At 35.2% G+C, this 144,179-nt stretch overlaps 1 pseudogene; it reads right to left on the minus strand.

Moving 5' to 3' along the window:
- Window positions 1-35,091: 35,091 nt before the first annotated feature.
- On the minus strand, window positions 35,092-35,441 carry LOC123943641 (annotated as a pseudogene).
- Window positions 35,442-144,179: the final 108,738 nt, after the last annotated feature.

Genomic DNA, 144,179 nt, shown 5'->3' on the forward strand with positions numbered 1-144,179 from the left:
TGCAGTGTTTGTGGTAGAGATAGGGAAAGTGATTTGTGCATGGATTGAATATGTTTATTCACTCTATTGAACCCAAAATTTAGTTGTCTTCTCAGATTCCTTTCCAGCCCTGGCTCCCTCCAGGACCAGACTACTGACACCAAAATGAACTTGCTCTGAGATATCCTGGTCCCCCGAATGGCTGATGACTGAAGCCAGGCCAACTACCAGCCAAATACCTGGAGTTTCTCCAATATCCCAGAACTTCTTGGCATGATATTAAAGAGTGATTAGAAAATTCAAGAAGGTTGGAATGTTAGAATTGATTTGTTATTTATGGGTTGAGAACCCACCAGCTTTTCTTAGTGGATACTCCCTTACTAAGGCGGTATAGGATGCACTCGTTCAGAGGGTACTAGAATTTTTAAACTTTGGAAGTGGCTGTCTTCTCCAATCAAGTATTGATAGTGGAGATGTTGCCATTGATCTGGGATAATATTAATCTGGATAATATTATGAACAAATAATATTCATAAATGATCTTAGAATGATAAATCCTGGTAGGATTGCTATTGGCAGTGGCAAGGTGAACTGTGATTACTTGAGATTGTCTTCAGCGCCAGAGTAGCAATCAGATGATTAGATCAGTAGATATTTGTGAAATGACCAATATAACGTGGTGTTCTTTTGGCAAGATCAGAGCTAACTACATGAAGTTCATTGTCCTAATAGTGGTGGAAGTATTGTGAATGGGAGTAATTAAAAAGCAGTCAGGATGGCTAGAGCCAAGAGAGGAGATTTTATTGTAATCAGAAAAACTCAAACACTGGAGTGGCACTTGTATGGCTCAGTCAGTTAAGCATCTGCCTTCATCCTGGGTCATGATCAAGGAGTCCTGGGATCCAGTCCTGTATTGGGCTCTTTGCTCACTCTCACCCTCTAACTCTCCCTCTGTGATCTCTGTCTCTCTCTCTCTCTATCTCAAATAAATAAATAAATAAAATCTTTAAAAATGAACAAAAAACCGGAGAACAGAAGACTATCAGTTGCTATCATGGAGACTGTCATCTCCATAATGGCTTTCAGTATCTATGCTCGTTTACAAACCCATTATTTATTGATTTAAGGGGAGAGTAGAGGGACCTTATAGCTCCATCAACCTATGTGCAATAAATACTACCCTGAACTTTCTCCTAAAGTGTCTGAAAGCATTCACCAGGGTAAAACCATAGTAGAAAAAAGGGGGAAAACTTTGTTGTTGTATATAATATGTCTATTAGATAGGGAGTCTGACACTAAATCCAGATTACCAAAAATGCCATATGGAGACCAAGTGATCAATGGAATTTTGGCACAAGTTTATTTTATAGTGGGTGGGCTCAATAGGACTTCAGACTGAATTTGTCATTATTTTATTTGCCTATTTCTCTCTCTTTTTTTTGAATAAGATAGCCCTACCTCACCTCTGAAAGAAGCCTCACAGTGATGCCTTGATCATTGAAATAAGTCATATTATGGCAAGAACAGCCATGTGGAGGACCTCAAAACCACAGTCCTTCCCCCTGCCAACAGAATAGTAAATCAGAAGCAGTACTACATTTCTGGAAGAATTGCAGATATTACCATCAAAAACTTAAAGGGTCTAGGTACCGCTTTCTGATGGCACAGGGGAGAAGAATGAGGCACAAACAAGTCAGCTGCAAGAGAAAGGGAGTGGGGAACAACAGTAGAAAAGACTATTGCCCGGAACAACTCCTCAGTCCCCTATTTATTAGATATAGACAGTAATCAACAAAGGAGCTGAAGAAGGCTACACATTAATCATATGCCTTGTAGATAAACAACAAGGAAGGCAAAATATTTTCTGGTCAAGCAGTATAAAGTTTATAGTTGAGCAAGCACATTCAAAGGGATCATCTAATTAGCCACAGGTGCTCTCTGGGAAAGGGGTGATAACGGAAAAATGAAGCAGGCGGCATTCTGCCCTGAGCGAGTCGGGCATCCCCGACTCGCTGCTTGAAGCTGCTCGGCTTCAAGAACGCATATCATCCTCTCCCCCAGAGGCCTGTTGCCAGTGCATGTTTTTTCTGAAGGCTATATCTAAACATGCTTGGTAACTCGTATAATTTCTCATGGGTTATATTTCAAATCATACATTGTTCTGAGGGACAGTTAAATCTAGGGATGGTGGAACCTGTCGTATTCTTATCGTTAGACATAGAGTAGGAAAAACAAGTGTAGACAATGAATCTGATTTTGGGAGATAGACTTAAAATTACCAAAAATGTTTATCAAATAACTACCACATACAGCCCATATGTTACAATAAGAAATTTAAAACAAACCAAACATACCAAAATATGAGTAAATTTCATCTTAGTGAGAGACTAGACTATTATTGAATGATATTAAGTCTTATAAAATAATTCCTAAAAAACAGATGAACAATAATGCATTTGTTACAAAATATTATTTGTGTGCTAATATTTTCTGCAATTTGATGAAATGCTATCCATGACTGCTTTGGTTATTAAAGGAACAAAAACTGTAGAATTTTTTTTTCTAAAATGCTTAATTACATTTATATCTCTTCCATAAATATCATTGAACCCATGTTGGTTAATAATGTTGCTCACATTTTCTATATCCATACTTATTTTGTTTCCTAAATATTCTATTAATCATCAAGATAGATAGGGTAAAATCTGTAAACATCACTTTAGATTTATTTCTCCCTTCATTTATTCTTAAGTGTTACTTCATCTATTCCCAAATTCATTTATTAGGCACATACATATTTATGATTGTTGTGTCTTCCTGATGTATTGACACTTTTTTCCCATTTGGAAGTATCTTACTTTACTTTAGTAATAATCCTTATTTTAAAAAATCTATTTTAGCTGATATCAATGTAGGCTCTCCAGCTTTCTCTGCTTTCTCTTGTGTCTATTTTTTAATTTTTTTTTTTTTTACTTTCAAAAGATAGGTATCTTTATATTTAAAGCCTGTCGCTTATGGACAATATGTAGTTAAAATCTTGCTGTCTGAAAATCAAGGCCTTTAGATTGGAAAGTTGAGCACAGTAATACTTTAATAGTTTCTTTGTTATGTTGGCATTTAGTTTGCCAGTCTACTAATTACTTTCTATTTGTCATATCATTTTTGAGTTTTTATTTTTTATTCCTGTATATTTTTCATTTCTTGTTTTTTTGGACTGATTGATTTTCAGTGTTCAATTTCAGTTTCTCTGTTGGCTTTATTATTATTACTATTTTAAAGATATGTTTATTTATTTATTAGAGAGAGAGCATGCATGAGCAGGAGCATAGCAAGAATCTCAGGCAAATTCCGTACTGAGTGCAGAGTCCCATGATGGGGTGACGCTCCATCTCAGGACCCTGAGATCATGACCCTGAGATCACGACCTGAGCCAAAACCAAGAGGTGGATGCTTAACCAACTGCATCACCCAGCTGCCCCTCTGCTGGCTTTAAAGCTACATTTCTTTGCATTTGTATTTGAGCAATTGCTCTGGGCAAGATTATAATATGCATCCTTAATTTTTTACAGTCTTTTTAAAGACCTTAAACATACTTTTAATTTCACGTTTGAAGCCTATTTCTGATAATTCCAACATCATGCTCATCCTTAGATTTGTTCCTATTGAAACTGTTTTTCTTATAATGCAGAGTTTCCTGTTTTGCACCCTCAGGAGAATGTTCATTAACTGCAACAACAAAATGAATAAGAAACTGAGAGTAAACTGGGAAAATCATATACATTTTCTAGAAGTTAGCCCAAAATAGCCAGCCCAGATAGCTTTAAAGGCAATTTTCATTAATATTTAAAGTACAAGTAATTCCTAAAATAATCCAACTCTTCCAAAATATAGGGAATTGTGGAAACTTTATATTTCTAGCACAATCCATTTATGGTTGATATAACTAAGCAAACAAAACTTTAATGCCCTTGGATTAGAAAAATTAGTCATATTTCCATATCACAACAAATCACCTCTAGCAGCCATCATCACAATTAATGATAAAACTTGATGGTCAGATTGTTCTGGAATAATTCAGTAGTGCTTGCTGTCATTATTCACTATTATTCATAGTATACTGTCTAATACAAAAATAAGAGAAATATTTTAAGAAAAAAGTATCCTAAGTGACAATAAAATCCTCCTATTTTTATAATCCTTTAAGCATAACTATCTTCTGGATAAATCCAACAAATGAACTGAAACATTGTTATCCCAAATTAAAGTTCAGTAAGATCATAACTTAGACATACTTTGATGACAGAGGGAATTAAGCAAAGGTTTTTTAGCTCACATCCATCATTAAAATATGACATATATTAAAAAAATTAGGTTTGTAGAAGACTGTATCTGCCAATATTTATCAAACCTTGTATCTGAAATGCCTTTTTCTTATATAAAACTCAAGGGAGAAACTGTAGAGGAAAATGATTATGTAGTAGATAACAAAACAATGAAATATTTACAAAACAAAACAAAGCCCCTCATTGCTAAGAAAGGTTTGGAGCCATTTGAATGAAGGTGTAGGGAATCTGTGCCCATATGTGAAGCTGTGAAGAAAAGGGGAACATTTTCTGAATGGGCCTGTGAATTTATATGCAGGGAAAACGAATAAAGGAGAGCAGCTGGCTATGGAGACAAAGAAGATGCAATCCAAGAGATGAGGGGAGAAAACATCACAGAACTCAAGGGATTAGAGTATCAGTGGGAAAATGTGTTCAGCTGGTTTGAAGGTTGAAGGAAACTTTAAGAAAAAAAAATTTTAGAATTTGTTGTTGAGAGGTCATTGATAATGTGTCATTAAATGATTTATTTGGATATATTTAAACTAAGTAAAATAGATTACTTATATCAATCAATGAAACTAAACATTGTAAAATTTTATAGCATTTTAAATTCAAAGAAAATTATTTAAATTACTGTATTGTAACTTTTTTATTTTTTATTTTTTTAAAGTTTTAATTTTATTATTAAATTTTTTTATTATGTTCAATTATCCAATATATTGTAACTTTTAAAAAAAATTTAAAAATTTTTTTAAAGATTTTATTTTTATTTATTTGACAGAGAGAGACATGCAAGAGAAGGAACACAAGCAGGGTGGGTGGGAGAGGGAAAAGCAGGCTTCCCACCAAGCAGAGAGCCTGATGTGGGGCTCTATCCCAGGACCCCAGGATCATGACCTGAGCTGAAGGCAGACACTTAATGACTGAGCCACCCAGGCACCCCATATTGTAACTTTTAAATGAGAGAATGTATTCATGTTACTAGTGACTAACACAAAGTTTAGCAAAGATATCCAATAAATTAGAGCTGCTGGTATTACTTTTATTATTACATGTTATTGATCATAAATTGGAAATTGGTAAGAGTTATATTTAGTTTAATAAAAATGGCTATTTCCAAAACTTTACAAACACCTCTGCTAAGGTGTTTGCTACTTTTGCTGCTTGATACTTTTGCTGCTTGGATTTTGGCTTCTTTATTTGTTGAAAATGAAGTATTTTTGCAAATTGTACCAGCTTTTGCAAATTCCACATAAAGTCTTGGTTTAGGAACGTGACTCTATATATCACTTATCTATCTCCTTTTCAAATCACACCCATAAATATAGAATACCATTATTATACTCATGTAGAAAAAAGTCCTGAATATTATTATTTTGAGAAATAATTATGTTTAAAGTTCTGACCTTTTCCTTTTTACTAAGTTTGTTGTATTGCAGACCCAAATATAAATCATGCTGTTTTTAGAAGATAATTTAAATAGTCAACAATATATTTTAGGTATCTTAATTGAAGTGAGATTTTTATCATATATTTAATAAAGTAGGTCTCAGATTTATTTTATTTTAAGCAATAAATATTCCCAAATCCCTTTTTTAATGATAAATCAATGAAAAAAGAGTTGATTTTGACCAAAGTAACTTGATGGTCTGTTCAATATTTATTTACTCAAGTAATTATTTCTGTCACATGACTTAAGCACAATCATCATTTTATGCATTAATTTTCATTTTCTCTAATACAGGAATGTATGCATTTTCATATTTCATGTTTCATATTTCGATATTACATTTTCCATATTTCATATTAATTTCCATGCTGTTTTTTCTAGAGCAGGATATTTCAAACTACTTATCTTGGTGTTATAGTCATTCTAGTGTCTTAATATCGATTGCTTATACACAAGATGAAAGAGGTTATTTTCAGTGTGTCATTGTTTTAGTGGCCTTGTTTAAACTGCTCAGCAAAAAAGACCAATCTGAGTGTCTGTTTACTGCATTATAAATTGCCTGTGTCTTATATATTGGCACTTGGACAGACTGAAAAATGGATACTCTAAGGTGGAACTTCTTAAAACTGTAAATTTCTGAGGTCCTTAAATATCACATACCCTAGAGAGATATGTTTTGCCTTGGAATGTAATTTAAGGACTCTGTTCATAATATTGTAGGAGTTTCTTCTGCCAAACAGTTGTGTGAGAAAGGAGAAAATCCTTTTATATTCTTTATGAAATTCAGATGGGAAGATTGAAGCTAAATTTGAGAAACAAATAATATAGTTAACCTTTAAACAACAACAAAGAAACATAATGTAAAATACATTTTTTACAAAAATTGATTGGCAGCAAAATATCAAAACTTATTTTACTCCTGATTATAAAATTTGACAAAAACTGCATTGCATAGAGGGATAAGATTATTTTTTATAATCTTGGTACGCTGATACATATCTTTGGCATGTTTTATTTTTTATATCCTTGGCAGTTGATTATTTTCCTTTCAGAAGGATAAGGAAAGGGGCACCTGGATGACTTAGTTGGTTGAACATGTGATCCTTGGTTTCTGCTCAGGACATAATCTCATGGGTCAGGAGATCAAGCCCCCATGTCAAGCTCTGTGCTCAGCAGGGAGTGGGCTTGAAGATTTACTCCTTCTGCCCCTACCCCCACTCACATGCATGCACGCTCTGTCTCTCTAAAATAAATAAGTCTTAAAAAAAAAAAAAAAAAAAGAACAAGGAAAAAATACTTTGTTGAAGTTTATTTACTAAATGTTGACTTTTCTGGGGAAGAGGTGGCGTTTAGTGATTCCATTGAATAGGTTGACGTTAGTCGTGAGAGAGTTGTGAAAAAAATATTGATTTGAAAATTATGGAAAACTCATTTTATAATTGTAATTTACATAAGCCATGTGCAGAGCATTATTTTCTGCTGAAAATTTTCATATATCTAGTGTTAATTTAATGCATCCTTTTAATATTTATGGTAAGGAATATAGTTGTACTCTAAAACATTTTATTCTGTTATTTTATTTGCTTTTCTCTGATTCCTACAAGATAGTCTGGAGAAACTATATTATTGTTCCAATTTTACATATTGGGAAATTAAGCCAAGGACTGTCAAGTTACACACCCAAGCTCATTAAACTCTATTACTATAATTTTCTATAAGTTATGTAACTGAGACTGGAAGCTCTCTCTTATTTACCCACAGGGTAAATAAGTAATATGTGTTTATTTTTAAATGATGGTGAGCTGCTCCCACAGCTAAATCCACATCCTGTGTATGTTTGCTAATTGTACCATTTTTTTGGACCCTAATGTCTCTGAGTCCTCTTAGCATACACTGAAATGATTAAAAAAATAAAATGTTTTAACGGTGAAACAGTCCTTATTTCTATTTGGTCACTGGTATGGAACTGTAACTTCTGACCTAGAGGTAATGACAACAACATTATGTTAAGGATTATTAAGTATGGAAATTTTTCAAAGGAAGAAAGAGATTAAGAAATCTCTGTTGTCCAAATCTCTTCTCATATAAAACACATCTGTTGTTTTGCTGCCCAGCATCTGCTTAGCTTTCTGAAAACAGCACTCTGACTTTCTGTGTGGGAAATTATCCTTCAATTTGATCTAGTGAGTTTGTCTAGTGAGAGAGAGTTTGTCCAAACCTTTCGTTCTCAGCTAAGGGAATGAAACTCAAACTGGGCCAAGCTGACTTTCTTCCCTGGGAATTTGAACTTTGAGCAAACTGAATGTAAAAAGACTGAGCAAGATTGGAACTTACTCATCTATATACTAATTTTTGGTACCTTGGAGAGACACACATTGGTTCTCATTACCTACTGAATTACCCTTGGTTTCTTTCTGACCTAAAGCATTCCCTTTAGATTTTTGAGCTATCCACTACTTTTCCCATAAATCCTGTCTCTAATTAACTTAGCCTATATCAGTTTAAGTTGCTTGGGTGAAAGGAATAAAGTCTGGCAATGTTAAGCTGCTAAACTTTTTTTCCTTTCCTCCCCATAAATCATGCTTCTTGGTGTTATTCTAGCATCATAACACTGGAGGAGGGGTAAGAAAGTAGAAGATAAGATGTTAAGGAAGTCTGGGGGAAGAAAAGATTAAGTAGAAAATCTACTCTTTTGGTTCCTGATAAATTTTAAGAAAAACAGCATGGAGGGAAAGTTTCAGGTGTTGAGATAAATAGTCCTGTCTCTCCTTTATCAGGACTGAAGTTACTGAAGGAGAGAGTATTTAAAAGAGTTAGAGGGAAAAGTCAAGTAAAATAGGGGGCTTTTTATTCCCCAGCAGTCTGTTTTGGACTTTGAAATCTGACTGAGCTAGGAGGAGATGGGGTAAGTACACCTATTACCTGTGCTGTGGAGTGTTTAGCCACCATGAATGCCTTCTTTTTAGCTCTTTGGGTTAGCTCAACTTTGTTGTTCTAGCCAGACATAAAAAATATGATGTAGTTCCCTCATGTGCAGTGTAGCAAAGATGTGATTCTGTAATCAACAGCACAGGGGAATCAGTTGGTAGAGTTTGAATAAAATCACAGACAAATTTCAGAGGCTGTGCTGCACCAGCATTGAAGTGGGGCAAAGTCAACAGGTAGGGGACCTGTGGAGCTAATTGGTGGAGAGCAAACTATTCTCAAACAGCAAAAAAGTGAATAGTGAGTAGGTGGAGAATAAATGCTCATGCTGCCAGGGTAAGAAGATACTCAACAGAAACTGATCTTTGCCAACCATTTACCAGCAGGGACCTAAGAAAACCAGAAGACCGTGGAGATCTGAGACTGTCCTTTTCAGAGACCTCAAGAGCATAGTAATATTTCCTTTGGCCTTCTAAATATCATCTTAGGTTGGGTAAAAGAGAGGAAGAACATGGAAAGATGAATGCTTTAACAATTTGAAATGAGGCTGTAAACCATAAATTTGCTATTTTAACACTGTTTCTTCTTCTTTAAGTCTGTCAGTTAATACTAGTTGCAAAACAACAGAAACTGACCAAAGTGACTTGGACAATAGGGACTTATTTTTAATCTTACATAACAATTCCAGAGGTAGATAGTCTCAGATAGCACAGAGATCAAGATTGTAAATTTGTAAATTCCTTTAATTGTTCTGATATGCTATTCTTAGTATGCCAGCAAAGCCTTCCATAAAACAGGAAGAGGATGTTGATGAGCAGGTGACAAAGACAAGCTTTCTTATAGGCCTTTCCCTTCTTATTCAGAGAAATTTATTTCTGAAAAACCTCAAGCAGACTTCCAGTTTCTGGATATTTGGAAATCACCAGCCCGTTCTAACATCCTGTCACACCCAAGGAGGGAGATAACCAGAAAGCACACGTGAAGTTTATAGTCCAGAGGCATAGGCTCATATCATGATAGAGTACTGTAATCATAGGAATATGGATCATTTCCTTTCCCCACACCTTACCACTACATTACTAAACATCTATTTACAGTAGTACCCAGTACCTTTTACCCAGCACATCATATCTAGCTATCAAGAGGAAAAAAGCACAAGATATACTAAAAGCGAGGGGGAAAATAGAGTTTGAAGGAACAGAGCAGTCGTTAGAATCTGACATGACAGGGATATTGGCATTATCAGACCAAGGATTTGAAACAACTATGATTAAGATGCTAAGGGCTCTAATGATAAAGGAGACAACAAACAAGAATAGGTGGCCAGGGGCGCCTGGGTGGCTCAGTGGGTTAAAGCCTCTGCTTTCGGCTCAGGTCATGATCCCAGGGTCCTGGGATCGTGTCCCGCATCGGGCTCTCTGCTCCACAGGGAGCCTGCTTCCTCCTCTCTCTCTGCCTGCCTCTCTGCCTAGTTGTGATTTCTCTCTGTCAAATAAATAAAATATTAAAAAAAAAAAAAAAAGAATAGGTGGCCAGTGTAAGCAGGAAACTAGAAATTCTAAGAACCAAAACATTGAATTTTTTTTCACAGAAATGAGGAATACCTTTGATTATTTATCATCAGATGCCTTTGACATGATTGAGGAAAGAGTCTCTGAGTTTGACATTATCTCAATAGAAGTCTGCAAAGCTGAAAAGCAAACAGGAAAAAGACTTCAAAAAATAGAACATAATATCCAAGAATGGTGGGAGAACTGCAAAAGACATATACATAATGGAATTGGTGTAATTTCTTCCTTACATGCATAATTTATACATAATTCTATGTAAAAAAATTTAAAAGAATCACCAAAAATCTCCTGGAACTAAGAAGTGATTATAGCAAAATTGCAGCTCATAAAGTTAATATACAAAAGTCATTTTCTTTTATACTGACAGTGAAAAAGTGTAACTTGAAATTAAAAACATAGTACCACTTAACTTAGCAACCTCTAAAATTGAACATTTAGGTGTAAATCTAACAAAAGATATGCAAGATCTGTGTGAGGAAGACTACAAAACTCTGGTGAGTGAAATCAAAGAAGAACTAAATGAATGGAGAGATATTCAATGTTCTTGAATAAGAAGACTCAATACTGTCAAGATGCCCGTTTCCCACCACCTGCCCTATATTTCAATGCAATCCCAGTGGCAATTCCAGCAAGTTAATTTGCAGATACTGGAAAACTGATTCTGAAGATTAAATGAAGAGGCAAAAGACCCAGAATGGCAAACACAATATTGAAGAAGAAGAAAGTCTGTACTTATAAAGTACTTATAAAGCACAGTAATCAAGACAGTGTGATATTGATAAAAGAAGATACAAAAAAAAAAAAAAAGAATATACAAATAGCTCAAATAGATCAGTGTGACAGATAAGGAGCCCAGAAATAGACCCACATAAATATAGTCTGTTGATCTTTGGCAGAGGAGCAAAGGCAGTACAACGGGGCAGAGATAGTCTTTCAACAAATGGTGTTAGAACAACTGGACATCATGTGCAAAAGAAAAAAAAATCTAGATATAGACCTTACACCCTTCTTAAAAATTAACTTGAGATGGATCATAGACTTAACTGTAAAATGCAAAAATATAAAACTCCCATGAGAAAACATAGAAGAAAACCTAGATGAAAAAAAGAAAAGAAAACCTAGATGAGTTTGGGGATGGTGATGACATCAAAGTCATGATCCGTGAAAAAAATAATTGGTGAGCTGGACTTTACTTAAATGAAAAACTTCTGCTCTGTGAAAGACTAAGCCAAAAAATGAGGAGAAAAGCCACAGATGGGGAGAAAAATATTTGCAAAAAACATAAAATACAGATAAAAGAGTTATCTAGAATATACAAGAATCTTTAAAACTCAATAATAAGAAAATAAACAACCTGATTAAACAATGAGTCAAGGACCCTAATAGACATTTCATCAAAGAAGACATAAAGATACCAAATAAGCATGTGAAAAGATGTTCCACATCATATGTCATAAAGGAAATACAAATTAAAGCAATGAGATACTTACTGGAATGGCCAAAATCTGGAACACTGACAACACCAAATGCCAGCAAGGATGTGGAGCAAAAGAAACTCTTACTCATTGCTGATGGGAATAGAAAATGGTACAGCCATTTAGGAAGATAGTTCTGCAGTTTCTTATAAAATTAAACATACTTTTACCATATAATCCATCAATAATGGTCCTTGGTATTTACCCAAAGAATTTGAAAATTTACATCCTTGAAGAAACCTGCACAGGGATGTTTATAGTAGCTTTATCAACATTTGCTGAATTATGGAAGCAACCAAGTGAGATGTCCTTCAATGGGTGAGTAGATAAATAAACTGGTACACCTAGACAATGGAATATTATTCAGCATTAAAAAGAAATGCCAAGGGGTGCCTAGGTGGCTCAGTGGATTAAAGCCTCTGCCTTCGGCTCAGGTCGTGATCCCAGGGTCCTGGGATTGAGCCCCACATTGGGCTCTCTGCTCAGTGGGGAGCCTGCTTCCCCACCTCTCTCTCTGCCTGCCTCTCTGCCTGCTTGTGATCTCTGTCTATCAGATAAATAAAAAAAAAAAAAAAAAGAAAAAGAAAAAGAAAAAAGAAATGCCAAACCTTGGGAAGGAATGCAAGAACCTTAAATGTTTATTACTATGTGAAGAAGCCGGTCTGAAAAAGCTATATACGTATGATTCCAACTATATGACATTTTGGAAAAGGAAAAATTACAGAGATAGTAAAATGATGTGGTTGCCAGGAGTTTGGGGGTTGGAAAGAGGGATGAATAGAATTTTTAGGGCAAAAATCTTGTATGATACTACAGTGGTGCATACTTGCCATTATACATTTGTCTGAAACATGGAATGTACAACACCAGACTGAACCTAATGCAAACCGTGGACTATGCATGACTAACACGTCCCACTCTGGTGAGAGTTGATAATGAGGAAGCTGTGAGGAGCTAGGAGGAACAAAGGCTGTATGTGAGAATTCTCTCTACCTTTCATTCAGTTTCTCTGTAATCATAAAATTGTATCTGAAAACAGAGTCTATTTTTAGAAACTGTCCTCAAATAGACTTTCTCTTATGCCATATTTTCTGCTCTGAGTTGTAAATGTGGTGAGAAAGGAACATCTAGAATTTTCTTTTTTTTTAAAGTTTTTATTTGAATTCTAGTTAGTTAACATACAGTGTAATGTTAGTTGCAGGTGTACAATATAGTACTTCAACACTTTCATACATCACCTGGTACTCATCACATCAAGTGTACTCCTTAATCCCCCTCACCTATTTAACTCATACCCCCCCCCACCACCACCGCCTCCCCTCTGGTAATCATCAATTTGCTCTCTATAATTTAAGAGTCTCTTTCATCGTTTGCTTCTCTTTCTCTCTCCCTCTCACTCTCTTCCTTTTGCTCATTTGCTTTGTTTCTTAAATTCTACATGAGTGAAATCATAAGGTATTTGTTTTTTCTGACTGACTTATTTGGGTTAACGTAACACTGGTTCTATCCACGTCACTGAAAATGTCAAAATTTCATTCTCTTTTATGCTGAGTAATAGTACATTGTATATATATCCTCTCTTTTTAAAATGCCATCTCTTCTTCATCCATTCATTAGTTATTCAGAACTTGGGCTTTTTGCATAGTTTGTATATTGTAGATAATGCTGCTGTAAACATCAGGATGCATGGATCCCTTCAAGTCTGTATTTTTGTATCCTTTGGGTAAATACCTAGTATGCAATTGTTGGATCATAGTGTAGCTCCATTTTTAACTTTTTGTGGAACTTCCATACTGTTTTCCAGAGGGACTGTTCCAGTTTGCTTTCCCAAAAACAGTGCAAGAGGGTTCCCCTTTCTCCGGAACCTCACCAGCACCTGTTTTTTGTTTGTTTGTTTGTTTTGTGTGTTATTGATTTTAGCCATTCTGGCACGTGAGAGGTGAGATCTCATTGTAGTTTTGATTTGCATTTCCCTGATGATGTGTAATGTTGGGCATCTTTTCATGTGTCTGTTGGCCATCTGTATGTCTTCTTTAGAAAAATCTCTATTCATGTCCTCTGCCCATTTTTAAATCGGATTATTTGCTTTTTGGGTTAAGTTTTATAATTTATATATATATTTTGGATACTGACCCTTTATGAGATATATCATTTGCAAATATCTTCTTGCATTCTTTAGGTTGCCTTTTAGGGTTGTTGTTGTTTTTTTTTTTTCGTTTAAGATTTTATTTATTTGAGAGAGAGCGAGAGAGAGCGGGAGTACATGCATGAGCAGAGGGGGAGGGGCAGTGGGAGAGGCAGAGGGAAAAGCAAGCTTCCTCTCTGAGCAGGGTTTATGGGACCCTGGGATCATAACCTGACCAGAAGGCAGATGCCTAACTGACTGAGCCACCCAGACACCACAATTTTATTGAATGTTTCCTTTGCTGTGCATAAGATTTTTATTTTGATGAAGTCCCAATAATTTATTTTTGCCTTTGCTTCCCTTTCTCCCCAGGAGAAAGGGGTTGGTACGGCCAAAGTCGAAGAAGTTACTGCCTCTGTTCTGTCTAGGATTTTTATGGTTTCAAGTCTCACATTTATGTCCTTAGCCCATTCTGAATTTATTTTTGTGTATGGTTAAGAAAATGGTCCATTTTCATTCTTTTTTTTTTTTTTTTAAAGATTTTATTTATTTATTTGACAGATAGAGATCACAAGTAGGGAGAGAGGCAGGCAGAGAGAGAGAGAGAGAGAGAGAGGAGGAGGAAGCAGGCTCCCCGCCAAGCAGAGAGCCCGACGCGGGACTCGATCCCAGGACCCCGAGATCATGACCTGAGCCGAAGGCAGCAGCCTAAACCACTGAGCCACCCAGGCGCCCCCCATTTTCATTCTTTTGCAGCATGTTGCTATCCAGTTTTCCCAACGCAGTTTGTTTTCCCATTGGATGTTTTTTTTTTTCCCGATTGGTCAAAGATTAATTGGTCATATAATTTTGGGCTCATTTCTGGGTTTTCTTTTATGTTCCATTGATCTGTGTGTCTATTTTTGTACCAATACCATACTATTTTGATTACTACACCTCTGGAATATAACTTGAAGTCCAGAATTATGCTTCCAGGTCTGTTTTTCTTTTTTAAGGTTGCTTTGTCTATTCAAGGTCTTTTGTGGTTCCACAAATTTTAGGATTATTTGAAGAACATCTAGAATTTTCAGCTTCTGTAATGGGGAGAGGCTGTGCTACTACAGAAGTTTATCTGTTCTAGTTGTGTTGTCATAAAATCCATCCAGGTGGGCGCCTGGGTGGCTCAGTCAGTTAAACAGCTGCCTTTGGGTCAGGTCATGATCCCAGGGTCCTGGGATCAAGCCCTGCATTGGGCTCCCTGCTCAGTGGAGACCCTGCTTCTTCCTCTTTCTCTGATCCTCCCCCTGCTCATGCATATGCTCTCTCTTTCTTTCTCTCTCTTAAATAAGTAAATACAATCTAAAAATAAAGAATAAAGAAAACATTACATATTTAGTAATCTATGATGTAATAAAGCAATATTTAAAACTAAAATTTTATCTTCACATACATTAAAAAGAAAAATTGTAATTTAATAATCTAAATATCCCTATATGTGATCAATTGAAAGAAAAGAAACAATGTGGAAGGAAAGGATAACAAATATAAGAATATACTTAATGATATAGAAAATAAATATGTTACTAGGATTTTTGAAGCTGTTCCTATGAAGAGTTTAGTTGAATAGTAAAAAAATTTTTTTTTGAGTCACACCAACAAAAAATAATTGAAATAAAAGGTATCTATAAAAGGGATTGAAAATATTATTAAAATTTTCATTGGAAGATACTTGGAAAAAGTAGATTAAATAGGTAACTTCAGAGGGAAAAATATAATGATTTTTTAAAGGAGAAATAAAATTATAGCCATTAAAGTACTGGAAATGTGTACTAAAATTACATAAGCTACAGATGTTTTTTTCTCTTATTCTATAAAAGCAATCTAATACATAGTACTCAAAAAAAGAAAAGGCAAATTATCTCATATTATGTTCATATAATCATAATAAATTAAGGAAGGCAAAGTGGAGGAAAAATGATAAAAGTCTGCCTTTTAAATACAAATTCAAAAATCTTAAAAGATATGCTATAAAACTGAATTCAGTAATATATAACATATGTACCATTGTTATCCTACTTTAGTATATCCCAGGAATGCAAATATATTTTAATACAAGAAAATGTCATTAACAAAATTAACAAAGCAGATACTTCCTTTGATCTTTCCAGTATGTGCAGAAGAGCTATGAGTCATGACAAAAACTACCTAGCTGTGACAAAGTAAATGATGGAGAGAAGTGAATGTCTTTAATTGATGGATAGCTACAAAAGACCTACAGTTTCACCATTATTTGTGAAGTGCCAGAAAGTAAATAAGTAGCTGAGATGCAGTGATAAAGAGAAAACTTGAAAACTAGCCAGAACAAAAAGAATATATACTTGGGAACAAAGATAAGACTGACAGCGGACTTTTCATCAAAATCTATGCAAGACATAATATAACTTCAAAGTGTGCAAAGGATTAATATACAGAACACAAGGGAGCTCTCACAAATAAGTAAAAAAGAACCAATAAACAAAGAGCAAGTAACATAAAAGCTATGAACAGAGAAATAAATTCAAAAGGCTAATACTTAGGAGACTACTCCACTTTAGTGCTGATAACCAGAATGCAAATTCAACAATGATATATTGGTCTCAGTCATACCTGCTAAAGCAGCAACATCTCTAACTGCTGGTGACAATATGAGGAAACACGGAATCTTGTGAACCGTGGGAGGGTAAATTGACACAACAAATCTGAGGAGAAAATTTGGCAAAATATCTAATGGCATTGTAGATGTATACACACTAAGCCCAGAAAATGTCATCTTAGATGCACCTTTTAGTGCAAAAAGGCATGTTTCTCTTAGAGAAACTTCCAAACCTATAGGTATGTACAAAATGTACATTGAAGCACTGTTTCTCAAGGCAATACAAAGAAAATAAATTTTATATTTAAATTTAAATAAGGAAAAACTCCCCTATATTTCAACATGATGAAAGTATTTAAAAACAAAACAAACCCCTCTGTTTTCTTCATGTGTTGGGATAATATATATAATGAAGTAATTAACATGAATTGGATGTCCTGTTAATACGAGCAGGTGAGAGTTCCAGAATTTAATAAAACTATTTAAAAGAGGAATGATTTACTTATTCCCAAGCTAGTTATTTGGGACCTACCAGTAATACTGGAATTGTCTCCATTTGTCTATGTACTTCTTTACTTAAAGTCATGAATTTAAATATTTATTAACTTCCTTAGTCAAAAGTGGGAAAAATTGAGTTTAGGAGATTTTTTGTAAATCACATTAGCAGGCTACTTGAAAATATATATCCCATTTAGCCTTTGAGGGCTAAAATTTTATCCTGGTCTTTGGCTTTATTTTGGAGTAGTTTATTTGGCAACATAATTTATAAGCTATGTAAACTGTGGGTTTTTATTTTGTTCTTTGAGCTTTAGTTACCACCTTGAAACTGCTGTGAGATTGTGAAACGTTATGTTTATGAGACTGCTTAAAATCAAACTTGTATTTTGAATTATTTTAAGCAGAGGGTATTTTCCATAATGCCTTATATAAGAAAGCTGATAGTTATGGGATTGAAATGAAAACAGAAAAGTTCAAAACTACAGTATTATTTTTTTTTGTCATATGAACTTGTTACTATGTTATTTCTCATTTGTGTTTTACTTAAATGACAGTCTTGTGGGTTAGGGGTGTTGAGGAGAGGAGAGGGTATCATCTATAATATTGATAGTTTTTCTTACCTTTTCTTACCTTTTCTTCATTATTTTTCATTTCATTCTTATTTTTCCACTATTACCAGAATTTTCTAATTGTAAAAATTTTAGGAGTAAATATCAAATATAAGTGAAAAATGGAAACTGTAATAAGAAAAAGAAAAGCTAGATGCACTTTCAAGCAGTTATCCCCCCACCTCATATTACTTACAGTGCAGACCACTAAATTTTAAATGTAACTCTCCAATTCCACAGCACAGAAAATGAGACTATATATATCATTACAGTCCCCAGTAGAGATAATGAGAGCATATGCACAGCTACAACTATCCATTGAGATAATGAGATTATAAATACTGTACTCCTACTGCTTCCAGGTGTAATGATAAGCTGCCATTTTATGGTTGTATTTCTGCAATCATCCTTGAGACCAAGAGATAGTAAATTCAAAGATAACCTAATGAGGAATAGAAACAGATAACCATTTATCATAGCCTTTCTAAAATCAGCTCATGAAGAAAGGTACAAATGGCAGCAAAGTTACTGAATATATTCATTTGTTAACTAATATCTGCTATTCTTAGAGAACCATGTTCAATGAAGGTGTTACTAAGAATAATCCTTTAGAGAGTTAAGGTCATACTGGTAGCTCTCATAAAAGTAGGGTATATTTGAGAGACTTTTTGAAATACTCATTTTATGAATTCCCGTTCTCTTAAAGGAAAATCAGTGTCTAACACATCAATAAATTACATTGTTGGCAGTAGTATCCATTTTCTACAGCAAGAGGCTATTTATATTCTTTACGTACTTCCACCTTCCTAAATGTATTTGTGTTTAAAAAAAGTTATGTGGAAATAAATAGCTCTAGGCTCAGTTTGGGGAGAGAATGAGGGATTAATTGCTAAGTATCCAAATTGAAAAAAATATATATATATATACTTCTGCTCAGTTTTGATACCTGAAATTTAATTCCCCAAAGTCAAATATTCCTGCATGTAAGGAAAGGTGATTCTAGCTTCAGGAGAATGGGAGTAATATTTTCACCCTTTGCTGCATGTAGTAAGTTGCTAATATTTCTTATATGATTATTTTGAGCCTCTTTTCTAGAAATTTTCAAGTCCAGTCCAGATTTTGGATGTTCACAAAATTATTTCTGCCTACTTCTGAGTTTCATAATCCACCATTCACACTACCCCTTGAGATCCAGGCACAGTAGTTTCTTTTTTTTAATGCTTCTTATTTAAATTATAGTTAATATACAGTGTTATATTAGTTGCAGGTGTACAATATAGTGATCCAACACTTCTATACACACCAATGCTCATCATAAGTGTCCTCCTTAATTCCTATTACCTGTTTCACTGATCCCCCACCTACCTCCTTCTTTGGTAACCATCAGTTTATTGTCTAGTTAAGAGTTTGTTTCTTGGTTGGCCTCTCTCTTTTTTCCCTTTGCTTGTCTGCTTTGCTTCTTAAATTCCACATACAAGTGAAATCAAATGGTATTTGTCTTCTCTGACTTCTTTTGCTCAGCATAATACACTCTAGGTTCATCCATGTTGTTGCAAATGGCAAGATTTCATTCTTTTTTATGTCGGAGTAGTATTCCATTATATGTGTGTGTGTGTGTGTGTGTGTGTATATATATATATATATATAATGGAGATATATATATCACCTCTTCTTTATTCATGTGTTGATGGACACTTGGTTTGTTTTCATGATTTGGCTATTGTAGATAATGCTGCTCTAAACATCAGGGTACATGTGTACTTTGAATTAGTATTTTTGGTTTTAAAATTAAAAAAAAATTAAAAAAAAATTAAAACTAATTTTAAAATTAGTTTTCTTTGGGCAAATACCTACTAGTGCAATTGCAGGATCATAGGGTAGTTCTATTTTAAACTTTTTTGAGGCACCTCCATACTCTTTTCCACAGTAGCTGCACCAGTTTGCATTCCCACCAACAGTGTAAAAGGGTTCCCCTTTCTCCACATCCTCCCCAATACGTGCTGTTTCTTGTGTTGTTGATTTTAGCCATTCTGATAGGTGTTCTCTCATTGTAGTTTTGATAAGTAATCAAATAATTACTGATTGGTAAGTAATATTAAGCATCTTTTCATGTATGTTAGCCATCTGTATGTCTCCTTTAGAAAAATGACTATTCATGTCCTCTCCTCATTTTTTAATTGGATTATTCATTTTTTGGGTGTTGAGTTTTATAAGTTCTTTATTTTATACACACACACACACACACACATCTATGAGCATGGAATGTCTTTCCATTTCTTTGTGTCATCTTCAATTTCTTTCATCAGTGTTCTTGTGATTTTCTTTTTTTTTTTTTAATATTTTATTTATTTATTTGACAGAGAGATCACAAGTAGGCAGAGAGACAGGCAGAGAGAGAGAGGAGGAAGCAGGCTCCCCGCCGAGCAGAGAGCCCGATGTGGGGCTCGATCCCAGGACCCTGGGATCATGACCTGAGCTGAAGGCAGAGGCTTAACCCACTGAGCCACCCAGGCGCCCCTGTGATTTTCAAAGTACAGGTCTTTCACTTCTTTGGTTAGTTTTATTCCTAAGCATCTTATTTTTGGTGTAATTTTTGATGCAATTGGTGCAATAAATGGGATTGATTCCTTAATTTCTCTTTCTGCTTCATTATTGGTGTATAGAAATCCAACAGATTTCTGCATGTTGAGTTTGTATCCTGTGACTTCACTAAATTTGTGTATCAGTTCTAGCCGTTTTTTTGGTGGAGTTGTCAGGTTTTCCATATATAGTATCATGTCATCTGCAAATAGTGAAAGTTTGACTTTCCTTGCAGAATTGGATGTTTTTTTTTTTTTTTCTTTTTGTTGTCTGATTGTGGTTACTAAGTCTTCTAGTACTATTCTGAGTAAAAGTGGCAAGAGTGGCCATCCCTGTTTTGTTCCTGATCATAGAGGAAAACCCCACAGTTTTTCTCCATTGAAGATTTTATTAGCTGTGGTTTTTTTTATATATGTCCTTTATTATGTTGAGGTATGTTCCCTGTAAACCTTCTTGATTCAAGGTTTTTATCATCAGTGGATATTGTACTTAGTCAAATGCTTTTTCTGCATCTACTGAGAGGATCATATGGTTCTTTTCTTTTGTTAATGTGGTATCCCATTGATTGAATTTGTGAATAATGAACCATTCTTGCAACACAGGAATAAATCCCACTTGATCATGTTGAATGATTTTTTTTAATGCTAGTTGGATTCAGCATTTTGGATTCAGTTTGCTAGTATTTTCTTGAGAATTTTTGTATCCATGTTCTTCAGGGATATTGGCCTGTAGTACTCTTTTTTTAGTGGCATCTTTATCTGGTTTTCATATTACAATAGTGCTGGCCTCGTAGAATAGATTTGGAAGTTTTCCTTCCTTATTTTTTGGAATAGTTTGAAAAGAATTAGGTATTAACTCTTCTTTAAATGTTTGGTGGAGGGGCGCCTGGGTGGCTCAGTGGGTTAAAGCCTCTGCCTTCGGCTCAGGTCATGATCTCAGGGTCCTGGGAGCAAGCCCCGCATCAGGCTCTCTGCTCAGCGGGGAGCCTGCTTCCTCCTCTCTCTCTGCCTGCCTCTCTGACTACTTGTAATCTCTGTCTATCAAATAAATAAATAATCTTTAAAAAAAAAATAAATAAGTGTTTGGTGGAATTTACCTGTGAATCCATCTGTCCTGGACTTTTGTTTGTTGGGAGTTTTTTGAGTACTGATTCAGTTTCTTTGATGGTATTCAGTCTGTTCAAATTTTCTATTCCTTCCTATTTCAGTTTATTTGTTTTTAAAAATTCATCCACTTCTTCCAGATTGTGTAGTTTGTGGCACCTAATTTTTCAGAATATTCTCTTATATTTGTTTCTATTTCTGTGGTGTTGGTTGTTATTTCTCCTTTCTCTAGGTACAGTGGTTTCTTTATCTGTCCCATATTCCAAAATCTTTTCAAGGCCTTCTTTCACAAAGGGCTTAAATCCATTTCCCCAGCTAGAGAATATCTCACTTACACTCCTCCTCTAGGTATCCAAGAAGGAGAGGTTTGCCATTCCTAATCATTTTATTTAAATAAGAGACCAGTGTTTCTCCCTATCAGCCCAATCAGGTTACTCTCTCATAATACATTTCCATTTTGTTCTCAGTAATTATCATGAACTGAAAATATATTTTATTTCTGTTACTTAATGTCTGTCTCCCCCATGTGAATATGAGACAGGAGGAAAGAAAACTTTATTGTGTATGATGACAAAACAGGAATATAACACATACCTATTTAGATAGGTAGGTAGATAGAATGAATAACTATGTATAGGAGACCATAAAAATTTAATTTTTTAAAACTTTTAAAAAAGATTTTATTTATTTATTTTACAGACAGAGATCACAAGTAGTCAGAGAGAGGGGGAAGGGAAGCAGGCTCCCTGCCGAGCAGAGAGCCCGATGTGGGGCTTGATCCCAGGACCCTGAGATCATAACCTGAGCTGAAGGCAGAGGCTTTACCCCACTGAGCCACCCAGGCGTGACGATAATGATTTTAAAAGACAAAGAATTGAAGCTATATTTACCTAATGCTGGATATGCATTTCTAGATACTTAAAATGTTTACATAAATATATATATGGTTTATATATGTAAATGGTAATTTTATGTATTAATGATTATATATGTGTATGTATATTTGTATATACAAGTGGTTGTCTGTGTATATATGCATATTAAATCAAGGTATCAAGGTCTGGGCACTTTGTTATTGCTATAAGATAGCTTCTAGGTCCTTTCATCAGACAGAACAAGGAAATAATGTATGTATTTTAGTTCCTGAACACACAGATACCTATATTTCTCTATCTGAATGCATGTAGCTTTAAAAAAAAACACAGAAATTCATATTGATACATCTAATTTCATTCTAACTCCGCTAAGTTTATTTCAGCCTTCCACCTATCCTATTTGTAACTTTTTTCTCTGACAGAAACTTGGCTTTCTTTTTCTCTAACATATTTACTTGTTTAGCTATTCCTAGCATACATCCAAAGTAACTTCAAAGTTACTAATCCGTTACCCTTGAAACTTTAGAGAATTCATAATTCCAAAACAAAGATAATGAAATAATAGGTTTGACTCCCTTTAAATTGAGAGATTAGTTTTTGAAAAGACCTAAAGAAAGCCCACCATTTACCACACTGTTCTCAGCAAATCCCTTTTGCTTGCTGCTGACTTATCTTTGGCTTTCTTGATTCTTGATAAACATTTCCAATCTAAATCTCTGCTTCATCTCTCTATCATCTCTTATCTTCATCTATCTCGCTATAGAATTAACAACTGTTTTTGTACTTGCATTGCAATCTGACATTTTTATAGTGCCCAATTTCTTATCTTTCTTTCTTTTTTTTTCCCTCCAATTTCTTATCTTTTGTGTTTGGTTCATTTCAGAGCAATTGCTAGTAAGAATTATTATCCCTCCTACTTACTTAATGTTTAGGAAGTCTATCCCAAACCAAACTGAGAGGGGAGAAGAAGAATTTTTAATCCTTAATCCTTTTACCTCCTTACTTCACCATTTTTAGCCTCATTCAAGACAACTCTTCTTTTAGAAGTCCCTCTTTCCTCTGATGACATAGCTACCCCATTCCATCATCCGTACTACTCAGGTTAAAAGTTTAAAGATGTTGTTGATTCTGCCTTTTACTTTGTTTTTAAATCTAATTAAGTGCTTTCCAGCTTAAATTTTGTTCTCTCTCTCAACTATGACCTCTTAATGTTTTTATGCCTAGGAGAGTCTTTTGTAATAATACAAACCAGCTGTACATCCTGCATGAGAAATTGTAATTTGTTGCCCCTGTGCCCCAGTCTATTTTGAATACTGCTAATAGCAACCTTATTAAAATAGCTGATGATATATTTTCTAGGGCCAATTAGATAACATTAGAATTAAGTATAATTTATTAAATATTAGAGTCTTACACTGTGATTTCAACCAGGTCTTCTGGAAATGATTCTTACTCTTGCCCTTGATATGCACAACCCTCAAGTAAAAACAGAAAACTCCATATTCCCTGAACCTTTCTTAATTTTAATTTTGCCTATATTATTTCTTTCATATTTCAGAGGAAAAGTTATAGGCCTAAAGGCATATATTCAAAATCATAAAATTCTGAGTTTAGTGACATAAACATCTCTCTTAAAAAGCTAGAAAAATAGCAGTAAATTAATCCTAAAGAAAATAGAAGAAAGTAAATTACAAAGCTAGGGACAAAAGTCAATGAAAAAGAAGCATAACATGCAGAAATAAAATCAACAAAGGTGAAAGTTGGTTTATTGAAATGTTTGATAAATTGACAACATTTTGATAAGACTGGTAAGACTAATACAAGTATGTGTATAATTTATATATTTCATATTTATTATTATAATAGCTAAAAAAGCAATGACTTAACAGACCCTACAGATATTAAAATGGTAGTAAGGATAATAATCTATATAAAAGGAAATATTATATTATGCATATATATGACCACATATATATTTATATCTCCCCCCAAAGAGATACTAGTTGAAATTCAAAATTTTATATCTACTAAAGAAATTGAAACTCCAAAAAATCCTTTCCTCAAAAAAGTAGAATTCATATAATTTTTATTAGTGAATTTTTCTAAGTAGTTAAGGTCAAAAACAAAACACCATTTTTAGAAGCATTTTTCTTGAGACTAAAAAAAGGGAACACTAATACTTGTTAGAAGTCAGCATAATTTTTATATCAAATTGTAACAAGAATATTACAGAAAGGAAAATTACAAGTTACTCTTTTTCTGTATCTGAACATGCATGCCTATGTGCATATAGCCTAAATGAAAAATTTCAAATAAGTTCCAGTAATATATCAAGAGGATAATATTTTATGACCAAATGGGACCTATTGCAGTAATGTAAGTTTGGTTTAGTATTTAAAACAGCCATTGCATCTTGCCTCATTAAAAGAATAAAGGAAAGAACTCAAATGGTCATCTCAACAGATGCAGGAGAAGCATCTGATAGATTCAGCCCATGTTTAAAACTGTTTAAAAATATAGAAAATTTTGAATGGAATGGAACTCTTAATTTGATATATTTTATTTAAAAACACTTAGAGAAGCCATTTTTCTTAAAGGTTATATATTGAAAAATTTTATTCTAAGACTGGGAAAATTTAAAGGATGTCTGCTAAGACTAAGTATATTCAGTACTATATTTGAGTTATAAGCCATTGCAATAAGCTAGGAGAGAAAAGAAACAGACATTAGAAAGGAATAAATGAAACTAATGAATATGACATTATAATTTTTACAGAAAATCCAAAAGAATCTACAGATTCTATTAAAATATCAATAATTAATTTAATTAAAGTCTTAAAATGAAAGTATTCAGAATTCAGTGAGTATTTCTGTATGCTCTCAACAAGTAATTGGAAAATAAAACAAATATTTAACTCCATAGCATCTAAAGGAAATGAAATAACTAGATATAAGTAATATAAGCTGTGCAGGTCCTCTAAACTGTAAAACAAGCGAACAAACAACTGTATTGAGAAAAACTAAAGAAAAATGAAAGTCTCCTCTGTTTTATTTACAAAATTAGTACCTTTCCATTCAGATTTTCAGCAGGTTTTTAAAATTGGAAATTGACAAGATGATTTTAGAATATATGTAGAAATGAAAATGGTTAAGAAGGTAAAATTATTTGTATCAGCTTTTTATTTTTATAAGTTACCACAAATTTGGCAGCTTAAAATCTGTTTGTTAGCTCACAGTTTTGGTAGATCAGAAAAACAAACACTGCTCTGGGTTCTCTGCTTAGGGTCTCACCAGGCTGCAGTCAAGGTGTCAGCCAGGCAGCCTGCTCATCTGAGAACTGACCAGGGAAGAATCCCATTTCCAAGCTCAATTCAGGTTGTTGTCAGAATTCATTTCCCAGCAGCTGTGAAGCTGAGACCCCAGTTCTCTTGCTGGCTGTTAGTCAAGGGTGATTTTTAGCTTCCTAAAGTTATCCTCATGTCCTAGGCATGTGGTTCTCAAGTAACATAGCAGTTTATGTCTTCAAAGGCGGTAGGAGAATCTTTCTCCTATTTGCTACGTGGTAGTCTCACATAATGCAGTGTAATCACAGGATGATAATTGTTGTCCATACAATGTAAGGAAATCAAGGGAGCCATTATTCTATTGTGTTCAGAGGTCCTGCCCATGTCAAAGGGAGGGTACTCTGCAGGGTGTGTTCACCAAGGGCTGGGAAACTCCAGGGCTATCTTAGAATAATGTCATTCTTATCTCATAAGAATAGGAACTGGAGGACCTATACCACCAGTCTTAAAGGCTAATTATAAAAGTTGATTAATAATGTCTATTATTGGTTCCAGGACAGACCAATATAAGATAGAAGAAAATTTAACAATAGGAAAGACACCCTCACACATAGAACCGCTATTTGGTTTAAAGTATGCTTTGAAGAAGTGATGTTGTGTAGTGTTGTGTCAATTGGGTAGTTACTCTGGAAAAAAAAAAAAAAAAAAAAGCATGTTTTTACCCCTTCCTTACACCATACAGAAAAGTTAATTCCAAGTGGATTGAGTGTTTAAATATGAAAATTAAAACAATAAAATTTATGGGAGATAACATACAGTAATTTCTACAGGACCCTGAGTTAAGCAAATATATTTTGAGAAGGAAACAAAAAAGCATTAATCATAAAACTTTGGTAAATTTGGCTATTTTAATTTAAAGATTTTATTTATTTATTTGATAGAGCACAAGCAGGAGGTAGTGGTGAAAGGAGAAGGAGAAGCAGCAGGCTCCTTGCTCAGCAGAGAGCAGGAGGTAGGACCCCAGTATCATTACCTGAGCTGAAGGCAGATGCTTGACAGACTGAGCCACCAAGGCACCCCAAATTTGGCTACTTTAAATTAATAATTTATATTTGTCAAAAGTACCATTAGAAGTGAAAGTACAATGTACAAAGTAGAAGAAGATATTTTCATATTTTAGGAAATCTTATCACAGTGTTTCAAAAATTTCTGCAAAGTAAGAGCGAACTTAGATATCTCCATTCAAAAGACTAGGTAGTAGGGGTGCCTGGGTGGCTCAGTGGGTTAAAGCCTCTGCCTTCGGCTCAGGTCATGATCCCAGAGTCCTGGGATTGAGCCCCACATCGGGCTTTCTGCTCTGCAGGGAGCCTGCTTCCTCCTCTCTCTCTGCCTGCCTCTCTGCTTAGTTGTGATTTCTCTCTGTCAAATAAATAAAATATTAAAAAAAAAAGACTAGGTAGTAGATTTCAGGAGTAAAACAAAAGAGTATCTAAGTAGCCAATAAACATGAAAATCTGTTTAATTAATTATTAGTAATGTGCACATTAAACTCACAATATTATACTACTACATATCCTTTGGAATGGCTAAATTTTTTCCCCATTTTATTTTATTTCTTTTCAGTGTTCCAGAATTCATTTTTTATGCACCACACCCAGTGATCCATGCAATACATGCCCTCCATAATACCCACCACCAGGGTCACCCAACCTCCCACCCCTCTCCCCTCCATAACCTTCAGTTTGTTTCTCAGAGTACATGGTCTCTCATGGTTTGTCTCCCCCTCCAATTTCCCCCAATTCACTTCTCCTTTCCATCTCCCAATGTCCTCCATATTATTCCTTATGGTCCACAGGTAAGTGAAACCATATGATAATTGACTCTCTCTGCGTATTTCACTCAGCATAATCTCTTCCAGTCCCATCCATGTTGATACAAAAGTTAGGTATTCATCCTTTCTGATGGAGGCATAATACTCCATTGCATATGTGGACCATATATCTTCTTTATCCATTCGTCTATTAAAGAGCATCTTGGTTCTTTCCATAGTTCAGCAGCTATGGCCATTGCTTCTGTGAACATTGGGGCACAGATGGTCTTTCTTTTCACAACATCAGTATCTTTTTGGTAAATACCCATTAGTGCAATTGCAGGGTCATAGGAAAGCTCTATTTTTAATTTCTTAAGGAATCTCCACACTGTTTTCCCAAGTGGCTGCACCAACTTTCATTCCCATCAACATTGTAAGAGGGTTCCCCTTTCTCCACATCCACTGCAGCACATGTTGTTTACTGTCTTGTTGATTTTGGCCATTCTAACTGGTGTAAGGTGGTATCTCAGTGTGGTTTTGATTTGAATCTCCCTGATGGCTAATAATGAACATTTTTTCATGTGTCTGTTAGTCATTTGTATGTCTTCTTTGGGGAAGTGTCTGTTCATATCTTTTGCCCATTTTTTGATGTGATTTTCTGTTTTGTGTGTGTTGAGTTTGAGGAGTTCTTTATAGATCTTGGATATGAGCCCTTTGTCTGTAATGTCATTTGCGAATATCTTCTCCCATTCCATGGGTTGCCCCTTTGTTTTGTTGACTGTTTCCTTTGCTGTGCAGAAGCTTTGATCTTGATGAAGTCCCAAAAGTTCATTTTTACTTTTGTTTCCTTTGCTTTTGGAGGCATGTCTTGAAAGAAGTTGCTGTGGCTGATGTGGAAGAAGTTACTGCCTATGTTCTCCTCTAGGATTCTGATAGATTCCTGCTTCATGTTGAGGTCTTTTCTTCACTTCAAGTTTATCTTTCTGTATGGTGTAAGAGAATGGTCGAATTTCATTCTTCTACACGTAGCTGTCCTATTTTCCCAGCACCATTTATTGAAGAGACTGTCTTTTTTCCACTGTATGTTTTTTCCTGCTTTGTTGAAGATCATTTGACCATAGAGTTGAGGGTCCATATCTGGGCTCTCTACTCTGTTTCACTGGTCTGTGTGTCTGTTTTTGAGCCAGTGCCATGCTGTCTTGATGATCACAGCTTTGTAGTAAAGCTTGAAATCAGGCAACATGATGTCCCCAGTTTTGTTTTTCTTTTTCAATATTTCCTTGGTGATTTGGGGTCTTTTCTGGTTCCATACAAGTTGTAGGATTGTTTGTTCCAGCTCTTTGAAAAATACCAGTGGAATTTTGATTGGGATGGCATTGAAAGTGTAGATTGCTCTAGGCTGTATAGACATTTTAACAATGCTTATTCTTCAGAGCCATGAGCATGGAATGCTCTTCCAACTTTCTGTGTCTTCTTCAAATTCTTTCATGAGTGTTCTGTAGTTCCTCGAGTACAGATCCTTTACCTCTTTGGTTAGGTTTATTCACAGATATCTTATAGTTCTTGGTGCTATAGTAAATGGAAGCAATTCTCTCATTTCCCTTTCTATATTTTCATTGTGAGTGTATAAGAAAGCAGCTGATTTCTGTACATTGATTTTGTATCCTGCACACTACTGAATTGCTGCATGAGTTCTAGTAGTTTGGGGGTGGAGTCTTTTGTGTTTTCCATATAAAGTATCATGTCATCTGTGAAGAGAGAGTTTGACTTCTTCTTTGCCACTTTGAATACCTTTTATTTCTTTTTGCTGTCTGATTGCTATTGCTAGAACTTCTAGTACTGTGTTGAACAACAGTGGTGAGAGTGGGCATCTTTGTTGTGTTCCTGATCTCAAAGGGAAGGCTGTCATTGAGGATGGTATCTGCTGTGGGTTTTTCTTAGGTAGATTTTATAAGGTTGAGGAATGTTCCCTCTATCCCTGTACTTTGAATCCTTTTAATCAGGAATGGATGCTTTATCTTGTCAAATGCTTTTTCTGCACCAATTGAGAGGACCAAGTGGTTTTCTCTTCTTTTATTGATTTGTTCTGTCACATTGATCGATTTGTAAATGTTGAACCACCCTTGCATCCCATGGATAAATCCCACCTGGTCATGATGCATAATCTTTTTAATGTACTGCTGGATTCTATTACCTAGGATCTTGTTGAGAATCTTGGCATCCATATTCATCAAGGATATTTGTCTGAAATTCTCCTTTTTCGTGGGGTCTTTGCCTAGCTTGGGGATCAGGATAATGCTGGCTTCACAGAAAGAGTCTGGAAGTTTTCCTTCTGTTTCTATTTTTTGAAGCAGCTTCAGGAGAATGGATATTATTTCTTCTTTGAATGGTAGAATTCTCCAGGGAATCCATCAGGTCCTGGACTCTTATTTTTGGACTCCTCAATCTTTTATTAGATATTATTCTATTCAGGTTGTCAATTTCTTCCTGATTCAGTTTTGGAAGTTTATAGGTTTCCAGGAATACATTCATTTTGTCTAGGTTGCTTAACTTTGTTGGCATATATCTGTTGATAATAATTTCTGATGATCATTTCTATTTCCTTGGTGTTAGTTGTGATCTCTCCTTTTTCATTCATAATTTTATTAACCTCGGTCCTCTCTCTTTTCTTTTGGATTAGTTTGGCCAGTGGTTTATTGGTCTTATTGATTCTTTCAAAAAACCAGCTTATAGTTTCATTGATGTGTTCTACTGCTAGTTTCTATCTCATTGATCTCTGCTCTGATCTTGATTATTTCCCTTCTTGTGTGTGGGGTTGGCTTAATTTGTTGTTGATTTTCCAGTTCGTTAAGGTGTAAAGAGAACTGGTGTATTCTGGATTTTTCAATTTTTCAATTTATTTATTTATTTTTTTTGAGGAAAGCTTTGATGGCTATGTATTTCCCACTTAGGACTGCCTTTGTTGTATCCCCTAGGTTTTGGACCAATTTGTCTTCATTCTCACTGGTTTCCATGAACTGTTTAAGTTCTTCTTTAATTTCCTGGTTGATCCAAATATTCTTAAGCAGGGTGGTCTTTAGCTTCCAAGCGTTTGAATTCCTTCCATACTTTTTTTTGTGGTTGAGTTCCAGTTTCAAAACATGTGGTCTAAGAATATGCAGGGAATAATCTCAATCTTTTGGTATTGGTTGAACCATGATTTTGACCCAGTATGTGTTCTGTTCTGGAGAAAGTTCCACATGTGTTTGAGAAGAATGAGTATTCTGTTGTTTTAGAGCGGAATGTTCTGGATATGTCTATGAGGTCCATCTGGTCCAATGTGTCATTCAATGCTCTTATTTATTTATTGATTTTCTGCTTGGATGATCTATTACTGAGAGTGGTGTGTTAAGATCTCCTACTATTAATGTATTCATATCAATATGACTCTTTATCTTGATTAACAGTTTACTTATGTAGTTGGTTGCTCCCATACTGGGGGCATAAATATTTACAATTGTTAGATCTCCTTGATGGATAGACCCTTTAAGAATTATGAAATGTCCTTCTTTATCTCTGACTATAGTCTTTAGTTTAAATCTAATTTATCTGATATGAGAATTGCTATCCCAGCTTTCTTTTGAGGCCCATTGGCATGAAAAATGCTTCTCCATCCCTTCACTTTCAGTCTGGATGTATCCTTAGGTTCAAAATGGGTCTCTTATAGACAATATATGGATGGGTCCTGTCGTTTTATCCAATCTGCAACCTTGTGTTGTTTTATGGGAGTGTTTAGGCCATTCGTGTTGAGAGTGGTTGTTGAAAGGTATGTTTTTATTGACATCATGTTACCTGTGAAGTCCTCGTTTCTATAGATTGTCTCTGTAAATTTCTGTTCTATGACACTCTTGGGTTCTTTCTTGTTTTATAGAACCCCCCTTAATATTTCTGGCAGTGAAAACTTGGGGGTCACATATTCTTTTAAACCTTACTGGTCTTGGAATCTTTTTATCTCTCCATCCATTTTTTTTTTTTAAGATTTTATTTATTTACTTGACAGACAGAGATTACAAGCAGGCAGAGAGGCAGGCAGAGAGAGGGAGGGAAGCAGGCTCCCTGCTGAGCAGAGAGCCTGACTTGGGGCTCAGTCCCTGGACCCTGGGATCATGACCCCAGCCGAAGGCAGAGGCTTTAACCCACTGAGCCACCCAGGCACCCCTTTCCATCCATTTTGAATGTCAGCCTTGCTGGATAAATTATTTTTGGCTGCATGTTCTTCTCATTTAGTGCGGAAGGGGTAAAATTCAACAACAACAACAACAAAATTGTCACTCCCAGTCTTGGATATTATGTAGAATAAACAGAAATCTCTTACATTATTGTCAGAATGTAATCTGATAGAACCACTTTGGAGAAAAGCATGGTTGTGTCTACAAAGTTGTCATGTTGCAAACCTTATTATTCAGACATACCACTTCTAGGAAGTTATTCTTCTATATGCATCAAAAGGTAGAATATTTACAGCAGCACTATTTGCATTTACCCCAATTTGGAAACAATCCAAATGCTTATCAGTGGTAGAATGGAGAAGTAAATTATGGTATATTCATATAATGTAATGTAAATGAGGGATAGCAATTCATGAATTATTACTACATTCAAGAAGATGAATCTCATAGATATTAAACTAGAGAATTCATGTGCAAGAACACGAATTTCTCTATGATTCAATTACATGAATTATAAGAATAGGAACATCATGGTTGATTGTGATAGAAGTCAGGATAGAGATTACTCTTTGTGATGGAAGGAAAGAAACTCGGCGGGCCATATGAGAGCCTCTGTGCTGAGAAGTCTGGTCACAGTTATACAAGCATGGGCATGTTGTGAAAATGTGTTAACTATACTTTTGTGGCCTGTGCATTTCTCAGTATATATGATATATTTAAAAAAACATTGTCTTAAAAAGTAATCTTCAACTCTGTAGGGTAGGTTGTAGGTAGTATTATTTAACTTTAAATTTTCATTAAATTTATACATACTTTAAAAGTTTACAATTAACTGTAATAATTAAAATAAGTTATTTGTTAATGCATTTATTTTTTCCTTAAATATGAAAATCAAGCCTTGTGCTTCTAGAAGTAGACTAGAGAATACATGATATAATTACAAATTATTCGTTTTACATCATGACAGTGCGAGGTTTCTTGTCAGCTTGAGTCTTCATGCTGACAGTAATTTTAAGCAATTTATTCCCACGTTTGCCAAAGTGTACCGTGTTTTTGGTCATATGGGCAATATATTAGTCTTATTCTTTCCCCTTCCCAATATAAAAGCAATATATGCTTGAGAAATTTCCTGTGTCAGTATATGTAATGCCTTTACATTGACTGCATGAAAACTTAAATTTCAGTGTTGACTTTAAGATTTTTGTAGTTCTGAATTAGTTTGTCCATCAAAAAAGCAAATCTCTAATTAAGAAAGATAACACTTGGTGATTTTACATCAAGTAGCTATAAAACATTTTTAACTGGGGTTGTAGCTTTTTAGAAGTATTGCTTTATATTCTATGCTAGTCTGACATTTAAAAGATTAGGAAAAATGGTTTATTTAATTTCCAGAACACCTCCTTAGTCCATTTATGTTTATTTCTGATACATGGTGACAAGTAAACTTTGTACTCCAGTGGACTCATTTTTTTTTTTTTTAAAGACTTTATCTACTTATTTGACAGACAGAGATCACAAGTAGGCAGAGAGGCAGGCGGGGGTGGGGGGAGCAGGCTTCCCACCAAGCAGAGAGCCCGATGTGGGGCTCGATCCCGGGACTCCGGGATCATGACCTGAGCTGAAGGCAGAGTCTTTAACCCACTGAGCCACCCAGGTGCCTCAGTGGACTCATTTTAAGAAAATTTTCTCCCATCTTATAAAGGTAAAAATTTCTCCAAGGGTTATAGAATTTAGAGTTTACAAAGCATTCATCCGTAATAATTTGTAGAAATACGGTAAACTGTAACTGTGACATCCTCCAGATACTATAAAATCTATGGTATTTAATTCTAACTATACTTACTTGCCCTTATACATAGCATTAATGCTTTATTTATTTTAGGCTTAATGCCTTAGGAATAAAATATTGAAATTTTATAAAAATCTAATGTTCTTACAAAATTATGTCAGATTTTTAAAAAATTCATTTTGTTGCTTTAAAACATATCAGAGTCTAATGTATTTTTATCTATGTATTTTTTAAGTAAAGATTTTAAGAAATTAGGATGCAAAATATATTTTTCTTCCTAGCCCAATGAAAGAAAAAATCAGCATGGACAGAAACATATTCCAGATAACTGAAGCCTAACTAACTAGACCTCAAAATGTTAAATTTTATTATTTTTAATGGAAATAAGGATGAACTATTTCAAAAACCTTTCTGCCTTCTTTGAAACTAGTGAGGATACTTTGGCCATTTCTAGATGTCTTAGATATCTCAGGCTGCTATAACAAAAATGCCATGGAATGAGTGCCTTAATAAACCACAGAAATTATTTCTTACAGTTAGAGATATTGGAGGTCCAAGATCAGTGTATCAACGCTGTCATGTTCCAGTGAGAACTCTCTTTTGGGTTGCACTGCTAGCTTCTCATTTTATCCTCACATGACAGAGTAGAGAGGGGAAGCAAGCTCTCTTACAAGGGTACTAATCCCATTCTCATGACCTTATCTGGTCCTAATTATCTCTCAAAGACCCTGCCTCTTTATACCCTGGTATTAAATTGAGAGGTAGGGTTTCAGCATATGAGCTGGGGGGACAAAAACAGTCAGTCCATAATACTTGGTGACTGAAATGGCTCAGCATTCTTCTGTATGTTGTCTAATCTGAGTCTCTTTTATAACTGTAACATATCTTTCACCAGTCTACAGTTTTATTGAACTAAATGTTACAGTAGTATAACTTTTTCTACTTTAGGCATTTGAAATAAGTTTTAGGGAGTATTTAAGTATTATCAAATTTAGTGAAGAAACATTTATTGAATAGTTTTTATATGCTGAACCCTATGCTAAGTGTTCTAAGTGTGCTAATTATGCTAAGGGATATAAAGATGATTTGGGGGTACCTTAGTGGTTCAGTTGGTTAAGCATCTGACTTCAGCTCAGGTCATATCTAAAGGTTCTGGGACCGAGCCCCGAATGGGACCCCCTACTCAGCAGGGAGTCTGCTTGTCCCTCTCCTCGTGCTTATTCTCTCTCAAATAAATAAGTAGAATCTTTTTTTTTTTTTTTTAAAAATGAATTGCGGGATGCCTGGGTGGCGCAGTGGGTTAAGCCTTTGCTTTCTGCTCAGGTCATGATCTCAGGGTCCTGGGATCTAGCCCCGCATCCAGCTCTCTGCTCAGTAAGGAGCCTGTTTCCCCCTCTCTCTCTGCCTGCCTCTCTGCCTCTTTCTGTCAAATAAAAAATAAAATCTTAAAAAAAATAAAAAATATGAATTGAAAAGGGCTCTAATCTAAAAAGCACATGATGGCAATGTTTAAATAAATGTTAAAAAAGCATACGTTGCATAACATAGGTATGTAGTAAGTACAGTGATGGTAGAAAACAGAGTGATCTACCTAAGGGGAAAGAGGAGACAATTCTGCTGGGGTTTTCTTCTTCCTAAGTTTAGAACCATGACACTTTCAGGACTCATAAAATCAGTCCAGTAGGTTATGATCAGTATTAAAAATAATAGATGGATAGAAATATGAGATCTATCACATGTAGTAAGATTAAGGATTTTTATATGAAACTTTGTCATCCCCCCCCCCCCGCCCTCTCCCCCCCATTGTCTTTTATTGGATGTTAATTCTGAATTAGGATATGAAAGGATTCAAGGGTTGCAGGGCAAAACTCATAGTCAGGAATGCAGAATGTTCACGCTGGGTCCTCTCCAGTGATTCTTGCACAGCTGATCACCTTTGAGTTCCTTGTAAGGAGACTGTGGTTGAAAAGCATGTAGGTTGACAGCACCATAGAAATCCCAGTGATACTCCCTTTCTTCGTATTGACATACTTGTAATTCTGGTAGTAACCTCTTTGAAATGCTCCAACAGTGCTTTCAGGGGTGAAATCCCGCATCAGCATCCAGCTTGGCAGCTTTCCTAGTTTGACATCTGTGATCTTCTTCTCCTTCACTGGTATAGATTAGAGTATCTTGGAGTCCTGGGTGTTCGCTCTGACCAGCTGCTGAAACTTTCTTATACACATGTGTTCAGGCATACACACATATATTGTATTCTTGTATCTTTAAAGTATATATCTCTTGGGGAGCCAAGATCTAAAAAGTTTCGAAGGTATTTCTTTGTGGTGCCTGGGTGGCTCAGTGGGTTAAGCCTCTGCCTTCAGCTCAGGTCACAATCTCAGAATGAGACAGGAGCAGGAGGGGTCAGGGACACAATCCTTAAGCTCCCAAGCAATTAGTGGGATGAAAGACATTTGGTGGAAGAAGAGCAAGAATGCTTTGAAATGCTTCTGGAGCACTTGGAACTGCTCTTGAGAATGGATAACTTGGAATGTCCTGTGTGATGCCTCTTCCCCATTTCCTTTTGATGCTGTCTGCCCAAGAATTTAAATAAAAATATTATAGTATGAAGACTATATAAAGTCAAAAATAATCCAGGAGTTATATAGGAGGTTGTAAGAAACTAATAGGGCCCTGTTTTTGTCCTATTAATTAATTTTCAGCTTGATAGGAAGAATATTACAATTTTTTTAAGACTTTTTAAAAAAATTTTATTTATTTATTTGACAGAGAGAGTGAGATCACAAGTAGGCAGAGAGGCAGGCAGAGAGAGGGGAGAAGCAAGCTCCCTGCTAAGCAGAGAGCCCGAAGTGGGGCTCGATCCTAGGACCCTGAGATCATGACCTGAGCCGAAGGCAGAGGCTTAACCCACTGAGCCACCCAGGTGCCCCAAGAATATTACAATTTTTGAATCAGAAGACCAAATCTTGACAAACATATTGATGTCTACGCTAAGATGTAAAGTCAAGAGTAACTGGAAAAATTATCTTATGAGGCAGCAACAGAAGCAACATCTAAGGTCAGGAAAAGGCATGAAGTGACTATGGATGTCCCTGGCCACAGGCAAAGAAATGGGAAAGAAAAAGGGATCAGAGATGCTTATGGTAAAGGGGACCAATATTCGTTCATGTATTTATCAGTCATTTGCAGCACACAGGATAATTATGTGATACAGTTATCTCAATAATATTAATTAGTTAAACCTTAATCTAAATGAATCTTCAAAGTTGTTTTGTTTTTCAGTTACTTGTGCTCAGTACCTGTCTGAATGTAATTAATAAAACACATTATCATAAGTAATCAAATCTTATATACTGTCGTACATAATCCATTCACTCATGGAAAGTTTCTGACTTGAAACTGTTCTAGTCATTCATTTCGAAATATTGCTGTGTTTCATTAAGCTAAACTTTTCTATTCTTCTATATTTTGATGACCCATTACCAGCTCAGCCTTGAACAAATCAGCTGTCATATTCCATGGACATCAGGAGATAACCAGCGCTTCAATTTGGTTATGTTTCTGTTTGATACGGGCTGAAAATACTGCAAAAAGTTTTATACATATAGAAAATTTACTTTTACTCTCTGTGTGTCTTAGTTTTCCTCCTAGATTAATTATTTTTCTATTGGATGGCATTTGAATCATATGTATGTCTGAAAATAACTATGTATGTACATACATATAGGTATACATAAGCCTGTGTGTGTATATAAATATATAAAGCTTATACATTCTTGTCAATGTCAATATTCACAATTATTTAATAGATTGATAGAGCCAGAAAACGAAACTCAGGAGCTTTATTAGATGATAGGTATATCTACATATCCTTTCTATCAAAACAGGTGTTTTCCTTGGCTCATATTGCATATATGTAATTCATTTAAGTATTCGTATCATGCTGGATCTTAGGCACACAGTTTTAAATTAGTCTATCTCCTCAACCTCCTCCTTAGTTGAGACCCCATTTTTTTCTTTAATCTTCCTTTTCAGTACCTTTTCTTCTCATCATAAAAACATTATCACAAATTAAATGCTTAACCTGCAAATCCTCCATCTCTGCCTTTATTTACAGATATACATATGTGAGACTACTTAATGTTGTATCATATGTACTTTTAAAAATTATATAAATTGGGTGAGCCTGGGTGGCTCAGTCAGTTAAGCTGCTGCCTTTGGCTCAGGTCATGGTCGAGGTCCTGGAATTGAGTCCCACATCGCTCCTTGCTCAGCAGGGAGCCTGCTTCTCTCTCTGCCTCTGCCTGCTGCTCTGCCTACTTGTGCTCTCTCTCTCTCTCTCTGATAAATAATATCTTAAAAAAAATATATATATATATATAAATTTAGTGTACACGTTCTATTGCAACTTGACTTTTCTATCAGCATTTCCTGTTTGAGATAATCCAAGCTGATAAAAACACATTTTGTTATATATTTCATTAATTACATCATGTTATTTCAATTTTATCAATCCATTGACCTCACTGAAGCATATTAAGTTGAAATATCACTTAGCATATTTTTGTATTCATGCTTTTTAAAATATTACTTCCCTTCCTTTGTCCCTTCCACTTCTTACCCTTTTCTCCTTTCTTACCCAACGTAGATCCAGTATTTTTAACCTCTCGGATTTTAGTTCTGGACTTTTATGGAAAAAAACTATTATTACTGGGTAGGCATTAAGCACATTTTAATAATTTACATTTGTTCCTTATATATCTTGATCTTCTAGATTCATTTTTTTTCCTTCTTAGGTAGCATCATTCAATAATCATTTTGGAGATTGTGTCTTGGTGATAAACTCTTTGAATCCTATGTATATCTGAGAGTAACAACTCATATTTAAATATTACTCCAGCTGGAAATAGTTTTATTTTCAAAGGGTTTTGTTTTTTCAACTTTTAAGACTTTTTGATTGCTGAAAATGTTGTTGAAGAGAAATCAGATGTCAATCTTATGCGAACTAACTGTAGTTTTTAGCAATCTCTTTGATATCTTTTTTTTTTTGAGTTATCCAAAGATTTATTGAAGCAGAAACAAATCAGTCAGATACTTGTTGGAAAAAAGCAGTTTTAATGGTATTCAAAAATACTTTTTCAGAAATATTCTAGCACAAGTTTTCTTCATAACTAGACTATGTTGTAAACTTTTTCCCAAGTCTTTTAAGAGTGTTATTTCTTAAGAACTAGAGGTTATTCCTATTATAAATTGATCTTGCACTCCTAAAAAACTGCAGAAAGTCATTTGAAAGCTGTTTCTTTAAGATATGGATTTATTTTTTTATTCTTGCTGGTAATACTTGCTGCACCCAATATGTGTAATCTTCAGTCAAGGTCATCGTGATGCTGAAAGTTTCATTGATAACCTGTCCATCTCTAGTTTCAAGTGTCTTAACCAAAAGTGTCCTTCTTGAGTGAGTGTCAAGCAGTTAGGGGCGTTGGTGAATCCAACTTCAGGGAAGGAAAGTTTGCAAGAGGCAGAGCAATCCTGCTCTCTTCACCTTCCAGCACCTTCCTGTAGGAGGCAGAGTCAGTGTTGAGAACCGTCTTAACATTCAGCTGTCCTGGTATGCCTGAAGGTGAGGAAGAGTGTGCCCAGCGTGCATCTGCTGCAGGACTCAGTATCCTTTTCACTGGCTGATGCCATGGGCACTGAGTTCAGGAGCACTTGTGCCAACAAGAAGATAGAGCTGCAGGAGCTGAATGACGGCTTTGTCAACTACATCAGTGTGGGCTTCCTGGAGCAGCAGAACAAGATCCACCTGGCTGAACTGGAGCAGCACAAGGATCTGGGTTAAGTTGCACCAGGGGGACTCTGTGAGGAGGAGATTCCGGAGCTGTGCCTGCAGGTGGACCAGCTCACCAACGACAAGGCCCGTGTCAAGTTGGAGCAGGACACCCTGGCTGAGGACATCATGTGGCTGCAGGAGAAGTTGCAGGGGAAGATGCTTAAGAGAGAGGAAGCCAAGAGCTCCCTGCAGTCTTTGAGACAGGGTGTTGCCAGTGCTTCTTTGGCATATCTTGACCTTGAGCATAAAGTGGAATACTTGCAAGAAGAGATTTGGGGCCCCTTGGTGGCTCAGTGGGTTGAAGCCTCTGCTTTCGGCTTGGGTCATGATCCTGGGGTCCTGGGACTGGGCCCAGCGTTGGGCTCTCTGCTCAGTGGGGAGCCTGCTTCCCTTCCTCTCTTTCTGCTTGCCTCTCTGCCTACTTGTGATCTCTGTCTGTCAAATAAATAAATAAATAAATAATAAAATCTTTAAAAAAAAAAAAAGAGAGAAATTGCTTTTTTTTGAAGAACCTACACAATGAGGAAATCCAGGAACTTCAGGCCCAGATTCAGGACCAGCATGTCCAACTCAATACATATGTTTCCAAGCCCGACCTCACGGCTGTCCTGCATGAGGTACTCCAGCGGTATGAAAGCATGGCTATTAAGAACCTTCAGGAGGCCAAGGAATGGTACAAGTGCAAGATTGCTGAACTCTTAGAGGCTGCTAATCTTCGATATCTTTTATAAGCTTTATTTATTTTTGATTTCATGGAATTTCACTTCCATGTATCTAGAAAGGGTTACTTTTAGTTTATTTTTCTTATACAAGCTTGTCCCATTTAAGCAAGCTTTTTGAAAACAGCATACTTTAGTTCTGAGAATCCTTTACTATAAATTCTTCAAATATTTCCTTACTATCTTTTTCTTTTTCTGTACCTTTTATTAATAAAATATTAGACTTTAACATTCATTCTTTATTTCTCCAGTTTTATTTTATATTTTTCTATTCCACTATTTCTGCTTCAAACTGGGCAAATGATTCTAACTTGCTAATTGAATCTTTGTCTCTGCCTATATCCTGAGTATCTACTTTTTTTAAAAAATAAATTTGCTTTTTATTTCCAATATCTTTATTTCTTCTGAACAGATCTTGGAACCCTGTACCATCACAGTTTCTGGATTGCTTCACATCCTGTACTTATCTCCACTCTGCTTCAGTCTTAGTCACATTATGGATTATCTAAAATTTTAAAGAATAGAAACATGAAATTTTATTATTCTGTTGTAACAACAACTTCCAGCTGTTCAACTTTCACTCTCTACACCTGTTCCTTGATCTCAGAGGTATCTCTTGGGTATCTGTCTCTCTATCTATCCATTTCTCTGTCTTTTCATCTTGGTGTCTCTTTCATGCTAGGCATTAACTTGTGGTTGAACTTCACAACCGACACATGTTCTCACACATCTCTTTTAGAAACTAACAGGTAAACATAATAACCCCCAAGTTACCAGTACAATATATGGTTGAAGATGGAGCACATATAAAATTTCCTATTTATAAGAGCAGAAAGGTTCATAATGATGACTGTTTCATATCATTTGCTGCATATGATCAAAAACACAATCATTCTTCTGTCAGTGGAATGATTTACTGATCAAAATCTAGGTGGCTCTACTCCTGTCCACTAGAAGACTCTTCATTTCTGGGTATATATGACGTTTTCAACAAATTTCCTATCAGTGCAGTTATGGACACCTAAGAATTATCATTGGAATTATGCAGTAGTAGGTTAGCAATACAGTTATATATTACAGTCTCTGAGAGGACTGTGATCTATTTTGTTTTTACCTTCTATTCTTAGGAAACTCTGTGGACTGGTAACTCAGTTGGAAACCTTGCCGCTTGGGAGTTATCAGTGCTAGAGTTAGTATATGGAAAGATGCTTGTCTTTAAATGTCTCATTTTTTTCTATACTTACCTTTCCGTCTCTTTTTTAACATTTTTTGGAAAAAGTATGAGTGTGTGTATGTATATAATTATAATTTTTATGTCTTTAAATTAGTTTTCAAGGTAACGTATCACATTCTTTTTTTACATTTTAAATTGTTTATATTTATATTTAAAATATTTAATCCTAAAGATGTATATTTTCCTTTACCTTTGCTTTTTGGGTTAGGCTTGTTGAAAAGGATGTGCATATATATATTACATAGAATCGTGAATTCTTAAATTCAATAATGCTACCTTTACTTTTTTATTAAAAAATTAATCTGTGTATATCATTTAACATTGGTCAATTCTGCTTTAATTATATTTGTTTAATTATAAGTATTAAGTTCAAGTTTAGCTATGGTTATTATTTTTATTAAGTACTAAAAATGATTAAATTCTGCCTTTTTCTCTGAATATACTTTGGGAAAGTCTATAAGCTTTGGCAGGTTTTGTTCTTATTAGCCTCAAAAACTGCAATTTACATTAGGATTTATACTTTTTTTTTAAAAATATTTTTTATTTATTTGACAGAGAGAAATCACAACTAGGCAGAGAGGCAGGCAGAGAGAGAGGAGGAAGCAGGCTCCCTGCAGAGCAGAGAGCCCGATGTGGGGCTCGATCCCAGGACTCTGGGATCATGACCTGAGCTGAAGGCAGAGGCTTTAACCCACTGAGCCACCCAGGCGCCCCTAGGATTTATACTTTTAATTTGAATCTTAGTTAATATATTATTATAGTTTCTTTTTTAATAACAAAAACAATTAAACATGTTTTTTTCTCTAAGAATATAGTTTCGAAAAACTATACATTTTGATGTTTTGTTCTGATTTTTGTTTATCTTTACAAATTCTGCAGTTAAGGGGCTGGGTGGCTCATTCTTTTAAGTGTCTGCCTTCAGCTCAGGTCATGATCCCCAGGGTCCAGGGATCAAGCCCCATGATGGGCTCCCTGCTCAGCGGGGAACCTGCTTCTCCCTCTGACTGCATCCTGCTCTCTCTCTCAAATAAATAAATAAAATCTTTTTTTTTTTTAATATTTTATTTATTTGACAGAGAGAAATCACAACTAGGCAGAGAGGCAGGCAGAGAGAGGAGGAAGCAGGCTCCCCATGGAGGAGAGAGCCCGATGTGGGGCTTGATCCCAGGACCCTGGGATCACGACCTGAGCCGAAGGCAGAGGCTTTAACCCACTGAGCCACCCAGGTGCCCCAGGACTTTAATCAGTTTTGGGTCTCTTCACACCTCCACTAGTTCTGCTTGTTATCAGTTCTGGGGTGTCAGCTAATGTTGCTCCCAGTCATATCTCCTAGTTGCGGTACCTGAACTACTTGCATTGTTGCTTGACACAGGCTCCTGTTTGACATGAGAGACTCCATTTTGCTCTCTGCACTGACTTTTCAAGGTTTTGGGAACTTTGAGGAGAAGAAACATTGTACTTGTATTACATAATATTGAACACAATCGCTGTTTAGCAGGACTGCCTGAATTCTCAATCTACATGAATTTATTTAAGAAATTGAAGACAACAGAGGCCTATCTTTCAATGTCACAATGAGTAGGACCTAAAGCAGGCCGAGGAAGATGGGCATGCATAATGTTAGGGCACCTTTTCAAGATAGATTCTGTAAGTGTAGATACAAATCTGATTATGCAAAAAAAAAAAAAAAAATATGGAAATTCCCCTGTGTAAAAAGAGAGAGACTTCTTAACCCTCTTTCCATTGAGCATTTACTTTAGAATACTTGTGAATTCTTTCTCTGCCCTGCTGAGATGTTATATAAATCTTTTGAAAAACTAAATAAAAGCTTTTGGTCAGCTTAACATTGGGGAACATCTGTTTTAAAGATCTGCGATCCATCACTTAGAAATTAATTAGCAAAGAAGATAGTCCCCCCAACCCCCATCCAGGTCCTCATCCCATGAGAGTTTAATGTAGGTCATCTGGCTTCAATTCATGGGGATGTAAGAAGTTATTATTCCTTTGGATAAAGGCAATTTGCAAAAAAAAATGGCCAACCCAATTGCCGGGTTAATTTAAGATGAACTGTGTGTGAAAAATGATGCTGTCAAGTTCTCTTATTTGAGGGCTAGTTATTGTTTATTTTGTGAACATGTATGCAGTGGTTTGTTTCCATCTGGTTAAAAGTATGAGCTTTCTTTTTGTGTTTGTAAACTCTGCAGTGGTTGCTGTGATGTGCATCACATTCTGATTTAATGCTTAACCAATGATAAAACTCTTCTCTTTCTCTTCTATTGTGGAGAGGTTTTCTGGCTTGGCAGATAATTTTGTTTTTAATTATATTTCCCCAACAATTTCCAGCCAGTCTTTAGCAGGTAGTGATAGGAAGGTTAACGAATTCCAATCAGTTGCCTCCAAAGCCAGTTTAGTGCCTGGAAAATGGGCTGTAGCACCTATTTGATTTCTGATTCACTAAGAGCCTCTGATTGACCAATTAAAATTATTTGGCTATTTGCCAGTAATGTTCCATAAATACCTGTGTGTAGAAAATATGAGATTTTAAGAGGATGAGATAGTCCAGTACTTGGCTGAAGGTGGGGGGTGGAGAGATGGGCGGTGGCTATGGGCTCTCGACAACTTTTTCCTCCCCAAATTAAAGATGTGTCTTAGTGCTAGAGGAGGTTAAATAGTAAGAGTCTGTGCTTGCTCTTTAATAAGTCACCCATTTTCCATTTTAACTGTTAATGAGAAAGGATTGTGTGGCAGTCAGCCAAACTCTGAGTTTCAGTACCTACAAAATCTTCAAGATATATATATATATATATATACACACACACATATATATTTTACCTTCTTAGCAAAGGAAATAAAAACAAGAGATCTTGGGGCGTGAATGTAAGGGATACTTAGGATGAAGGTGTTACAGGAATTTTTTCCTTTGGTGTCCACGGTTCTTGGTCAAGCCACTTCAGAGAATGAAGAAATAGACCAGGTGCAGTGGTGGGCAGCAAAGCAGAATTTCTTGAGTGATAGTACAAAGCTGCCAAAGAGGGACGGGACCCAAGAAGGTTGACACTGGACCTTCTAAGTCTAGGGCTTTTGTGGGCTTGCTAGTGGGCTATTTTAATCTGATGAATCCTTCCTGTGTCTGTCCTCCAGTGAGGTTCTTACTTCTGTGATGTATCTAACACATGGGAAAGGGTGGACAGGTCCTTCCCAGGGTGGTGTAAAATCCTGAAAAGGGCAGTTTGGTCTTGGGCTGCGGGGCAGGATGTGCGTTGTCCCTCGCTGCCTACCTTCCAATGATACTTCGTCAAAAGTACACATATAAATAATATATTTTTAGGATCCTCCAGTCTTCCCCTCTGTTTAGCCAGATATTGAGAGAGAGGTCTTTTTAGAAGAACAGTTCAGAAGAAAAACACGTCTTACATTTTGGAGATATGTGCATAGTGAACAACTTCCAGAACTTGGAGCAAAGCATATAACTAGGGGAGAAGTAGACTGTAAGAGCCTATTTAGCTAGAGCGGCCCCACCTTGGTTGAATAGCCATTTTGTTGTTTATGCAGTAAAACTTAAATTGACCCTGTTCCCCCCCCCCCAGGGGAACTTAAAAGCAAGTCTGGGAAACCAGGCCCAGGTAACAAAGCCCAAATACAAGGGTGGGTCAGGTCAGGTAGAGATAATAGCCTGAATGGAGGGATAAGTCAGGTCAGGTGGAGAAATCCAATCAGTAAAGTGTGCATACTGTCTCCCTAGTTACCAAGGAGTATGGGCCCCGTCTTTTGGGCACCAATTCTGACCAAGGTGATAGGCTAGTTCAAAGAGCTACTATGAGGTGAATTGTAATTCAATTAGCCACCCGTGTGTGTGTGTGTGTGTGTGTGTGTGTGTGTGTGTGTGACTTAGCATGACTGTGCAGCTTTCTCTGTGTGTTACAATCTCATTGGCCATTTGTGTGTGGCCAGGCCCAACCACATGGCCTTTGCTCTATAAAAGTTAGTCTGTAAGGCAGGGAGGGGTCGCCTTCTCTGTAAGGCGCCGCCCTGACCGGTGGGTTTGACAGTAGGTTTGATTCTTGATGCTTGGCCCAAAATAAAGCTTTGCTTGACCTTCGCTTTGTATCAGTCTCGCTCCTTTGACCATGGACCCAACATACAGAAAAGGAGTGACAGTTCCATCTACAGCCTCATTTTAGGTGGGGAATACAAGAATGAGCGTAGGGTAATACTAGACCTTTCCACTCTAATTCTGCTTACTATGAATTTACCTCTTTTCTCAGAAGGCTGAATTTTCCAACACCTGAAAACAAACCCTTCTTCATAAAATTTGGAGAGTAGAACTTATGCTGGCAGGCTGGGTCCTAAGAGCCAGAGCAGGGACCCAGAGGACTAGCCAAGAGGGTCCTTGGCTTCACATGGGATGGAAATCAAACATGAGTCAGCAGGAGGTGAAAGCAGGGCTTATTGAAGATATATATCTATGTTTATCTACCTATATATATATATATATATATATAGAATATATATATATACGATATATATATATATGAATATATATATATAGAATATATATATATGATATATATATAGAATATATATATAGAATATATATATATAGAATATATATATATAGAATATATATATATAGAATATATATATATATATATATATATATACAATATATATATATATATATTGAAGAGAGAGAGAGAGAGAGAGAGAGGAGTGAGGGAATGGGAGGGTGGAAGGGAGGAGTGCAATAGGGAGGAAGAGGGAGAGAGGGAAAGAGAATGGACCAGAGTCTGGGAGACTCAGGAAAGGAAAAGAGCATGAGTCTTGTCTTTGCTTGGGGTCTGGAGGTTTTATTTAGTGATCATGGTCCTGGTACATGGGTCTTCTTAAGCATCCAAGAATTGATCAGAACAGGGATAGGGTTCAGGTGTCCTTCCTAAGTAACTCATTCCCTTAACTCAGGGGTCTTGGTGTTTGGAACCAGTGTTCTCAGAGAACTTTTGAGAACCCTACCCAGTCACACCTTAGATGTTATCTCTTGTGGTGGAAGACTCCAGTATATCATTATCTCTTTGTCACTTACAAGGAAGACATAGGTTATTTGCATTACAAGGCAAGTGTAGAGTGGAGTGGAGGAGTGGGTCCTCCTAAGAACAGAAGACAGAAAAGAAGCAAAGGAAAAAAAAAGAAAAAAGAAAAGAAAAACAGCTCTTTTCTTTATTTCCCCCCCATTGGTCCCTTCAGTTTTCTTGTCTCAGAACTATATAACTTTACAGCATAAAACCCTGGGCGCATACCCTTTTTAGTTCTGAGAAATATAGGAAGAGCCCACTATATAATGTGCCTTCAGTGGTGGTATCATTGAAGTTAAACATCAATGGATTTCAAATGACTTTTCATTTTTTATCCTGACACCAGCATAAATTTCTGTTTAGAGATTTCCAGCTCCATTGTGTGTGTCTCAAATTGCTGTCAGTTGTCTCCTTCTGAGCATTTCACAATCTTTCCATAAATATCTTAACCTGGCTTCACCAGACAAAGCATCAACAATACTCTGATACAAAATACCCCAAGGGCTAAACATGAATCTAAGAGGATGTGGAACTTCCTTATCTCTGTCTTGTCAGTTTTATCAGGCTTGCAGGCAATGTTCATTGTAAGCCCATTATCTCTCATCTACATCTGAATAAGTGTGTACCAGAGCATTTTGAATAGAAATTAAGGTCATTCTCTCAGTGACCCAATTGAATTGCAGTGCACTGTCACTTTCCTCTTAGTATTGCACACTTTTTTTTAAATACTTCACAATGTGTTTAGCCTCTTTAGTTACAAGCAACAGGAAATTAGAATTGAACATAAGTATATTTTTCAGATAGAGTGAAAGTGTGGATTGCTTTCTCCAGGGTCAGTGTGGAAACCTTGTTTCTAATCAGTGTAAATGGTCTGGATCATGAACCAGCCATAAATCTATTAAATTAACTGAGGCGAAAAAACTGGGAAAGCAGTATGGGCCCAGCATGAAGCAGAGACAACTGTAAACATTATAGATCTACTATATAATTTCACTGTAATCTGACCACAATTTATTATTGACATATGTATTATAATGGGGCAAAGTTGTGCAAGTAGGTAACGATGTGGCAGTGTTGGGGTTTGGGAGGGAACAGGTGAGAATGAGTTCTTGAGACATCTTTGGAGCAAAAGGGTGGTTTTATTAAAGCATTGGGACCAGACCCACGGGCAAAAACGGGATTGTGGCGGGTGACTGATATTAGACCTTCAAATTGGGAAAGGGTTAGGAACAGCACAAGCCTCCAGGGTATTTTGGAAACAAGGTTTCCAGGATCCTGAGGGGGCTAGCTATTGTTAGGACAAGGTCATTTATTACAGTCTGATAAAACCTTAGTCATGAGACCCTTCAAATGAGTATCAGTGAGCCATCTGCTTGAAGGATGTTTGCTAATATATATCTTGGGTGGTAAAGATAAAGAAGTTTCCAAAGGAATTTTTACATATTAAAGGAGACTTACAGAGAGATCATGCTAATATTAACCAAAATTGCCTTTTGCTCTTAATAAAGTGTCAGCAAGTCTCAAGGACTTGTCAGTGGGGCAGTAAGTTGTAAGGAAATTTAGTTTTTACTTTGCCTTTATTCCTCACATCAGGTAACATGGAGATAGGTATGAAGAAAAGCAGACAAGTCTGGATTACTTGAGTACAGGTAGTGACAAAATAAGGTCTGTGGGCCAAAAAGGGCTTGCCTGTCTATTCAGCTCAGATCATGATCTCAGGATCTTGGGATTGAGTCCCGCATCTGGCTCTCTGCTGGGCAGGGAGCCTGCCCCCCCGCCCCCCCCCCCCCCGCCTGCCTCTCTGACTACTTGTGATCTCTCTCTGTCAAATAAATAAATAAATAAAATCTTTAAAAAATATATATACTTATTTCTAAATTTACTTACTATCAATATAAACACTTTTTATTCTCCCCCATAAGGGTTTTGTAATAGACTGACTATTCCTTTTGGATCCTACTCCACTGTCTCTTTTACTATGTGTTGGCTATATTTGTTTTACATATTTATAGTTATTTATAATATTTTTAAGATTTATTGAGGTATAATTGACATACAGCATTGTTACTGGGGTGGGGGTCTGCATTGTGTGAATGGAGTCTCAGTTCTTGGATTTCCCGTGGAAAGATTTACGTTAGGATTGGTGCTGGAATACACAGCCAGAAAGGAAGTAGCCTGCACAAAGCAGTTTATTAAAGCAAAATTATATGCTCAAGGTGGGCAAGTGGTCAGGTTCTGCCAGGTAGACTCAGCCCCTAGGTTGTTTTGGGATTGTATAATTTGTTGCGTCTTTCTGGACTGGTAGAAGCTGTGACTGTTAGCGGATGGTCTCTAATGAAGGCTGTTTCCAGTCATTTGGGGGACTCCTCCCACAGGTTGGGAGGGGAAGTTTTTGACCATATAAACTGGTGCCAGAACTATAAAGGTTGCCTTTCTCCTTGGGGTGGGAAGGCTATAACCACAATGATAATATATTATAATGTGTCTAGGGGCAGAGGTGGAAAGGAAAGCATATGCTCTTTACCTGTGGCTCTTGGTCTGTCAGCCTCAAGGTCTTGGAAGCCACAAGGTCAGGATGTTGTGCCACCTGACTTCTAATGTGTAACCTATTTATCACCTCCTTTGCCTTTACCTTGTGTCTCTATCATTCTCTAACCAAGGACTTGGGACTCTCTCCAGAAGGTCCTTCTAGTGCTCATAAACTACCTTCTACCTAACAATATTTTGATTATTTACCAGCAGATATAAATTTAAGCCTGCATTTTGCTTTTAGGTTGGTGATAAGATTGAGAATCAATAGAATAGAATGAAATATATAATTATGTAAACATCTTTTGCTGAATAAGACTCTTTCCAACCTCAGAATCCAGCTATTAGTACCAATTCTAAAACATACTCAGTAATTCCTCTATTTTCACTTTTTTGTCTCCTAGCTTCACTAAATTCTTGGACTCTTTTTCCAGTTTTTTAAAAATTATTTTATGAGTAATTTAAAATTCAAATGCATCTACGTGTATTTTTGTTTTAGGCTTTCAAACTTTATAGAAAGACTGACCTCACAAAAAAATTCTGATTTAATATAATTTTTGTCAGAACTAACATTTAGCTCTGTTGAATAGAAGTCTGGTGTTAATTTTTTTTTTTTTTTTAGGAAATTTTCTCATTAAAAATTGTTCAGTTTTTTTCCTTAATACTTTAAAATTTCATAGTATTGTGTCTAAATGTGGTGCTGTGGTTACTTATCCTGCTTGGTCTGTATGGGCCCTTTCAACTCAGTCTTTTTTCCAGCTTTGAGAACTTTCACATTAAATCCTCTGCTGAGTTTGCTAAAACCACCCTTAGGCAAATGTTGCATTCAGTGACTTGATGTTGGACTACATGAATATTAACTTTTCTATTTTTCTATTTATATCTTTATGCTCTGTTCTGATATTTTTGATATTGACTTGTATCACCAACTTGTTTGTCATATGTGACCATTTTATTAGTTCAGCATTGTATATATTAATTTCTTGTACTGTTTGTTCTCTGATTGCTGTTTTTTCCTAGTAGTCTGGGCTTATCACAGGGATACATTATCTGCTTAAATATCACTGACACAAGTAATTTGAATGAATTAAAAGTTCATTTGTGTTTCTTATTTCTGGAGTTCTATTGATGTTAATTTCTCTTTTTAAAAAATAATCAAATAACTATATTGATTAATAAAAGTGGCTGGTTCTGTTTCACACATAAAAGATTAGGATTGATTTCTCAATAGGCCTCCTTCTTGAAATAGATGACTTACTACAGATTGGCCTAAATGAACAGATGATTTTAAGTGGTTCGATTTCCTTTCTGGCAGTTGGGTAGGCTACACACAGGCGGATTTTTTCTCTTACTGTGGCATCAGTTATTTGAGGTTTTCACTCTTATACAGAGCTGCATTTTCTTTCTTTATTCTCTCTGTTTTTTTTCTTTTCCCAAATACCCACCATAGGAATCTCCAATAGACCTCTCATATCCTCTAGAAAATAACTCTCTGAGCCCTAATGTGGGCAGCTGAAAAGGGAATGGCCTGAATGACTCAAGTTTTTTGTGCTTAGTTCTCTGGTAATTTATATTCCTATGCACAACTGCTCATCAGTATGTTGACTCTGACCTGAAGCATCTTCTGGAGCATGCTGGGAAGAAGTTATATCAGCCTGTGGTTGCCTCTATGTTATTACATTCTACTAACCCAAGTATTCCTTAAGGTTCTGAATTTGCTGATCTTAGGCTTCCCTATTTTCAAATATTGTATTAGTTTTATTATATATGAAAATATATACACAGATATGTGTATGTTGCATGTTGATGTATGTATATATGTATGTATCTCTGTATTTGCCATTTTAGTGAAACCTCTGGAGAGATGGGACATAGAATACTATGTTATGTAGGAAATAAACTATCCCAAATTGATTTCAATTAATTTCAAAGAATAGGCACATGCTACATTAAATGACTGTATATTTGTTTCTGTATATTTTATAAGTGAAAATAATTAGATAGGGAAGCAATATTTCTACCTAAAGACAGTTAAAAAATTCCAGAGCCAGACGTTTTGGTTCAAATCAAATCTCTGCTCTTTACTTTGTGATTAATCATAGGTACACAGTGTCTCAATCTAGTCAGTTTTAAAATAAGGATAATACTACTACCAGTATCAAAGTTATTGTAAAGAGTAAATGAATTGGTATATCAGTGCATGGCATGAAATAAATGAATAGAAGTGTTTGCTATTATTATTATTAATATTGATCGAAGACATATGCCATTCTTACCTACAAATTATGACTTTTTTAAAAATATTTTTTAAGATTTTATTTACTTGACAGACAGATCACAAGTAGGCATAGAGGCAGGCAGAGAGAGAGGAGGAAGCAGGCTCCCCGCAGAGCAGAGAGCCCGATGTGGGGCTCGATCCCAGGACCCTGGGATCATGACCTGAGCTGAAGGCAGAGGCTTTAACCCACTGAGCCACCCAGGTGCCCAAATTATGACATTTTCATAAGTATTTTTTAAAAAATGGATTGTATCAATAAATAGAGACCATTTCTTATGTCTATAGTTTTCATTATCTGTGCTTAACTGTATAACATGTCAGCCACTAGCAACATATGTTTATTTAAATATATATTTAAGAGGGTGTGTGCTGTGGTGAGCACTGAATTGTGTTAGACTGATGAGTCACAGATCTGTACCCCTGAAACAAATAATACATTATATGTTAATAAAGAAATAAAGTTCATAAATTAGACTATAAACCTAAAATATGTATATACATATATTTTAAGTTAATTAAAATTAAATGAAATTAAAAACTCAATTTTCAGTCAGACTACCTACATTTCAGGTAGCCAGTGGCCAAACTATACTGGGATTGTTATAGATAGTTATAGAAACTATACTGGCTCAGTTATAGAGTATTTCCATCATTTTAGGAAGATGGGTTGGCTAGCACTTGTCTCTTTTCTTTATTGAACTAGTCAATTCAATTCTTTGATAAAATATTATATAGTTTAGGAATATATGGAAACAAACTGAATGTAATTTTCATTTTTAAAATGTTTTGTTACAGGATAGTAAAACATAAAATTATATATACTTAGGGTCTAATGCAGGTATAAATATATTTTTTCTACTGATCAGTTTAGCAGATGATGGTCAAGAGAATTGAATTGTCATTTTTTTCCCAATTAAATTGCATGATTATAAAAGATATTGGAATTTTAATTGGATTAATTCATTTCTATATGTCATAAAATTAGTATTTATTCTTTGAATAAACATGTAATAAAGATAAGTATGTGTATTACGTTGAAATAAAACCTTTCTGAAGGAAAATCAGTCATTGAATAACTTCCGGATACAAGAATTCTGTAGCAGTTACTTTGAAAAGAGTATTGAATGAAAGCATATCGTGTATTTACCAGAATTAATTTTCTGTTGCAACTCAAGTTTCTTTACCTTAAATCAAATTTTCAGGTTAGTTATCTATAAATAAAAAGTTCTCTAAGAATAGCTAATTGTTGATAACATTGTACTTTATTTCATTTTTCTACTTTTGTTAATTTTATTTTGAAAGTTATTAAACAGAAGAAATTAGAATAGTACAATGAACAATCTAGATATTCAGTATCCTTCCCAACAATTGCCAATACCTTGTAATATTTTAAACTAATTTATAGACATTTCTTTAATATCCTGCCTTTGTTGAAATGTCTATGATCATCCTAAAATATTACTTTGGAGCTTTTTTTTTTTCTTTTTCTTTTCTTTCTTTCTTTCTTTTTTTTTTTTTGAACAGATTACTGCATTTGATTATGCATCCTCACCACACCACACACATCCCAGTCTAGAAGGTTCACACACACCCTATGTCCCTGTATTTTGGAGACACCAGACACCAGATTAATGGCCTTATAAAATGTCTTACATGAATATTTTCTCTGGTGTCAGTTAACCTGTTCTTCCATCCTTGCATTTCCAAGCTACTTGGAATAGAAATGACAAGACATTCAGCTTGTATGTCTTGGTTATGAGATACTTTTTCATTTGGCTCCAGAGGATCTTTATTTCTTAAGAGCTCAGGTTCATATACATTTTTATATACGGAATCCAGCTTTTCTATGTTTTAGTAGCAAGGTGTGAGACAGAGGGCAGGGTTGTCATCTCATTCAGATCCAAATCTTTTTTACAGAAGGTTTTTATAAAACTCTGTTTTCAATTTAAAAGTGCATATTCTGTAACGATCTAATTCCTCATAAAACATCTTGATTAGAAACCTCTTGGTCAATAAAAGAAAAAAATACAGGTTGGTATTATCTTTCTTCTCTACTGACATTCTTTCCTATCATTCCTCCATTGCTGTTAAATCCATTCTTCCTTTGTGACTCATGTTATCCATCCACACCATTTTCTTCTCTCTTCATCAGTATGATTCTTCTCTGACCACGAAATCACTCTTGTACAATGCACTTACCTTGACCACCCTATCTGAGTGATCACAGCTAGAACAACTCCATTGTGAAAATATAACAACAAATAGTCACATCTCCACCCACAACATCCAACATTTTCTGTTTTCTGTCTTCTTTATGCTCACTTCAAATGCAAGTTGACATTGTCAGTATTTTTATTGAGATATAATTGATCTGTAACATTGTATAAGTTTAAGATGTGCAACGTGTTGATGTGATACATTTGCATGTTGTAATAGGATTACCACGTTAGTGTTAGCCATTGACTCCATCACAATCACATAATTCTTTTTTTGTGGTGAAAACATTAAGATCTAGTTTTTAGCACCCTTCAAGTGTATTATACTGTGTTGTTAACTGTAATTACAGTACTGTGCCTTAGATCCCCAGAATTTATTCATGTTCTAACTGTAGGTGTATACCCTTTACCAACATTGCCACTTTTCCCCTTCCTGCTAGCCTCTGGTAACCACTATTCTACTCTGTTTCTATGAGTTCAACTTTTTTTAGATTCCACAGAAAACTGATTATCATAAGGCATTTGTGATTCTAACTAATCTCACTTAGCATACTTGCCATCAAAGTCCATCCATCCTGTCTCCCTCATTATCAAACTACCTCTGTTTTTACTTCTTTCTGTTTATTATTTATTCATGTGTTCATCATAAATTTTACTCCCTTTTGCTGTCTTTTCCTTCTATTGTAGCAGTTCTCCAACCTAACACCAGAGAGCAATACTGCCATCCACAAGTTCTATTCATAGTTTCAGGCTCCAGAACACAACTATAGCTGATCACAGACCCACAGATTGGTGCCATTATATATTTGAATGGATTAAAGTCACCAGGCAATTCTGATTGTTCCTGATATAAACCAGGAAAACAAACAAAACAAGTCAAAGAAACAACCCTCCCACTCCTCCCAAAAAGAAAAGATAGCAGAAGAAAACTTTTCCTTTTATAAGAAAACTATTCGATGTTTCATCACAATTCTCAGACTCTAGTCATACTTGTTCAATTTTAGTAGATAAGTATGTTTATGAGCTCATAGAGAGAAAAAGATAAATTTTGTATGAACTTGCTTCTCCAGCTTGGAATTGTTAACTATAGCTTCTAGAGTGCCCTGTTCTCTCATGGCATATACAGTATTCCTTTTCACTTTTCTTTAGTATCCTAAAATCTGCCTTTGCCAATTCCTCTCATAGAGCCTATAAACTCTCATTTCTCAACCTGGTTTTCTCCTCACTTATTCAAAGAATATTTATTAGAGACTAATTCCAAGCCAGGCTTCTTATCATTTTGGCATCTTGTTATTCAGTATTGTACAGAGCCAAACTCTCTACTTCATAAGACATACCAAAGCAAGCACACACATATATACACAAATATAAGAATCTTGTCATTTACCACTTCTTTCTCTATCTACAATTCCAACAAGTTTCTAGGAAACCTCAAAGTGCATTGTTAAATTATTAAAGTTTCATTTTTAAATATAGAAATGGCCCTGGGAAGAGACTAAAATACCAATAAATGTATCAATTATTGACAACTTAGTATAAAGTGTTTTTAGTAAAACTTTCCACAAGAATGAATACAATTGTGGAGAAGTATCTGCAAGATATTTAATTAGAGGTAAATTCCAGTGGTCATTTTTGATTGGGAGAGACCCTTTTGCCACACACATCTTGCTCAGTCTGGGCCTGGTCAGTACAAGTACCATGAATTGAGGTGCAGAAAGGGAGAGCAAGAGGAAAACTGGAACCACCAGGATGTTGATGATAGACTCCTTTTATTTTACAGATATATCCAGAACAAATTTAACCCTGAGTGGATTTTATACTCCGTGTATGTAACAGTACCTAGGAGACCGCATATAATATTCAGATTTCTAGACCCAGCATTGAGCCTCTGGAACTAAAATCATTAAGTGTGGGATTTGGGAATCTGTAATTTTAACCAACTCCTGTGGGGTTTTTATGTACATGGGTTTTGATAGCCATTATACTGAGTAGTTAATGTGATAAATAGATAAGATATTTGGATTTAGTCTGCTTATAAGAATTTTGTCTGCAACTCACATTCTCAATATTTACTTCACCATTTTTCAGGTAATTAGTTTCAGTTTTGTCACAGTGATCCGCATTTAGCTGTTACTTTATACTATTGTTTGGATGTTTAAAGAAGAAAACAAGTTATAAATGTGTAATTACTGTTCATTTTATCAGTGATAGTTTTGGGTTGGCATGTCATTAACCTGCTAGAATTTTGTTTAAATGATAATGCCCATGACCATTTATAATGGTATTAGTTTTGATTTTAGAAGACAGTGAGCAATAATGTTATAATGAAAATTAAGCAATTTAGGTATTGCCAAAATAACATTCTGGAAAAGGCGGACAATTCCTACTGGTTGAGTTCTGAAATAATAATAAGAAGAAGAAAATAAGAATAAGAATATTTGTATTTTTTATGTTTGATATCTACATTTTGAAAATTCATATATAGCTGTTAAAATTCAGTTGAAAGCTATGTTACTAAATTTCTACCAATAGCTTGGGAGAAAATAAATTCAAGTCAAATACCTTTTATAAAACCACAGTTTCTGTGTGAAAATTTACAACTATAAAATACTAGGAAAAGTTGGTAGTATTGAAAGCTATGCTGAAAAACACTCAATATAAGATCCAAGGAGGGGGAATCAAATGCTGGTCAATATGGGACATTTTTCATGATTTGCTTAAAAGAGTATAATTTATAGGAGACTTTTCAAGAACATTGGGTAGGAAAATGTTTTTAAACAGAACAAAAATGGTGACCTGGGAAGAGGTACATTGGAGCTAAGATCTTGTGTTCATCACTTGACAGCATTAAGAAGGTTGATGAACTTGAGAGCCATGTAACAAGAAATATGTTTGCAAGGTATATAGCCCATGAGAAGCTCAGAAAATATGAAGAACTTAAATAAGTCAGAAAGTAGAAACAAACCATCCCACAGAAATAGGCAAAAGAATTCAATAGGCACTTCTTGAAAAAGACACCAGTAACCAATAAATACATGATTTGTTCCACCTTTAGTCATCAGAGAAATGCAGACTAAAACTACAATGAAATATCACCACACACAGAACTGATTGACTATAATCTGGACATATCTGAATGAATATGTGAAAAGCTAAAACAGGCAATGGTGAATATTGGCAAGAATGTGAAGCATGGGAAATCTTACACACTAGAGGTGATGCTATAATCTGGTGCAAAATTCTACCAAGTAGTGATAATGTAAACTGTTTCAGCTTATTTGGAAATTGTCACTGTCTTCTAAAACTAAAAATATATATGCCTTATTACTAAAGCATGTCATTTCCAAATATACCACAAAAGTACACATGTCACACAACACATATGCAAGAACGTTTGTGGCAGCTTTATTTACAATAACTTCATATTGGAAAACATTTCCATCAAGTATAAAATAAATTGTGATATATTCATAGACTAGGTATACTATAGCAATGAAAACATTTTTAAAAGCAGAGATAAATCTCACAAGTATAATGTTGGGCACAAGAAACAAAATAGTGTAATATTGTATGATCCTACTTATATAAAGTCCAAAAACAGACAAAATTTTTATTCTGAAAGAAGTTAGAATAATGGTTTCTTTGAACAAAGAGAGAAAGTGAGGCAGTTGGGACAGTGCAGGAGAATGTACTCTGAGATACGTTTCAATTTGTTTAACCAAGTAATAGTTTAATAGGTCCACTCATTTTGTGATAATTCATTCAGCTATAGACTTACTGTTTGGGCACTTATGAAGACTACAAGTGAAAAGTTAAATAATTTAGCTTAAGATATGATTATTTTTGTGTAACGTAACAAATATAGTTAAGATGCAAAGAATTTAATCAACAAATTGAACTGAATAAATTTTAAATTGGTGGTATTTAACAAAAGCAATTTTCTCTGGGTCACCTGGTTGGCTCAGTTGGTTAAGCATCTGCTCAGGTCGTGATCCCAGGGTCCTGGGATCAAAACCCATGTCAGGCTCCCTGCTCAGCAGGGAGTCTGCTTCTCCCTCTCCTCCTGCCTCTCTGCATGCTTGTGTTCTCTCACTGTCTCACTAATAAACAAATAAAATCTTTAAAGAACAAAAAACCCCAAAACAATCTTCTCATTGTCTGACATGGTCCTACATACACTAGTTTAAAACAACATAAAATGAAATAGTGTGAAATTGAGTAAAAAAGATAATGGAATACAAAAATTTCTACCTCTCGTTATCTGAGAATGTAAAGTTCCCCTCAATGACAGTGTACATGTGTATTCTACTTCAGTAAAATATGCTTCAATTCACAAAATACTTAGTTTTTTTTTTAATTTTTTTTTTTTAAGCATTTTACCCATTTATCTGACAGAGGGAGAAAGATCACAAGTAGGCAGAGAGGCAGACAGAGAGAGAGGGGGAAGCAGGCTCCCCGCCGAGCAGAGAGCCCGATGCGGGGCTCGATCCCAGAACTCTGGGACCATGACCTGAGCCAAAGGCAGAGGCTTAACCCACTGAGCCACCCAGGCGCCCCTTTAGTGAGTTTTTAAATATGCAAGAGGAACTGTGATAGGGAAAAGGTAAGATACACAACACTTTTCTGAAGGAAGTAGCCATCTAAATCAATATTTAAGGAACAATTCACTTTTTTATATTTAATATATTTTTCACATTTTAATAGGGTATAAAGTAGTCACTGTTTTAAGGTTCCAGTATCTGTGTCCCTTAGATTTTTAAATAAAAGGGAAAGCTCTTTAATCTTAAGGTCAAGTTCATGCTAGTAGTATAAAAACCATCTATCGGTGTGAAGCAATTGAAAAGGAGTTTAGAGGATTGGGGAATGGCTATACTTGTTACAGGAAATAATTAAGGGTAAGGGTGAGACAAGGGCACTCCAGGAAAAGAAGATTACTTGAGCTGAAAAGGAACTGTTGAGAACTGTGGGATATTTCTAAATAACAGCTGGCCATACTGTTTTCCAGCTTTGTAGAACAAAAATCTGAAAGAAATGTAACACAAGGTTTGGAAATTAGTGGGGCTACTTTATAAAGGACTTCTTCAAACAAAAAGACAAATAAAAACTAGGTTGACAATTAACTACTTAATTTGTTAGGCCATAGGATGATCCCTTTGAAGAGTTTTGGTTTAAGATAATCTGTTTAGGAGTATTAAACTACTACTGACATTTCATGGATTAGAAAGGAAGGCTTGTAGTAAATTGACCTTTTTAGAAGGATATAATAATAATCCAGATGAGTGTAAATAAGCAAATCTTGAAGAGTAAAAGCAGGAATTAAAAAAAAAAATCCAAGGACCATTGTAGACTCTAAAGGTCCTAGGTGTTTCTTTCTTTCTTTCTTTCTTTTCTTTCTTTTTAACTAAGTTGTGTAATTGACATATAACAATATGTTAATTTCAGGTGTATATAATGATTCAGTATTTGTATATTTTGCAAAATAATCGTAACAATGAAAATCTAGTTAACATCACCATTTTCGTTACAATTTTTTTCATGTGGTGAGGATTTGTAACATTTACTCAAATATACAATAAAGTATTCTTAACTATTGTTACTATGCTGTACATTACATCCCCGTGACATTTATAACTTGAAGTTTGCGACTTTGACCTCTGACCCATTTCATTTACCCCAGCACCTCCACCTTTCAACCACCAATCTGTTTTGTGTTATCTGTGAGCTTGTTTTTATATTGTTTTAATTACTTCCCCCCCCCTCCAATTCCACATATAAGTGAAAGCATGCAGTATTTGTTTTTCTGTCTTGTTTAATTTAGCATCAGGCCATCTGGGTCCATCCCTGTTGTCACAAATGACAAAATTTTGTTATTTTTTTCATGGCCAAGTAGTATTCCATTGTATTTATATACACCACAATTTCTTTATCCATTCTTCCATCAATGGATGCTTAGGTTGTTTCATAGCTTGGCTATTGTATAATAGCCAAATTGAAGCCAAATAATGCTGCAATGATCATGAGGGTTGTATATCTTTTTGTTTTGGTGTTTTCATTTTCTTGGGGTAAATATCCAGAAGTGGAATTGCTACACCATATGGTAGTTCTATTTTTAATCTTTTGAGGATCCTCCAGACTAGTGTTTTCCATCAGGATTTCTCCAATTCCCATTCCTACCATCAGTGCACAAGGCTTCCCTTTTCTTCACATCCTCATCTCATTGTGATTTTGATTTGCATTTCCCTAATGATTAATGATGTTGAGCATCTTGTCATGTACCTATTGGCCATCTGTATGTTTTCTTTGGAGAAATATCTGTTAAGATCTTCTGCACATTTTAAAATTCAATTGTTTTTTGCTATTGAGTTGTATGAGTTCTTTATAGATTTCAGATATTAGCCTCTTTCCAGATACATGATTTGCAAATATATTCTTTCATGGACTAGGTTGCCTTTTAATTTTGTTGATGGTTTCCTTTGTTATGCAGAAGCTTTTTAGTTTGATGTAGTCCGACTTGTTTATTTTTATTTTTACTTTTGTTGCTTTTGCTTTTATTATCAGATTCAAAAATATCATTGCCAAGATATATATGTTAGGAACTTACTCTGTAGGTTTTCTTTTAGGAGTTTTATGGTTTTGGGTCCTATGTTAAAGTCCTTAATCCATTTTGAATTGATTTTTGTGTATGATGTAAGATAGTGATCAAGTTTCAGTCTTTTGCATGTGACTGTCCAATTTTCCCAGCACTGTCTTTTGAAGAGACTGTTTTTTTCCTATATATGTTCTCAGTTCCTTTGTTGTGAATTAATTGACCATATATGAATGGAGTTATTCTTGGGCTGTATTCTGTTCTATTAATCTACATCTGTTTCTATGCCAACCATACTATTTTTTTTTTTTTTTAGATTTTTTTTATTTATGTATGTGACAGAGAGAGAGATCACAAGTAGGCAGAGAGGCAAGCAGAGAGAGAGGGGGAAGCAGGCTCCCTGCTGAGCAGAGAGCCCGATGCGGGGCTCCATCCCAGGACTCTGGGATCATGACCTGAGCCGAAGGTAGAGGCTTTAACCCACTGAGCCACCCAGGTGCCCCCAACCATACTATTTTAATTAGTCTAGCTTTGTAAAATAGTTTGAAACCAGAAAGAACGATGCTTTCAGCTTTTTTCTTTCTCAAGATTGCTTTGACTATTTGGGATCTTATTGTTCCATATAAATTTTAGGGTTGTTTGTACTATCTCTGTAAAAAATGCTTTTGGAATTTTCATAGGGATTATATTCAATCTGTATATTGTTTTGGGTAGTATGGACATATTTTTAAATAATATTAGTTCTTCTAATGCATGAGCACAGAATATCTTTCCATTTATTTGTGTTTTCTTCAGTTTTCTTTCATTAATGTCTTATAGTTTTGATATACAAGTCTTTTATCTTTTTGGTTAAATATATTTCTAGGTATTTTATTCTTTTTGGTTCCGTTGGCAGTGGGATTATTTTCTTAATTTATTTAAGAACTAGAAATGCAACAGATTTTTATGTATTAATTTTTGTATCCTGCAACTTTACTGATTTGTTACTTCTAACAGTTTTTTGATAGAGTCTTTAGGGTTTTCTTTCCTTCTTTTTTTTTTTAATAGTTCTTTTTTTATTATTATGTTAGTCAACATACAGTTCATCATTAGCTTTTGATGTAGTGTTCCATGATTCATTGTTTGCATATAACACCCAGTGCTTCATGCAATATGTGTCCTCCTTAATACCCATCACCAGGCTCATCCATTCCCCTCACCCACCTCCACTCTAAAATCCTCAGTTTGTTTTTTGGAGTCCATAGTCTCTCATGGTTTGTCTCCCTCTCTGACTTCCCCCCTTCATTTTTCCTTTCCTTCTCCTAATGTCCTCCATGCTATACCTTATGTTCTACAAATAAGTGAAAACATATAATTGTCTTTCTCTGTTTGACTTATTTCACTTAACATAATCTCCTCCAGTTCCATCCATATTGATGCAGATGTTGGGTATTTATCCTTTCTGATGGCTGAGCAATATTCCGTTGTATATATGGACCACATCTTCTTTATCCATTCATCTGTTGAAGGTCATCTTAGCTCCTTCCACAGTTTGGCTGTTGTGGACATTGCTGCTATGAACATTGGGATGCATATGGCCCTTGTTTTCATTACTTCTGTATCTTTGGGGTAAATACCCTGCAATTGCTGGGTCATAGGGTAGCTCTATTTTTAATTTTTTGAAGTACCTCCATACTATTTTCCAAAGTGGCTATAACAACTTGATTTCCCACCAACAGTGTAAGAGGGTTCCTCTTTCTCCACAGCCTCTCCAACATTTGTTGTTTCCTGTCTTGTCAATTTTTGCCATTGTAACTGATGTAAGGTGTTATCTCAGTGTGGTTTTGATTTGAATTTCCCTGATGGCCAATGCTGTTGAACATTTTTTCATGTGTCTGTTAGCTACTTATGTGTCTTCTTTTGAGAAGTTTTTTTCGTGTCTTCTGCCCATTTTTTGATTTATTTGTTTTTTTGGGTGTTGAGTTTGAGAAGTTCTTTATAGATTTTGGATACCAGCCCTTTATCTTTAGTGTCATTTGTAAGTATCTTCTCCCATTCCATGGGTTGTTTGTTTGTTTTGTTGGCTGTTCCCTTGCTGTGCAGCACCTTTTTATCTTGGTAAAGTCCCTAAAGAAGTAAAGGATCTATACTCTAGAAACTATAGAACGCTTATGAAGGAAATTTAAGAAGACACAAAAAGATGGAAGAACATTCTGTGCTCATGGATTGGAAGAATAAACATTTTGAAATGTCTATGCTTCCCAGAGCAATCTATACTTTCAATGCCATCCCAATCAAATATCATCAGTGTTTTTCAAAGTGCTACAACAAACAATCCTAAAATTTGTATGGAACCAGAAAAGACCCCGAATCAGCAAGGAAATGTTGAAAAAGAAAAACAAAGCTGGGGATGTCACGTTGCCTGATTTCAAGCTATATTACAAAGCTGTGATCACCAGGATAGCATGGTACTGGCACAAAAACAGACACATAGACCAATAGAACAGAATAGAGATTCCAGATATGGACCCTCAACTCTATGGTCAACTAATCTTTGGCAAAGCAGGAGAAAATATCCAGTGGAAAAAAGAGTCTCTTCAATAAATGGTGCTGGGAAAATTGGACAGCTATATACAGAAGAATGAAACTCGACATTCTCTTACACGATACACAAAGATAAACTCAAAATGGATGAAAGACCTTAATGTGAGACAGGAATCCATCAAAATCCTTGAGGAGAATATAGGCAGGAACCTCTTTGATATCGGCCACAGCAACTTCTTTTAAAACATGTCTCCAAAGGCAAGGGAAACAAAAGCAAAAATGATCTTTAGGGTTTCCTATAGATATCAACAAATAATGACAGTTATAATTTTCTTTCCAATTTGGATGCTCTTTCTTTCTTTCTTTCGTTCTTTCTTTCTTTCTTTCAGACTAGTTGTTCTGGTTAGGACTTCTAATACTGTATAGAATAAAAGTGGGGAGAGTGGGCATCTTTGTCTTGTTCCTGATCTTGGAGGAAAAGATTTCAGCTTTTTTCCTTTGAGTATGATGTTAGCTGTGGGTTTATCACATATGGCCTTTATTATGGTAAGGTACATTCTTTCTGTACCTGCTTTTTGAGAGTTTTTGTCATAAAGGGCTGTTGAATTTTGACAGATGCTTTTTCTTTGTTGGATTGATATAAAAATTTATCCTTTATTTTGTTAATATGGTGTAACATATCAACCGATTTGCAGATGTCAGATCATCTCTGTATCTCCAAATTAAGTTCCACTTGATCATGGGGTATAATCATTTTAATGAATTATTGAATTTGGTTTGCTAATCTTTTATTGAGGATTTTTATGTGTATGATTATTATGGATATTAGCCTATAATTTTCTTTTCTTTTCTTTTCCTTTTGTTGTTGTTGTTGGCATCCTTGTCTGGTTTTGTATCAGAGTAATGCTGGCCTCATTAAATGAGTTTGGAAGAATTTCCTTCTCTTCTGTTTTTTGAGAGTTTGAGAAGAGTTGCTTTTACTTTTTCTTTGAATTTTTAGTAGAATTCACCAGTGAAGCTTTCTAGTCCTGCACTTTTGTTTGTTGGGAGGTTTTTGATAACTGATTCACTATCCTTACAAGTAATAGTGTGTTCAGATTTTCTACTTCATTATGATTCAGTCATGGTAGGTTATATGTTTCCAATAACTTACCCATTTTTACTAGGTTCTCCAATTTGTTCACATGTAACTGTTCATAGTAATCTCTTATGATCCTTCACATTTCTGTGGTAGCGCTTCTCTTTCATTCCAGATTTTATTTATTTGAGTCCTCTTCCCCGCCTTCCCCCCCAGGTAAGTCTACCTAAAGGTTTTTCAATTTTGTTTATCTTTTCAAAGAACTAACTTTTAGTTTCAGTGATCTTTTCTATTGTCTTTTGGTCTCTATTTCATTTATTTCTGCTCTAATCTTTATTATTTCCTTCTTTCTACTAACTTTGGGCCTTTTTTTTTTTTTTTTTTGCTAGTTTTTCTAAGGTGTAAAGTTAGGTTACTTATTTGAGACTCTTTTTTCCTGAGGTAGGCATTTATCACTATGAATTTTCCCTCTTAGAACTGCTTTTGCATGGATCACTGGGTGTGATGCATAAACAGTGAATCTTGGAACACTGAAAAAATAAAATTAAATTTTAAAAAACTGCTTTTGCTGCATCTCATGGACTTTGATATATTACATTTCCATTTATTTCAAAGTATTTTTTGATTTCTCTTTTGATTTCTTCTTTGACCCATTGGTTGTTCAGTAGCATGTTCTTTAATTTCTACCTATTTGTGAATTTTCCAGTTTTTTTTTTTTTTTTGGGTGTAATTAATTTTGTTGTGTCATACCATTGTGATCAGAAAAGATGCTTGATATCATTTTAGTTCTCTTAAATTTATTAAGACTTGTTTTATGGCCTAGTATATGATTAATTTGGAAAAAGCCCATGTGCACTTGAAAATAATGCTTTCTGTTGCTTTTAGATATAATGTTCTATAAATACCCATGAAGTCCCTTTGGTCTAATGTGTCATTTAAGGCCAAATTTCCTCACTGATTTTTCTGTCAGGATGATCTATCCATTCATGTAAGTGGGGTATTAAATCTCCTACTATTATTGTATTTCTGTCTGTTTCTCCTTTTATATCTGTTAATATTCGCTTTATATAGTTAGGTATTCATATGTTGGCTGCATGAATATTTATAAATGTTGTATCTTCTCTGGAATTGACCCCTTTATCATCATTTAATGCTCTTCTTTGTCTCTTATTACCATCTTTGTTTTTAAGTCTGTTTTGTCTAACTGTAATTAGTCCAGCTTTCTTTTGGTTTCCATTTCCATGAACTATTTTTTTCATCCCTTCCCTTTCAAAATATGTATGTTCTTGCATTTAAAATGAATCCTTGTAGGCAGCATATAGATGGGTCTTGTCTGTCTTTCTTCTCTTTCTTTTCCCTTCTTCCTCCCTCTCTCTCTTTTTCTTTCTTTCAGTCCATTCAGCCACTCTATATCTCTTGGTTGGAGAATTTAGTCCCCTTACATTTAGTTTTTTTTTTTTTTAAATATTTCATTTATTTATTTGAGAGAAATAATGTAGAGCATGAGTGGGAGAGATGGTAGAGATAGGCAGAGGGAAAGGGAGAAGCAAGCTTCCCACCCTGTGGGTCTTAATCCCAGGACCTTTGGATCGTGACCTGAGCTGAAGGCAGACACTGAACTGACTGAGCCACCCAGGCACCCCTAAAGTAATTATTGATAGGAATTTCTTATTGCCATTTTGTTAATTATTTTCTGATTGTTTTTGTATTCTTCTCAATTTCTTCTATTACTCTCTGACTTTGGGGTTTGATTATTTAATGGTATGCTTATATTACTTATATTACTTTATCTTTTGTGTATTTACTATAACTTTCTGCTTTGTGCTTACCATGGGGCTTACATATAAGCTTGTAGCTACTAAAATCTTTTTTAAGTTGGTAACAACTTAAGTTTGACCCCATTATAAAGCTCAACATTATTGCTCTGTCTCTTCTGACATTTTGTTTTTGATGTCCTATGTACATCTTTTTACCTACATCTTAGATATTCCATAAGCAATTATCATAAACATAGTTATTTTTACTACTATTGTCTTTTAACCTTCATACTAGCTTTATCAATGATTAATTCACTATCCTTACTATATATTTCCAGGGAGATTTATTCTTTCATATATGTTCTTGTTACTAGTTAGCACCCATTCTTTTCAGCCTAATGGAGTCTCTTCAACATTTCTGATAAGGCCATTATTAAATTTGTAACTAAATTTCAATTACTTAATAATTATTTTTTTAAAATTTACTTCAAATATAAATGTGACCAAATGTGATTGCCCTCATATTCTTTTTTTTCCTTTTTAACTAATAAACATATCTTTTTTCTTTTCTTTTTTTTTTTTTTAACATTCACTCATTCTGTCTTCTTGCCGTATTACCTCAGAGAAAGTTGTATGTCATCTTATTTTCATGGTAAACTATTTAGCCCTTTTCTGTATTGAGAGCTACTCATAATCCAGGTCTTTAGGAACATGGTTTAATGTTAACTGGATATGTTTCTTGTACTTTTGAATTTTACCTCTATTTTAGATTTTTTCCCTGTATGTCAAGCCAGCATATATTTTCCAAAGTCTCAAAACTGCTATTCCTTGACTTGCTACATTTCTGTTCATTCAATGGAAAAGCTTTCCAAAGACCAGTGTTTATATAATTTTACTTTCTTACCATCTTCTTACTCTTCAAAATTTTATAATATGAATTATGTCACTGTCACCCTAGTGCAATTCCTCTCTCAAATCATTAAAGTCATTGTAGTCTTCTAATGGAAGATCTTTTGTAATCTTTCCTTCTTTGACTTTCTTTAACATTTATACTTGTTGATTACCTTTTCCTTCTTAAAAACCAGTTTTAGTTTGGTTTAGGTCTAGATCTCTTCTATACGCTGATGATTATTTTATTTCACATTCTGTATTGGGCCTTGTCTCTCTATAGTCTTCCACTGATGATTCATTAGGTCACTCAACTACCGTTTTTTGTGACATCGCCACACATATTTTTTCTATTAAATTCTTTTATGAATGAAAATGTGCCTTTGTATTAACAGCTCTACATTAATAACTTACTTTTCAAACTCAATAAATCTGTAAAGAAACTTTTTTTCTCTTCAGTATTGGATATTCCTCTAGCATATTTATGTTCTCTGAATGACACCACTATTTACCTGCTATTATTGTTTACTTCATATATTTCAAAACTATTATGTCTCAAAGGATAGTGGGAGAGACAGAGACAGAGATATAAATTCTGGGATAGGTTGAAAGCAGATTAGAGTTGGAGTTGGGGAAGATGCCCATTTGATTACAGGACTTCTGAGAAATTTTATGGCATAGCTAAGAATACATCAACTGGAAGAAGCGATAAGCATTTAGCCAATGTCTTTAGTGATTTTTGGATAAGAATTGTTCTACTTGTTAAACTCTTTCCAGACCTCTGTAAGTACTGAAATGCCTATGGATTCTGCAATTATCTGACTTCCAAACTCCTGAGAAGCCTCAGGACAGAAAGAGGTTCACAGTAGGCAGTGAGGCAGTACACTTGAATTACATTTACAAGAAGCTGGCCTATGGTGGTTAAAAATGCTTGGAATAGATCATTGCTAAAATAAGAAATGAATGGAAAGAATGTAAAGCAGTACATAAGAGATGTTTGGCTCAGTGTGATTATCCTACATTTTAATAGACCAGATTACTTTTTATTTGGTGAACCTGATCTCTCCTTTCTCACTTGCTTATTTTCATCAAACAAATCTGTACTTTCAAGTGCTGTTCCCAATTCTGCCTATCCTAATTTTGCCTTTCCTTTAATTCCCAGCTCAGATTATAACCTCGTTGATTTTGCCCCATTTCCTCCTCCTCTTATATCCCATTGAGGGATCTCTGGTTGCCCTAATGAAGAGAATTTTCCCCAAGACAAGAATTTTCTTTCTCTCTCTCTCTCTGTGTGTGTGTGTACTTTGTAGCATTTGCTTCAATCCCAACTTCTGGGTTTGGAAAAATTTGTCATGATGACATTATATTTGCAACCAGTTATTAATTCCACCTGAACCTCAACTCTTTTATCTGTATAATATCCATTAATAGTATCTGTTTTCCTGAGTTATTTCAAGCTTTAAATAATAAACTATAAGTAATGTGCTTACATCTAATGAGTGCCCTCTGAAAGTCTCTTCCCATGAAGCCACATGGCAACTGATTTTTTTTTATGTTCCTCTATGGTAATTCATTGCAGATATAGATGTTCACAGCTAAGCTCTTCAGGGAGGGTGACGGGTGTTTTTTTTGTTTGTTTGTTTAACTCATTCCCTGATTGCCACAGCGATCATACTGTAACCATGTGGAGAGGGGTGGTGTAGCCTTGGGAGAAAGCTGACGCTGAGGCAGACAGCAGAGAGCAGAATAATCTCTATGAGTGTCCTATTTCTAGAGTCTGCTCTACGTCCATGCTTTAAATTTTTTTTTTTTTTTGAAATAATGCATCTCCTCATTTTTCAGGCCTGCTTGATTTGGGTTTTCTGGTTCTCTGTGTTTAAAGTACTTAAAATGACACATACTTCAATTTAGCTCTTCTGTTGTTAGTATTTTCATTTATCTCAGGCTCTGCTGTTGTCCTCTTCATAGGGTCAGGTGCTGGCAGACTGTTGAACTACAGGAAACACAATAGCCTCAGAGAAACATGACTCAACATGCAGGGTGGGGCAACTCAGGGCCCCTCCACTGTGCGCAGCATTTGTTCTGGTTTCAGGGTTCCCCACAGGACCTGAAGCTTCCATCCCTGGAGGTGACTGCCCATATGTTCACCTTTATTACTAACCTGCAGTTGCCAGGCATCTGCTAACTATAATTTTGAGTGCTCAGTGGTGATTTCATTTGCATAAAAAAGACTTTTTGCCTCTTATTAAGTTAGAATGGCATCGAACCAGAGTGTAGAGTTTGCATATAGGTATATTAAAAGAATCTGCAGAGCAAAGAGGATTAGAAGCTTATGTGTGCTGCTAAGAGATGAGGAATCAGGTTAGTGTTCCTGGGTGCTTATTCTTTCTCGGAACAATAATGTAAACAGATTCTCTCTTCTGAGAGAAAAGGAAGTTTCAATAATGTAGAATTGGCTTTGCTTCTATCTGGAGCCCTTATGTCTTCTAAACCCCAAAGAATGTATCAGGGAGTCTGTAGGGTAATACTGGCAACATAGAACAGGCTACAGAGTCCACAGATGTTCCCCAGTTTTACACAAGCTGATTCTTCATGGTGGTTTCCTTTCTGCAAAGCTTCCAGCTCACTCAGGAGTAACACCTGATTAGATAGCAGTGCCCGCAACATTCTTGGTTGTCCTTTCTCCCTTGTTACCTTCTCTTGTCAGGGTAGTTGAGTTATCAAATGGTGTAAGTGTTATGTCAATACCATTTCAAATATAAAACGCTAGTCATGCAAAGGCTAAGGGAAATTGTTTTCTAACTAACTGCTGGCGGCCTGCTCTTACAGATTAAGACCAGGTCTCTCCACAAAGCACTGAAGCAGCAAATTTAAAAGGAGGCAAATAGAACGTAGACTATTTGCCATCAGAGATAAAACAGTTCATTACCTGGTTAATGTTTGCATTTTCCTGGTATAGAGCAAGCATAAAATTACAGATAACAAAGTGACATTTAATAGGCACTGGACGTTTCAAGAGAAATGTAGGTTTAAGGAAGTTTGTCTTTTATTCCTGGAAAAACTAAGGAAAGTAGGAGGGTTTTTTGTATCAGGTACAAACCTCAACAGCAAAAAATGAAGGGGAAGTAAATAAAGTCTAGCTTCAATTCTATGAATTATTAATTATGGAAATCTGGCCAAGCCACTTTCTTCCTTGCAGGAACCTAATTTTCAAATTTATTATACACAAATTAAAACACCTGTGCTCTCCACTATACTGTGGTAGAAATGAAATGAAATCTCATATGTAAAAGTGCATTAAAAACTCCAGAGCATAACAACAAAATTTAAGCCCCTCTTTCAGGTGAAGATCCAGTACATTGCACTAAGTTTGTAATGTCAGGTGTAATAACCTAAGAGCAGCAAAGACACAGAACATGCCCCCGAGACTGAGATTGTCATACTTCAAAAATATGTTATATTTAATCTAACTCAGCCTCTCAGAGTTAAGAGGTACGTTAGAAACTACCTTGTCCATCTGTGGCTGGAGGCCTGTGCCTCTCTGTCAGAGTGTTTCTGCCTGTATTTGGACACATCCCATAATGGGGAGTTTAGTACTTAACTTGAGCTCATTCTCTGCTCTCTGAAGTGAGCAGTATCATTCTGGGCATAAAGCACAGGATTTTATTTTATCTTTTATTTATTTATTTATTTTTAATTTAATTTAATTTTTTCAGTGTTCCAAGATTCATTGTTTATGCACCAAGGCACAGGATTTTATAAAAAAAAGTTTTAAGCCACTGCTTTGCCTCTAATTGTTTTCCTAACACTGGGCAATTTAGTTCTGGATTCAACTACCTTTTTCATAAAGGTGTAATAATAATGTTACACATCATAGTTATATGCCTACCCAAGTCCTTTACACATGCTCGTAATTATGCTCAAGTGAGATGTCATGTTATCTTCCTGGGCATGCTATCTTATTTACTGACTGAATATACGTAGTGATAATGTAGTACCAAAGATGGTATGTGCCATTTAAATCATCTTAAATAAACCCTTCAGAGATGCACAGTTCATAAATGTTACCTTGAGCAAAAACGGTTGTTACATTAGCATTGACAGAAAATAAAGGATTACATATGAACTTTCAAATCCCCTTAAACATAACGCAGTTAAAATGCCACTGTACATTTTCTTTAAATTATAATGCAGCCAATGAGAAAAAAAAGGTGGACATCAGTGATCTACAGTATCTTATGGAATTGAGTGTAGGCTACTAATCTTCTTTCAGAAGGGGGATGCTAAAGTTATTTGACATGACTAGTCACAGACAGGAGTGAGCCACAGTTGTGGTAACACAGACCATTTATCCTTGTCACACTTCTGTCTTTTGCCTTCCTCTCGATTCTTTCTGTGATGGCAGACTTCTCACCTTCCCACTTCCCTTTCCATACTCACCCTAAGCAAGGAACTTCTCTTGTTCCCTAATAGGGGCCTCAGCTAATTTAATGAACATTTCATTTGTATGTTTAGGTAATTAACCTTCTAAAGTCTTCATTCAGTTACTTCATCTAAAAAATGGTCATAGTAACATCACAGCTTTAAGAATTAGATAAGAATATCCATATAAATCCTTTAGCATATTTTCATACTCACGGTAAGTTTCAGTGATTTCTAGATACAATTATAATATCATAACTAAGACACAGTTATATATTATTCAAAAGTTAGGTTATCAAATTAATATAGCGTTGGAGCCACAATAACTGTATTTGAAACTTGGATTTATAAGTTAGTTGTTGTGTAGTATTAGGCATTATTTCAACTTTGTGATTTTCAGCTTTCATAGGTGCAAAACAGAGACATAATAGTACATACCCTCCAGTGTTACTGTGAGGGGTAGATGAGAAAATCCTTTTAAAGAGGTTAGTACAGTAAACACTCATAGTAAATAAATAAATGCTATTTATTATCGCTGTGATAGTTCGGGAATAATTCCATATTGTGTTTTCTTAAAAGTAAAGTGTTTAAATAGAAAAGTCTCATTTTGTATTTGCCTGTTACTAAGTCTGTGCCAAGAATGACGTCCAGAACTATAGGGAAAAACAACAATAACAAAACATTTGCACAGGAATTACAAGAAAATTCATTTATCTGGACTTTCTTCTTCCTGATCCTCTTTTTCTGCTTCCAGAAAATGAAACTTAGGTTGGTATTTCCACATCAACTATTTCACTTATCAAGGAATGATACAGATCTTACTGTATTTCTGTGGAGAGGAGATGATGAAGACAAACATATGTCCAGATGGAATGACCACACCTTCAAACTGTATTATCTCTTAATATATGGTATTATTATAGTTTTCTTATCGATTCTGTTGTTTTCAGCTTCCTTCTTCCATCTATCCTCCTCCTGAGTGATTCAGTAGAAATGAGGTGATTTAAGTATATGATGGTTAAAGTATATGCTTTTTAACTCTTATAGGTGGTATATAGCTGGGCAAAGTATAGGGATTTTTTGCAAAGTTGAATTGGGTAGCTTAATAGTAATAATGCTAAAAAATGAGTAATAGACAACTCAGTGATTGAAGCATAGTATCTCATACTTCTTAACTGGATTGTAACATTTTTTTAATGCTCTAATATTTTAAATTATTTAGATAATTGGTATACTCCCTTTTTATCACAAAACAGTAAACAGGAAAACCAAAAATATATATAAAAGATATAGCTGTTTAAACATAATAAAGATTTGGGCATATTCATGTGTTTAATGAAGGAATGAAGAAAATGAATGTTTAATGAAGGAAAAAGCAACACTGGAAACACAATATAGCAGGTTGTCATTTTCTGGCTGCCAAGCATCTGAAAATCCTTAATATATTTAGGCAATTCTTGTCATTCATTCATTTACAAATTAATTTTAACAAATACATGTAGTGCTAACTATGTGGACATTGAACTGGACATGCCATAGTGACACGATAGGCAAAATCACTGCCTTCGGTGAACATACACTCTGGAAGTTTATTATAGGGAACGAGAGGTCATCACCTGTTACAACCAAAAGAAAGAGGTTTGACTGCAAGTCCTCTCAGTCTTCCTTCTGCCACAAATACAGGCACACAGACCCTGTATAGAAAATGGGGAAGAGGGGCGCCTGGGTGGCTCAGTGGGTTAAAGCCTCTGCCTTCAGCTCAGGTTATGATCCCAGAGTCCTGGGATCGAGCCCCACATCAGGCTCTCTGCTCTGCAGGGAGCCTGCTTCCTCCTCTCTCTCTGACTGCCTCTCTGCCTAGTTGTGATTTCTCTCTGTCAAATAAATAAAAAATATTTAAAAAAAAAAAAAAAAAAAAAGAAAATGGGGAAGAACTTTAACCTAGCCCGGGTCAGTTCAAAATAATCATCAAGGATTTTGAATTAGCAGCTACTGATGCAAAGAAACAAGAACACTAGCGGATCAACTCTAGTCTAATGTCAGTAATGAAGATTGCAGCACTCAACCACATGTCTACAAAATAGATCCCCTATTTCACCCATTGCAAGGGTTATCCCCAAATATATGTGTAATTTACTCATGCTTAATGATTTATATGTATTTTATCACATCTCATATTATTTTTATTCAACTGTATTTCCCATTTTATTTTTTTTAGATATGATCATTTTTTCACTTTTGTTGTCTTTGTAAATTTTCTATCTTGAAAAAAATTAAGTTCTCTTCTACATACTTGAACAGTTTCCCCATCAGTATTCTTCTGTTAATTAAAATAATGCTTAGCAAGCATGTATGATTATCAAAAAGGCCAAAACTGATGGAATGATTGACTTATTTCACTAGGATCCCTAGTAAGTGTTCACTACATTAAGGTCCTATTCCTAACTTGTGGGAAATAAGTGTCCTAAGTCATAATGCTTGAAATTCATGATTGTTCACCTGATTCTAAGACCTGAGTTTCTTTATAGATTCATAGGTCATAAAAGAGTGATCAGGTATTCTTGAGGAATTTTTTTCCTATGACATTACAGATACATGCTGTGAATCATTTTCTCCAAAAACTCCTGTATAACCATTGTCTCAATTTCTGAGTACATTGCTGATATATAGGTGTGTATGTATGTATACACACACACACACACATTTTTTATGATATATATTTACATATAACATACATGTATATATATATAGTGATACATCTACAATGTATGTAATATAATGATATATATACTTATAAATGTAATATAAATATATATGTAATTATGAACATATGTATATATTTAAAATTAAATACAAAATGGAGAAAAGACTTAAAAATTCCCTGAGCAGACAAAACCATTTACACCACATAAGCAAATATAAATCGAGGTTATAGCCACAAGTGGCTCTAAAGAAGAATGAAAAGAAAAACAGACTAAATGCAGATTTCTGAACATTACATCTCATTGTTTATTTTAGCTGGCTCTAATAGAATGACTTCAGGAGTTTAACCATAAGTCAGATGAATCAATGTGAGTTATCCAAAATTCAATTAGAATATAATAATTAATTTTATTGATAGTAGATATATGAGGAAATGTAGTATTTTCATGACATTCAAAGGTCTTTGTCATTAGATTGAAAATAAACCTCAGGAGTCCTTTATCCTTTTAAGGGTCGTTAAAGACAAACGGGTAAATACAGGCATACATTTCGAGAACAACAGATTATGAAATTTCATTCCACTGATCTACCTAGGTAGGAATTATGTGCTTTGTAATTAGATAATCACCCTTTGACTGTTGTAGCTGAAGATACAATAATTATTTCTAAAACAGCTCATTGAGAATACTCAGTATGCATGTCTGCAGCTCCAGGTCTCACACTCAACTGGAACCTGATTGTGGGTAACTTCAATTAATGGGGATAATGCCTGTGTTCTTCCTGGATGGGCAAACTCATTTAAATGGGATGCGTTGTGAAACACTTGAAGGTGTTTCTTTAATATTGTAAAATGGAACTCCCTAGAAAGTGATTTTTAAAATATACTATACTATTTAACTGAAGAAAAATAATTTTCTTGCTGAATTTAGTAGCCTAAAGAACTCCTTTCTTAAAACTGTAGCTTTAATAATTTGAACACGAATTGCCTAAGCCAAAAGCAACTTCTGAATATTCTAAAATAAAGCTAACTTGAGGTTAGGATCTGTATCCCTAATGGTTTTGTTGAGTTGGTCACAGACTTGTAAGGGACAGGATTAGAACACTCACGACAGAAGTTTAGGCCTAAAGTGAGAGCATATTCATGTTTCACGTAATTGCATTTAAAGTTCACCATTAGAGTGAGGGATCTTAATGCTCTAGTACACGTGTTGGCACTCCACAGTCCGCAGATCAAATCTGACCTGGCGTTTTTGCTCTACAGAAATACTTTTCTAAGTCTAAAAAGAAAGAAAATTAACCTAGGGTGCCTGAGTGGCACAGTCAAACATCTGATGCTTGGTTTTGGCTCCAGACATGATCTCAGGGTTCTGAGAAGGAACTCCCCTGCTTGAGACTGTCTCCTTTTCCCTCTTCCTCTCCTCCTCCTGCCCCCTGTTCTCTCCCTCTCTCTTTTCGCTCCCTCTAAAAATCAATCTTCAAAAAAATAAAGGGAAAAAAAAATTACCTTGAAAACAAAAGAATGACAAATATTAAGAATTTGAAGTCACTTAAATTAATTATTTGTATTTTAGAAAACTGAATTTCTGAACTGAGAGAGATGAAATTCACAAGTGATTAAATTATGTAATGTATATGCTAATATTAATACTAGTTAATATTAATACCAATATTATTAGTGACTTCCCATTGAGTAACATGGAAAATTATATGGCTTTTTTTTTTTTAAGTATCTGGCTTTATTTATTTATTTGACAGAGAGAGACACAGTGAGAGAGGGAACACAAGCAGGGGGAGTGGGAGAGGGAGAAGCAGGCTTCCTGCGGAGCAGGGAACCTGATGCAGGGCTCAATTTCAGGACCCTGGGATCATGACCTGAGCCGAAGACAGACACTTAACAACTGAGCCACCCAGGCGCCCCTAAGATATGGCTGTAAGTGAAAGTATTATGAATAGTTAGATAACTAATTTGTTATCTTTGCGTTGAGAAAAAAACTAAAATAATATTCTCAGTGTGACAGTTAATATCTTTGACTAGACATCTAGTTGATTATTTTTCTTCTTTCTCCTTTGTGAATTATGTCTACTTGTACAATGGATGTATCTAATATTAATATTTATAATGGTAACATGTACACAGTATTTAAGTATGTCTATGTGTGATATATATATATATATATATACATACATATTCCCACTCCCACCTTATTGGTAACCTTTGTCAATGTCCACCAAAGACCACCAGAAACAAGTGTTAAAATATGTTTTTTAAGTATATACAGTATTTCAGTAGATATATATGCCTGAATATATGTATATATACCTTCCATTCCTGCCTTATTGGTAACCTTTGTCATTGTCCACTAAAGATCAGCAGAAGCACACCAGCAGTCAGACAAATTTGGGTTTATTTCTTGATCTAGGAAAAGAGACTGAAAACCTTGGGAAAATATGGGTATTTCCGTCAGAGGATATGCTGGGTAGGGGGGTGAGGGGAGGAGGATGTTATAGTATTTGGGCTTATGTTGGGAGTTTTTGCTAGACTGAGTCATGGATGAAAGTGGGAGTTATTTCATGATTAATTTAGTAATTTTTATATAAGAGGCAGAAGAAAGGAGAGGGGCTTAAAGTTGTAATGGATAAAGAAACAGTCATTAATGTTAGGAGAAGAAGATGTTTCATCATTTTTGTGGTTTGCACTGAGTTCTAGTTTTTGTCTGTTAAGATGCTGTTATAAAATGGTTTTGTTTTCGTCTTGTTCATTATGGATTCAGTGACTATTTTTGTGTACGTGCACTGTTTAAGTAGGAACACTGTAGCCTGCTAGTACTAGTTGTGAAAGCTATTTTTTTTTCATTTTCACATTCCATATTGTGGAGGAATTGTTTTCAAAGTGTAGCATCAGTATCATCTGTGAGCTTGTTAGCAGTGTAAATTCCCAAACCCACTCCAGCCTGCTGGATCAGAAACTGGAGGTGGAGCCAAGAAATCTTTGTCTTAACAGACTCTCTGGTCCAAGTGATTCTGATGCTAGCTAATGTTTGAGAACACCAGGTGAAATTGTTTTCTGTCCTGACTTCATGTCAGAATCATCTGGAGATGGGGTCTTTAAAATCATACAATAGCCAGGACCAATGCCTGCCCAATTACAATTAGAATCTCCAGTCTGGGCCTAGAGTTTGTTGATTTTTTTTAGAGCTCTTTGGCTGTTCATATGTGCAGCTAGATTGGAGAAGCTCTGTTCTAGTGTATTTGGGAAATGGAAAAATGATTTATTTTTCTCCTTTCTTCCTTCATTCACAATGTTATTCTTTTTCTTTGGAGACTAATTTTTAAATACCAGTTAAAGTTAAAAATGCACATAATATACCGCTGAGCAATTCTGGTTTGAAATGTAGCCCATAGGAAACGTCTAACATGCTTACAAAGTAATCTCAATAAGGAAGTTTATTTTATCACTGTTGGCAATAGGAGAGGGTATAAATATGATACAGTCTATAGCTGAGGGATGGATCAATTATATTTATAAAATGCTACACCACCTTGTATTTAAAATAAGCTATATAAACTATATCATTGTGAGTGAATATAGTCATGAGTAAATATAGCAACTTGAAAAATATTACATACAATTTTAGTAAATCTTAAAAATGCACTGAAAATTGCTACATCTTATGTTAGGAACAATGTATTGTATGGTAAAAAATTTAAAGGAGACCACAGGAATGTTTTGTAGAACCTCAACAGAGGAGTTACTCCTGTGGGAAGTAGATGGGAATAGAATTCTGGGAAATATTGGTAGTATTTCATTTCTCTAAGGAATAAGTGAAGGAAATAAAACGAAGTAAATTTTAAAATGAGGCTAGAGACTGCCACTGGGTATTCTGGGACTCTTCCTTCAATCCAGTGCTTGACACAGCCCAACTGGCCTCATTTCCTTCAAGGCCTCATCTATTACTTCTGCCTGGACTATGAAGCTGTGTGTTTAACAGTAATTTTGGAAATAACCCGATGGAATCAAGAAAAACAAACAAACAAATAAAATTGGAGGCTGTGAATGTTGGATATGACTGTTTCTGGATTCCAAGATCAGACCAAAAAAAAAAAAAAAAAAATGATAGGAACCTAATGGGTATCTTAATAGGTAACCCTCAGTATCTTACCTAGATTCCCCCTTATTTCCTTTCTCTGAGAGCTTCTACCCTCACTCCACCTTCCTGTAGGACAATGTCCTTATATCCATATGAAGAGTTCTCACCCTGGGATTTGCACACAACTGTCTTGCAACCATGCCTAGAGCCATTCAACTAAGCACCATAATCCACATAGCAGGATTGAAGTGGGCATAGTGCTTCAGATCAAGGGGGCAGTTTTGGATGACAGGTTCAGAGTGGGCTTTGCTATATTATGTTCAACAGTCTGGCTTTACTCCCGGCATCCTGTGAAGATGTATTTATTCATTTCTTCATTGGATTTTTAGTCTCTTATGGAAAACTGTTGGGTTACACATATGCAGTCATTCACACACATATACAAACCCAAGGTAAAAGATAATTATTGGGTGCCTGGGTGGATCAGTCGCTTAAGCATCTGCTTTCAGCTTGGGTCATGATCCCAGAGTCCTGGGATTGAGTCTGTCAGCTGGCTATCTGCTCCGTGGGGAGCTGCTTCTCCCACTTTCTGCCCCTCCCCCTGCTCCTCTCTCTCTCTCTCTCTCTCTCATTCTCTCTCTTTCAGTTAAATAAATAGAATCTTTAAAAAATAATTATTAGTCTTAGTGATACTGTGCTAAATTTATGTTAATGAGAGTAAACCTTTCTGCAAGAGATAATAGACTTAAAAATCTTGCCCTGCCTATGATGTGGATAGCATTTTACATTATTATGCAGAAAAATTTCATTGATACTTTCTTATTCTTTCTCCCTCCATGCAGTGAAACCTAACCAGGCTAAAAGTCATGCCCCATTACTGTACCATCTACCCACAATTGCTCCCATTTTTAATATAAAGACAAGAGGAGTGTTGAAATATGTATTTTCTCTCCTTAACTTCAACCAGAAAATATTTTGAGGATTTTTGTTTCCCATATTCACTAATCTATCTAATTGGTAGGAAAGTAGATTAAAATTTTATTTTTTCATTTTCCGGTAGGTGGCTTATAAATTTTTTAATTAAGAGGAAATATGTTAACATGACTATGGAAGAATTATGAATGATTTCTATTTCCTTTTTAAAAATGTACTATATTTTTCAACATTTTTACAATAATTATATATCTTGCATTATCAGTGAAAATAAATGTTGTGAAAGTAATTCATAGGAGGTCCAATCACAGGCTTCAGTGTATTTGCTTATTTATTTAAAATTCATTTTTGGTCTCTATCTGTATATCATTCATCCTGCCTATAAGATAGAATGATAACATATGGTTCTACAAGGAGTTCATAGTCTGAAGGTGTGATAGACTCATAAAAAGGACTGATCTAGCGTGCATAGGATTATGTGTCTATCTCTTTGTTTTTGTAATCTCCCCTATCCTCTATCCCCATCTCTATTTATAGAGTAGCTGTTTTATAGAGAGCAAGATAACTATCTTTTCCTAAATACCTTTTGAATAAAGTGTTCTAGATTAGTGGATACCTAATGTGAGTTTTCAAGAATGAATAAGAACTAGCCAAGCACAGGAAACACAGGGATGCCTGAAAAATCATAAGGGTTGGGGTGGGAGGGGGGCGTTGGGAGAGATTGGGGAGAATAACGGGAAGACAAGAAATACTTAATCCAGTCAGTCACATGAAGATTCTTTGCATTGTCAAGATACCATCTCTTCTTGTTTAGGTCCAGAAACTATCTCTTTGTGTTCTTTATTGTCCAATGTGTTATTCCTGAGTAGTTTCACTTCTCCTGTCATGAGTAAATAGTAGCAACACTTTCTACTTCAACAGCATGGCCTTTTTTCCTCCCTACCGAAACAACATAAATCTTGTCTCTGCCAATCCAAATAAAACCATTTATTTTGTGGAAGTTATATCATTAGTCATGATACTGTATCATCCATCATGCCATCAATGAATACTGGCTTCCAAAGACTCATACCAATGTTGTTCCTCTGCTTAGTTGATGATAACTACATACATGAGTCTTGCTACAGCAATATGAGAATGATAATTTGTTTTCTGGTCATTTTAAATCCATCCACTGTTCATCATGATGTAGTATAGAGGTAAGACTATGTCTTCTCTTAAACTCTTCGGGGTTTCATCAGTGAATTCTTAGAATATAATCTCTTTCAAATTTGATGTCATCCTTATATTTCCATATACTGCAACCAGTGAGGAAGGTAGAAAGGGTGTCGGTGTAGAGGAAGAAGAATGGTCTCATTCATGTAGCATGGCTAATGACTGACATGGGATAGAGAGCATGGGTCGGGTGGGTAGGCATAGGATGAATGATTGTTGATGCCACTCCTGCCAGCTTTATGTGCTCTAGACTGCAGGTGTCACCAGGTTGGGAACATGAGTAGGAGAGAGCTGACTCATGGGCCTGTACACACAGTTAAGCCTAAGCGTCATTGTTGACCATCCATAGCTTCTAAGCCCTAGGGCCCTGAACTCACCTATGTCCAATATAAGTGAGAATCACCAAAATCAGTATGTCAGCACCATTCTGGTAGCCTAATCTCATCCAGTCCCAAGAAGGACATCACACCTGTCACCAGGAGCTATCATTTTGGGCACTAGGGCCACAGATGACTCCAGAGGCATGACTTTGAAAGCACTTTGGGGTTATCCGATTGACTGTACATGGTGATGGGTATATAAGGAAAGGAAGGAGGCAAGTATAGACCTGAAGGGGAGAAACACTGGGGCCTAGAGGACAATAGAATCCATAGAATAGAACAGTTTCTGCATGATTGCTGGATGGCAGTGTTGGCTCTGGTCCCAACCACCAGACAAGGGGTTAACAATTTTGAAGAAAGACTTCGAACACAGGCCTCTGAGGCATAAGACCAGAGCAGGGGCCTTGCTTGTCCATCTAAGGGTGGCAGTGACCACTGGAATAGATCCTACAGGTAGAGATGTGGGCCCCAGGAGGAGATAACATATCAAAAAGGTATAATTTATAGTTTCCATATGAAATTAGAGAGTTGGAAAAGTATGATTAGACTTTATTTTATTTTTTGTTGTTGTTGTCTTTGTTTTTAGACTGTGTTTTCTACATTAGGTAAATTTTATTTGAGGAACCATTGGCCTGGGTAGAAAGAACATTTTCATTTGGTTGGAAAGATAAGTTCATACACTATTAGGTAATTGTGTGATTTAATTTTGTCAGATCACTTATTATTATATGCAGTCACCCAGGGATCATGCTGAAATACAGAATCTAATTTAGTAGGTCTTTGTGGGGTCTGAAATTCTTTATTTCTAACAAGTTTCCAGATGATGCTAATTTTGCCAATTGAAAACTGTATTTTGAGTAGCAGTGTGCTACACTACGGTTCTAAATTATTGGGTCAAAGGCCTCCTAATTCCTCTTAGAAGAACATAATGATATAAGAAGAATTAACATATTGCATCCTTTCTCTGGGCAATTTCCAAACTGTCATCTATCTTTCTTTGTCTCAGGGACTCACTGACAATAGAAGCAGTCATCCTAAAAACCATGTCTAACAATGGCTCTTCTTTCAGTCTAAGCATTACCGTGACGTTGTTTTAGTTATCTATTACTATAAAAAAAGCCATCCCAAAAGTTAGTGTCTTAAAACAGCAATTTATTATCCTTCATGATTCTATAGGTTGATTGGTTTGTTCTGCTCACATAGTGTCAGCAGGGGTACTGCAATAACTATAGTCATCGGGAGGCTCTAGTGGGTTTCTCAGCTGGAGTTTTTGGTCAGGGCCAAGATTTTCCTCTACGTGGCTGCTTGGGCTACTTCACAGCATGGCGGCTGGATTTCAAGAAGTATTCTAGAGCAAGAATTCCAAAGAGGAGAAAGCACAGTTACCAGGCCAATTAGGGGCTAGGCTCAGAACTGGCATAAGGTTACTTCTGTGTCTCTTTTTCTAAAAAAAATTTATGTCAAAACAGTCACAGTAGTGAGAGGGCAGTTACATAAAACTTGAAATCTCTGAAGCCTGGTTCACTGAAGAATCACCAAAGTAGCAGTCCAGCATAGATGTTTAGAGAAATGAATGTAGTTACTGAGAAGTTGAATGAGCTTAATTTTAATTTTCATTTCCCTTCTAGCATTCCTTTCCTTTTTATCTATCAACTATTTGCTCATTGGAAAGCAAAATCTGATTTTCTTATTTGAAAGTAGACATAGAAAATAGCAGAAAAGAATGAATTAAAAGAAAAATAATGTTATAGAAGTGGGAGAACACAAATATACACACACACAGACATAGACATACACTCAAAAACCAAAATAAAACCCAGGACTGTCCTTGTTCTATTCCATTTGTGAAAAGTATTCTACATATAATACTATAATACTTAATATACTATAATTATAGGGATCTGAAACTTTAATGGTTATAGTATTCTCTTGATTGAAATTATTGAAGAGCCCATTCATTTGACTTTATATATCTAGATCTTGACTAGGTGAAACCCTAAGTTTTATGTAGCAGTCTTTCACACAATCCTTAGGTTCACTGTGACTTAGTAGAATTAAAACTTAAATAAAGTTGAGATGTAATTTCTGGAACATTTCCTAACCCAAATGAATTCTAAGACCTAAATAAAATTCCATAGAAACAATATATCCCGAGGCAGTAGCAATATTAAACTAAACTTCTTCTAAAGAAATAACATTGCAAAATTGATATCAGTTGTAAGAGATGAGAGAAATAAAATTCCACCTACTAAATCTGTGACAAGAAAAAGAATTTAGGCAACTGATTTCTTCCCTGTGCTTAAATGTACTTAAAATCTTGGATACACATATAGTGAAGAGGGAAAAAAAAAAAAAAAGCTTTGAAGCAACATTTATCTAAATGGGTTTTTAGTTTCAATACTTGATTTATACCCAGAACAAGAATAGCACATGACCTTAAGTAGCTGCCTTGGGAATAGTATAAAATACAGTTTTACTTTGTGGAAGAGAAATTTAGGTTTTAGTGGCTATCACATTTCCTTCTTTTAAAAATATACTCTTTAATTGTGGGAAAGGAAAAAAAAAATCTCTGTGGTGCCTATAATAGTTAAATGTGTTTGTCTACATTTCTATTCTGAGAGGGTTATCTTTCCAATTACATAGATTATTTTTTAAATGAACTTTTATTTTGGAATAATTTTTGATTTTCAGAAAATGGCAGAGGTAGTACAGAGATGTCCTACATACTTCTTGTCCAATTTTCAGCATTGTTTACATCTTACATTGTCATAGTACATTTTCAAAACTAAGAAACTGACCTTGGTACATTGCCTTTGACTAAACTACAGTTCTAATTTCAATTTCACCAGTTCTGCCATTAATAATCTCTTCTTGTTCCAGGACCCAATTCAGAGTACCATACTGCATTTAGTCTCCTCTGGTCAGTGACACTTTTTTACTCTTTCCTTGTTTTTATGGTGTTTTGTTTTGTTTTTTTTTTTAAGAGGCCTTGAATGACGAGAACTACTACCAAGTATCCTGTAAAACATCCTCCAGTCTGATTTTTGGTGTTTTTCTGATGATTAGGCTGAGTTTATGGGTTTATGAGAAGAGGTAAAATGCCTTCTTATCACATCATATCATATATTATATCATATCAAGGCGGTACATGATCCCCAGACATCATTGAGGATATTAAGTTTTATCACTTGGTTAAGGTATTGTTTGCTAGGTTTCTTCAGTGTAAAGTAATTCTTTTCTCTCCTTTCCTATTCTGTTCTTTGGAAGCAAATTACTAAGTCAAGCCCACCCTAGAGTGTGTGTATTACAAGCTCTACCCCCTGGAAGTAGGAATATCTGCATATATTAAATGGATTCTTCTGTAAGAAAGATTCATCTGTTCTCTACCATTTATTTACTCATTTATTTATGTCAGTATGGAGTCATGTATATTTATTTTATACTTTGGGTTGTAATTTAATACTGTGATATCTTTTGCTGCTCAAATTGTTCCAGTTTTAGCCACTGTGAGTTCTCTACAGTTAGATCCTTTGTCTCTATAACATGTCCCCATTCCTTTGCATTTTGAGTACGTCCTTAATTTCTGGTACTATAAGATGCTCAAAGCTCATCTTGTATTTTGCCTTTCCAGCCCTAGAACCAGTAATTTTTCTAAGGAACCTGGTTCCTTTTATTAAGGAATGGTATTTAGAAGCTAAGTTTAGGGCACTGGGTATACTTGTTGCTGATTGCAGTATCTTCTGTTCTGTCTTGTTTTCTGAATAGATATATTTCAAGCTAGGTCAAGTTTTTAGGTCTTGTCTGCAAACAGACTATAAATATATATGTAGATGTAATAACCTATGTGAAGAATGTATCTGTAATTATTTTGCTGTCTATCAATCTTATTAAGCTGAACATTTGTTTATTCTGATGATCCTGACTCTAATTTAGTACCACATGGTTTATTATCACCTTTTAAAATTATATATACTTTCTCTCTCTGAAGATGAGAAATTTAGCTAAATATACTTTATTTAAAATTTTTGATTTCAAAATTTTTCCTGTATTTAATCTTTTTTGGCACCACCTGCGAGTGGGACATTTCTTACATAGAACATAAGATTCATTAATAAGACACATTTATCCTTTGAAAAAAGGTCGTTAATTTGAAATGTTTTACATTAATATAACTACCAGCTGTGCTTTGCATGCAAGGGAATAGTGTAGCAAGAGTCTAAAAATAATGCTGAGTGAATAATCAGACTTAATAAAATTATCCTCATGTGAACTGCAGTTATTGGAAGCTGTATATCAGTGGTCCTCAGTCTCAGCTGCACATAGGAATCACCTGGGAATTTTAAAAAAATGCTGATGCATGGTTCTCACCTGCAAAGATTCTGATTTAATTTGTTTGGGATTAAGAATGAGGCTAGGGACTTTAAAACCTCCCCAGGTGATTTTGATACACAGCCAAGGTTGAGCCAAGGTTCAGAACCTCTGCTGTACTTGGCTAAGTTAATGCTGACTGCAGTATCTTCTGTTCTGTCTTGTTTTCTGAATAGATATATTTCAAGCTAGGTCAACTGTGGAACAGTAACATATGTTTGAGTTTGGACAGCAGGGCGCATTCTGTTGTATACTAGGTGTGGCCACTGAGGTACAGTTGTAGCTGTTATAGAAGCACTATCAAATGTATGTGGTGATCTGTGAGGAGTAGTGTAAGATGTTGCCTTTTAATTTTAATTCTGAAACACAGGGAAGACACTAAAAAGCTTCAAAATAAGGTCCTTTAGAAATTATATTTCCATAAAACTATGACCTGCAGATCTGAGTCTATGCCCATCTCAATCCAAAAAGCTCCCAAGTGATTTGAAAATATTCCCTTTTCTTTCTTTGACACACAGAGAGAGACAGTGAGAGAGGGAACACAAGTGGGGGAGTGAGAGAGGGAGAGGTAGGCCGCCCACTGAGCAGGGAGGCTGATGTGGGGCTCAATCCCAGAACCTTAGGATCACAACCCCAGCCAAAGGCAGACAGATGCTTGATTGGGCCACCCAGGTACCCCAGAAGTATGCCCTTTTCACCAAAAACAGGGGCACCATTCAATAACTGGAAGCCTCAATCTCCCACTCCTCTTCACCCATTTTGCCTTTCCCCCGGTACCCTTCCGTCTAGTAACTATCAGTTTGTTCTCTGTATTTATAGGTCTGATTCTGCTTTTTTATTTGTTTATTCATTTGCTTTATTGTTTAGATTCCACATATGAGTGAAATCATATATTTGTCATCTCAGTCTGACTTACTCATTTAACATAATACTCTCAAGGTCTACATATGTTGCTGCAAATAGCAAAATCTCTATTGGCTGTGTCAGGGTCAAATATGTTTGTATGTGAAATGCACACATCTTTATCCATTCATCTATTGCTGGACACTGGGTTGCTTCCATATTTTAGCTACTGTAAATAATACTGCAATAAACATAGCAGTGCATATATCTTTTTGAACTTGGGTTTTTGTTTTCTTTGGAATTTTTGGATCATATGGTATTTCTATTTTTAATTTTTTGAGGAATTTCTATACTGTTTTCCACAGTGGCTGCACCAATTGACATTCCAACCAACAGAGCACAAGAGTTTCTTTTTCTCCATGTCCTGCCAACACACGTTATTTTTCTTTTCAATTTTAGCCATTTTGACAGGTATAAGGTGATATCTCATTTAAAAAGAACAGCATAGAGAATATAGTCAATGATATTGCAATAGCATTGTATGGTGACAGATGGTAGCTACACGTGTGGTAAACATAACAATGTACAGAGATGTTGAATCACCATGTTGTACATCTGAAATTAAGGTAACATTGTGTGCCAACAATACTCACATAAAAAGTTAAAAAAAAAATAAAAGAGCCAGGTAGCATATGAGGAGATGTGATAGATACATATAATTATAAAACAAGGCCAATTGTAGTAAATAAACAAAAAAGGTATGGCTTCAAAGGATATGGGACAAATCTAGGAGAAGATGGTACTTTTAAAGGGTGAAATTTATAGTATGTGAATTATATCTCAAGCTATTATTAGTAATACATTAAAAATGTATTAAAATATGATTAAAAATTGTTGGACAGCATGCCACTTTTGAGTATATATCCAAAATAATTGAAATCAGGATCTCAAAGAGATCTGTGCACTCCAGTGTTCATTGCAACAGTATTCACAGTAGCCAAGCTAGGGAAATAACCCACATGTCCATCAACAGATGAATGAATAAAGAATATATGGTATATTCATACAACAGAATATTATTCTGCCTTAGAAAAAGAAGGAAATTCTGTCATGTGTGACAACAGATAAACTTGGTAGATACTATGCTAAGTGATATAAGCCAGAAGGACAAATGATTCCACTTATATGAGGTATCTAAAATAATCTAACTCATAGAAGCAGAGAATAGAATAGTGGTTGGCAGGACTGGGGGGAAGGGGAAAATGGGGAGTTTAATTAGTATAAAGTTTCAGTCAATGCAAGATGAGTAAGTTGAGATCTGTTGTGCAACTTTGTGCCTGTAGTTAATAATACTGTATTGTGGACTTAAAAATTTATTGAGGATAGATCCCATGTTAAGTGTTCTTAAAACGACAAGAATAAAGAGACTCAAGAAAACTTTTGGAGGTGATGGACATGTCTAATACTTTGACTGCAGTGATGGTTTCATGAGTGTATGCAATGTCCAAAATCATCAAATTGTATACATTAAATAGGTGCAGTTTTTTCCTATGTCAATTATACCTCAATAAAGCTGTTAAAGATCTTATTTATTTGACAGGCAGAGATCACAAGTAGGCAGAGAGGCAGGCAGAGAGAGAGAGGGGGATGCAGGCTGCGTGCTGAGCAGTGAGCCCGATGCAGGGCTCGATCCCAGGACACTGGGATCATGACCCGAGCCAAAGGCAGAGGCTTTAACCCACTGAGCCACCCAGGCGCCCCCTCAATAAAGCTGTTAAAATGCACACTTGGAAAAGCAAAAAACAAAAAACAAACAAAAAACCCCTCAAAATATAGAAAGCAAAAACACAGATACCATGCGCCAGTTTTACAAACTGAAATGTTTCCTCCAAATTCATGTGTTGAAGTTCTAACCTCTAACACAACTGCATTTGGAGATAGGTTGTGTAAGGAGGTGGTAAGGGTGGAGCCCTAATTGATAGGACTTTTTTATAAGAAGAAGAGACACCTTCAATGCCCACACGTGGAGGAAAGGCTGTGTTAAGACACAGTAAGAGACTCTTAATCTCAGGAAACCGAACGTTGCTGGAGGGGACGGGGGTGGGAGGGATGGAGTGGCTGGGTGATGGACACTGGGGAGGGTATGCCCTATGGTGAGTGCTGTGAATTGTGTAAAACTGATGAATCACAGACCTGTACCCCTGAAACAAATAATAACATTCATTATATGTTAATTAAAAAAAAAAAGACATAGTGAGAAGGTGGATGTCCGTAGGTCAGGGAGAGAGGCCTTACCAGAAACCAACTCAGCCAGTGCTTTGATCTTAGATTTCTCACCCTCAGAACTGTGAAAAAACAGGTTTCTGTTGTTTACATCACCCAGTCTGTAACTTCCTGTTATTGTGGTCCTAGCAGACTAATACTCCAAGCAATTTCACTTCCCAGTATATAATCGGTAGGTAATGTATGCACATATTTCAAGAAATGGTTAAAAATTTTCATGATAGCTTTATTCAAAATAGACCCAAACCAGAAACATCCCAAATATCTAGCGGTAAGTGTACAGTTCAGTGAGTTTAACATAGACACACAGGCATGTAATCCATACCTTTATCACATTATAGATCATTTCGACCACACTGGAAATTCCCTTTATGTGCTTTCCTAGTTAATGCCTCACACTCATAAAACCTCACTTTTTAATTTTTTTTTTACTACAGATTACTTTCAGCTATTGTAGATCATAGTATAAATGAAATAATAAAAACATGGAGACCAGAGCTACTTGGTAGTTTGCCAGAAAAAACAAAGGCTTCTCCTGTTTCAGTAATAGTTTTACTAAAAAATCCAATAATATTTTGATCAAACATAGTCTATAAATACTTAATTGTACAAATCTAACTAAACAAATAAAATTAATACTTTTCCATAGTTGTTGATTTTTATGCTTCAGAGCATATCCTTACCTGTGTAGGTTTTTATCATGGATTATCATATAAATCTTAGACATGCCTCCACAATTCATTTTGAATTAAAATAATGCATCATTCTAATATGAATCAGTGATTTACAGCAGGGAATGCAAAGTATTTGGAGTTGATTTATTCTGTTTAATAATATTCACCTGTATGTGTGTGGTTAACACTTTTTGTGTTTTCAAATGTTCATTTGGGACAACTATGGATGTCCATAAAATCTGAACTCAGAATATTTTAATCACTTATTTTGAAGGCATTGATGTGTCAGTGGATTTACTCTGGTCCTTACAAAATAGAAGAAAAATGATGCAGTACTTGAGTGCACATTTTTCCCAGCTCACTTACCTTTTACAAGGTATGCTTTCAGTGCTTTAAAGGGATCACTTTTAAATTTAACCAGTGTTCATCTAAATAGGTTCCTAACAGTAAATACTAATAAAATTACAAATTTAGAAATAATAAATACAATAAAAATACAAGAAAGAGAATGATCTCTTATGGTTCGCCTCCCCTCCCCAATGTCCATAGCCCACTCCCCCTCTCCCAATCCCACCTCCCCCCAGAGACTATGGACTCTGAAAAACAACCTGAGGGTTTTGAACGGTCAGGGGTGGGAGGTTGGGGCAACCTGAGGGTTTTGAAGGGTCAGGGGTGGGAGGTTGGGGGAACAGGTGGTGGGTAATGGGGAGGGCACGTTTTGCATGGAGCACTGGGTGTTGTGCAAAAAGAATGAATACTGTTACGCTAAAAAAATAAATAAAATGGAAAAAATAAAAAAAAATTAAAAAAAAAAAAAGAGAATGATCTCAGGAGCTATTGCCCTTCAGCCTTAGCCTCCAAAGAAAAACATATGGATTAAATCTAAACTTAACCCGCAGCCTGAATATAAGTCCAGATAAAACACATGCTGATGCAGAGCTGTGAAGTTAATCCCAGCCTGATCAGATGAATTGCAGTCAATCTGCTGACCCATGAATGTAAGACTTTGAGTCTAGTGGTTATGCAGCAGAACTAACACGATATTATACCTAGTTAACCATCAGTTATCAAGTGGGAGATATGGAAGTGAAATAGAACATGGTCCCTTCCTTTCAAATGTTTATAATCTCTTGGAGAGTGAAAACGGAAAATACAGGAAACTGTGGTGAGGAAAACCGGGGTTATTGATAAACCCAGGTTATTAATGAGCCCAATATTAGTTGGGTGAGAAGAGAGTTGTTTATTTGGTGGGCCAAAATTCACCAGTAAAAGTTCTTGGAAAACTAAATAGATAGGGAGTCCTAGTTGTATATGCTGTATAACTAAAACACCCTAAAACTTGGTTGCTCAAAACTACAATTTCTTATCTTTGATATTTATGCTTGTTAATGTGGCCTGGCTGAGCAGTTCTCATTTCTGTCTCTCATGTGGTGGTAATTGGCTGTCAGCTGGGGCCATTGATGATCTGAAGCCTTAATGTTGCTGGGTGCATGAAAGGCACAGTAGGTACTTGATGCTAGTTCTCAGCTGGGATTTCAGTTGTGCTGTCCAGTGTAGCCCCTCCACATGGTCTCTTCATGTCATTTGGGCACCTCACAGCATGGTGTGGCTGGATTCTGATAGGAAGTGTCTCCCGAGCAAACATTTCAAGAGACCCAGGCAGATACTGCAAAGCTCTCTGTGACCTAACCTCAGAATTTCCAAAAGGTTGCTATTACCACATTCTTGTCATCAAGCAAGTTACTAAGATCAGCCCAGATTCAAGGTGAAGGGATGTAGATTCTAACTCCTCACGTGGGAAGCAGCACCGTACAAATAGGAGGGAAGAAATTGAAGTTGGCTATCCTATTTACCACGGAAATTTCTTTGATTTAATTTGGATAAACAGCTTTATCTCTAGAGTATCCATATAATTTGTCATCCACATCACTGCATGTTTAAGAGTAAAATGAACACGAAATATGAATATATTGGAATTTCTCATAAGAACTGGAATTTCTATGAGTGTTGTTACTAAGCTGTTATGTGTCAGCCTTAACTAATCCTATATTCTGCTTTATTAACACTGGGGCTGTGAGTCTGCGAACCCCACTTCTCCTTCCCCTGCTGGATCCCTCTTATGGTCTGCCACCAGAAGGCAGTTGAGGGAGGCCCAAAGGCAGCTGGAGGAAGAAGAAACTTGCCCCTTACTGTTCCCATTAATGTTGTCTCAGCAGTCTCAGTACAGGCAGTAGGTTTCAGTTCCCAAGTTTGATTTATCCGTATCTCCCCAACCAACTTCAAATTTATCAACATCGGCAGGTGAAACCTCCTTTTCTGAGATAGGAGAATCCTATAGCTCTAGGTTCTAATAACCCCGTCCTCTTCCCTGTGTTCTCTCTGCTCTAGAGGTGTACAGTAAGTCCTCCAATTCCTGTTTAATCAATTCCTTACATAACATTCACTGCCAAAAAATGTGTGGTTTCTGTTTTCCTATTTTTCTGACTTGACTGATACCACTATCTTATATACCTGACTTCTTTACTGATTTGAATAGATCATATTAATCCTGAAGCTTTCCAGATAATCAGAATGATACGTCTATATACTATATACTGGGCACTGATCTATAAAAGAGAAAAACCCAATTCTAGGAACATTTATAGATTGCTTATAGTGAACTTGGAATCACTGAAAAATTACATGACAAGGGTTGGGTTCAAAGAAATAAATTCTGTTACTGCTGTAATATAATTCATTGAAAAATGCCCCTGGGAATATAGTTTATGATATATATATATATATATATATATACATATATATATTTTTCTTTAATATATAGCAAAGTGTTGGGGGTGGGGAGGTAGAGATACGGTGGCTGGGTTATGGACATTGGGGAGGGTTTGTGCTATGGTGAGTGCTGTGAAATGTGTGCTGATTCACACATGTGAATGATGATTCACAGACCTGTACCCCTGGGGCAAATAATATGTTACACGTTAATTAAAAAAAGAAGAATGGAGCAGACACCCCACAGGTCTGTCCTCAGGAGACTGCAATTAAGGATGGACACACTGGTACAGGTGACTGTCACGGGATACACAGACCAAGATAAATGGGACCCCAATATAGCCAACCAACTTTTCTTTATGCAGAATCCAAACACCCAAGGAAGAAAAGCTCAGTCAGCAGATGTTTAAAAATACAGTTACTGGAAGAATAACAGGCACAGTTGTAAATTCAGATTTTCCAGTGTTTAATCCTTTTACGCCATCCTCCACCTACCTATGCCACAAATATTTGTTTACTGAAATGCCCACTAACTTCTGAAACACTGCCCACTCTTGTGCTCTCATTCTAAATGAGGACTTGATCTACATCTTATAGGATTGAATCAACCAGATTACCCCAACCCCAAACCACACTCTTTCAATGATGGTTAAATGTGTAAAAGTAGACAATGCATTTCTTAATGATGTTGGCTGCATTGTAATTAAATTGGTCTTCACCCAAGCACACGGACAAAGAGAAGCCAGGCACTCTGGTGCTTGGGCATGGGGTGGTGGTGGCCGGTCCTTGTTCTTATTCTGCAGTAGAAAATGATGTCCAACCTTGCCTTGGATTGACGGATCTGGGCCTGCTCATACAGTTTTCCCCATCCCTAACCACTCAACTCCCTCTTACCAGGAAAAGGAGAAGACAGAGAATGCCTAAACTACGTATTACTAGTCTTTTCCAAGCTGGACAATTAACTATATATACTTCATTCTTCATCACTTACACCCCTTTGTACAAAGAAGTATGACATTTCCCAACACAGCTTTGCTTCAAGCCAATGAAAGAAACAAGAACATGATTAAAAGCTGTGTAAAGGCTAAGCTAAAAAAAAAAAAAATACAGCAAACTAATTATATTATAAAGTAGCATTCACTGATTAATATGTATGTAAACATGGCACTATGCTATAGTGAGTGTTTGAAATCATTTTTGTTCTTCTATTATTCACATATGGTAAGGGATATTTAGCACAGTGTATTGATGTATGATCTATAAGAGAATCAGAATGCATCAGTGTGAATCCCAAGAATAGCAAGCAGATACAAAATTGGTACATAGGCTTTAGGAATCTATATTCCACTTGGAATCTCTCAGTAGATAATTTCAGTTATTCAAACCCACACATGTCTAAGCAATGGATGTATTCTCCTGTAAAGTTAATTATTTGTAGAGAACGAAGGCAAGATCTAAGTGGAACTTTTCGTGTTAAGAATTGAATTAAGAAATACCTAAAAATTTGTTTTATGTATATACTTTTTGAAAAACATTAGATATGCAACACCTTTTCTATTCTTTTAAAATTTTTAGTAGTGCATCTGTTTTGCTAGTTCAAAATCCATGAATTGTAATGGTAGAAATTTTTGTCTCTGTTTTTATTTTGACATTAGCTTTTTTTGTTTTGTCTCATTTTCTCTCTTAGTAGAGCAAGAAAACATGCTGACACAGGTACTGCATGATTCCTTTCGTCAGGCCACTTAGAGTTCATGCCATCTCGCTCTCTCTCCTTTGAGGGAGCCAGCAGGACTGCAGATACACAACGAACATGTGTTTTGATGGTTCTTTTATGAAAAGTGCTATGCATCTTTGATATTAGATTTGTTTATTTAAAAGCATTTTAAATTGATATTGTCAGAGGTCTTGCTGTTGGAGTCTGCTACTTAATTATGCTGTGGCAGTGGGACCTATCTATATTCCATAACAGATTACATCAGCAGGAGGCATAGCAGCTTAATTTTAAAAAAAACAGAACCTAATGATTTTGTTTTTTCAGTCAGCAAGTGGGGGGTTCCCGATAGATACACAAACCTGTGTCTGCAAAGATGCAGGTGATTTGTCACTCTATGGTTATAAACCTTTGGGAATATGAGCATAGATTTGAGGGATACAAATAATATAGAGGGGTAGAGAAAAGGTATCTTGGGCAAAGAAAAGAAAGTAAATGTTTGGAAGGAGGGAAAATAAAATGTCTCTGAAAGAAAGTTCAGCATTTGGAAGCTGATTATTTAAAAAAATAACCATATTAGCATGCCCTATCTCTTTACTGTTGTTCTTGTCGAGATGGATCATTTTCATGTGTGCCCTTTTAATGTGGGTGAATTATGAATGAGAGCAAAGTAACTGAAACTGAAAAACTGTTTATCAAACTTTAGTAAAATAATATTAGAGATGACATTTTTTGACTAATATTTGCTATCTGTGTCTTACATGATTATGGCAACCAAAGGACCACAATATATTTACCACTCAACCCTAATTAAAAATCTGTATTCTTTAGTAATTCAGAAAGCTTTTAGAATCTTGTAGGTTGATACGGTTCTCCAGAATGAGTTAGGGGCACCTGGGTGGCTCAGTTGGTTGAGTGTCTGACCTTTGGTTTCAGCTCAGGTCATGATCTCAGAGTCAGTAGATGGAGCCCTGCCTTGAGCCACCCCCCACACCCACCTCAGGCTTTGCATTCAGTGGGGAGTCTGCTTGAGATTCTCCTCCGTCCCTCTGCCCCTACTCTGTACGTGCCCTCTCTCAAATAAATAAATCTTAAAAAAAAAAAAAGTTTCCTCAGTCAAAGTAAAGGTTAGAAAGAGATGGAAAACTGAGGGGACAGATATAGGGTGGCATAAACCCTTCCCTCCGAGATTTGCAGCATCCTCACCCAAGAGGTACTCAGGAAATATCACTAATCATAGCTTCAGTCTTGAAAAAAAGAAGTAACTTAGAAAACTGAGGGCTTCATGAAAACATCGTGAGAACATATCTACAAAGACTATCTCTTTGTAGGGAAAGCACTTCGGATACAATAATTGGTTAATTGTTCCCACAGGTGTTTTGTGTAATTTCTGTTCAGTTGGCTCCAGTAGAAAAAACAGCTTTTCTATTTCTTAGGAACTGGTTGAGCCACATAAACTAAAGACTCCAATAACACTAAGAAGTCCACTTACTTGGAGACCTGCATTTAAACAAGTTTAGTTTATGGGGTGCCTGGGTGGCTCAGTGGGTTAAAGCCTCTGCCTTCGGCTCAGGTCATGGTCCCAGGGTCCTGGTATCGAGCCCCGCATCAGGCTCTCTGAGCCTGCTTCCGCCTCTCTCTCTGCCTGCCTCTCTGCCTACTTGTAATCTCTGTCTGTCAAATAAATAAATAAATTCTTAAAAAAAATAAATAAGTTTAGTTTAAATTTCCCTTCTTACGGACACCTTTTTTGTGTTCTTTGAAATATACATTACTACATACATTCCTCTTCCTTTCCACCTCTTCTCTACCACCACATACAACATTTTTGTCCCATGTGTTATTCTTTATATTTATCCTGTTGTTTTCCTTTACAACCTATTTTCTTAAACTGTACAGTGGAGATTCTACTGCTTCTTCCTTTGGTCATATTTTTGTATTATTAATGAGGAAATGGTGAGCATGTGAAATAAACCTCTAATTTGGGGCATTTTTTTTATACCATTTGTTACTATATTTGGAAGATGTGTCTGATTTTATCTAAGATTTAGATCACTCTAGAATTACATTGTGTTTAAGCACTGTCTCTCTGTGGAAAGGAATAAATGATATTGAAAGAAAGTAAATGAATTTCAGTTGTGCTTTGAGAGGAATGTTTCATAAATACATATTCCAAGTACAGTATAAATATCTCAACATGTTCTGTCAGTAATTTAAAATTACTGTTAAAATGGAAAGAAAATGAAATTGTAAGTTATTTTTTCTATCTGTAAGCCTTTGTCCTTTACTGTGTCTCCTCTCCTCTAAAAATAAATCAGTCTTTAAGAATTATTTTAAATTGTTGTGACAAAATTTAAATGAAGGTCATTTATCCATAGTCTACTAAAATATGGGGAAATTTGATAAGAGAATACGATTTAGGTTACCAGGTGTTAAAATGTAGCCAATGAAATGAGCTTCATGTAAAGTACAAAGAAGTCCCATTGCCTTGTGGAAAATTCCAGCTCTCTGCAGGTGTGTATTTTCTCATGCTGTGCTGAAAATATTCAGGAGATGGTGTCTGTTTCTCTATCTTTGGTCTTATCACCAGCTTTCTGTACTGTGTAACTTTGGAAACTGTCCCCAATAATCTAAATTTTGATATATCTCTGGAACACCATCAGTTTCATTATTCTACATCTCACTACACATATGAAAATTCAATGAAAAACAACCAGAAAGAAAAAGACTCCCAGGATTTTAACAAAAATTCCTGATGTGTGGTTTTGTTTTATTTTGTTTTTTTCCTCTTTGGTGGTGGTGGGGGGTAAGACTACAACAATGAACACTTACGCTGTAAATAAACAAATAAAAATAAATAAATAAGTAAATAAATAAATAAATAAATAAAATAAAAAAAAAGAAGTGCAAAGAATTAAAATAAACTTTTAAGAAGAGAGGAAAAAATAAAGACTATAATATTTAAATGCGTCTGTCAGAATTTGAATTTTAATGCTTCTTTGTATAATAAAAAATGTTAGAATACAATAAATGATGTATCTGCATTTCCATATCTAGGTAGATATTTTTATAAAAAGTTGCTTCTCCAATAAGTTAGCTGGTTCAATATAATTATGTTAAAAATCCTATCTGTTATTACCATAATAGCCAGTCATAATATATAATTTATGAAGAGCCCTATGATGTTTTCAAAAGAAATAACAAAAATTTTACAAAAGTAAAATATACAAACCCCCCAAGATTTTACTTAAAATGATAATAGTATCATTTTAAGGAGAGATTCAAATGGAAAAAAAAAATTTCTGTTTGTGGATTATGATATTTAGTTTTATGTGTGAAATTTGCTAGTCTATAGTACTTACTTATTCGGTCAAATATGTGTTGCTATGAAGGTATTTTGAAGATGTGGTAAACATCTACAATCAGTTGAGTTTAAGTAAAAGAGATTTTTTTCTTGCAAATATGGATAGGCCTCATCTAATCAGTTGAAAAGACTTATGAACAAAACTGAGGTTCTTCCTGTGGGAAAAAGAAATCTCCCTCAAGGTGCAGTGTGAACTTCTTGTCTAAGAGTTCCAGGATACCAACATGCCTTGCAAGTTTTGTAAGCCAGTCCTTGAGTATAAGGACATTTCCTTGAAGCCATACACATATAAGTATGTGTATTTGTATTTTTATATATGCTACTTGTTCTGTATGCTACTTGTTCTATTTCTCTGGAGAACCTTGATTTGATACAAGGATGCTTGATAGTGTGAAAATACTAATCTACTAAAGTTAAATTATTCCTGCTAAATCATTATGAAATATGACTAAATTTGATAAAAGTTTACCTGACAAAATATCAAAAAGTGAATATATAAATGGACAGTGGCCAGAGTATGTATGACAGTATATGATCTATAACTTGTGTAGCAACCAGCCAAGAAAGCCAAACTACAACCTCTGTAGCAGTTAGTCCAGAATGGACAGGACTTGTTCAGTGATTACCAACTTAGTCCCTGTTTCCAACATCGAACCAACAAGATAGAGTGAAATATTTCCAAAATCAATCACCTGAGATACCCTACTTCTAATTAGCCCACTCTCAGCTTCCCCATATGATCAACTTAGAATCAGAACATAACTTGAAGCCTTTATCCCTCCCTCCCCACCTTTCTGTTTCTCTCTCTCTCTCCCTCCCCTCCCCCCACCCCTACCTCTCTCAAGCTTTCCCACTCTTCTGCCAGCCTTTGAGTTTCTGCCAAATCTAATTCATGGTGGCTGAGCCCCTTGATAATAGCAAACTCTTGATAAATTGCCTCCGTTTATTCTCATTTGGTTGGTCTTTTTTTTTTTTTCCACAGTTTTCCTGGAGGTTCTATGGCGATAGAGTTTACACTGTCCATTGCTATGGTTTCCAGTCTTTAACCAGGTATGATATTCAGAGGCCTCTTGTGCCTTCTTGCTCATGGCTTATGGAGATCCTGCCTATGTGCTAAGTCAGCACCAGATCAAAACTCTACTCTCCTTGCATTGAATTCCTCAGCTATTTATTCTTAGTTTCGTGCTCAGATTTTATTTGTTTCAATTTGTTTAGCATTCATGGTAGAAACAGGCAATTTTTTTGGTCATCCCTTTATGTTCTTTTGTGCTTCTCTTTTTATATTGTGTTGCCTAACAAGAGTTGCTTGTGATAAGGAGAATCACAGGTTGAATCTCAAATTAAAAGTAGGCAGAGGTCTTATACGCCTATTGTTGGAGCTAGCCTTACAAGACTAGTGAATTTGTGGTTCTTATCAAACATTCATCTATTTGAACAAACTTTGCTGTGGGTCAGCAAGAAAACTGGGCAAGTTTATCCTTACACCTGAAATTTTTATCCTGAGACCAGTGAGAATGTCCTCTCTAGTTTTCCATTGGTTGTGGGGTGCAGTTGTCAGGTCTGTGTTCAGAGGTGGCCTGCCAGTCAGATTGGAAGACCAAGATGTAAAGTATACAAGTGTTGCTTTAGAGTTACTGTTATTACCTTTCATGGGGTTATCTAAATCTAAATCCTATGCTCTTCCAGGGAAAGCTCCTGCTTCTTATGTTCTTGTGTACTCTCCTTATAATCCTAATTACTGTTTCAGTCTCTACAAGTGACATAATGTCAACAAAAATGATTTGTGAAGAATGTTTAATCTGAACAAAATTGTTTATTTGAGAGTCTCCTTAGAGAAGAAAGTGAATAAGATGTTTCAGGCCTGATGGACAGCATTATTTATTAGTATATAGGGTTCTCTAAACAAAATTCTAATTCAAAAATTTCTTCATTAAAATAAATCCTTGGCTAAAGCTAAGGAGCAATTTAAAAAACCTACTTAAGCGAAAACGAACTGGACTCATTTCCTAGTAAATCCTCCTCCCAAAATTAAGTCTTATTAGACTATAACTCAAAATGTAAAACAAATATCCAGGAGTCCATACTAATATAAATAAGTGAATAAATAAGTAATTGAAGGGAATAGACTAATATCTTTATTCAGTTTAATTCCAATTATTTTATGTAGAAACTCTATCCACAAAGAGGTGGAACATGATGCCACAACCCTTAAATCTGGGCAGTGCTTAGTGACTTGCTTCCAAAGAGTACAGTTTGGAAAGGGGAAAGGAAAGATTAACTTTACAATGGAAAAACCTATTAAGCACTACCCAGCCAGGTGATCAAGGTCTACGTTAACAGTGGTGAATCACTTATATCAATGTTCCCTTGATATAATATGATGAAAATAACATCTTACCTCTGTGGTCTTTCTCCCTCAAAAATGTATCCCCAGTCTGATCATGAGGAAAAAACAGTCAGCAAAACCCAACTGAGGGACTGTCTATAAAGTAGTTGACCAGTACTCCTTAAAACTGTCAAGATCATTGAAAACAAGAATAGTCTGGGAAATTGTCATAGTTAGGACGAGTTTCAGGAGGTTTGACAAATGAAAGTAACATAATATCCTGGAAGGGATACTTTAATAGAAAGTAGACATTAGTAAATATAAGGAAATATGAATACATTGTGGACTTTTATTTAATAATACTCTATCAGTATTGATCCTTCAGTTGTGACAAATATCCCATACTAACGTAAGAAGGTAACAGTGGGCAAACTGGGTAGGGAGTATATGGGAACTCTGTATGCTCTCCTCAACTTTCCTGTCAATCTAAAAATTTGTTTCTAACATAAAAATGTTAGTCTAAAGCAGTTGGAGTATGCTTTTCGTGTTTCATTTTAAAAAATCAAACATTTAAAATTTTTTCATATAACTATGGGTAACTCAAGCCTGATTCCCTTTGCAGGGCATGGGAGTTACACAGACTTTGAAAGAATATATAATTTAAACTAGAGTCAAAATTATATTTGTATATTTGCTCATGGGACTCTGAAAAATATTTATTTATAAAAATAAATATATTTATTTTTGGGATACTTAAATTCAGCTATTTCCATCTTATTGGCTATGGATTACTTATACTTACTTTTTTCTCAATGAAATATGGTAAAATTTACAAGAAGATTGTAATCATAGTATTGGCTAGGTGGAATACTGCTGTTTGATGAAATGGAAATGAAAATTTTTATTTTGAAAATACTATGTCCATTTTATTCCCACTTTGTCTTATAGAGAGCTTTAAAAAGTAGTTTAATTTCTTTAGTCATGAGAATGAGATTAAGAGCATTTATCACATAGGTACATCAGACTTACCTGTAATTCTTAGGTCTTTGATAAATCACAGGTACAGGATGACTCTTAACATCTAAAACAATGAGTTAAGATTTGAAACGTTTGAACGTTACTAATCTGTGAAAGGTATAGTTTGGTTAGTGCTTACCTGCTTTTAATATTAAAAAAATAACAGATGGCAGAGCGCCTGGGTGCTCAGTGGGTTAAGCCTATGCCTTCGGCTCGGCCGGCCCTGCATCTGGCTCTCTGCTCAGCAGGGAGTCTGCTCCCCGCCCCCCCTCGCACCATTCTTCTGCCTGCCTCTCTGCCTACTTGTGATTTCTGTCAAATAAATAAATAAAATTTAAAAAAAAAACAGATGGCAATCACAGAAATTTCATAACTGAGTTCTAATATAATGCTATATTAGGCTGAAATTAAATAAGGTGAGTATTGAGAACCCCAATATCACATAATGAGTTCTCTTTAACTAAGGAAGATATTACATGAATTTTTAGGGTATTATTACAATACTATGGAAAAAACAATGTCCGGAATCCGGCATTATTAGGTACTATTAGGTATTATTATTATTATATTATTAGGTAGCAATAATAGCACAGAAACTGTATCTTTATTCATAGACTGTGTTTAGACTATGTTTACTATATGCAATATAAAGTATGTTATAATATAGTCCTTGCCTTTAAGAAACCTATTGTGGGAGAAGGGAGCAAAGTTAAAAGAGCCATGCAAAACGTTATATGACAGATCTCTGATAAAGGAAACACTGGGTCCCAGGGAAATATCTTAAGGAGAATCCTTAACTCAGGTTGAGTTAGGAATTGAGATAGGATTTGGTTCCTAGGAATGGCTCAGCCCAGTCTTAAAGAACAATCAGAATTTAGGTAGAGACTGACAAGTTGATCTTTACAGATAGAACATATACAAAAATGTGAGGCAGAACAGAACACTTCTTGGCAAAAATTACAGTAGTTCATTGTGCCCGAGGCAGTTGTTAGAGTTTAGGCTAAAGAGGCAAGTGGCAGTCAAATTTAACCAAGTCAGTAACAATGTACAAGTAATTTGTGGAAACTTACTTCATATTTGTTATTAGTATATGCCAACAGGTATTTTTGTAATTTCATAATACTATGAAAATCTGTGTGATTGCTGAAATAGGAAACATTGATAATTCAAAATAATGGTTAATTTGGATGTAATTTTTTATTCAAGTATAATTAATATACAGTGTTATATTAGTTTCAGTTATATAATATAATGATTCAACAATTCTATATATTACTCAGTGCTCATCATGATAAATGTATTCTTAATCCCCTTCAGCTATTTCACCCATCCCACCACCCACCTACCTCTGGTAACCATTAGTTGTGTTCTCCACATTTAAGAGTCTGTTTTTTGGTTTGTTTTTTATCTCCTTTATCCTTTGCTCATTTGTTTCTTAAATTCCACATGTGCAAAACCATATGGTATCTGTTTTTCTATAACTTATTTCACTTAGCATCATACCTTCTAGATCCATCCATGTTGTTGTAAATGGCAAGATTGCATTCTTTTTTTTTAAATTTATTTATTTTTTTCAGCGTAACAGTATTCATTGTTTTTGCACAACACCCAGTGCTCCATGCAAAACGTGCCCTCCCTATTACCCACCACCTGGTTCCCCAACCTCCCACCCCTGACCCTTCAAAACCCTCAGGTTGTTTTTCAGAGTCCATAGTCTCTTATGGTTCGCCTCCCCTTACAATTTTTTTTTTTATAAACATATAATGTATTTTTATCCCCAGGGGTACAGGTCTGTGAATCGCCAGGTTTACACACTTCATGGAGAAGCAACATGGGGGATTAGGGGTATAGGAGAAGAATAAATGAAACAAGATGGGATTGGGAGGGAGACAAACCATAAATGACTCTTAATCTCACAAGATTGCATTCTTTTTTATAACGAGTAATATTCCATGGCGTGGGTGTATGGGTATTTGTGTGACATCTTTTTTATCCATTCTTCTGTGCATGGAAAATTTCTTTCTTTCTTTTTTTCTTTTTTAAGATTTTATTTATTTATTTGACAGGTAGAAATCACAAGTAGGCAGAGAGGCAGGCAGATTGAGAGGTGGAAGCAGGATTCCTGCTGAGCAGAGAGCCCAATGCGGGACTCGATCCCAGGACCCCGAGATCATGACCTGAGCCGAAGGCAGCGGCTTAACCCACTGAGCCACCCAGGCACCCGACAATTTATTTCTTATTTGAGTATGGTTGAACCCAATGTTACCTTAGTTTCAGGTATATCACATAGTGATTCAGCAACTTTTTACGTTATGCTATCCTCAACACAAGTGTATCTACCATCTGTCACCGTACAACTATTACAATGCCATTGACTATATTCCCTATGCTGTAACTTTTATTTCTGCAGCTTATTCATAATATAACCGGAGTGCAGGATGGGCAAAATGAGTGAAGGGGAATAGGAGATACAGATTTTTAGTTATGGATATGATTTCTTAATACATGCCATTTATTCATGGCATGGTCATAATTATTCAGTACCTGGAATCCTGGATGTGAAGGAAGGGAGAAGAGAGTAATTTAGTTTCTTTATCACCTCTAGAAGATTCCAGGAAAAGAATCAAAAACATGGATGGGACTGGAAGAGATTATGCTGAGTGAAATAAGTCAAGCAGAGAGAGTCAATTATCATATGGTTTTACTTATTTGTGGAGCATAACAAAAAACATGGAGGACATGGGGAGATGAGAGGAAAAGGGAGTTGAGGGAAGTTGGAAGGGGAGATGAACCATGAGAGACTATGGACTCTGAAAAACAACCTGAGGGTTTTGAAGGGGCGAGGGGTAGGAGGTTGGGGGAAGCAGGTGGTGGGTAATAGGGAGGGCACGTATTGCATGGAGCACTGGGTATGGTGCAAAAACAATGACTACTGTTACGCTGAAAAGAAATAAAAAAAAAAAAAAGAAAAGAAATTGAGGGATGATCCCTACTGCTATGAAAGCTATAGATAGAAAGTATAGTTTAGGGGCACCTGGATGGCTCATTTTGTTATGCTTTTGGCTCTTGGTTTCAGCTCAGGTCATGATCTCATGGGTACTGCAGCAGAGCCCCATCTTGGGCTCTGTACTCAGCAGGGAGTGTGCATGAAGATTTTCTCCCTCAGCCTTTCCCCCTGCTCTCTCTCTGTCTCTCCCTCTCTCTCAAGTAAATAATTTTTATTTTTTAAAGAAAGTACAGCTTACTTTGGTTACAGGTGTCCTTTAGTGAAAATTCTTGTAAACTTTCTCCAGCTGCTGATTTGATTTCTGAAACTTAATAGGATTGTTGTGTATTATTCTGCTACCAGCAGTATTGAGATAATATTCTTCAAAGCCTAGCTGGTATAGGGACACCTGGGTAGCTGAGTCTACCTTCAGCCCAAGTAATGATCCCCAGGATCCTGGGATCAAGCCCCATGTTGGGCTCCTTGCTCAACAGGGCGTCTGCTTCTCCCTCTCCCTCTGCCTCCTGTTCCTCCTGCTTGTTCTCTCTTTCTGTCAAATAAATAAATACAATATTTTTTTAAAAAGGCATAGCTGGTATATTTATATAAAAATGCACTTAATCATGTTTGTTTTCATTTTTGTACTTATAGGGACAACCTGGTTGAAGATAGATTCTTCGACTTCTGCTCTTTACCTTTCTAACCAAGGAAGTTTGTTTACATATGTCTGAAAGCCCCCCCAAACAGTCTACAGTTCTAACTACTGCACTATCATCATTACATAATTTGATCTAAAATTACACTACTATTAATTTATGTTTGTTTAATTTATGTTTGAGTCTCTTTTGTTATAAATAGAAAGATAGGGATTTATTTTCTATATGACTTTGATTTCCTTAAAATAATGCTGGATTTTTCATCATTACTACCACTTACTCTGGCAGTGCCCCCAATATTATTAACATGATGAGTGCATGAAACAAATGTTTGAGGAAGCTTAATGCTTTCACAACAGGAAGACCATATGGGAACAAAATGATTTATACAACAGAGCAAACTGACCTGACCAGGTGGCCAATTAACAGAGAATATTTATTAAACAATACTCTTTAACAGTTTCATAAAATCCACGCCAATACTGGAGCAGAGCCATCTTCATGGATACCTGGGATTTGATTCAGATAATTTAGACAATTTTATTTCAGTGTACATCAGAGATGTAATTAAGCATCATTGACATTTATCTATTCACTAGTTACTTTGGACTTTTTGCCTGCCTGACTCTGAAAAATACTAATTGTCTGATTCAGGTTCAGCCATAATGGCAGGGTTTGGAGACACGAAAACTTAGGGTGTAAAATATATGCTTTCTTACCCTAGACTAAAACCTAGTGATACTTAACTGATAATAGAAAAAAAAAAAAAAAAAGAACACACATAACTAGAAGGCCAAGCCCATAAAAACAAGAATGTAGGGGTATCATACTATCATTATAATTAGGATAGAGAGCCTAATGTAATGTAATGTAATGAATGTAATTATTTTCTAAGCTTTTTTTTCATACAACATTCATAAAAGTGGGTACTAATATGATACAATAACATACGCACTGAGAATACTAAGGAAATAAAATATTTTACAAATTTAAATGAGATCACAACTCACTAAAGGAGACTGGTGATAAAACAAGTAATTAGAATTTATTTTGATAATAAACAGGGCACAGTTCTCAAAATAGCTATAAGAATAGCAAATAACCCACACTCAACTGGAGGGGAAGATGTCAAGGAGTGATGCTAGGAGGAGCTGCTTGTTCTGAACATCAAAGAACGAGAATTAGGTTTTCAGAGTATTGGTAGAAAAACATTCCATTGAATGGTAGTCAGAATAGATAAAATTGCAGGGATATGAAGAAATGTGGCTTTTGGGGTAGGAACTTACTTGGGGGTGGGAAATTATTTGGGGGTAACTAGTCTGGAGATGAGTCTGAACAGGTCAGATCATTGGAAGCAGATCAGTTAACTCATTCTCATCTACATCTTTCTTTATCTGTAAAACAGAGGTAGCCTCTTGTACTAGTCAGGATTCTCTAACAAACAGAGCCAATAGGGTGTTTATATGTGTGTGTATGTATGTGTGTATATATGTGTGTGTGTGTTATATCTGGGCCCTTAGTAGTCTTGTATGAATTGGGTTCTAATAGTTTTGTATTGACTTTAATTACAGGTCATGGTAAAACTAAGAGATGTTCTAAATGATTCCAGATGTAGTTTTTGTTACCTCCATTGTGGAGTAGAAATCCAATTTCCCCATGGGAATCAGGATCAGTCAATCTAGCCAGAACAGTAACTTGTTTCTTTGCTTACTGATTCAGAGTCATGAGGTGCCCAAAATGGCTGAGTGGTAGTCTTAACTTCCTATTCATGGAATTATTATGTTTCCTGGTGGAAGCATTCCTCCCGTTGGAACTAGGTCAGCAGTGCATAAAGTCATAGTAATGGGAAGCAACAGTTTTCCTATGGATTGCTTGTAGTGAGGGATGCTACTTCCATTTCCATCCTTTGATTCCTTGACCTGTGAATCCTGGCTGTGGGAGGAAGAGCACCATATGTTGGATGCTGATTCAGAGCATTTACTGCCTTCTGGAGAATCTTGTTCCAAATCTGCTTCAGAATGGTGGGGAATATGATAAGACCAGTGAATTCCAGGAGCATGGGCCTATTCCTGCAATTATTTTGCAGTGAAGTGAGCTTGTTGATCAGAAGCAATGCTACGTGGAATCCCATGACAGCATATAAGGCACTCTGTAAGTACACAGATGGTAATTTTGGCAGATGCTTTGTGTGTAGAGAAGTCAAATATGCTCCTAGAGTAAGTGTCTATTCCAGTAAGATAAACAAACAAAAACTTCCATGATGGAAACTACATAGTGTAATTAGCTTGCCACCAGGTAGCTGGCTGATCAGTCCTGGGGAAAAGTACTAGTGTTAGCTCTGGGGAAAGGGACTTCTGCTGGTATATTAGGCACTCAGCAGTGGCTGTAGCCAGGGCATCGCTGGTTAGTGGAAGTCTATGTGCTAAGCCAATGGGTCACTTCCATCCCTGCCACCATTTTATTAACAATAGAATATAGGAGCAAAAATATCTTACTTTAATTATATTCTATATTGGAGAAAAGAAATGTCAAGTTTAATGATGAACTTCGTTTTATCACAACTTACAACATTATGAGTTATACTAATGCCTAGCTTTATTTTTCAATATTTTCATGAAGTAATATTAGGAAATATTTATCTCAGTTGTGTAAATCTCACCTTGGCTTATGATGAAAGAGATAGTGTCTTGATTCAAAGTAGTGTATTCAGAATCAGTTAATAATAAGCTTATAAAATGTTTAGAAAATTTTCAAAAAAAGGAAAAGAAAATGTACCAATCAACCAACAAGCATATTTTGTTTTTTTTCAATAGTGAAACATGAGTGGCATGTTTATTACAGATTAAGCATAGGCATCAACAACACAGTTTTTGTTCAGTGTCAGATAAATCTTGATGTGAAAATAATAGGGTTTTCCGTAAAGTACTGATGTTCTTTAAAGTACTGATGTTTATAATTATTAGCATGAAAAGCATCAATAAGTTAGTAATTACACATTTTTTAAATTTTTTTAAGATTCATTTTTCTGTCCATCATATCAAGAAGAACAAATAATAAGTCCTATTCTTCAATAATTGCAATTTTCTTGCTTCACTACTATTTTAAGGCTAATAAATCAAAGATACCTTCAATAAGATAAAGAGAAGGTAAAATATTTTCAGATTATCTGTATAAAAATTTGATTTAATTTGAAGAAGTCATACATAGTATTTAACTTTTAGAATTCAAAATAAAAATAAACAAAAATGAAATTACCTAGTTATCTGAGAATAGTGAATATCTGTGGTACTCTCAAGTGCAGAAACCAGGACATAATAGACACAATTGCTTCTGTGAGTGTGTTGAGATGATATAGAATAATGGGTGTTGATGGCATGTTCTAATGACAGGAAAGTTTAGATTCTGACATGATCCAGGACCAGTACAATTCTGTTGGCTTGTTTTATTGTATTTCAACCAAGAGAAAATCCCTTTTGCTATTTTATTTTTTAATATGATTGACTTGCCCTAGTTTTACTCAGAACAGCTATTAAATGGCAGGTATTCTTGGTTCTTAGCTACATTAGAGAATAAATTAGACAACCTCCTTGCCTTTTACTTTTTACAAGCAAATAGACTTCATAGGATGTTAGAAAACTAAAGTGCTATGTGGAAAGTAAAACAGGCTAAGAAGAGTTAGCCTCTTCCATGGAGGAGGGTGGTTTGAGTAGAACCAGTTGAGAAAAAGGCATTTGATTGAAAGCTAATATTTGCAGCAAAGTATACAATGAAAATTATTTTTATTGATTTAAGATATGGCCTCAGTCATAATCAGGCTTATCACTTGTCTATAAGTAAAATTGAATCTATAATCTTAGAAATAATTTCTTCTTAAGCAGAGTGGGTTTTGTAGTGACTCTTTAAAAGGTATTTTTTTTCTTCTTTGGCATTTTGTATTAAAATTTAGTTTCAAATGTAGATTATATTTGAGAATTATTTTTTTTTTGGTGGAAAATTGACTATATTGATAGGATCAATATTATGGGAAAGCTGTAGTGTTTTAGTAAACTTCCAAGATTATGAAACTTCCTTAGAGGTTGAGTCAAGGTCATACCAATGATAAGGGGATATTTTATTCTGTTTGCTTGTTTTTATGTTTACTTTGCTTTATTTCTTAAGTAAAATTTTCTGTAAATGATGCATGATGAAAATGAGTCTCTTGTCCCTGCATTTCTGCTAATTACAGTTTTCAGGTTTAATTTGAAATAAATGTTAAAATGTGCTTCATAAAGATTAATTTATTTTTAATGAGACTTGGAAAAATACTAATGGCTTTTAATCCTTGAACAAAATGATGGTTCAAGCTTGCAAATTGAATAAAGTAGGCAAAATATTCATTTTTCAAATCTGAACTATTTATTTTGAATTATTACTTTGATTAAATATTTCTATACTCCTATTTATTTTATGCTATATTTATGTGGTCTTTAATTTATATGAGGTATTTCCATGGATAATCCGAATACAAGTGAGTACTGATACCAAAATAAATTATAAAAGTGAATTGGAAAATAGAGTATAGAAAAATTTATTCGTTATTCTTTTATAGTTAAGCATAGTAGGAGTCAAGAATGAGCCAGATGAATGTGAGTAGAAGAGGAAAGTAGAAGGTGTTTTAGGTAGCCTCTCTGCAAAAGTACTTTAGGAAAATAAGATGGTATATTCAGGACATATCAATAATTTGAGATATGCAGAAAATAGGATTCCAAGAGGAGAAAGAAGATTGAAAGGAGAAATTAAAAGATTAAATAGAAACTCTATAATGATTGTTATAAGAATATGTAGACAGATAGAAAGACAGTCATAGATATTGAGATATATCTTTCTATTAACTAGCCAATATCTATCAATCTATTATCTATCATCTATCTAGAGACTTTCCCCCTTTTTTAAATTAACATTAAATTACATTTAATATAATATATATTTGTTTCAGGGATACAGGTCTGTGAATCATCAGTCTTACCCAATTCAAAGTGCTCACTGTAGTACATACCCTCCCCAGTGTCCATCACCCAGCCACCCCATCCTTCCCACTGCCCTTAACTCCAGCAACCCTTAGTTTGTCTCCTGAGATTGAGTATCCTATAGTTTGTCTCCCTCTCTGGTTTCCTCCCGTTTCATTTTTTCCTCTCTTCCGCCATGATCCTCTGCCTTGTTTCTCAGATCCCACATATCAGCAAGATCATATGATAATTATCTTTCTCTGATTGACTTATTTCACTTAGCATAATACCCTCTAGTTCCAACCACGTCATTGCAAATGGCAAGATTTCATTTTTGATGGCTGCATTATATTCCATTGTGTGTATCTCCCACATCTTCTCTCTCCATTCATCTGTTGATGGACATTTAAGCTGTTTAGCTATTGTGGATATTGCTGCTATAAACATTGGGGTTCACGTGCCCCTTTGGATCACTACATTTGTATCTTTGGGGTAAATACCCAGTAGTGCAATTGCTGGGTCATAGGGTAGCTCTATTTTCAACTTTTTGAGAAACCTCCATACTGTTTTCCAGAGTGGCTGCACCAGCTTGCATTCCCACCAACAGTGTAGGAGAGTTCCCCTTTCCCTGCATCCTTGCCAACATCTTTCATTTCCTGACTTGTTAATTTTAGCCATGCTGACTGGTGTGAGGTGGTACCTCATTTGTATTGCCCTGATGCCAAGTGACGTTGAGCACTTTTTCATGTGTCTGTTGGCCATCTGGATGTCTTCTTTGCAGAAGAGTCTGTTCGTGTCTTCTACCCATTTCTTGATTGGATTATTTGTTCTTTGGGTGTTGAGTTTGCTAAGTTCTTTCTAGATTTTAGATATTAGCCCTTCATCTGATATGTCATTTGCAAATATCTTTTCCCATTCAATTGGTTGTGTTCTGTTTTGTTTACTGTTTCCTTTGATGTGCAAAAGCTTTCATCTTGATGAAGTTCCAATAGTTCATTTTGCCCTTGCTTCCCTTGCCTTTGGTGATGTTTCTAGGAAGAAGTTGCTGTGGCTGAGGTGAAGAGATTGCTGCCTGTGTTCTCCTCAAGGATTTTGATAGATCCCTATCTCACATTGAGGTCTTTCATCCATTTTGAGTCTATTTTTGTGTGTGGTGTGAAAGTGGTCCTTCTACATGTTTCTACTTTCTTCTACATTCTACATGTTTCTACATTCTTCTACATGTGGCTGTCCAATTTTCCCACACCATTTGTTTAAGAGACTGTCTTTTTTCCAGTGGACATTCTTTCGTGCTTTGTTGAAGAATAGTTGACCGTAGAGTTGAGGGTCCATTTCTGGGCTCTCTATTCTGTTCCATTGATCTATGTGTCTGTTTTTGTGCCAGTATCCTACTGTCTTGGTGAATACAGCTTTGTAACAGAGCTTGAAGTCTGAAATTGTGATGCCACCAGTTTCGGTTTTCTTTTTTAACATTCCTCTAGCTATTTGGGGTCTTTTCTGGTTTCATACAAATTTTAGGATTATTTGTTCTATTTATGTGCAAAAAGTTGATGGTGTTTTGATAAGGTTTGCATTGAAAATAGAGATCACTCTAGTTATATCTAGAGACTTTAAAGACTATTTATTTTAGTAATTTTTTCCAGTTTTATAGAGAAATAATTGACATACATCACGTATAAGTTTAAGGCATGCAGCCTGATGCTTTGATTTCTACATGTTGTGAAATGATCACCATAATACATTTAGTTAATATTCATTGTCTTGTATAGATACAATAAAAAGAAAAAAATTTCCCCTTATGATGAAAACTCTATCTACTCTCTTAATGACGTCTCTCTATATCATATAGCAGTGTTAACTGGTTCTCCTACTGTACATTACCCTAGTACTTATTTATCATGAACCTGAAAGTTTGTATCTTTTGACTACTTTCCTCCAATTCTCCCCTTACCCAGTCCCCCACCTTTGGTAAACACAAATCTGATCTTTTTCTGAGTTTCATGTTTTTTTCTTTTTTATTTCACATATAAGTGAGATCATATAATATTTGTCTTTCTCTGTCTGACTTATTTCACTTAGCATAATGCCTTAAGGTCTGTTCATGTTGTTTCAAGTTGTAGGATTTCCTTATTTCCTTACTTTTTATGACTGATAATATCATATTTCATGTATATACCACAACTTCCTTATCCATTCATCCATCAGTAGATATTTGGGTTATTTCCCTATCTTGGCTATTGGGAATAATGTCACAATGAACATGAAGGTGCGAACAGCTTTCAAGTTTGTAATTTTGTTTCCTTTGAATATATTCTCAGAAATGGAATTGCCAGATTATATGGTATGTTCTACTTTTAATTTTCGGACGAACCTCCATACTGTTTTCCATAATGGCTGAACCGGTTTACAGACCTACCAACAGTGCACAAAGTTGTCCTTTTCTCCACATCCTCACCAACATTTGTTATCTCTTGATTTTTTATTGATGGTCATTCTAACAGACATGACATGATACCTCTAAAATTGCATTTCACTAATGGCTATTGATATTGAGCATCTTTTCATGTACCTGTTGGCTGTTAGTATATCTTCTTTGGAGAAATGTCTGCTTAGTTCCTTTGCCCAATTTTTAATTAGATTATTTACATTTTTGCTATTGAATTTTGTGAGTTCTTTATGTATTTTGCATATTAACCCTTTATCAGATATGTGGTTAAAAATTTTTTTTTTCCATTCCAGAGGACGAATTTCACTTTATTGATGGTTTCTTTTGCTATGCAGAAAATTTTTAGTTTCATGTGGTCCTACTTTTTTATTTTGTTGACTGTGCTTTAGGTGTGATTTAAAAAAACAAACATTATGAAGATCCATATCAAGGAGCTTTTGTTTCTGTGTTCTCTTCTTAATTTCATGGTTTTGGTTTTAAATATAAGCCTTTAATCCCTTTGAAGTTAATTTTTGAGTATGTAAGATACTGGTCTGGTTTCATTGTTTTACATGTGAATATCCAGTTCCCTAGCACCATTTATTGAACAAACTATCACTTGCACAGGAGTATTCTTGGCTCCTTGTCAAATATAAGTTTAGTGCTAGTGGGTTTATTTCTGGGCTCTCAATGGTCTATTATCTGTTTTTATATCAGTACCATACTGTTTTAATTATTATAGCTTTATATTATAGCCTGAAATCAGTAAGTGTGATCCTCATGATTGTTCTTAGGATTTCTTTGGCTGTTCAGGGTCTTTTTTGTTTCTATATAAATTTCAGGATTTTTATTTATTTATTTGAAGATTTTATTTACTTATTTGAGATAGAACAAGGGAGAGAGAGCACGAATTGGGGGAGATGCAGAGGGAGGAGAAGCAGCTCTCCACTGAGCAGGGAGCCTGATGCAGGGCCGATTCCAGGACCCCGAGATCATGACCTGAGCCAAAGACAGACGCTTAACGGACTGAGCCACCTGGGTGCCCCAATTTTAGGACTTTAAAAAAAAAAAAATTCTGTAAAAAAATGCCATTGCAATCTTTGTAGGGATTGCTTTGAATTTATATATGATTTTTGGTAATATTGACATTTTAACAGTAGTAATTGTTTTAATTCAAGAACACAGGATACCTTTCTGTTTATTTTTGTATTTGAATTCTTTCATCAGTGTCTAGTAGTTCTGAGTAGGGGTCTTTAACTTACTTGAATAAATTTATTCCTAAGCATTTTATTGTTTTTGATGTCATTGTAAATGAGATCAATTTTCTTTCTGTCTTTCTTTCTTTCTCTCTCTCTCTCTTTCTTTCTTTCTAGAAAATTGTCCATGTATACAATAGAAATGCTACTGAATTTTGTGTGTTAATTTTGTATTCTGCCACCTAATTGAATTCAGTAGTTAGTTTTAACAATTTGTTGAGTCTTTAGGATTTTCTATGTATCAATCATGTCATCTACAAATAAAGACAATTTTACTTCTTCCTTTTCAGTTCTGTTGCTTTTTATTTCTTTTTCTTGACTGATTGTTCTACCTAGGACTTCCAGTACTATGTTGAATAGGAGTCGTGAGAGTGGGTACCCTTGTCTTGTTCATGATCTTAGAGGAAAAGCTTTTTATCCTTTAGCATTGAGTATCATGTTAGCTATGGCCTTGTTATATGTGATCTTCATTATGTTGAGATACATTCTCTCTATGTTTAACAATTTTTATTATGAATGGATGTTGAATTTTGTTGAATGCTTTTTCTGCATCTGTTAAGATGATCATATGATTTTAAAATTTTATTCTATTCAGATGATGTTTCACATTGATTGATTTGTGTAATCAGAACTATCCTTGTATCTCAAAGATAAAGCCCACTTGATAAATGAACCTTTTAATGTGCAGCTGAATTCAGTTTGCTAGTATTTTGTTGAGAATTTTTGCATCGGTATTCATCTAGGATGTTGGCTTATGGTTTTATTTTCTAGTAATATCCTTATCTGGCATTGTTATTAGGATAATCTTTGCCTTATGAAATAAGTTTGGGAGTATTGGCTTCTCTCTCATTTTTGGGAACAGTTTGGGAAGAACTGGTATTAATTCCTTAAATGTTTTATAATATTTTCCAGGGAAGCCCTCTGGTCCAGGGCTTTGTTAGCTGAGAGATTATTGATTTAATTTCCTTACTAGCAGTTGGTCTATTAAGATTTTCTAATTCTTCCTTATTCAATCTTGGTAAGCTGTATGTTTCTAAGAATTTTTCCATTTCCTTTAGGTTGCCCAGTTCATTGGCATATCGTTGTTTATAGTAGCCTCTTATTTGTATTTCTATGGTATCAGATGTAATATATCTTTTTTCATTTGTAATTTTGTTGACTTTGGTCCCCTCTTTTTGTTACTTGGCTGGTATAGCTAAAGGTTCCTCAATTTTGTTTACCTTTTCAAAGAATCAACTCTTGGTTTGCATGATCTTTTCTATTGTTTTTCTGTTATGTATTTTATTTATTTCTGCTCTAATCTTTATTATTAATATTTATTCTATAACTTTGGGCCCAGTTTATTCATCTTGTCTCATCTCCTCTCTCCTCTCCTCTTCTCTCCCTCTCGTTGCCCTCTCCCTCCCTCTTTCTCTCTCTTTTCCAGTTTCTTAAGGCATAGAGTTAGGTTGTTTATTTGGGATCTTTCTTGCTTTTCAGTGTAGGCATATATTGCAATGAATTCCCACTTAGAACTCCCTTTTCTGTATCCTGTAAGTTCTGGTATGTTTCCATTTTCATGTGGCCCAGGAAACTCCCCTCCCCCAGCCACTTTTTTTTCTTTCTTTCTTCTTCTTTTTTTTAATCTATTCGTTGCTCAAGAGAGTGTTTAATTTCCAACTGTTTGCAAATTTTCCAATGTTTCTTTTTTATTAGGTTTTAGTTTCATGCTATTGTGGGCAGAGATAACTCTTGGTATCTCTTTGGTAAGACTTGTTTTGTGGTGTAACATATGATCTAGGTGCTTGAGAGGATTCTGTATTCAGCTTTTGCTGGATAGAATGTTCCGTGTATGGTCCATTTGGTTTATTGTGCCGTTCAAATCTACTGTTTCCTTATTGACTCTCTGTCTGGATGATCTATCCATTGTTGACAGTGGGATATTAAAGCCCCTAACTAATATTGTATTGCAGTTTATTTCTCCTTTTAGCTCTGTTAGTTTTTGCTTTATATATTCAGGTGCTACAATGGTAAATACATAATTATTTATAATGGTTATATCTTCTTGATGGGTTGGCCTGTTTATTATATGATGAGCTTGTCTCTTTTGTCATCTTTAAAATTTATTTTGTCTAAGTAAAGCTTTCCCTGCTTTTTCATTTTTTTTATTACATTTGCTTCAAATATCTTTTTCCATTCCTCTACTCTCAGTCTATTTGTGTCTTTAAAGCTAATAGGTTTCTTCAAGGAGATACTACTGTATCTCCTAGATATTGTGTTTTTGTTTTGTTTTTCTTTATCAATTCAGCTATTTTATGTCTTTAGATTGTAGAATTTATTCTGTTTATCTTTAAAGGAATTATTAATGGATAAGAACTTACTATTGCAATTTTATTAATTGTTTCTGGTTATTTTGTAAATCCATTATTCTTTGTTCCTATCTTGCCATCCTTTTTTGTATATTGATGTCTTTTTGCATCAAGGCACTTTGACTTCTTTATCGTGTGTTTCTGTGTTATGTTAGTCACTGTATGATGCATCATTAGTTTTTGATGCAGTGTTCCAAGAGTCATTGTTTAGTTTAACACCCAGTGTCCCATGCAATACGTGCCCTCCTTAATACCTATCATCAGGCTAACCCATCTTCCACCCCCTCCCTTCTAAAACCCTCAGTTTATTTCTTGGAGTCCACAGTCTCTCATGCATGGATGGGACTTCTTTATTGTGTTCTCTTAAATGAATAGTGTAAGATTTCCTGGAGTTGTAATCATGCTTACATGAAATACCTTAAACTTTCAATACCTTTTTAAACTTATAAAAACTTAACTTCAATAAAATTTGTATACTTCACACTTTTACTTCTCCCACCCCCCCCCCCCACATTTTCAATTACTGCTGTTATAATTTACATGTTTTTTTAATATTGTGTAACTAATAATGGATTATTGTATTTATGGTTATTTTTGCTATGTATCCCTAGTTTTTTAAACCTTTAAACTAGAGTGGTGAGTTATTCACCTTTATTACCATATTGCAGATTCTGTGAGTATATATTTACCATTACCAGTGAGATTTATGCTACCTTTTTGTGTGCATGTTTTTTTTTTTTTTTTAAGATTTTATTTATTTATTTGAGAGAGAGAGAGAAAAGCAGCAGGGGGAGGGGAAGGGCAGAAGAAGAAGAAGAAGAAGAGAGAGAGAGAGAGAGAGAATCTCAAGTGGACTGCATTGAGCCCAGAGCCTGATGTAGGGCCTGATTCCATAATCCTGAGATAATGACCTGAGCCAAAATCAAGAGTTGGATGCTTCACCTACTGAGCCACCCAGGTGCCACTACCTTTTTGTGTTTTTATGATGTTAATCAGTGTTCTTTTACCTCCACTCAAATATCTATCCCTAGCATTTCTTAAAAGGCAGGTCTGGTGCTACCAGACTCTCTACGCTTTTTTTGGGAAAGTCCTTCCACCTCCTTTATTTCTGAAAGAGAGCTTAGCCACATATAGAATTCTTGGTTGACAGTTCTTATCAATATTTTGAATATGTCTTCTCATTCTCTGTAGGGCTAAAAAGTTTCTGTTGAGAAATCTGCCCAAAATCTTATGTAGGTTTCCTGGTTTGTAATTTCTCTCTTTTCTCCTGCTGCTCTTAAAGTTCTTTCTTTGTCTTTGACTTTTGACAGTTTAATTATAATATGTCTCCATGTAGCCTATTAACCTACTAACCTATTTTAGGTCCTTTAGGGCTCATGGATTTGAATGTCCATTTTTCTCCCCAAGTTTGGGATGTTTTCAGCCATTATTACTTTAAATATACATTCTGTCCTTTTCTCTTTTTCTGGAATTCCCATAATGTAATTTTTTTCTTGTATCCCACAATCCTGTCAGCTTTCTTTTCTTGTTTTCTTCCTTTGTTCCTTCCTTCCTTTCCTCCCTCCCTCCCTCCCTTCCTCCTTCCTTCCTTCTGTTTTGTTTTTTGTTTTTGTTTTTGTTTTTGTTTTTCTTTGCTCCTCTGATGGTAATTTTCAGTGTTTTATTTTCCATGGTTCTGATTCTTTCTTTTCTATTGTTGAGTCTACTTTTGAAACTATTGAGTTCTTCAGTTTGGCTAGTATATTTTTCAACTCTATAATTCTGTTTGTTTTTGATGGTTGCTGTTTCTTTGTCAGACTTCTTTTGTTCTTGTGCTGTTTTCCAAATTTTGTTTAGTTATCTTTATGTATATTCTTATTCTTCACTAAACTTCCCTAAGAGTATTACTCTGAATTCTTCAAGAGTTCGAGATCTCTATTTCTTTAAGTTCAGTTATTGGAGCTTGATTACCTTTTGGTAGACTCTACAGGTTCAGCTATGACTCAGCACCTTCCATGGGCATGAACAACCCAGAATCTAGAGCTGGCAAAACTCATTTGAGGACCTGAATCAGGTGGATTTGCAAGCCACCAGAATTCCCTGGTCAGAGTATACTACCAACTTTGTTTTGCATATGGACAAAGACACTGGTTGGGATTATTACTTGGGCACTGCAGGTGTGAATTTGGTCTGTCAAGATCTGTGTGCTGGTTGTTGTAAACCTTCCTCTACTTGTTCATCGTGCTCAGATTCCCAGTGACTGGACCCCAAATATTCCCCTGCAATCCCTGTGGTGAGAGGTCAGAGTAGGATATCCCACAAAGTACTGAGTGAGACTGGTTGTCCCCCCGAGTTTCTTTTTCCCACTGGAGAAACAAGAGGTAGGCCTCTCCATGTGGTGCCATACTGTTGGGGGCAGGTGAAGGGGGAACAATGTGGTCAAGATGTAGCCACTTTTCTTCCCTTCTAATGAAGTGTCTTTTGGTCTCTGTGGTACAAGGAGTTGCTTCAGTATCACTTTTGTGGTCTAGAATTCTCTCAGTGGTATCTTGTTTTTGAATAGATGTTAGTTCTTTTTGTGAGGGGATGTGAAGTTAGGAATGACATATCACTGTCTTGGTGCCATCACTTCTTCCAGTTTCTTAGTTGAGATTTTTAATTGAATTTATAATAATAATTGAGTCTATTATCATATTTTTTAGAAAATGAACTTCAAAAATTTTGATTCCAATGAAAAGATAAAGTAATTCATGAAATTATCTGAACAGATCAATTATTTGAAGCATCAAGTGAAATTTGTAAATCACTTTTATCATTTATTCATTTATGGATTTTTCTGTTTTAACAAAACTCCTATGTGTCTCTTCCACTCTCAATACTCAGCATACTGAATACTTCATTTCTGACATATCTGATCACCAAGTGTAATAGGAGAGTTTCCCCACACCAAGTAATTCTGCAGTACCAGATGGGTGTTCCGCAGTTTAACTCAACTCCGAGGCCATCAACCTGGAGATAACATCAGATCCCACAGTTTAAGGGCCCAGTCCCACAAAAGGCACCCCAACCCTGCAGCTGCCACCACCACTTCAGATGCCAGTCACAAGTCTAGGTTGTTACCTGTGCTTCTGACTTATAAGCTATAAATACTCTCATTGCTGTGACCGAATTCCTCAATTTCAGTCATTTGCTAGAGCAGCTTACAGAACTTAGGAAAACTTTTTTTTTTTTTAAGATTTTATTTATGTATTTAACAGATATATATTAATAAATTAAAATAAATATATTTATTTAACAGATATATATTAACAGATTATTTATTTAACAGATAGCGATCACAAGTAGGCAGAGAGGCAGGCAGAGAGAGAGAGAGGACGAAGCAGGCTCCCTGGCTGAGCAGAGAGCCTGATGCAGGGCTTGATCTCAGGACCCCGAGACCATGACCTGAACCAAAGGCAGGGCTTTAACCCACTGAGCCACCCAGGCACTCCAGGAAAGCTTTTTACTTACTGATATCAGCTTGTCATAAAATGATACAAGTCAGGAACAGTCAGATGGAAGAGATGCATAAGGAAAAGTATGGGGAAAAAGTATGGAGTTTCTATGCTCTCTCTGAAATGTCATCCACCCAACACCTCCATGTGTTCACCAGTGAGGAAGCTCTCTGAAACCCTTTGGTCAGGATTTTTAATGGAGGCCTTGTGATATAAGCTTGATTGGTCAAATTATTGGCCATAAGTGATTAACTCAACCTCCAGTACTTCTTCCCTCCCTTGAGGCTGGAGAGGGTATGAAAAATCCCACCCTTTAATCACATATTTGGTTTCTCTGTCAACTAGTTTCCCATCCTTAGGACTTTCCAGAAGTCACCTTATTAACATGAACTGAGGCAAAGTTGAAAGAAGCTTGGACAATTAACAGAAGATTCTCCTTTTGCCTTTACTGCTCTGGAACTATTTTAGGAGCTGCAGATAAAACCCAAATATTATAATAAAAGATGCTTCTATCATCCTTATCATTTAGGATATTATAATGTTTTTGGGAGCTCTGGCCAGGAGTTGGAAGTAGAGACCAAATAATATATTTCATATTGTCACAGTCTGGTTCCTGTGGTCTTACAACATAAGTAACCACCATGATTTGGGGAATAGTAAGTTGCAGGAACCAAGGTCTATAATGGATAGCCCCAACTGGAATCCCAGCCAACTGCTGGGATCAGCTAGCCAGCCATGGAAGTATGCCATCTTGAAAGCTGAGAGTTCCTAGTCAGTTTACCCATGGAACAAAAATAGACTGCCATTCTGAAGCTTCCACAAATTGCAGATTTGTGAGAAAAATAAATGACTGTTAATGTTTTAAGCCATTAAGTTTGGCAGTAGTATGTTACACAGTAATAGATAAATGTTGTAATTGAAATAATGTAAGACAGAGAGATGAAAGTCCTGGCTTGTCCAGACCTATGCTCACAGGCATAGTAATTATGCATTATTAGTTTTTGGAGGGAGAACTGATGGCATGTTTAGACTATATAGTGTGACTTTTCAATTTATTTTTCATAAAGTTTTTGAAGAAAAAGCCACTTCATATATCGTTGTATGTATTATTCTGGTAAGGTAAAGGTAAGGTTAAGGTAAACTGATCATTAGCATCAAGAGTCTGGGTCTCAGAGTGAGAAAAATCATTAGGCATAAACTTTATTGAGTTCTAGGGATTTGTATTTAATGCAAATACATATTTATAGCTATCTTATTGAACACATGGGTAGGAATATCCATTTAGGAACTTATTAAAGCTAATTTTATTTTCATACATTTGCATAAAATTTATGTCTCCCCTTTAATGTTTAGAAGTATTTTATCTACAAGAAATAAAAAAATATTTTATTTGCATATTTGAAAACCCCAAATAACATGCGAACCAGTGTTATACAGTAAATCTAATGTGAGAGTTCACTTTCTAGAGAATATATAGTGCTACACATTCTAGTTACAGTTAAGTTTGGTTTCCATATCAAAATAGAATATTCTAAATGGGTGTTCATGGGGTATTCATTTCTTTCTATTTAAATACTGATCTACTGATTTCAAGTGGGATAATTCTTTAATTATCCCTTCTAGTCTTAAGTAACACATATATTTCATATAATTGCCATGATTCTTTGAGTAATACGGTATACATTTTACTTTCCTTCACCCCTTGCCTGTGAAAAATCTTTGTTCAAAAGACATGGATTTTGGTGAATTTACATATTTCTATTATTATATAAACAGGAACACCAATGTATAATAAAACCTCAACAGTGAAAGATATACCTATCTTATCTTCTTGATTTTGTGATAACACGAAAAATTGCATGTTTTTATCTTTCTTTAAAATTCAGTGAAATGTGCCCACAAACCTTCAAATGTACCTCATTTTCTGTTAACAATTTGTTTTGGTTCATTTCCTTTTGCAATTACATTAACATTTAATAAACTACAGATTATAAAGAAGTACTCAAAATAGTAATTTTCAAAAATATTATGTCTATGAGGTGGAACAAATACTAAAGATAAGAAAATGGATTCTAATGAATACTTGAAGATATATGGTAAAGAATAAGTCATTTAATGGGTTCCTTTTATATAAATTAAATTCTATTCTTAATTAATATCTTCTTTGGAGTATTTTGCTAACATTTATTAATTACTTTATGTATTGTATTTATCATAATATATATATACATATACATAATGTATTTATGTATATGTATTTATCAATGTATTGTTAAATGGAATGAACGGTTTTATTACAAAGAAAAGACACCAAGTATCTCTCCAAGAAAAGTGTTCTCGGTACAGTTATTGGAAAAAAATCAGTACTATCCATGTCTTTTGAGAAGATAATGATTCATTTGAATCATTTGATTCATAGTGGTTAAATAGAGGTCTTTTTCTAAGAATTCAGATGTATTCTTGATACACCATTTCTATTTGGTTATTTTATCTCTTGAGTTCAAATATACTAAAACAACATTTATTTAGCTTTATTTTTTTCTTTTGTTGTTTAGAGTAATTATACAGCCTATCGACTATCTTATGGATGTCCATGAGCCCTTAATCAATAATTACTGGGAAATTCTGAAATAGTATGTACTTTATTTGATGATAAGACTATTAGGAAGTAGAAAGTATTAAATCATTAGAGAAGCTTGACTGTTCCACCACTTGAGTGGTCTGTGTGTGTTCTCTTGGATTCTATAAACCATGTATTTCCTTATAAATTTATTTTATATTCCCATAAACTTATCCTACTCTAAAGAATAAGTTAAAAATCAGTAAGTTAAAGTAGTCCAATAGTCAAATTTTAACCTGTATATACCAAATTAAACAAGGCAGTGATAGGTACTTTGGTATGTGTATTTGGGACCCACAGATACCTGAAAGCAAGAGAGTATGGGCACAGGGTACAATAGAAGGTTTTAGGCCTTGAGAAGCCCAGTATAGGCCAATATATAGGCTGAAGTGAGGCTCTCTGGATAACAAAGGTAATAAAAATCCCTCCTCTACCCCTAAAAAAAGGCAGAAGGAGAGAAAAAAAGGCCATGTGAGACAAAAGAATGTAGCTAGTGATCTTATGGGCTTGTTCATAAAAACCACTAGTTAGTGAAAGTAAACAAAATACAATATCGAGTTAAAAGATAAACAGTCAAATGGGATAGAAAATGAAACCCAGTCTTATGCTTTTTAGCAGATATAAATGAAAAGAATTGAAAAGATGGTAAAAAGATATGCCATGTAACAGCTAATAAAAAGAAAGTTTGTATAGATATATAGTGATGTCAGAAAGAAGATTAAAAAAAAAGAAAAAGGTAGTTTTTTTTTTTTTTTTTTTTTTTTTAGAGAGAGAGAATGAGAGGGTGGAGGGAGAGGGAGAAGCAGACTCTCCACTGAGCAGGGAACCTGATGCTGGGCTCAATTCCAGGACTCAGGGATTAGGACTTGAACCAAAGGCAGACGCTTAACTGACTGAGCCAACCAGTGTCCCCAAAAAGGTAGATTTTGAGGGAAAAATAATTACTAGAAAAAAAAGAAATATTAAAAATATTTAATGCATTAATAAGGTGAAACAAAACTTTTTTATGTAATAACATGGCTCAAATACACATAAATCAAAATTAATGATCTGTAAGAAGCATATTGATAAATTTATTGGATTGGGGAGATTTTAGCATCTATTACTCAGAAGGGTATAAGAAGCAACAGTTTTGGGGCGCCTGGGTGGCTCAGTGGGTTAAAGCCTCTGCCTTCGGCTCAGGTCATGATCTCAGGGTCCTGGGATCAAACCCTGCATCGGGCTCTCTGCTCCGCGGGGAGCCTGCTTCTTCCTCTCTCTCTGCCTGCCTCTCTGCCTAGTTGTGATTTCTCTCTGTCAAATAAATAAAATATTTAAAAAAAAAAAAGAAGCAACAATTTGAATTCCAAACTTGACCTAAAGACATTTGTGATTATACTCAACAGCTGGAGAATATCTATTTTTTTTTCATTCACATGTCATACTTGTAAATAAAATGACTACTTGGCACTTCAAAAGGAGTCTCAACATATTCATAAGGAATGGAATAAAGGAAATCTTATGAGTACACAGTGAAGTTAAGCTAAATATTGAAAACAAAAGATCTTTTTAGATTTTGAAAAGGAAACACTTCTATATATCATGAGACTTAAGAGATCACAGTGGAACTTAAAAAATACTTTGAAATAAATTATAATAAAATACAATATATCAAAATTTGAGTGATGAATCTAAACTATGCTTTAAAGAGAATTTGAAGTTTTAAAAGCATGCATTAGAGAAGAAAGAAAAAGCCATTTGAAATGAATTAACATTGATCTCAAAAAAGATAAGCAAATTCAAAGTAATGAAAGAATGGAGAAGTTAAAATCAAGAGCAGACATTAATGATATAAAAGAAAATCATACCAAAAAATTGTTAAAAAGTTACTTCTTTGAAAAGGCATAAAGTTATCTGAACAAAGAAAATTGATAAAAGTCAAAGGAGAGAAAACATTCAATGAGACAAGAGGGAATTGATTTAGAAAATAAAAAGACCTAAATTGATATTATAAATAAATTTATATTAGTGCATTTGAAAATTTGATGAAATGGGCACATTTCTAGATACATAATGTCAGAATGAAAAACAGAAAATCTGAATGCAAAGAAAATTTGGAGATATTACAAAAATTGGATACATTATTAAAAACCTTCCACAAGGGACGCCTGGGTGGCTCGGTGGGTTAAGCCGCTGCCTTCAGCTCGGGTCGTGATCCCAGGGTCCTGGGATCGAGTCCCACATGGCCTCCTTGCTCAGCGGGGAGCCTGCTTCTCTCTCCACCTCTGCTTGCCTCTCTGCCTGCCTGTGTGCTCTCCCTCTCTCTCCTTCTCTCTGATAAATAAAATTAAAAACAAAACAAAACAAAACAAAAAAAAACCTTCCACAAGGAAACCTTACACCCAAATGTCATCAGTGACCCATTTCAAATAAGGAATAAATAATGCCAGAGAAACTCTTCCAGAAAATATGACATGAGAAACCACTGTCTAAATTATTAAATTATTAAATTATAGAAGACCAATATAACAAAACCTGAAAGGGCAATAAAAAATGAGGGATAAAGTTAAAGGGCAATCTCAGTTCTGAATATAAATGCCAAGATTCTGAACAAAATAATGTCATTTCAAATCTGTCAGTGTATAAAAAGTATAAAAACACACCCATGCGTACACACACACATACACACACACACACACACAGGTAATATATCACAACCAAATTAGATTTTACAGGAAAAGAAGTTTGCTTCAAAATTTAAAAATACATCTGAACAAAGTAATAAAATTGAGATAAAGATTAAATATTCCAAATAACTATGGCAATAGATGCAGAAAAGCATTTAATAAATTTAACATATAATCATGATTTAAGCCACTAATTATGAAAGAATTAGAAAACCCTTTATCTAATTAAGGGTATCTATAAAATGTCAATAGAAAACATCTTCCTTAAGGAGAAATATTCAAAGATGAGTATGCTTTCTATTAATACTACTGTTCATCACACTGCAAATTGTAATCTGTGTGGGATCAGAAAAACAGATTTTAAAAATTAAAGTCTGCCCCATCAAAAAACCTCTCACAACTAGCAGATGAAATTATTTTTATGTAAAAATGTTAAAGTTAAAATGTTATGCCGTTAAATTATTAAGATTATTAAGTGATTTTTACCATGTTTTCTAGATTCAGGTTAAATGTAAAAATATTTTGTGTTTGTGTGTACAGACAAATTTTAATAATGAAATAAAAAATAAGGTTACCATTTGCAACATCATCAGACCCACAGAATTCAGACTAATAAGTAGAGCAAAATATGTGCAATATTTCTACACAGCAACTATCAACTATGTTTCATTAAAAAAAATAAAAGACCTAACTAAATGTGGGAAGATACTTGTTCATGGATTGGGAAATAATACAACATTGTAAGCTATTGGTTCTTACCAAAATGATTCTTTTTGGTAGCAGACAAAATCTCAGTAGGTTGTGTGTTTGTATGTTCCTCTGTGTGTTCATGTGCATATGTGTGTATGTTGGTATATTTCTAAATTGCCAAGATGTTTCTAAAATTTTATGGAGATACAGAAAGTCAAGAAAAGAATAGCTATGGCACTTTGAAGAAGATAGAAACATTTTGAGGACTTGTCTATGAAGCTTTATTTTAAAGATTTATTATAAAGCTAAGTTAAGGTTTTATAATATAAGAATACACACATAAAAGAGTAGCGCTAATTAGACAGTCCAGAAACTGTGTATGTGGAAATTGATTTAAAACAAACATGACACCATAGATCGACTTTGTATTACAAACCATGCTGGGCCAATCAGATATGCAAAACACAAAATAATTTTCTAGAAGTTACAAAATGAGAATATTTTAAAGATATGGGGGTTTGGAAATTTTTGCCTTCTTTGTTTTCTTAAAGTTAATTGACTACATTAAAATTAAAAACTTCTGTTCATTTAAAAAAATGATTAAGTGAATGAAAATGAAAGGAACAGGGGTGCCTGGGTGGCTCAGTGGGTTAAGCCTCTGCCTTCAACTCAGGTCATGATCTCAAGGTCCTGGGTTTGAGCCCCACATGGGACTCTCCGCTCAGCAGGGAGCCTGCTTCCCCCTCTCTCTCTGCCTGCCTCTTTGCCTACATGTGATCTCTGTCTGTCAAATAAATAAATAAATAATCTTTAAAAAAATAAAAAATAAAAAATGTAAAAAAAAAGGAACAGAAGTTACTTGTAAGATATAGAATAAGCAATATGTTCTTTTCCTTGAATATATAAAGAATCTTCACAATACAATAAGAAACAAAAATACAAAGGAAAAATGGGCAATAGATATAAGAATGTATTTCACAAAAGAATATATTAAATGTCTAATAAAAATATGAAGAGTTTAATCTTGTTAGTAACTGTGGTAACATTAAAATCATTATGATATGCCATAAAGATCCATCAAAATGACTAATATTAAATACACACTACAGCTCCTTGTCATACTAAAAATATAAAGAAATGGGAATTTTTTCATAATCCTCGTAGTAAATTGTCATAGATGCTGTGAAAACTGGCATTATCTGTTGAAGCTGAGCATATAAATTCTCTGACAACAATTATACTCATATCTATATACCCAATATAAATCCATATTTATGTGTACAAGAAGACCTATACAAAAATGTTCACAGTCACATTATTCATAATAGTTCTATATTAGTTTGCCAGGGCTGTCATAACAAGTATTACAAACTGAATGGTTTAAACAGTAGAAATTATTTTCTCCCAGTTCTGAAAGTTAGAAGTCTGCTGTCAAGGTGTTGGCAGTATTGCACTCTTCTGAGAGCTAGGAGAAGGAATCTTTTCTACTTCTCTTCCCTAGCTTATGGTGGTTTTCTGGCAGTCTTTTGCAATTTTTAGCTGGTATAAGTATCATCCAGATTGCTGCCTTCATCTTTACATTCTCCCGGTGTGTATCTATCTCCAAATTTCTAGTTTTTATAGACATCATTTATGTTGAGGTAGAAACTACCTTAATGACTAAGTATTTTAACTTGACTATCTCTGTAAAGACCTTATCGCCAATAAGGTCATTTTCTAATGTACTGGGGAGTAGGACTTCAGCATGATTTTGGGGGGACACAGTTCAACCCATAAGAAGTTCTAAACCATAAACATTTCAAGTGTTCAATAACACTAGAATGATGGATAAATTTAATACAGTAGAATAACAGAAATTAAAATTGATACAGTATCACTCTATGTAGGAATTATATGTCATAAACAGGCAGGCATAAAAATATATGCCCTTAATAAATATTGCAGGATAGGTTTCCAAAAAAATCAGAGAAAGTTTAAATATAGTCTTAGAAATCAGCTTAGCAATTAATCTTGGAATGTGGGTTGAGATGGTGATTGATAAGAATAGAATGCAGCTTCTGGGGGCTGTTAATTGTTTGGGTGATTGTCATATGGGTGTGCTTGTGATAATCAGTTGAGTCATATATATTTTTAACATATGTATGTGTATTGTGCTTCATTAAACATTAAATAAGAACTCTTGATAGGTAAATAGGTGGATGGATAAGTAGTAGATAGGTAATATATACATATTTTATATGATTAACAGATGTAGGTCTAGGCATATTCACACCAAACTTTATTTTTTTACTTTTATTTATTACTTTAAGAGAGTAGATTTGGAGAAGTTAGGTAAAGAGATACTATTAACTTCTTTTATCTCTTTCAGTCTTTTAACTCGCTGTAGAAAATATGCTTACTTTCAAATTAAAAAAATTAGAAAATATTACAGAAAGAAAGCAATATGACAAATAATGCATTAATAAGAGGTCAGTGGCTTGTAAGGTCACATTTAGAAGATAGGAAAATCTTTGAGAATTTGTCTTCGTTCAGTCAACTTCTTGCACCATACATGCGAAACTCACAAATACTATGTTAGATATGGATGCATTCTCTTGTCATAGATAAACATTAACGAAGCACTGTGAATAGCTGAAGGTTTCCTAATATATTGCAGTCTCAGTAACATAAATCTGAAATTGAAACACATTTTAAAATGGTATACTCAATAATTCAAAATAACTTAAAATAAATCTTTTCATCTTAAACTTCATTGTTTAAGAAAAAGAGTTTAGGGACTCCTGGGTGGCCCAGTGGGTTAAAGCCTCTGTCTTCGGCTCGGTTCATGATCCCAGGGTCCTGGGATCAAGCCCTGCATCAGGCTCTCTGCTCAGCAGGAAGCCTGCTTCCTCCTCTCTCTCTCTCTCTCTCTGCCTACCTGTGATCTCTGTCAAATAAATAAATAAAATCTTAAAAATAAGAAAAGAAAAAAGAGTTTAAAACATTTTCCAGTCATAAATTATAGTTCACATTTCTTAGATAATTATGAGTTTATTGGAAATTATCTATTTGAAATCTCTATAGTAATTCTAAACTATTTAAGAGGAACCTACACTTAAGTTTTGAAGTGACAGGACTGATTCAAACCTATTGTACTTTTCAATTATAATGGAATATGTTCATATGTAACTTTGCACATTAAATGCCAGATTATTTTGCTATATATTTAGTACCATCCAAGCTTAAGGAGACATTTTGTAAATATTAAAAGTTGCATGCTTTAAGAATTCATGCTTTTTAAGTTTTTATTTAAATTCCAGTTAGTTAATATACAGTGTAATACTAGTTTCAGGTGTAAAATGCTGTGATTCGATGCTTCCAAACAACACCTGGTGCTCATCATAAGAGCACACCTTAATTCCCTTCAACTATTTTGCCCACCCCCCCCACCTCCCCTCTATTAACCATCAGTGTGTTCTCTATAGTTATAGTTAAGTTCTTTATAGTTATAGTTTCTTAGTTTGCCTCTCTTTTTCCCCGCAGCTTTGCTTATTTGTTTTGTTTCTTAAATCCACATATGAGTGAAATCATATGGTATTTGTCATAATCTGACTGATTTTTCTTAGCATAATACTCCTTAGCTCCATCCATGTGGTTATGAATAGAAAGATTTCATTCCTTTTTATGGCTAATATTCTATCACATATATATGTATCAGAAAAGAAGGTCAATAATGAAATCTCAGCATACATATTCTCAGAAAAGAAGTTGTGCATGTGTGCATGCACACACACACACACACACACACCCCTCTTCTTTATCCATTTGTCAATTGATGGGGGATGTTTCCATAATTTGGCTATTGTAGTTAATGCTTCTATAAACTTCAGGGTGCATATTGAGTGAATATTTTTGTATTCTTTGGGTGAATACCTAGTATGCAATTGCTGTCATTGGATAGCTCTATTTTTAACTTTTTGAGGAACCTCCGTACTGTTTTCTCGAGTGGCTGTAGCAGTTTGCATTCCCACCAACAATGCAATAGAGTTCCCCTTGTTTCTTGTTGATTTTAGCCAAGAATTCATGTTTTTGATTGTCTAATATCTGTTCATAGGTTATGAAGAAGAAGAAACGAGATAGCTTTACTGATAAAAATGATAGCACCTTCTTTCTGCTTAGTTAAGCTGCATTAGCCAGAGGGACCAAGGCCAAGGTTTCCGAAACTGAATGAACAAGAGATCTTAGAGAAAAAGCAGCACACTAAAATATTTCCTATGTCTAGAGTACTAACTAATGGCAAAATCACCCTGAATTAACTAAAGACTGGGACTCTTCCCCCTTTCTCTTACTGTTTTGTGATTTGCTTTCAATCAACAATGCCATTGTGAGCATATAGCAAAATATTGTGCATATTAATAAATCACTTATTAATTATTTAAATCTACTCAGAAACTTTAAGAGGGGTTTAGTAATTCAGTTGGTAGCTATGATTTTATTAACCAAATAAATAATATATTTTGTCACTATAAGCAACATTTGCTTCTATTTCCATTGATGCATTTAATTGGAAATATAAACAATAACTAACTTTAGATTAAATAAGCAGTCAAGACTGCTTATGAGATTAAAAAATTAATAAAAACTTTAAATAAATGTGTATTTTTTTAGTAAGCATTGTGCTAAGTGATAGACTATGAATATGAGTAATATATAAACCCTGGTACCACAAATTAAAAACAAAATTGATTCATTCTCATATTATGGGGTGAGTACTTTAGCCAGACTGTCCACAAAATGTTCTGAAAGCACATGGAAAGGCAATTAATTCCATGAGCAAGAACAACAAAAAAATGAAGAAACAAATAAACAAACAAACAAAAAGAGGGCTTTACAAAGATAATGAATGACCTGAGGTGTTGAGTAGGGTTATATTTTTCGATATAAATATATTTTGTGTAGAATACAACTATAATCAACTACGTGAAAATACGAGACCAACACATAGCAAGTATTTCAGCTTGCTGGAGGTAAATTGAAAAGGACTGATGGGTAAATATAAACATAGAATTTTAGCTTTGGGGTCTGAATATAAAAGACAACATAAAACTTAACATAAAACATAAAACTTTTACTTTGTAATTATCATGAGAAAAATATAATCAGATCCATATTTAAAAAATATTAGTAGTCTTTAACAGATTAACTGTAGAGATAAAGGAGCTGGGAGCATGTAGAATTATTGGGTGACTTTTATACATGTTTAAGCAAACAATGATGAAGTCCTGAACTAGATTACAGAAGTGGGAGGGACAGGAGAGGATGACTCCGAGAAACACTCAGAAACTCAGAATGAGAAATCATGGCACATAAACTGTAATATTTGAGTAATAAAAAAGAATTGCTGTATTCTCAGATTTCTAGCATTCTGTTTCTCTTAAATGAGTCATTAAACAAGGCAGATTTGAGGAGTAATTATTGAACTTGAGAGTTAGTAAGAGACACAGTAAAGGAAGTGATAGAAATATGATTTGTTACATCAGTGAATATATGGCAGTTTAAACCATAAGATTGAATTGAATTAACCTGAATTGCAAATTATATTCATAAAAGGAAAGGGAGAATGTCATAATGTAATTCTAAAAAGAAGAAAGGAAGGCCCATGATGAAATCTCAGCATAAAAATAATATTTTTAGGTATGGACTCTGAAAAACAACCTGAGGGTTTTGAAGGGGCGGGGGTAGGAGGTTGGGGGAACAGGTGGTGGGTAATGGGGAGGGCACGTATTGCATGGAGCACTGGGTGTTGTGCAAAAACAATGAATACTGTTATGCTGAAAAAATAAATAAAAGAACAAAAAATAATGTTTTTAGAAAACAAGTTGCTTTTCAGTGGCTTCTTGGTGTTAAATCTCTCAGAAATAGCCATGAGATTTTACAGCAAAACAGTCAGGTTTCACAAGAAATACAATTCCTATTCCTTGTGCACTAAATATTATACAGAAATGTAGGACATTGAAGGACATAAGTTGAAGGACATTATTTGAAGTGATTTATTAATAAACTTTTGCCTAAAAATAGTATATCCAAAAATTTTCTTGACATTTTATCAAAAATTTACCAATGAAAAGTACTCTACATATTTATCTTATTTTTCATCTGAATTAGAGAATTGCCAAAGATTAATTTTAAATAGTTCAATGAGATACAATTTGTATATAATCTTTTATTTAGAGAAAAATAAGAGAGGAGTGGGGAGATTTAAGGTAAATCTGAATTGATTGGAGTCAGAACAGTCACCCAAATCTCAGCTATATATTATCATTAGAAAGACTCAGAGGTCAAAAAGTTGTTTCTTTGTACAGAGGCAAATATAAAGGGTATATTTAGCCCAATCTCAATGTCAGCTTATTCAATAAGGATGTTTAATATCACAAAAGTTACTCAATTTAGTGCTTTGGGGACAATTATTCTCAGGTGGCTAGGAAACTGTATTTAAGTTAATGGGCATTTATTATCTCCAAAATGTCTAAAATTTTTCTTCTGATGTGTGGATGAAATTTGCTTTCAAGTGATTTTGAAAATTATATACTCTGAAAAATCAGGAACTAGCTCTGAGATGGATATATGCTCCATAAAGCCTTTATTCAAAAATAAATGTAAGTAAATTATTTCCCCATGGCATTTCTTATAAGTGAGAAATTCTTGACACTTATTTCTTTAAATCTTTTAATATGAGGCATATTTTCTAATAATAAAAAGAGAAAGGCTTTACTTTTAATAAAGACAAATGTTCAGGCAAAAAAATCTTATGTGGTTTAGTGTTTTAAAGTGTTGATATTTTTAGTTGTTCTGCTCATAAGAAAAGGTAAGTATGGTGAAATACAGTGCAAAAAATATCAGTTGGATACAGTTCCTCACAGATAGAAGATAACCTCCACAGACGCATTAATACTGGACATGGCTATTTTCTTGCCTTGCTCTTAAATATCAAAATGGTATGATTATGGGATACCTGGGTGGCTCAGTCAGTTAAGCATCTATCTGCCCTTGGCTCAGGTCATGATCCCGGGGTCCTGAGATTGTGCCTGCATTGGGCTCCCTGCTCAGCGGGGAGCCTGCTTCTCCCTCTCCCTCTGCTGTTACCCCTGCTTATACTCTCTCTTCTCTTTAATTCTCTCTCTCTCTGTCAAATAAATAAATAAATAAATATCTTTCTAAAAATAGTATGATTAATAAAGCAAAAAATGTTGAAATTATCTGTAAGTTTGCAGTTTTTTAAAAATAGTTACGTATTTTATAAAAGCATAGAACTGATTATCATAACTTCCAAATTCATATTGTTTGTTAAACTAGATAAGCCTTTCTCCAAGTGGAGAATTGGGTTGTCAAGCTTACTACATGTAATTTAAAAAAAAATGATTGCATGAAAAAAAAGAAAAATGCTACTCCTCATGACTCAGCTTTTCTCCAAACTTTCAGACTCTAAAGAAAGAGATAATTCATACTAATGTGCTTTATTTATTTTATTTTAGAGAAATATTTGGCCATAAAATGTTACTGAAGGACAAATATATAGTATGTACATTAGTCTCTTGAGTGGGTCTGTTATAAGCATTAAACTCTCTGTGAACTTTGTACACTTTCTGTGAAATTCTCACTCTCATAATACATTTTCAAGATGAAAACCACAGCACCATTGCAAATAACATCTGTTCACAAGGATTCAATGACCTTAGTTCAGATGACACAGCTTTCTAGGTGTCTTCTTCTATAAAATTCCAATTTGTAAATAGTCACATAAAAGCTAAAAAACAAAATAAAATGTCTTGTTATTTCAACGTTAAAATTCCTCAAAAATTAAATTTATATTACACAAAACCTAGAGAAGCAGAATGACCTGGTATACAATAAAATACCCATATTTTCCCAAAACAAATCCTATTAAATTAGAATATTAGCTAAATAAATTTAAGAAACCTTTATTTATAGGTCATTGTCATTGTGGAATCTTGGAGAAAGGATATAATGTGTTTCCTAAGTGTTTTTTACCATAATGAATCCCCTTGCTAATTAGCAGAACAACTTCTGATAATATCTGGATGATCATTAATTATTATAAGGATCATGTATTAATGTAAAATCGGTTGTATATTTTTTGATGTTTTTCACTCTTTGTAATCATTTTTTTTTTCCCATTTTTTTTCCCTTTTTATTTATTTATTTTTTTTTCAGCGTAACAGTATTCATTCTTTTTGCACAACACCCAGTGCTCCATGCAAAACGTGCCCTCCCCATCACCCACCACCTGTTCCCCCAACCTCCCACCCCTGACCCTTCAAAACCCTCAGGTTGTTTTTCAGAGTCCATAGTCTCTTATGGTTCGCCTCCCCTCCCCAATGTCCATAGCCCGCTCCCCCTCTCCCAATCCCACCTCCCCCCAGCAACCCCCAGTTTGTTTTGTGAGATTAAGAGTCATTTATGGTTTGTCTCCCTCCCAATCCCATCTTGTTTCATTTATTCTTCTCCTATCCCCCTACCCCCCCATGTTGCTTCTCCATGTCCTCATATCAGGGAGATCATATGATAGTTGTCTTTCTCCGATTGACTTATTTCACTAAGCATGATACGCTCTAGTTCCATCCACGTCGTCGCAAATGGCAAGATTTCATTTCTTTTGATGGCTGCATAGTATTCCATTGTGTATATATACCACCTCTTCTTTATCCATTCATCTGTTGATGGACATCTAGGTTCTTTCCATAGTTTGGCTATTGTAGACATTGCTGCTATAAACATTCGGGTACACGTGCCCCTTCGGATCACTATGTTTGTATCTTTAGGGTAAATACCCAGTAGTGCAATTGCTGGGTCATAGGGTAGTTCTATTTTCAACATTTTGAGGAACCTCCATGCTGTTTTCCAGAGTGGTTGCACCAGCTTGCATTCCCACCAACAGTGGAGGAGGGTTCCCCTTTCTCCACATCCTCGCCAGCATCTGTCATTTCCTGACTTGTTAATTTTAGCCATTCTGACTGGTGTGAGGTGATATCTCATTGTGGTTTTGATTTGTATTTCCCTGATGCCGAGTGACGTGGAGCACTTTTTCATGTGTCTGTTGGCCATCTGGATGTCTTCTTTGCAGAAATGTCTGTTCATGTCCTCTGCCCATTTCTTGATTGGATTGTTTGTTCTTTGGGTGTTGAGTTTGCTAAGTTCCTTATAGATTTTGGATACTAGCCCTTTATCTGATATGTCGTTTGCAAATATCTTCTCCCATTCTGTCAGCTGTCTTTTGGTTTTGTTAACTGTTTCCTTTGCTGTGCAAAAGCTTTTGATCTTGATGAAATCCCAATAGTTCATTTTCGCCCTTGCTTCCCTTGCCTTTGCCGTTGTTCCTAGGAAGATGTTGCTGCGGCTGAGGTCGAAGAGGTTGCTGCCTGCGTTCTCCTCAAGGATTTTGATGGATTCCTTTCTCACATTGAGGTCCTTCATCCATTTGGAGCCATCTATGAAAAACCCACCGCAAATATCATTCTCAATGGAGAAAAACTGAAAGCTTTTCCATTAAGGTCAGGAACACGGCAGGGATGTCCATTATCACCACTGCTATTCAACATAGTATTAGAAGTCCTAGCCTCAGCAATCAGACAACAAAAAGAAATTAAAGGCATCCAAATTGGTAAAGAAGAAGTCAAACTATCACTCTTCGCAGATGATATGATACTATATGTGGAAAACCCAAAAGACTCCAATCCAAAACTGCTAGAACTTGTACAGGAATTCAGTAAAGTGTCAGGATATAAAATCAATGCACAGAAATCAGTTGCATTTCTGTACACCAACAACAAGACTGAAGAAAGAGAAATTAAGGAGTCAATCCCATTCACAATTGTACCCAAAACTATAAGATACCTAGGAATAAACCTAACCAAAGAGACTAAGAATCTATACACAGAAAATTATAAAGTACTCATGAAAGAAATTGAGGAAGACACAAAAAAATGGAAAAATGTTCCATGCTCCTGGATTGGAAGAATAAATATTGTGAAAATGTCTATGCTACCTAAAGCAATCTACACATTTAATGCAATCCCTATCAAAATACCATCCATTTTTTTCAATGAAATGGAACAAATAATCCTAAAATTTATATGGAACCAGAAAAGACCTCGAATAGCCAAAGGAATATTGAAGAACAAAGTCAAAGTTGGTGGCATCACAATTCTGGACTTCAAGCTCTATTACAAAGCTGTCATCATCAAGACAGCATGGTACTGGCACAAAAACAGACACATAGACCAGTGGAACAGAATAGAGAGCCCAGAAATCGACCCTCAACTCTATGGTCAACTAATCTTCGACAAAGCAGGAAAGAATGTCCAATGGAAAAAAGACAGCCTCTTCAATAAATGGTGCTGGGAAAATTGGACAGCCACATGCAGAAAAATGAAATTGGACCACTTCTTTGTAATCATTTTAAAGACTGTAGTACAGATCATGATAATGGTTTACCTGACTGAGAGAATAAAGAATATAAGAGTATATATGGTTGTTACAGTCCCTAAGCTCTCACTGAGCTTGTTCTGTTCTCTTTCACTGCCACATTTTCTGCCACCACTGTCTTTATTCATTGGACTAAAGGCATTTTCACCTCTTTGTATATCCACACTCAGAAAAGAAAAAACATTTTTTTCAAACTTGCCTTTTTGTTCCTCTTCATATTATTTTCTCTCTTTAAAATTCTCTTTCCACGTATCTTCCCTAAATGAGATCGCTTTAAGTCTTTAAGGATTAATCTATTTATTGATAATAATGCTGCATAAGATACATTTTTAAAATATATTCTTCATATTATTGAATATCTGGTACTAAGATATAACACAATGAAAAACTCAAAGGACAATTTCTGCATGAAGTCTGTGATCAAAGAGATAAAGTAATTTCTGAGCATTAAAGTTATGTATTGTATCACCTAAGTATTTGCCCATATAACTGAGATTGTGACCAGAGTCTCTTGGGGTTGAACATTTTATGAGAGCTCTCATTTCGGTGAGGTGGATTAGATGGAACAATGACTTGAGGGGCCATTATATCTGGATTACAATTCTCTCCTTGCCAAAATGACATTAAAAATAAAAGGAAGAAGCAGTTTTGGAATGGCAAGGTAAGGACCTTCAAAAGTTAACTTCTCAGTAAAAGCAATAAAAAAATGACAATAATTTTCAAAATCAACTTTTTTCAGAACTCTGAAATTAACCTAAACCTTGCAAAAAAAAAAAAGTGTCTAATCAAGAACAATTACTGAAATTTGGTAAGAACAACAAACTCTGTGGCATATTAGCTTGCACCACTCCATCACATCTTTCTAAGTCTGCAGTAGCCTTGAAGACCAACAACCTTGCAGCAACCTAAATAAATGGAATTATGTCCCATGCTCATTTATTGAATCTCTCCATTTGGCTAAAATGGAAATACTCCCCTATTTGATGACGTACAGACAACACAATCTCTATGGAGATCCCAGTGCTTTTTTTTCAGATTTCTAGCATTATATTTCTCTTAAATAACTCATTAAACAAGACAGATTTGAGGAGTAATTATTGAACTTAAGAGTCAGTAAGAGACACAGTAAAGGAAGTGATAGAAATATGTTTTGTGAATATATGGCAATTTAAACTATGAGATTGAATTGAATTAACCTGAATTGCAAATTATATTCATAAAAGGAAAGGGAGAACATCACAATGTAATTCTAAAAAGAAGAGAAGGCCCATGATGAAATCTCAGCATAAAAATAATATTCTCAGAAAACAAGTTGCTTCTCGGTGATGTCGGATTCATAATGGAAGGCAAGGCACACAGGATAGACAAAACACCTAATAGAAGCAAAGTTGGAGGGCACATATTTCCTGATTTCAAAACTTACTATACTCTACAGTGGTCAAAACAATGTATGGCTGGTTTCATGATAGTTGTATTTATCAGGGGGAAAAAATTGAGAGGCCAGAAATAAACCTTTGCATTTATGGCCATATGATACACAACAAGGGTACTAAAATAATTTAATTGTGAAAAAATAGTCTTTTGAACAAATAGTGCAGGGATACATGCATATTCACATGCAAAAGATTTAAGCTCCCTTTCTTCACGTAATTGCTATGTGAATTTTATCTTGATAAAGTTATTATAAAAACAAACGAAAAGTGCTGTGCAGATCTGAGAATACTGACACTGGAGGAAAAAGAAAGAATGAAACAAACACCTTCTCTGGGAGGTGATGACCATTATGCACCCCCTTCCTAGGATTTATACTCTCTCCCTGGGTGCACCTAGTCTACAGGGACCAAAGTCTCTCAAAGTTTGAACTTGAGAACTTGTAGATCCCCTAGAACTTAAAGTAAATGCAAATCCTCCTCAGAGGAGAGCACATTCATTCAGGCTCATCACGGAGTCTGCATGAGATTCTCTCTCCCTTTGCCCCTCCTGCTCATACGCTCTCTCTCTTTCTGAAATAAATAAATAAATCTTAAAAAAAATAAAAAAGACCTAAAATACAGATAATTTGGGGGTAAAGATATTACTGGAAAAAATAAGTTGATAAATGGAACTTAATGTTTAAAGGCTTTTATACATTCAACGAATATATATTTTTTTTTCACACACACAAGGAATGAATATTCCTTGAATATTTATATATTCAATTCAAGGAAGATATATGTATATATGAATGTATGTACTTAAAATACACATTTCCATTCTTTTATATATATTTATATATTAAAAGAACATATATATGTTGCTATGAATATTCCTTGAATATGTATGTACATATTTATATATTCAATTTAAATATACTTTTTTCCAAGAATAAAGAAAATTTAGAATAAATGACCGAATAATTGGCTGTGACCAAGTGTCAACAAATTTCAAAGGAATGGAATCTATTTTTGTTTATTTTTGACCACATAGAATTAAACTAGAAATCTAATTCAAGAGGCAACTCAAAATGTGCATATTAAGAGCAGTTTACACCGTCAGAGAGATTTGACCTAATATATGGGCATTGTAGTGGGTTGAATTATGGCCTCCAAAATGATCTGTCCATATTCTAATCCCTGTGACCTGTGGTTATGATCTTATTTGGAAAAAGCATCTTTGGAAATACAAGTTAAGGATCTCCCGATGTGGTCATTTTAGACTATCTTGGATGGATGCTAAATCCATTGGTAAAAGTCCTTATAAAAGGTACAGAGAAGGGACAAGGGGGCAGAAGAAAAGGTCGTGTGGATTGAGGCAGAGACAGGAGTTACACAGTCACAAACCAAGGAATGCCTGCATCTCCCAGAAGCTGCAAGAGGCAGGAAATGATTTCCACTAGAGTTTTTGGAGAGAGGGCAGCCCTACTAACAACTTGATTTTGTACATCTTTCCTTAAGAACTGGGGGAGAATAGATTTCCATTGTTTTAAGGCATCAAGTTTGTGGTAATATGTAACAAGACCATAGCCCTAGGAAACTAATATACATGTTAAAGGCATTTTGGAATAGCAATCTTAAGTCTTTCGTAATGATATAATTGAGAACTATAACTTAATTGGATGACATCTAAAGGGTTGGGGACTTGATCCATACAAAATCAATTTTGACATTTTTTGCTGAGTACAGTCTGGAGGATGAATACCTCTAAAATAGGATGAGTGAATTGAGAGATGCTTAAAGAGCTAATAGAACACCAATGAGTTTGCTTTACTTGTAGCTACCAGTCTTCTATATCTGTGTTCCTCTACATCAATAGTGAAAGGTGTAATCAATCTTTCCTTGTTTAAGTGACAGGTGTTTATAGTTGTTGCTGTCATTTTCAGAAAATCTAAAGACTGAACTATATAAAACAGAGAATAATTCACATACCAGATTTAGAAGCCAAACAGATACTGCCTTTATCTGTCAGGGGGAGTTAATGGAGAAGATCCATATTGTTGGATAGAAAATACTGATTCAAATGAATAGAGTCCTGCATTATACCCACATGCAAATAGTTTTTCTCTTACATCTCTGCCTGTTATTTTTCATCTTTGTATATGAGCTACTTTTCCTCTGCTTGTTTATGGTAGTGTCTCCTTTTCTGCTATTCCACCCATCCATTCCTCTAGATTCACTGACCACCTATTTATCATTTAATTCCAAATGGGTATTTCTGGTCCTGTTCTCCCTCCTAAATTTCAAACATGGATATGCAATTGCCTAGTGACTTTTCTATTTTGTTTTTCTGCAGGCACATAGCTTCAAAGTACAAATCAGTTACTTAAAAAATCATCTTAACCTTCTCCTTTACCTTAGTTCTCTTTGAGTGAGTGGCATCATGAATATTCCAAGCCAGAATTTTGAATCTAGTCCTGAATTTCTGCCTCTCTTACCATGACATACAAAGTTATACTAAGTCTTCTTGAGCTTATCTACTTTATATTTCTTGAATCTTTCCAATTTGTTCAGCTTGTCATTACCTTCATTAAAGTCCCCATTATCTCCTGCCTACAACACTTAAGAACTTGCCTATTTCTCTCTTTCATTCTTGTCTTGTTTCTTGAACTATATTCTTCACCTCTTATCAAGATGCTTTTGCTAAACCATGGCCTCTTACATCAGCTTCTTCAATATACAATAACATATCCCATCCCCATTCCTGAGTATACCATCACTGATTTCTCCAGCTAAAGTCAAAATTCCTTGTGAACTGAATGGCTGATGGACCATTCTCTCTCTCTCTCTCTTTTTTTTTTTTTTGTAATTTATTTGACAGAAATCACAAGTAGGCAGAGAGGCAGGCAGAGAGAGGCAGGCAGGGGAGGGGGAAGGCAGGCTCCCCGCTGAGCAAACAGCCCAATGCGGGGCTCGATCCTGGTACCCTGAGATCATGACCTGAGCGGAAGGCAGAGGCTTTAATCCACTGAGCCTCCCAGGTGCCCCTGATGGACCGTTCTCTTAACATATTTGTTTTCTAAGCCCTTTCTTCTCACATCACATTGAATTGCATACATTTCTCCAAACTTGCCATGTGTTTTTTCAAGGCTTTTACATTCTCTTCCTCTGCTTAGAATTTCCCCCCCGTTCCTCACGGATGAGACCAAGTCCTGATATATATTTACCCCAGATGTCACTCACCCAGAGTGAAGATGTTCCAGATCCTCTGTTGTTGGGTTAGTTGCTTATGTTCAGTGGTCCCAAAGCACCATATCCTTACTTCTCTTATCTTACTTACCAGCTATTGTTTGTGTCACCTATAAAAAACTGTAAATCCTTGAGGGCCTGCATATGTCTTCATCATTGTTGTAGTCCCAGATTCTGGTGCACGTATCCCAAATTCATATGCTGTCAAGGCCAACTGTGTAAAGAAAATGTGTAACTACATTGAGGGCAGTATGTGTCAAAAGTACAAGATTGTGGTGTTGCCAATTACTGTGTTTCCAGGCCATATTTGGCCCCCCTTGCAGTCAGTCTGGCTTCCAAAATATTTTATATTTTGAATTCTGAATTTAATTAATTAATTTAATTTAATCCTGAATTTAATTAATTAATTCTGAATTTTGAATTTAATATTCTGAATTAGCTCTATACCCAAATCACAAGTAGGTTATCAATGAAAATTCATTAGATTAATTATAGAAGTTGAAATTCATCCTTTTATTAATCAGCTTTTGATTGAATATTGTTTCAATATATGAGTCAAGACATAGATCCTTACTCATCCCCCCTCCCCAGGAAGTCATTTTGTAACCTTAGGAAAACCAAAAGTTAGGTGACAAATTAGTGGTGTTAATGTGATACAATGGAGGTATTATAATGGTCACATTCCAATTATAAATAAACAGTTTAGAGATAAACTGGAGGCCTTTCTAATTTCTCTGTGAGGAATATAGATATTTTTGAGATAAATTCAAGGCAATTTCAATTTCTCTGCGAGTAATATAGATAGATATATTTGAAATATACTTGAAATATTTTGACAGCTTATGAAATATGTTACAAAATTTTATACTACTTAGAATTCCTTATAAAGAAAAATTAGTAAGATAGTATAAAAATAATAAAAGGCAACATTGATTTATATTTTTCTTAGCAGACTTTATTATATTAATACATGAATAAATTCTTATATTCTGTCATTCATCTGGACATATTGCCCCAATTATATAGGTAGGTTTTTATTTGAATATAGATAGGTTTGACTTTTGAATATGTAAGTGGAATTATATTTTTAACATAATGAAAATGAAAAATAAATTTTTTTTGAAAATTTTCAGATAAAATATCTATTCCATATATTTTAAATGTAAATGTAATTTTAAAATACTGTTTAAAAATCCTGTCATCAAATAGAGGAGGATATAATATGCCAATAATAAAATGTATAAAATAATTATGTACAAAGATATAATCCCAACAATGCACATTTTGAGTAATATTTTGAACTTTCCATTTTCTGTCCTAACTAGATGCATAGAAATAAATCTGATTTGTAAAAATGTTTTCCTTCTGGGACAAGAGTTCCACAAATTTCTGCCTACCTAATGACAACATATAAATCATATTTCACCATCTAATTGAGTGAATCATATTGTACTGTAGCAACTGGTTTTCTGTATGGTTGTAGCAAACTTAAGAGTTACCTGTTTACCTAACTTTGAGAGGGCTTATTTGGAATAATGCTATACTAAAATTAATTTACATCTTATATCACTTTGCTTATAGTTTCAAAAATTTAAACCTTCCAAAAGAATAAAAAGTAAAGCCTATAAGAATGAAAATTTTCTCTCCTAAAAAGTAGAAAAAGAATCTTATATATATGCTATTCAGTTATTATCATGTGCCGGTTTCAGATCCAACTCTGACCTTAATTTCATGCTGTCTGCTTCAGTTCTGCTTTGTACACAGAAGTGATAAAACATCTTCAGTGAGTGAATATATCATGTTTACACAACAGTTGAGTTATTTGGAGTGATTTCATTTGTTAAGAATGCAACAATATGAAACTGTCATTCACTTGAAGCACTCTTGGAAACTTGTCTTGTATTGTGATAAATTGTGCCTCTCTGATATAAGCAGAAGTTTTATCCACTTGAAGATTCCCTTTTTAGTGTACTAATGAGGATATGTATTCTGTACTATTTAAGAGACTATAAAACTTTTTTTCCTTTTACCTGAATTTTATTTTGTTAATGTAAAAATCAGATTTTTTCCTGTGTAGCCAATTTATTGAACTTGGAAGGATTCATATTGTTCCTTAATATTAAAGTCACTAGTCTTTGGAAATGAAATCATGGCAAGCTTCAAGTTTATTTTTTTTTAAATATTTTATTTATTTGACAGAGAGAAATCACAACTAGGCAGAGAGGCAGGCAGAGAGAGAGGAAGAAGCAGGCTCCCCGCAAAGCAGAGAGCCCAGTGTGGGGCTCAATCCTAGGACCCTGAGATCATGACCTGAGCCGAAGGCAGAGGCTTTAACCCACTGAGCCACCCAGGCACCCTAAGCTTCAAGTTTATTTGAGCCACATCTGAGTTATTTGAAGCATATAAGATTCCATTGTAGCAAAAGTTGTTTTTAGTAATTTAAATTTTCTGAACAATCTATTAAATAACTCAGGTTATAGCTCTATCAATACCCTATCAAGTTACTTTTTAGCGAGAATATATAAGTATTAAAAGATGAAAGGTCAAAGGAGGAATTGTTTAGTTTAATGTCTCTTCTGTGGTGAGGCAAAATGTTCAGAAAGGAAGAGGCATATCAGGAATGAGTTAGTTATTTTAATGCTGTTATCTTTCAGGGTCTTAGGGGGATATTGTTTTTCAACAGTTAAAATATTTAAATATCTGATGAATTTTACAAGTTGTTGGGAACAGAAGCATTGTTATGGCATTCCTGAAACTATTAAGGATAACATGAAGATGAAGATTCTGTTAGACTTTTGAGAAGAAACTAATATGATACATGGTAGGAGAAATGGAAATTAATTCATTGGTATAGAGAAAAAAAAATATATATATATATATATTTTTCTTTCTGTTATGGGAGCAATGAAAAATATATTAGTGCTGTCAGGATACAAACACAACCCTAGTGCATCTGTCGTGTCATATAGGCCGCTTAACCAAGAAACATAAAAGCATATCTCATGGTGAATTAAAAGTGGTAATACCTTAAGGCGATGAGATAGTGGCATAGTAGGAGAATGCTAGGCTTGCTTCATCCCTCAGTTACAGCTAGATAACTATCAAATCACTCTGAATAACCAAAAAAATTGACCCGAGGACTGATATAACAGACTACAGACTAAAGGGAGAGAAGAGGCCACATTGAAGAAGGAAGTAGAGATGTGGTTTGGGGGAGAAATAGATTGCATGTGCTGCTGAGGAGAGGGAGGTTATGGAGAAAGGTAAGAGAGAGTAGAGCCCAAGGTATATGCACAAGAACACTTCCCCAAAGCCATTGGCTGGGAAAATGAGAGGGGCTGATTTTCTTGAGATTTTGCAACCAGTGGGGCTCAAAGACTCAAGTGTTATAGGTCACCAGGCTTGGCTGGGATAGAGACCTGAAGGCACTACCCTACTCCTGGAGAGAGGGCAGCCAAACAACCCCGGGCAGGCTGTCCAATCTGAGGATCACCTAAGGGGCATGGGAAGAGACAGTTTGTACTTCTTAGAGTTCATCTGTGAGAAGTGGCATTGCTTCTCTGGGGATAAAAGAACTGGTGGATGCCATTTCATTCTGCCGTCCCTTAACATACATGCAGAGATACCTGCTGAGGGTGACTAACTGGGACACTGGCTGTTTAGCCTGCTTTGCTTCAAATCCCATGCCCCTAAAATCTGGTGTGATTGCCCTCCTGGGTCAAATCTTCATCAGTCCCAGCATGGTGACACCCTTTCCAAGAAGACCAGCACAAGTCTCCAGTCTCCGCCACACCAGGTCTCTAAGTGTGGAGTTTTAAACGTTTGCAGGCTTGGGGTAGAACCCAGTGTGCACTGTGCTGCTCAAGGCAGGTAAGCAACCCAGACAAATGGTATGAAAAGAGTATCTGAAAACTGCCTAGACCACATAAGGAGAAAGTATTTCACTCTTCTGAAAGTGTTTCCCTGAGAGCAGTAAGCATGGACTCTCCTCTGTGGGAACAAAGGAGCTGGCTGGCACAATTTCCCTCCCATGCCCCTCAGCACAAATCAACTTCAGTAAACAGCACAGTGCCAACACTGGTGACCTAAACTGCTTATTTACACCAAATCATGCCCCCCCCCGCCCCCGTGCCCTGTTGGTACTGCTTTTCTTGGACAGGTCTGCCTAACATCATGAATCCCCACACATACCACATCTACTGGCCATAGGTTTCTGCAAACTCTCAGTTCTAGTGGAAATAACATTCAATCTCATTCATTAAGTAGACCAGAGCACACCTAGTTAAAACTCACCAAACTCTGGCCAAGGTACAAACACTGCCCACTGTAAACAAGGAAAACCTCTATAGACATAGACACTGACCGAGGGATAGAGCAGCCAAAACACAGCAGCAGAGTGCACGTAGCACACACCAGAGACACTTCCCTTGAAGCACCAGGCCATGGGTATTATATGATCTCTTCTTCAAAAGCCATTACTCTCAGAAGCAGGGAGCATAACAGGATTTTCTAACACAGAGAAGACAGAGATGCCTAGAAGACCTAGACAAAATGCCAGGGTGGAGGAATTCATCCCAATGAATGAACCCTTTCCTCTAACAGCCAGAGATCTAATCAACACAGGTATAAGTAATATGCCTCATGCAGAACTTAAAGAAATGATCATAAGGATACTCACTTGGTTTGAGAAAGAAGACATCAGGGAGAACCTTACCGCAGAGATTTAAAAAACTAAAAACCAATCAGGCAGAAATGAAAAATGTAATAACTGAGATTTAAAACTGCCTAGATGTAATGGCCACAAGGATGGAAGAATCAAAGGAACAAAAATTGACACAGAAGATAGAATTATGGAAAATAATGAAGCCGAACAAAAAAGACTTAGGGAATTCAGTGACTCCATCAAATGTGATAACATTTCTATCGTAGAAGTCCCAGAAGAAGGAGAAAAGGAGGCTGGTTTATTTGAGAAAATAATGGCTGAAAATTTACCTGATCTGGGAAAGGAAACAGACATCCAAATCCAGCAGGCACAGAGACTTCCCATCAAAATCAACAAAAGCAAGCCAACACCAAGATGTATTGTAATTAAGTTTGCAAGATATAGTGGTAAAGAAAAAATCCCGCAAGCAGCAAGACAGAAAATTTCCTAACTTACAGGGGGAAACCTACAAGGCTAGCTGGACATTTCTCCACAGAAACTTGACAGGCCAGAAGGGAGTAACATGATATATTGAACACGCTGAATCAGAAAAATCTGCAGCCAAGAATGCTCTGTCCAGCAAGACTTTCATTCAGAATAGGAGAGATAGTATCCCAGACAAACAAAACCTAAAAGAGTTCATAATCACTAAACCAGCCTTGACAGATATTTAAGGGGGACTCTTTGAGTGAGAAGGAAAGACCAAAAGTGACAAAAACTAGAAAGGAACAGAGAAAATCTCCAGAAACAAAGACAAAATAAGTAATAAAATGGCACTAAAATAATATTTATCGATAATTACTCTGAATATAAATGTACTAAATTCTCCAATCAAAAGACATAGGGTGTATGAGTGGATATTAAAAAAAAAAAAAAGCCTATGTATATGCTGCTTACAAGAGACTCATTTTAGACCCAAAGACACCTGCAGGTTGAAAGTGAGGGGATTTATCATGCAAGTGGACATCAAAAGAAAGACAGAGTCGCCATACTTATATCAGACAAATTAGATTTTAAACAAGAAACTGTAACAGGAGATCAAGAAGGGCACGATCTCATAATAAAGGGACCTCCAAACAAGAAGATCTAACACTTGTAAATATTTGTGCTCCCAACTTGGGAGCTCCCAATTATGTCAAACAGTTAATAACAAACATAAAGGAACTCATTGATAATAATACAATCATAGTAGGGGACTTTCACACCCCAC

Source organism: Meles meles, chromosome 6 (assembly GCF_922984935.1).
Source record: "Meles meles chromosome 6, mMelMel3.1 paternal haplotype, whole genome shotgun sequence".
Classification (NCBI taxonomy): domain Eukaryota; kingdom Metazoa; phylum Chordata; class Mammalia; order Carnivora; family Mustelidae; genus Meles; species Meles meles.